This window comes from Lithobates pipiens, unplaced genomic scaffold (genome assembly GCF_037356315.1).
Source record: "Lithobates pipiens isolate NorthernLeopardFrog02 unplaced genomic scaffold, aLitPip1_a1.2 Scaffold_19, whole genome shotgun sequence".
NCBI lineage: Eukaryota > Metazoa > Chordata > Amphibia > Anura > Ranidae > Lithobates > Lithobates pipiens.
In genome coordinates, this window is record NW_027507764.1 from 70,027,858 (window position 1) to 70,149,753 (window position 121,896).

At 43.6% G+C, this 121,896-nt stretch overlaps 1 protein-coding gene across 3 annotated transcripts; it reads right to left on the bottom strand.

Moving 5' to 3' along the window:
- Positions 1-12,924: 12,924 nt before the first annotated feature.
- LOC143996051 (ATP-dependent translocase ABCB1-like) lies at positions 12,925-115,200 on the bottom strand. 3 transcript variants are annotated; one of them, XM_077490858.1, is made up of 28 exons: positions 115,137-115,200; positions 111,632-111,749; positions 109,806-109,875; positions 106,196-106,337; positions 101,718-101,778; positions 95,279-95,470; positions 90,189-90,360; positions 88,989-89,113; positions 88,473-88,644; positions 85,070-85,183; positions 83,624-83,734; positions 83,417-83,542; positions 80,705-80,908; positions 79,722-79,892; positions 77,428-77,589; positions 71,759-71,935; positions 65,508-65,654; positions 62,047-62,148; positions 60,807-60,884; positions 58,761-58,844; positions 45,639-45,842; positions 42,545-42,645; positions 41,842-41,982; positions 27,921-28,077; positions 21,548-21,745; positions 17,858-18,064; positions 16,596-16,742; positions 12,925-14,280 (listed from the first exon to the last, which is right to left on the bottom strand). In XM_077490858.1, the coding sequence occupies exons 2-28, from the start codon at positions 111,736-111,738 to the stop codon at positions 14,080-14,082; spliced, it is 3,873 nt and encodes a 1,290-aa protein (XP_077346984.1). In that variant the 5' UTR covers positions 111,739-111,749; positions 115,137-115,200; the 3' UTR covers positions 12,925-14,079. The 3 variants fall into 3 exon arrangements, with proteins under 3 accessions (XP_077346984.1, XP_077346985.1, XP_077346986.1); XM_077490859.1 differs by lacking the exon at positions 115,137-115,200 and adding an exon at positions 114,679-114,778; XM_077490860.1 differs by lacking the exons at positions 83,417-83,542; positions 83,624-83,734; positions 85,070-85,183; ... (7 more) ...; positions 111,632-111,749; positions 115,137-115,200 and adding an exon at positions 81,156-81,372.
- Between the last annotated feature and the right edge of the window lie 6,696 nt (positions 115,201-121,896).

Here is a 121,896-nt window from a genome sequence, read left to right on the forward strand (position 1 = left end):
GTCCTCTTTACAGTGAGATATGGGGTCAATAAGACCCACATCTCACCTCTAAGCTGGGAAGCCTGAAAAAAAAAAAAAAGATTCTGGATTTGATCGTATTGGCGAGTCGGTAGAAGCACCGGAGGGCGGCGGGAGGGGGGGGTGTCTATGGCTGGGTATTGCAGGGTATCACCGACTATGGCTGGGTATATCAGAGTATGGCTGGGTATCTCAGAGTATGGCATTGCAGAGTATTGCGTTGCAGAGCATTGCAGGATATTGGCGGGTGTTGCAGAGCATTGCAGAGTGTTGCAGAGTGTTGCAGAGCATTGCAGAGTGTTGCAGAGGATTGCAGAGCATTGCAGAGCATTGCAGAGCGTTGCAGAGCATTGCAGAGTGTTGCAGAGTGTTGCAGGGTATTGCAGAGTGTTGCAAAGTATTGCAGGGTATTGCAGAGTAATGCAGAGTAATGCAGAGTATTGCACGGTATTGCACGGTATTGCAGAGTATTGCAGGGTAATGCAGAGTATTGCAGGGTAATGCAGAGTATTGCAGAGTATTGCAGAGTATTGCAGGGTATTGCAGGGTATTGCAGAGTTATTGCAGAGTTATTGCAGTTATTGCAGAGTTATTGCAGGGTTATTGCAGGGTTATTGCAGAGTTATTGCAGAGTTATTGCAGGGTTATTGCAGGGTATTGCAGAGTTATTGCAGGGTTATTGCAGGGTTATTGCAGAGTTATTGCAGGGTTATTGCAGGGTTAATTTTCGGTGAGCAGCGATGTGAGCACTGCAGATGCAGCCCACATCGCTGCTGACACCGATCTCTTCCCCCTCCGCTGTTCCGATCGGTACAGAGAGGGGGAGGGAGGAACCGGCGTCATAACATGACGCCGGTTTGTTTACAAGTGATCACTCCGTCATTTGACGGAGCGATCACGCGGTAAACGGCCGCTATGAGCGGCCGTTTACCGTGATCCGTGATGCGCCGGGTCCTGTGGACCCGGCGGTCACGGATGCTCTCGAGTGCGCGCCCCAGGGGGTGCGCGAGAGCGGAATTCTGGGAGGACGTCATATGACGGCCTCCCAGAGTTAAGAAACCGCCCTGAAGCCGTCATTCGGCTATAGGGCGGTTATTAAGTGGTTAAGGTCTCGGAGCCTACCGTAAAGGGCGAAGATTGGGTTTTTTATCCTATAAAACCCTGCTGCGAGGATAAGGTAGGGGAGATTTTCTCAGGAATTTCTCCTTTTACGTATTGTGTTGTCATGTCTATGTGTCACCACTGAGGGCTGTATTGAACACTCACTATTCTGACGCTGGAAACAGCAGAAGCTTTCACTCTCCTCTCCTTCAGCAGGCTCAGACCCTCTGGTAAGAAGAAGGGGGGTCTGATCTCTTCCTGGGACCCCAGATTGGTGTTTTTTCTTATTTGGATGAACAGCTGCCTTGTTCTTTTTTGAAGAAAAAATAAAAATATTTTTTGAGCAGACCGAGGACGCTCGGGAAAGAGAGGAGGATTCCCCCCCCCCGTCATGATGCAGGACCCTCGCGCGGGAAAATCAGCTCTTTTTTGAAAAGGGAAGGGGGGCGTATTCCACAGGGGGGCATGGCTAACGGCCTCAGATGCCGGCCACACGGGCAGGGAGTATTTTAAGCACTATGAGAGAAGCTGCTGCCTAGCGGTGGAGGGACAGAGCAGAGAGGTTGGCTGGTCAGGTTTGGTGACAAAGGCATTTCCCTTTTGACAACATTGTACTGTATAGCTCGGATTAATAGCAGTTATTGTACTGTACTATAGCCTAGCAAGTGTTACATTCTTTTGCTGGTAGTGCCTCTGCTTTGTGTTGTAAGCAAGGGTTAATGGTATAGAACAAGCTAAAAACCCTTCCAAAAGAATGTCATCATCCCCTGAGAGGTATACGGCTAGTCAGATGAGCCGTCAAAGGTAGAACATTTCAGTCCCTGTATATATCATACAAACGTGTTTTTTCTTCTACCATTTAAAAGATTATTGCTATGATGTCTCTCCATAGTAGGACTAAACATAGCAGATTCCCATCCAATCCTCAGGGCCTTTTTGTTGGGGATCAGGTAGGTCTTCCCAAATATTGGAAGATACTTATCTTTCCTCTTCGGAGGATCCTAACCGGGAGGGAGTAGCATCACAAGTCAGGTGTTTGTCTACTCCCTTACTTAACCCTTTTCTTGCCTGCAGCACAGGCTCTTGAGTTATCTACCTCTAATAAGGTTAATTTTGAACCTCCCCCACCTGGGGATGTTTTTTCCTATTCATGCATAGCTTATGTATTCTGAATGGGAACATTTCTATGAAGAAATGGGGGGTTCCAGCAATTGATGCTGCAATCACCTCAGTGAGCAGAGTCTCATGTGTCCGGTGGATAATTCACTGATGTTAAAGGATCCAGCAAATTAAGGTTGGAACTTCCTTTTAAAGACAGGATGTCTTTTGTAGTTCTTGCTGCAATTGGTGTATCTCAGTCCATTAACCCTTTAACGTCAGCTCCACTATTTTGGTGGAGCACATTTTGAGTCACACTAATTCATTGAAAAAATGTGGACTTGAGATTCCTGAGATTCTGCGTGATCAGCAGACCCGGCAATGGGCTGGTGTATCTGATGCACTGTGTCTCATAGATGCTATGAAAGACTCTATCGTTTAAAGCCTTATGGCTTATACTTGGACTAGTGCATTCTTGCAGAGTTCCGTGGCTGAAATATTGATCAGCCGAAGCACCATGTGAAAACTCTTAGTTTGTGTTCCTTCCTCGGGTACGGCTATTTAGAGTGGATAAGCACATCCAAAAGGGTAAAGCTCTCTTTACCAGTGAAAGGAGGTTAAACATTTCTCCTTTAATTGTGCTGCCTCTCAACGGTCTCAATCATCAGGTATAGGGGAAAGTCTCCAAGGGCAGCACCAGGATCTTGGGGGCAGAAAGCCCATAAAGCAGAATGCTAAAGCCTTCTCATGAAGGAGCACCCCCACTTGTTTGGGTGAGGGGTTTTCTGCAATTTTTTTCTCTAGGTTACGACTAGAGTTCCAGGAGCCCGGATGGCTCAGTCGGCATTGATCTGAGGGTCCGGGGGGTTCGGGTCCCTGTATGGGTGCTGCCTGGTGGGTCCTTGGGCTGCTGATGGGGCAGTCTTTATGCAAGAGTTTCGGTCTCCTCAGAGCCTGTTCCTAAGGATACAGAAAATAAAGGGTCTCTCTTTTGGCCTCTGGATCAGCTGTTATCCCAGTTGGTGATATCAGAGATTCCCTTAGTGGAACAGGGGGTTTTGGCTCAAACCTTTTAAGGTTCCAGAACCAAACAGAGAGGTAAGACCCATTCTTGATCTTGAAGATCTGAACTTAAACGACCAATCCTTTCGTAATTTCATTGGCTGTGTCCATCCTGCAAGGAGGGGAGTTGCATATCTCCAGGTGCCAAGGTTTCCCGCATACCAGAAAGTTCTGTGGTTTGAAATATAAAATTGGCCACAGGACCACGAGTGCTCTGAAAGATTCTGGAGCCTCCTTTAGCCAGGTTAAGGGCTCAAGGCATAGCGGTCGTAGCCTATTAGAAAATCTACTTTTAATAGATCATTCAGTCTCAGGTCTAAACCAGAGTGTGATCTCAGCCGTAAATATCTGAAATCTCTAGGTTGGATTCTCAACCTAGGAAGATTCTCCTTAAAACCTTCAAAGAGATTACGGTACTTGGGGGCTGGTTATAGATACCATAGAGAAGAGTGTATTCTTACTCCAGACAAGAATCAGTTCTATTGTAGGATTAATTCAACTTATCAAAATAAAGGAAAATTCCTTAATTCGGCTGTGCAGGAGATTTTTAGGGGAAATGGTGGCCTCCTTCAAGACCGTCCCTTGCGTGCAGTTTACTCAAAGACTGCTTCAAGACACCATCCTGTCAGTCTGGAATAAAGGAGATTCAGGCCTTGTTTGTTTCCAAGACGCTTGGCTATCGACATAGGTCAGAGCCTAAATTGGTGGTTGCTATCCAGCAAAAGGGAGAATCTTTATCCTGGAAGGTGTTAACAACAGATGCCAGCCTTCTTGTCCAGGGGAGATGGTCCAGGTTAGAGGACCTTGCCTATCAACTTTTTTGGAAGTTTCAGGCAGTACTTCTGGCCCTAGAATCTTGGCAGTCAGACTATGAGACTATGCTGATAGGATTCAGTCTGACAAGGCCACGGCGGTGGCTTACATTGATCACCAGGGGAGGCACGAGAAGTCGTGCAGCCCAAAAAGAGGTGAATAATGTTCTAGGTTTGGCAGAATACGACATTCCTTGCCTATCGGCAATTCTAATTTTTCAGGGGTACTACTTGAGACGCCAACAATTATATCCGGGAGTATGAGCAAGGGGTCGAAACAGACGCATTATTCTTCTCAGGGGATCAGTTTTCATTGATCTATGCATTTCCTCCAGTTCAAAGGGAGGTGACTCTGGTGGCCCCAGTGGGTCCCATAAGATTTACTGAGATCATAAAGATGGCAGTAGGAGTCCTTCAGACTCTGCCATTATAGCCAGACCTCCTTGCACAAGGTCCAGTATTTCATCCTACCTTACGGACAAAAAATTTAACAGGTCTGACTGTTGAATCCCACTCTATAAAAGATTGTGGGTGATCTACTTTGATTAATGCCAGGAAGTCGGCTTCCAGAATCACTTACTATAGAGTCTGGAAGGCATATGTTTCTTGGTGTGGTTCCAGGGGTTGGCACCCCAGGAAGTAGGTCTGAGGCAGGATTCCTGATGTCCTGCATATATGTTCTGAAATGAAGCTGGTCTTGACTTCTATTAAGAGCCAGATCCCGGCCTTGTAAAAGTTTTTCCTATGGCCTCTTGCTTCCCACTCTTAGTGCGTAGCTTATTCAGGGGGTAACACTTTTATTCCCCCTATCTAGGCACCTCTAAATCCTTGGGATTAAAGATTGGTCTTATCGGCTTTGCTGAATCAGCCATTTGAACCTTACGAGAAATTACTTTGGTTCTTTTGAGAAGAAAGATAATGTTTTCTGGTTGCCATTTCTTCTGCTACAAGAGTATCAGAACTAGCGGCTCTGTCTTGTAAGAGCCATATTTCATCATGCATAAGGATGAGGTGGTTTTATGTCCTGATCCTGAATTCTTATCAAAAGTGGTAATAGGTTTTCATTTAAACCAAGATATTATTCTTCCTTCTTTTTCCCCAGAGTCTTAATCTGGGGAAGAGAAAGCACTACATTCTCTTGATGTAGCAAGAGTCTATTATTATAGACTCTGAGTCTATTCAAGGGCGACCTCTCAGGTTCGCAAAGCAGAGGTTTTGTTTGTACTGCCAGAGGGTCCAAGATGTGGACAAGCAGCGTCAAGATCCACTATTTTCCAAATGGATTTGTCAAGTGATTATTCAAGCTTCAGCTTAAAGAAGAAAATTCTTCCTTCTCATATTAAGAGCACACTCATCCAGGGCGATTAGTGCCTCTTGAGTGGTACATCATCGGGCCTCTATGGCTTGGATCTGTAAGGCCATGACTTGGTCTTCGGTTCATACGTTTATCCGATTTTATCAAATCGATATTAAAGGTCATGAGGATATTGCCTTTGGGCACAGCTTATACTGCAGGCTTCAGAGTCCTCTGGCTTCCTGTTTTTTGTTCTGTCTCCCCCCCCCTTCAGTTGCCATTGCTATGGGACATTCCATATAGTTATTACTATGGCTCTGTGTCCCCTGATGTAAGAAAAAAAAATAAGATTTTTAAAACAGCTTACCTGTAAAATCCTTTTCTTTGATGTACATCAGGGAACACAGACGTCCCTCCCTTCTTCTTATACACTTATATTGCTTGGCTACAAAACTGAGGACTCCCAGCAATGGGAGGGGTTATATGGGGGAAGTACACACCTTAAAGGGCGTGCCAGTGTCCAGCACCTGAAGGTCCGATATAACCCATATAGTTATTACTATGGCTCTGTGTCCCCTAATGTACATCAAAGAAAAGGATTTTACAGGTAAGCTGTTTTAAAAATCCTATTATTTCATATTTAGTAAGAGTGTGAGCTTTTGTAAAGCTGGATGATTGTTTAAAGGCCTTGTACTATTCCTTTCCATTCCTGGTGGGGACATGTTCTCCGATCTCTATGTAAACTTACCTGTCTAGGTTTGTGTGAAGATAGGAAAGGACATTTCCTTTTAATTGGCAGGCTAGTAAGGGACAAATGTATTTGCATCCATCTGCATTAGAGGATCAGTAGGTCAGAATATGTGTGGAAGATCGGTGGCAATACCCCTAGTGTTTATACAGATCTAATCAGGTCATAGACATATCTTGGGGACTCTCCCATCTTATACACTTCACCTGCGTTATTCCAGGGTAATGTGGATGGATTTAAATGGAAGAGTGCTCAACAATGATCAAAGAAGGGGAGAATGTGTAGGGAAATTACAGATGATCATTACTGACCACCACATCATCCGTCATATTGTAACAGTATCAGCCATTCCAAATCTCATGTCCATTTTGTGTAAGAAAAGGGTTGCTTTTATGTAGATCTTGGTAAACAAGGCTGTAAAGCAAAAAGGCAGATTATATGATAAGGTCTAATTCAAACAAGTATCCAACACTAAAGAAACAATGACTAATATGAATGTTGTTTGGTAACAAAAAAACGAATGTCTCTTTAAGAGCCATTGGCGGAAGTGACATTTCAACGTCGCTTCCGTCCTGCAATGGTATGGAGATGGGTGGAGGCCATCTTCCCCTCACTCATCTCCAAACCACACAGGAGACAGGATGCAGTCGCCTCCGCCGCTGACCGTGGCTTAGGTAACATGGGTTACGGCAGAGGGAACCGGAGAGTGGCAGGAGGGGAGCCCCCCCCGCGGAGTGATCTCACGGCAAATCCACCGCAGAGACCACTTTTATGTGAAAGCGGACCGCCCGCTGAAGAGGATACTGGGGTTATGGTAGCTAGCTGCTGCCATAACAACGATATCCCTCTTCAAAGTACTGACATATAACGCCGGCGGGTGGTCTGTAAATGGTTAAGTGGTTAAGTTTCTCACGTTACCGATGTTTCTCACCTTTCCTATGTTTTCACGTTTCACATGTTTCTCATGTCTTTCCTTGTTACTCACGTCTTTCCTTGTTACTCACGTCTTTCCACGTTCCCTGCATTTTTTCCATGTTCTCACATTCATGTCATATGCCTTTTCATATCATAGCCTTTCGTTCACTGCATTTCGTTTAGCTAGTGCTCACATTCAGGATCTGTCACGTCTACAGATCCATACGGGCTGAGGTTTCATTTTTAATTGATTGTCTTCCCGCAATCTTCTCGCCTGTATTCCATACGTCATACGTGCACGTTCACCATTACACCTTTACTACTACACACCATGGTCTGTGGGTACCTTAGCCCTGAGAGTTTGTTCTCAATTTTCTGTTTTGGCGCTGCAGGCTGCTCGGGCTCACTTACTACATACATTAGGGTGGTGTTGTCATTTGGTTCACGTTCATGCGCTGCTCTAGGTAATGTGAAGCACATTCTTTACCTGCTGTATGTAATGTCCCATATTCTGATTGGTTTAGACCAGGTGTGAATGCCGGGTTGCCTTATATTGGGAGTAGTGGAGAGTGTCTTGTTGTCAGGAGAGTTTTCTTTAATATAACCGAGCCCACATACAGTGTGGCGCCTATTATAGGATGTGTCATCATGTCTGGTGGCAATCGGACATAACACCAGATCGCTCTCTTCAGTGGGACACTTACCTGGGTACTTTCTACTTGAATCTATAGTTTGTTTTGGCCATGTCTGTTCCAGTCAATGATTCTCCCTAGATGTATCGCTTGGTAGTAATCTTTTATGTCTGTCCCCTGTAATTTTTTGCTAGTGTCAGGTATTGTTTGAGTAGTTGTGGTTTCGTATGTGACCATATAAATTTAGTAAACATCGAGTGTATTTGTCTAAAGTATAAAGGTGGGATTTTAATTGGCAGTGCTTGAAACAGGTATAAAAATTTTGGGAGAGCGCACATTTTCATGAGGTTGCATCTGCTGAATCGGGAGTGGAGTCCTCTATTCCACTCCTCTAGCAGTCCTTGCTTTTGTTAACATTGGGGGGAAATTGAGTTTGAATGTTCGTGTCAGGTTACTGGGTATACTTATTCCTAGATAGCTAAGGTGACTGTCTGACCATTTAAATTTGGATTTCAGGGAAGTCAGGTTGATGGACGTCATATTAATGCCCATAGCTGTTGTCAAAATTAATTTTTAGATTCAATATGTTCCCATATCTTTCAAATTCTTTAATTAGGTTAGGGAGGGATACAACCGGGTTAGTAAGAGAAAATAAAAGGTCATCCGCGTAGGCTGAGATCTTATATTGGGCCTGCTCTATAGTGATTCCCGATATGTCGGGATTCTGACATATCGTACATAGAAAGGGCTCTAATACTAGGGCGAAGAGAAGAGGAGACATAGGACATCCCTGTCTGGTACCATTGGATATGGTGAAGGGTAAGGTGACCAGATTTTTAAAATGAAATCCGGGGACATACTTTTTTTTTACTAGTAATGGCAGCAATCAGCAACTCATAGTGGGACTGCGATATTGCGGTGGACAAATCGGACACTAATGCCACGTACACACGACCGGTTTTCCCGTTGGAATAAACTCTGAAGGTTTTTCCAACAGAGTTCCGACGGAGCTCCACTGAAACTGTCTTGCCTACACATGATCACACCAAAGTCCGACCATCTAGAACGCGGTGACGTACAACGCGTGCAACGGGACTAGAAAAAGGAAGTTCAATAGCCAGTAGCCATTAGCTTCCGTCTCGTACTTGCTTCAGAGTATGCGTAATTTTTGGTCCGTTGGAACAGCATACAGACGAGCGGTTTTCCCGATAGGAAAATGTTCAGTCGGAAATATTTAGAGCATGTTCTATTTCTAGGTCCGTTAGAATTATCGAAAAAAAAAAAGTCAGATGAGGCACACACACGATCGGAATATCCAATGAAAAGATTCTGTCAGACTTTTTCTGTCTGACATTCCGCTCGCGTGTACGCGGCATTAGTGACACTTTTGACACTTTGTGGGAACCAGTGACACTAATACAGTGATCAGCGCTAAAAATATGTACTGTCACTGTACTAATGACACTGACTGGGAAGGGGATAACATCTAGGGTAATCAATGGATTAAATGTGTGCCTAACAAGTGTTTTCTCACTGTGGGGGGAGGTGCTTTTACTAAGGGAAGAGATAGTCCCTGTACCTGCTTTGCAGGAACACAGGATCAATGTCTTCCACACTGACAGAATGGTGAACTACCTTGTTTACATAGGCAGACCACTAAGCGAGTCCGCCGGATCCGCTGATTGGCTCTGATACACAGAAATGCAGGATCACGTATATACGTAAATAAAAGTAAATCTGCTATCAGGCGATCGGCAACTGGTTAAGATCATCAGCATTATGATAGCTCACAGGCAGCAGGCATTCTATCATGGCTCTGGATGGCTCTGCCACAGTGTGTCACATAACATGGCTGCTGGGTGCTGATTTTATTAACTTATGACCAATAAGTGCCTGCTGCCTGTGAGTTCTGATATCATCCATTATGCCAGAGAGACAGACACTGTGCAATGTAGTCTATTCACAGACACCCCCAAAGCACACCTGTGTTGAAGCCTTGAAGGCACTTGCAGCCCCACGATTGGATCTGCTTCCCCTCTATTCCTGCTGCTGGACATCGTCAGCTGAGCTCAGCTGCCGCCTCCACCTGCCTCAAGCCTCTCAGGTCTCACTCTCCGGTCCCCGGCTACTACTTGGTGAGGAGCGGAGGAAAATGACTCTGCCGGGGAAGGCAAGGAGATAAGCAGGCAGACGGCTGGCCGGGATTTGAGCCAAGGCAGAAGAACATGTGAGCGGAGCTGAATGGGCATGTGTCCTAAACTGAAGAAATAGTCCATCCACTCTGACCAGCACTTCATCATCAGAAAGGGACACAGATAATGGAAAACATACACCCCCCTAAGCTAGTAGGAGCAGGGGTGTGTAATTCAGATTTTTTTTTTTATTCTGCACTGACTGTCTTTGAAAATTGCCTCAGCTCTTGTTGAGGTCAAATCTGAGGACAAAACCCGGGGACAGAATTGGTCCGGGGACAGTGTCCTCAATCCAGGGACTGTCCCCTGAAACCGGGGACATCTGGTCACCCTAGTGAAGGGGTCAGATAGAATTCCATTAGCTTTGACCAGGGCTGTCGGGGTAGAGTATGTATTGGAGATCCATTGTAACATATTCTTACCGAGTCCGATATGTTTAAGTATGGAGGACATGAATTCCCAACTCACCCGGTCAAAAACTTTCTCAGCATCCGTGCTGAGAAAGACGCAAGGTGTTTTGGTCTCTGAGACCCCATGTATCAGATTCAGTACCTTGGTGGTGTTGTCCCTAGCTTCTCTTGAGGGGATAAAACCTACTTGGTCTAAATTAATCAGTTCAGTCATATGTTGGGATAATCTGTTGGCTTGAAATTTGGTAAACAACTTAAGATCTATATTCAGGAGAGATATAGGCCTGTAGCTATTACATGCAGCTGGGTCTTTTCCCTCCTTAGGTATGAGAGATATGTGGGCTCTTAAGGTATCCCTTTGTAGGTGGCCCCCCTCCATAAGTTGGTTGAATAGTTTGATCATGTATGGGCCTATAATTGTTAAAAAGGTTTGATAGTATTGAAGGGTGAACCTGTCTAGGCCTGGTGCTTTGCCTGGTTTCATACCTTTAATGGCACATTGTAGTTCCATCAACGTGGTGGGTTCTTCCAATGCCGCCCCTGTTTCTTCAGAGAGTTTAGGGATGCCTGACAAGGTGAGATAGTCTCTGATTTCAGTGTCCCTATTATGTTGTGTCGGAAGATTGTATAGAGCGGAATAATAAGTATGAAATTCCTTGGTGATTTGCGTGGGTAAAGTTTTTTTTTTGTCCCGAGGATGAGATGATTTGGGGTATGTATGCATGTAGTCTTTGTTGTCTGACTGCTTTGGCTAGTAGTTTCCCACACTTGTTGCCTGATTCGTATGAGATTTTCCTACAGGATTGTGAGGCTGTTTTGGCTTTATCTTGTAGTATATCCACTGTTTGTCAGCGGAGAGTTAGCAATTCTGTTTCTAGTGCAGGTGTTGGGTTGTTCTTATGTTTGGTTTCTACTTCCCGTATCTTATGAAGAAGTAACAGAAGTTTTTGTTCCCATTCTCATTTAATAAGTGCCCCGTATTTAATCAGGACCCCCTCAGTCCGTACTTATGAGCTTCCCATGGTATCCCTGGGTCACAACTGTCAGTGTCGTTGGTTTGAAAATATTGTTGCAATTCTTTTGTGACATCTGTCAGTACTATCAGAGTTGATATCAGGCTTTCGTTTAGTCTCCAGAACTTAGTTCTAGTTGTCGAGGTCCGTGAGAGTGTATAGCGCATGGTAATGGGCACATGGTCTGACCAGGTTATGTTTCCTATCATTGGGTCTTGTACTGCCTCTAATTGGCGATGTGGTATCAGGAAGTAATCGATCCTTGAATATATCTTATGGGGAGATGAATAGAACGTATAGTCCCTTTCCCCTGAGTGGTGAAGTCTCCATATGTCTATCAGCTGGGCATCATGGAGCTCTCAAGTGATTCGTTTGTGTACACTAGTTTGTAGGGATGAGGTGCCGGAGGATGTGTCCACTCTAGGTCCTAGGGGCCCGAAAGTGACTCAAGCCCAGGGGCCCCAACCACCCTAAGTCCTGCCCTGTGTACAGTATATACTATATATACAGTATGTGAGTTAGTGACCTTAGATTGTAAGATTGGGAAAAATTAGATTGTAGATTGGGAAAAATATCCTTGATGTCTATTGAGGCTTGCTATACTTAAAGTGTATCTAAACTCAAGAACAAAAGTTTTATACTGTATTGCATCTTACCAGTTCTTAGATGTGGTGACTGCATTCATTTTCTTTTTTTTTTAAGGCTCTTTTTTCTCTGTCACCTGGCAGTCCTGCTAGTACTTCCTGTGCTAGTGCTAGGGTGGTGTTCCATCAGATTAGGCGACCCGTTAGATCTGGTAAAGGAAGTGACATTCCACCTCAACCATCTTGGTACACCCCGCACTCGTCCGCAGTAAGCTTACAGACAGAAGGGAGCAAGCGGATGTCTTTTTACACCCACCGGAGTCTTGCATTGCACACTTATTTTTACCAGTAATAACTGAGCTTCAATAGTGAAATACTATAATATATATATATATATATATATATATATATATATATATATATATATATATATATATCTGTCTGAATTTTTTGATGTTGAATTTTAAAAGCAGCAGCAAGCCTGATCTCTCAGGTTTGCTAATGTGAAAGAACGCCTCTGCTTTTAAAATTCAACCTTAAAACAGTCAGACGGATTTCTAAATACTGTATTTCACTATAGAAGCTCAGTTTACTGGTAAAAGCAAGTGTGAACTGCAAGACTCTGGTGGGTGTAAAAAGATGTCCGCTTGCAGCCTTCTGACTGGAGGCTTACTGCGGACCAGTGTGGGGTGTACCAAGATGGCCTTGACGGAACTTCCGTTACCAAATTGGACAGGTCGCCGATTCTGACGGAACAGGGACAACACTCACTCACTGTACTGTACTTATAGAGAAGAAGCATTGTTACCCTGGAACAGGAAGTGGACTACTGAACATCTCCCCTGACCTCCATGACATATGGTAGAAGTGTTCTATAGTCAGGAGAAATAAACTTGTAGCGGTGATAACACCGAGTGAGATTTCAGTGGTTCACAGGTAGTGTTCTCAGGAAGCTAGGAGCTCATTAGATTTCTGACAGGATCAATGGGTATTTTTCTATACTTGAAGAGGCAAAACATTGGGAAATTTGCATGTACTGCAGAAATTTACTAAATAATTTTTTTTTATTTTGTCCAGACATACACTTTAAATAATTACAAAAATAACAACACAGTATAAATAGTGCATACAGCTATTTCAGTGAATTGACACTTTTTTGTGTTTTTCTTCATTTCAAAAAGTTAAAATTGTGGCCTGTTCATCTCAAAAATCTGCCTCAAAGAAGAAGTTCAGCCAAAAACGAACTAACTGTAAATCTACTGACAGCCACATTCTAACACTAATTTATCTAGCCCCGTAAAGAACAAAATCGCTATACATAACTTTTTGGCTGCCAATCCAGTCCCACGCTGAGCTGTCAGTGGTGGCTTCTCTGCGGAGGCGGGTGCAGAAGAGGCAGCCGACAACAGAAGCCCCATAGTAAGGCTATGGGTGTCGTCGCCAAATCGGCTGCACAAAAGATATGTATAACGATTTTTGCTTTACAGGGCTAGATAGATTAGTCTTAGCCCTTGTACACATGGTCAGAAATTCCGATGGAAAATGTCCGATCGGACCGTGTTGTCGGATAATCCGACCGTGTGTGGGCTCCATCTGACTTTTTCCATCGGAATGTCTGAGCAACAAAGTTTGAGAGCTGGATATAAAATTTTCCGACAACATGATCTGATAGGACTTTGTCCGATCGTTTGTAGAGAATTCCGATCGGACAAAGTGCCACGCATGCTCAGATCAAATTACGAGACCAAAGCTATTGGCTACTAGCCTGAACGTAGTCCTGTCGTAACGTACAAACGTCATCACGTTCCGAACGATCGGATTTTCCGACAACTTTGTCCGACCGTGTGTATGCAACACCAGTTTCGGACAAAATCCGTCGGAAAAAATCCGTCGGATTTTGTTGTCGGTATGTCCGACCGTGTGTACAAGGGCTTAGAATGTGGCTACCAGTAGATTTAGAGTTTGTTTGTTTTTCGCTGAACTTCCACTTTAAGTTGCATCTGCACTGATGTAATACTGCTTTGTTATAGTACTGTTTGTTTTATAAGACTCCTTTACTAACATTTGGCTGTTTGTCTGCTCCACATTTTACATTTCTTGACCTTCATTGGTATCTTTGTTTTTTTTTAAACAGTATAGGTCCCACTGGTGTGATTTCCTTCTTCTGCTGATCTATGAGGTTGGCTGGCTTTGTCTCCGCTCATGTTGGACTGATTTGTATAGTAACCAGCGAGTGATAGGCACCTTTAAGTTGCAGTAGCTGTTGATGTGTTCCCAGTTCTACAACCTTCCCGTTCTGGATGACGGCTATTTTGTCTGCATTCTGAATGGTGGAGAGTCGGTGGGCGATCACTATACATGTGCGACCCTCTCGAGCTTTATCCAGAGCTTCTTGTACCACCTAGAAGGAAACAGAAAAAGTTCTTAACTGTATTAGAAACAAAGGCGAGGTTAAAACCCTGACAAGAGAACCTCTGATAGAAAGAAGAGCTGTCCACAAGGTTTAGGAGTGTGTCTTTGGGAATTTCTGACTATTCTTCCAGAAGCGCATTTGTGAGGTCAGGCACTGATGTTGGATGAGAAGGCCTGGCTCGCAGTCTCTGCTCTAATTTATCCCATAGATGTTCTATCAGGTTGAGATCAGTCAAGTTCCTCCACCCCCAACTCGCTCATCCATGTGTTTATGTACCTTTCTTTGTACACTGGTCCAAATCATTTGGTAGAGGGGGGGTTATGGTGTGGGGTTGTTTTTCAGGGGGTTGGGTTCCTGCCTTAGTTCCAGTAAAGGGAACACTTAAGGCGTCAGCATACCAAGCCATTTTGGACAATTTCTTGCTCCCAACTTTGTGGGAACAGTTTGGGGATGGCCCCTTCCTGTTCCAACATGACTGCGCACCAGTGCACAAAGCAAGGTCCATAAAGACATGAATATATGAGTGTAGGGTGGAGGAACTTGACTGGCCCGCACAGAGTCCTGACCTCAACTTGATAGAACACCTTTGGGATGCATTTGAGCTGAGACTGCGAGCCAGGCCTTCTTGCCCAACAACAGTGTCTGACCTCACAAATGCGCTTCTGGAAAAATGTTCAAACATTTCCATAGGAACGCTCCTAAACCTTGTAGATAGCCTTCCCAAAAGAGTTGAAGCTGTTATAGCTGCAAAGGGTGGGCCAACTCAATATTAAACCCTATGGACTAAGACTGGGATGCCATTAAAGTTCATGTGCATGTAAAGGCAGGTGTCCCAATACTTTTGGTAATATAGTGTATCTACTGCTTAATGGATTTATAATCTGTTTTTCATGAAATAATTTCATACTGTGTTTTTCTGCCTCCTTATAACATCCTCTGGGAGTTTCAGAACTTGTCCTTTTCAACCACACTTCCATTTGTTTGGAAGGAGTGCTGCATGTTAGATACGACTATGTGCTACTGTAGGCACACTACAAATCTCATGTTTAGTCCGCCTTGTGAGCACACAAAAGAGGTTCTTACATACAGTGGGACCCCCATGGACAAGGATTTGGGAGATTTAGAGGACAGAGGGGTTGATTTACTAAAACTGGAAAGTGCAAAATCAGGCACAGCTGTGCATCGGTTTCTAACTTCAGCTTGTTCAATTTAGCTTTGACAAAAAACCTGGAAGATGATTCCTGAAAGCTAAACTTTTACAATAACCTTAACCTAAACTCTAATTGTATATTCATTTCATAAAATTATATATACAACTTCTCAGGCACTAAAAGGAGCAGCACTGATTCTACACATTCTTGTGCAGACATCTAGGAATTCCCAAATCTCAAAACCAAATGAAACTTACCAGTGGCGGCTGGTGTTTTTTTTTTGGGGGGGGGTGGCAAACAACCACCCATCCCCCCTGAATGACACCCCCCGCTGTTTGCCGGTCGATCCAGCACTTACCCCATCATACCAGGTGGCAGGCAGAGTGGTGCAGTGGCTCGGCTCCGAGTCCTTTCCTCCGTGGTGGCTCCCAGCTCCTCCCCTCCTCCTCCTAGGCGTCCAATAGGATCACCTGTCCTTTTAGCCAGTCGGGGGACCGGTTTCAAAACCTGCTTCCTCATTGACCAGGGGGAGGATCAGTGTTACAACAGCGAATAATGATTCGCTATTGTAACACACCTGGGTGGGCTTGGAGCGCACTCTATGCGACCCGAGCCCACCTTATATTGAACCCTATTAGAGCCTCTGGCTCTAATCGGTGCTTAAAAAAAACAGCCCCTCCACATTGGAATCCATGCGCCGATGTCCTGAAAAGGGGCCGGATGCATGGATAGGGGAGGCGGCGATGTACAGGGGGGGGGGGGGCGGTGCTGGTGCACTCCTAATGTCTAAATTACTTTAACCAATTTAGTGAACAATGTAGACCACTATGGAGTTTGGTATTGGCTATGTACATTAGATAAACTGCCTTCATTTGCATGGCTGGTCCAATACATTACAGATCCTTTGGCCACTTTTGGGCTTGCCACTAGTAAACTAGTTGACATTTTTGGTAATGACAGGTACTTCCTCCAGAATCGATGAGAAAATTAATTTGTTTGACTAGAAAGAATTTTTCTATTTTCTTACAGAAATGATTCACACGACTGTGACCAATTCGTTAGGAGTTGGCCACTCTACATCTACTATATGACTTTTTTTTTTATACATATCAAAAAGTCTTTGTCTGCCCAGTCATTTTAATTATTTTGTACCTTTTCGCTCTCTGTGTCCAGGGCAGATGTAGCTTCATCCAGCAGTAGAACTTTTGGTTGCCGGATAAGGGCTCGGGCTATGGCGATCCTCTGCTTCTGACCTCCAGACAGTTGGGTGCCCTTATCTCCAACACGGGTGTTGTATTTCTGTCATAATGGAGAGATGTAGTTATCATGGAGTTAATAATAATAATAATAGTTTTTTTTTCTAATACATTGTGAATGCCCCAACAGGACTGTATAAAAAATTGTAAAAAAATAATATAAATTGTAGAAAAAAAAAAAACCATAGTAAAGCTTTGTTCACATGTACAGTTTACGCCGGTGTGAGGCCACATTTATCTACACGGGGATGCACGGGTGTTCCATGCATCCCTGTGCAGGCAGTACCAATGATGTCATTTGAAATGCAGTGGGTGTGCAGATACAGCTGCTATTACCAATTTGACATCCATGTTATGGGGCCATGCACTTGCACCCACACATATGTCAGATTTGGAGCAGCAGCTGCATCCTAATTGACATAATTAAAACTGCCTGTAGAGGGATGCATAGAACACCTATGCATCCCTGTGTGGGTAAATGCGGCCCTCCATAGGCATATGCTTTACAACAGGTGGATATGTCAAAGCAACTTCCCTGTGCCACTCTGCATGTGGAGGAAACTGCTTCTGTACCATAGACTGCGGCCTCCCTGTACTTTGCCCTTCTGACCCCCAAGTAATGTGCCCTGCTGCCCCCCTTGTACTTTGCCTTCCTGATCCAACAGGACTTTGCCCTTCTGCACCCTTGTACTTTTCACTCCTGACCCCCAGTACTGTGCCCTGCTGCCCCCATGTACTTTGCCCTCTTGTCCCCCACAGTACTGTGCCCTGCTGCCCCCCCCCTGTAATTTGCCCTTCTGACCCCTCAGGACTGTGCCCTGCTGTGCCCTAGTACTTTTCACTCCTGGCCCCCTGTACTGTGCCCTGCTGCCCCCCTGTACTTTGCTCTCCTAATAACAATGAGTGTTATGTAGTCCTAATTCACACCATCTCCTTGGGTAACAATGCTGTTAAGTACGGTTGTCACAGTAGGACAGGAGATAAGTTAATGGCAAGATTACCAGGTCAAAATAAAAGAAAAAACTGTGTGAAAAAATAAAGCTAATGCAGCCACCACATTTATGGACTGGTAAGTCGCAATACTATCAATTTTTGTTTTGAGGTTTAGATACACTTTAAATTGAACGTGACTGTACAATGTAGGTATTGTAGACTTACATCAGGTAGAGACTCTATGAAGCTCTGGATATTGGCCTCCTTGGCTGCCTGTTCAATCTCCTCTTGCTTCACCTTTCGGCTGTTGTCTCCATATGCAATGTTCTCTGCTATGCTGCAGTCAAACAGCATTGGCTCTTGGGATACAGTGCCCATTTGTGCCCGTAGCCAGTGGATGTTCAAAGCCTTCACATCAGAACCATCAATGCACTGCAAGAGATACACAATAATTACTATTAGGCAATAACAAACAAAGGTACAACATAACTAGAGGTAATATAGTCACCATATTAACATTTTTATAGGCACCACTGACTCTCCAGGTTCCATCTTATAAGCAGTATATGTTAATGGTTTTATATAGACTTTATGATTATTGATGGACTCTTTGTTAAACTTCCCCCCACCTCTAATTTTTTTTTCAGTGGTCTACAAATATATTTGGTGTGCCCCAGCTGGTAGAATGGCTCAGGTGACATGTCTGCTTACACCCTTGACTAAGTAGTAAAAGACAGTGCTTGCAAGTTATCTTAAATTTACAAGCTGACCCCAACAACCTGGCTGACTGGCAGCTACTGTATATAAATGGAAAATGCAATCTTCACCTAAAAATAGGTGAAATGATGATGGAGAAGGATCTTGGTGTCCTTGTGTTTTTTTTTATAATCTTCAGCTTCTAAAGCTAGATAGAGGCAGACTTGTAAGAGATACATCATTTTGTCCCTTTACAAAGAATTAATGGAAAGAATTTTGGGGACCAGTTCACAAAAAGGATGTCAAATCAATGGAAACAGTGCTAAGTGGAAAAGACAATTAAATGAATAAGGGGCATGGAGGTCATCAGAGGGGGTGCAACTTTGCATATGGAAAGAGTTGTGTGTTGTAAGTGCTGTGAAAATTGTTGAGTAGAGTGGCTATGCTAAAAAGTACAAGTTCTAGTCAGGACTAGGCTCATCTATTTACAGAGAATCTACTTATGGCCTCTTTAACTCAAGCCTGGACCTCATATCACCACTGACTCAGCAGGTAGAACACAAAGCGAAGTGTGGAGGAACAATGCACCAACCCTCCAAGGTGGGAGTAAAGGACCTAATCTTTAACTACTTCTGGACCGCACATTTACTGCTGCAGGGTGGCCTGGCTGCACGAAACAACGTACCTGTACGTTGTTCGCGCTCCCTGTTCTGGAGCGTGCTTGGCGCCCGCGACCCACTTCCGCTGTGATTGGATACAGTGGGAGCCAATCAGTGGGTCTGGTGTTAGGGGGAATGACAGAATGACTGTCTGCCTATGTAAACAAGGCAGGCCATCGTTCTGTCACAGAGAAAGAGAGAGATCTGAGATTCCTGCAAATTAGGAACACAGATCTCTCCCTTTGTCTAGTGTCAGCATCCCCCACACAGTTAGAAAGCACACATAAAGCAACCCTTTGATCGCCCCATGGTGTTAACCCCTTCCCTGCCAATGTCATTTATGCAGTATCTAACAAAAGTGAATACACCCCTCACATTTTTGTAAATATTTTATTATATCTTTTCATGTGACAACACTGAAGAAATTACACTTTGCTACAATGTAAAGTAGTGAGTGTACAGCTTGTATAACAGTGTAAATTTGCTGTCCCCTCAAAATAACTCAACACACAGCCATTAATACTAGAGTACACCCCTAGGTGAAAATGTCCAAATTTGGCCCAAGTAGCCATTTTTCCTCCCTGGTGTCATGTGACTCATTAGTGTTACAAGGTCTCAGGTGTGAATGGGGAGCAGTTGTGTTACATTTGGTGTTATCGGTCTCACTCTCTCATACTGGTCACTGGAAGTTCAACATGGAACCTCATGGCAAAGAACTGTCTGAGGATCTGAAAAAAAAAATGTTGCTCTACATAAAGATGGCCTAGGCTTTAAGAAGATTGCTAAGACCCTGAAACTGAGCTGCAGCACGGTGGCCAAAACCATACAGCAGTTTAACAGGACAGGTTCCACTCAGAGCAGGCCTTGTCATGGTTGACCAAAGAAGTTGAGTGCATGTGCTCAGCGTCATATCCAGAGGTTGTCTTTGGGAAATAGACGTATGAGTGCTGCCAGCATTGCTGCAGAGGTTGAAGGGGTGGGGGTCAGCCTGTCAGTGCTCAGACCATATGCCACACACTGCATCAAATTGGTCTGCATGGCTGTCATCCCAGAAGGAAGCCTCTTCTAAAGATGATGCACAAGAAAGCCCGCAAACAGTTTGCTGAAGACAAGCAGATTAAGGACATGGATTACTGGAACCATGTCCTGTGGTCTGATAAGACCAAGATAAACTTATTTGGTTCAGATGGTGTCAAGCGTGTGGGGAGGCAACCAAGTAAGGAGTACAAAGACAAGTGTGTCTTGCCTACAGTCAAGCATGGTGGTGGGAGTGTCATGGTCTGGGACTGACACTGGGAAGCCGGCACTGGGAACCTGCAATTCAATGAGTGAACCATGAATGCCAACCTGTACTGTGACATACTGAAGCAGAGCATGACCTCCTTCCTTCAGAGACTGGGCCGCAGGGCAGTATTCCAACATGATAATGACCCCAAACACACCTCCAAGACGACCACTGCCTTGCTAAAAAAGCTGAGGGTAAAGGTGATGGACTGGCCAAGCATGTCTTCAGACCTGAACCCTATTGAGCATCTGTGGGCCATCCTCCAATGGAAGGTGGAGGAGCGCAAGGTCTCTAACATCCACCAGCTCCGTGATGTCATCATGGAGTAGTAGAAGAGGACTCCAGTGGCAACCTGTGAAGCTCTGGTGAACTCCATGCCCAAGAAGGTTAAGGCAGTGATAGAAAATTATGGTGGCCACAAAATATTGACACTTTGGGGCCAATTTGAACATTTCCCAGTGGTTTAGACATTATTGGCTGTGCGTGGAGTTATTTTGAGTTGACAGCAAATTTACACGGTTATACAAGGTGTACACTCACTACTTTACATTGTAGTAAAGTGTAATTTCTTCAGTGTTGTCAAATGAAAAGATATAATAAAATATTTACAAAAATGTAAGGGGTGTACTCACTTTTGTGAGATACTGTACAGTTCCATTGCATTTTTGCAGCACTGATCACTGTAGTGCTGTCACTGGTCCACAAAAAGTGTCACTTATGCCCCATACACATGATGAGATTATCGGACGAATGATCGTCCGTTTTTTATTGCATGCTAATCTCAGATGGAATCTGATGAGTTTACTAAAGTCATGAAAATTCCCGCACGACAGAAAAAAAATTCGGAAGTGATGTCATATGTTGTAATGCATTTGTATTGCATTTTTGAACGATAGCTGTACTGATTAAACGAAAATTGTACGATATGGCATCATACGGAAAAAAAATGGTGATTGGGAATTTTTTTTTACCAAAAATATGGAGCGTAATACAAATTGGCCTAACTTAATGAAGAAATCAGATTTTTTTACATATTTTTATTGGATATATTTTATAACAGAAAGTTAAAACTATTGTTTAAGTGGTTAAATAGATGTCATTATTTATCAGTTTTATGAGGTCTGGGGAGGGCACACAGTAAATTTTGTGTTTTCTGATTTACTAATATAATAACCTGAATCATGGGTCTTTTACATAGAGGACATGTTACACATATAGTAATTAAACTGCTTTATAAAGACATTGGTACTGAATATAAATCATGAAATGCATTACCACTTCTCCACTCTGTGGGTCGTAGAACCTTTCCAGGAGCTGAATGGATGTACTTTTCCCACATCCACTGCTACCCACTAATGCCAGAGTTTCACCTTTCTCCACAGTGATGTCCAAACCTTGCAGCACTGCAACTTCTGGTCTAGTTGGATAGTTAAAGTGAATTCCCTTGAAGGTGATATTTCCATTGCATTGTGACTGCAATAAATAGACACAAAAGCAATAAAGCAATAATCCATAGGAAGTTGACACTTGATGGTATAACACACTGGTGACTCATGTTCTTAAAGTACAAACAGCCAGATTATTGAATGACCTTTCTTTCATCCATTTTCAATTTAGCATATTTCAGATCCCTATACTTTCAGATAATCTCCACAGTGCTGCTAATAAGGCAGTAATCAGACAGACTGGGCTGTCACTGTTCAATTCTGATCTGACTTGTAGGCAGGTGATACTAAATGGTGTACCTCACTTTGTTCTTTTCCTTGCAATGTGTTTACACTTGGCTGCATTGAGTATTGTAATTGTATTGGGTATGGCATCTTCTGGTTATGGAAGAGTTAAGTGGCTGCCATCCTGCTCCCAGGTGTTCATGGCACCGACTCCTTGTGGTAGGACATACAGTAAATACCAGGGGTGGCAGACCTTGTGGTTGGTCGGTCGGTCCATGTATGGAAAGAGCCAGGAGAACTTGCACTACTATGTGATTGGACATTGTTCTTCTTCAGCCCCTCAGCGGGAACCCAATCAGGGTTCCAGTAATTGGATATTTTGCTAATTGTTGGAGTTTAACTAAATAATCAAGCTATGGACCGGACCACTGGGCAGGCAGGGGCTGCCTTAATGCTACCTCAATTGTTTACATGCAATCACTCTGTCAGCCCCTAGGGGCACAAGGAAGCATCTGTACTCCTCCCCATAACCCTGCTAACAGACTGCTAGGGGCACATTTCCTATGGTTCAGCAATATAATCATTTGTACTCTGTACACAAGGAGATTATACTTCATATATGAAATCACTGCAAAAACTCTTATACTTTGAGATAATCCCCACCTACAGTATGTGGACAGATTCAGCTAGTCATATATGGCTTTGATTTTGGCCGATGTGTGTTGAATCGGCTGTTATCCGAGCCATGGGTGGCCCCGTCAGCAACACCTGGCTTCACAAAAGCCTGTTTAAAAATCAGCCAAGCTTCCCATTCTTACCTTCCTATTTTGCTTACCTCACCTTTATACTCAACAAATCCCCCCCTCCTCAACTATGTCTTTTTTTTACATTATTAACTCCTTTTTTCTTACTGCTCTGTCCCAAAAAAATGTTTTTATTTTTTCTTATAATATTTTGTTTTGGAGCTTATTCCAGTATGATCTACACTTCCTTCAATGGGTCGCATACCAGTTGAAGCTATCGTATGTTAACTAATTCTTTGTCTAAATCTCGGTGATACCCTTTGTGACAGACCTAGCTGGGACACAGGCTTTTTGAGAGGACTAAATGCGAGCCTCTTGCCGACTAATTATGGGCCCTGGACTTTAAGGGGCACAGGGTGAATGAGAACCCCACTATAATCTGTGCTAGTTAGATTCAGTGCTGTATATATGTATATATAATGTGTGTTGTCTCATGCTGTTGGGACACAAGCTGTTAGATGCTAATGTCATGAACTCCAGCCACCTATCTGTTGTGTAAATGAGTCTAGTCTGGCTTGTAGGAGACTTCACACTTTGTTGTTTGTGCTAATTAACCCTGTGTTTATGTTTATGGTAATGTTTATTGAATTGTTAATGAGCTAGGAGCTGAAAAGTCTTATCCCTTAGTCAACTAGTCTGAGTGTTCATTTAGATAATTAGCTCATGCTAATTAGGTTAGGTTTTAGTCTTCTTCTGTATTATAAATGCTTGGCATTTTGGTTCTAATAAATGAGTCCATGTTAGCACTAAGCAGGTCTCGTTTTGTTTTGTGCTTGTGAGCGGTTGGAATATCTGATCTCTATATTTGGACTTGGGAAGCGGTATACTGACGGAGGCACTCAATCGCAGTGTGGGATCGGTTCCGTCACACGCTTCATGTATCCTCCAATACAAAAGATGAAATCAAGTTGTTGAACCCTGCTTTGAATATGACTGGACATTCAGTATTTTTCCTTTGCTATGTACCTTTGCCTATTCTTGAATTGTAAAAATTATTTTAAAAAAATTGAACATAAAAATCAGCTGAGCTGGGTGGAAAATTCTAAGCCAAACACTGAGTGCTTCAGATGCTAGAATACAACAGCAGGTAGTGGAGATTCCTCAATTGATTTCTCTCATTCAGCCTGTGGGGCCGAATGAGAGCAATATACATGTGTATAGCTAACATTATGGTGTGTTTATTCTAAGACAAAATGTTTGTCGGATTTGGATAATAGGAAAGGTTATATTTCTTCAAATTTTTCTGCCATATGTGGCCCCATTCAGGAACTTTTTCCCTAATTCCTGCAGAAATGTTAGCACTGGGAGAGGTAGTCAGGAGAAATTTCTCTAAAAAGGCCATTAATTGGCAATTAAAACCCAGCTTATTGGTTGACTGGGGGAGAGCTAGAGTCTCTATTAATGTTTTATTCCTGTATGCGTGAAATATGGGACCCCCCTCCCCACTTCCTGCTACAGTGGTTGCTGCTGATTCCTAAGTTACCAAAAGCTAAAAAGTAAAAAGTTTAACTGGAAAAGCACTTCTAAGTACATGTATACAGAGGCGTAACTAGAACCTTCAGGCCCTGGTGTAAGAAATCATGAACGGCCCTAGGCTCTTTCCTCCAGGCGGAGCCCTTTCTACTGATCCCGTTGCTCTTTTTACCCATTACAGTCCCACAACAGGACTCTTTCAAATGTTTTGCAGCGGGCCCCCTTCCTGCCACCTTGGGGTCCCCCCAAGGGAGCTGGGGGACTTTGGTGAAATATCAGAGGTCTAAACAGAGACATAGAAAAATAGAGAAATAGAGAAAGGGATTGTGGACAGAGCTTCATCAGTCCCTTTCTCTGCAGCCTCAGCTACACTGGACAGTGGATGAATGGGAAGTGCTCTGTGCCGAGCAGTTTCTTGTTCATTCACAAGCTGAAGCACAATAAACACAGTTGTATTAGCTCTATTTTCCTGCAGCAGCTCAATGCCAGTGGGAGGGGGAGGAAGAGAAGCAGGCTTTTAGCTGCTACAGGAAAATACAACTGCTAGGTTCTAAAAAAGGCTGCCCCCGTTGCCCCTCCAGTCCCTGTTCCTTTTGCTGCCTAGACCTCCTGAAGCATGAGTGGGGCCACCATTGTGACCCCTACAACCCCTATTGCTACACCCACGTGTGTTTAACATGACCGGATGCCATTTAGTTAGCTAAAGATCTGTGTATGCTAAACAACGGCCATGTTTTTTTATTTTTATTATTATATAAATACTGTTTTTTTGTTTATGTTTTTTAAACTTGGCACTGGTCCAATTCCTGTCATTCACTTTCTGTTTTTTATGCATTCTCTTCAGCATTGGCTGCATATACAGCGCCTTGAAAAAGTATTCTTACTCCTTGAAATTTTCCACATTTTGTCATGTTACAATCAAAAAAGGTAAATGTATTTTATTGGGATTTTATGCGACAGACCAACACAAAGTGGCACATAATTGTGAAGTGGAAGGAAAATATGGTAAATGGTTTTCATTTTTTTTATAAATAAATAGGTGAAAAGTGTGGTGTGCATTTGTATTCAGCCCCCTCTTATTCGATACCTTGTAGAACCACCTTTCTCTGCAATTACAGCTACAAGTCTTTTTGGGGATGTCTCTACCAGCTTTGCACATCTAGAGAGGGACATTTTTTCCCATTCTTCTTTGCAAAATAGCTCAAGCTCTGTCAGATTGGATGGAGAGCATCTGTGAACAGCAATTTTCAAGTCTTGCCACAGATTCTCAATTGTATTTAGGTTTTAACTTTGACTGGGCCATTGTAACACATGCTTTGATCTAAACCAGGGGTAGGCAACCTCGGCCCTCCAGCTGTGGTGAAACTACAAGTCCCATGAGACATTGCAAGACCCTGACAATCACAGATATGACTCCTAGAGGCAGAGGCATGATGGGATTTGTAGTTTCAAAACAGCTGGGGTGCCGAGGATGCCTATCCCTGATCTAAACCATTTCATTGTAGCTCTGGCTGTATGTTTAGGGTCGTTGTCCTGCTGGACGTTGAAACTCCACGCCATTGCCCTGTATTTGGCTCCATCCATCCTCCCATCAACTCTGACCAGCTTCCCTATCCCTGTTGAAGAAAAGCATCCCCACAACATGATGCTGCCACCACTATGTTTCATGGTGATGTGTTCAGGGTGATGTGCAGTGTTAGTTTTCTGCTACACATGGCCTTTTGCTTTTAGGTCAAAAAGTTAAATCTAACCAGAGCACCTTCTTCCACATGTGTCCCCCCACATGGCTTCTTGCAAACTGCAAACAGGACTTTTTATTGCTTTCTTTCAACAATGGCTTTATTCTTGCCACTCTTCCATAAAGGCCAGATTTTTGGAGTGCACAACTAATAGTTCTCCTGTGGACAGATTATTTCACTTAAGCTGTGGATCTCTCCAGCTACTCCAGAGTTACCATGGGCCTCTTGGCTACTGCTCTGATTAATGCTCTCCTTGCCTGGCCTGTCAGTTTAGGTGGACCGCCATGTCTTGATAGGTTTGCAGTTTGCCCGTTTAGCGTTTAAGCTCTGAGGAAAGGGGTTCTCCCCTGAAATGCGTCAGTCATCTTGAGGTATCGTTCGATCCACTCGACATCAGGTCCTGGCTTGTCGATGTTCAGAACAGTGGATTTGCGTTATTGATTATGTCTTCTATCAATACTTGTTTGTGAGTATACACTTTGCTGTTTTATATTTGAATAAAGCTTTACTAGTGGTAATGCACTAGGTCGGTGCGCCCTCCTTCACTTCTTTTTTTCCTTTAGTGTATGAATATCCATTATTCAGAGGAGGGCTGCAAGACATCAGGCATTACTATATGAAGCTGGTCACATCACGCATTGAGGAACTAGACACCAGAGTGCAGGAGAGACTTTTTTAGGTTTGCAGTTGTGCCATACACTTTCCATTTTTGATTGATGGATTGCACAGTGCTCAGTGAGATGTTGAAAGCTTGGGATATTTTTTTATAACCTAACCCTGCTTTAAACATCTCCACAACTTTATCTCTGACCTGTCTGGTGTATTCCTTGGCCTTCTTGATGCTGTTTGTTCACTAAGGTTCTCCAACAAACATCTGAGGGCTTCACAGAACAACTGTATAACTGTATGTATACTGAGATTAAATTACACACAGGTGGACTCTAATTACTAATTAGGTGACTTCTGAAGGCAATTGGTTCCATTAGATTTTAGTTAGGGGTATCAGAGTAAAGGGGGTTGAATACAAATGCACGCCACACTTTTCAAATATTTATTTGTAAAAAAAATTGAAAACCATGTTTTATTTTCCTTCCACTTCACAACTATGTGCCACTTTGTGTTGGTCTATCACATAAAATCACAATAAAATAAATTTACATTTTTGGTTGTAACATGACAAATTGTGGAAAATGTCAAGGGGTGTGAATAATTTTTCAAGGCACTGTAATTACTCTGGACCAGCTTCCTGATAGTGACATTGGCAGAACATGCCTACATAGTGAGTACTGGCACAGCCGCCTCATGGTAGGTATTATATATTGAAAGTTATAGATTGCAAAATATTTTTAACTTTAATTCTCAATTGCAAGCCAAGATTGAAATGTCCACAGATTCCACAACTCCAAGGCTCCAATTGTTCTCTCCATTGCAGGGCTTGCCGGGTGCTGATTAAAGAAGCTTGTCTAATCTCCAAAAGATCCACCTATGAACCGCATCTGAGCATCCATGATCAGACAACGATGATGTCATTCTTAGAAAAGCTTTATTGCACCAAACCATACATACCACAGAGCCCCACCTTGGGACTACACTTACAAGCGCAGTTCAACCCAGTAGGCTTGGTCGTAGAGATTAAGCCCGTTGGAGTGAAATGTGTCGGTGGGTCCATGGCCTGTACGGTTTGATGCAAAAAAAAGCTGCTTTTAAGAGTGAAGTCATCGGTGTCCAATCCGATTGTTTGACAGGTGGATCTATTGGAACATAGACAGGTTCCTTTGGTCAGTACCCGACATCATTGGTGTGTGACCTGAGCGTTTGACATGTATCCAAGCTGGTTATTTTTAGTACTAAGCCAAGACTGTTGCAATGAACTAATATCTCTTGGATCTAAAAGATCATTAGGAAGGCACTTTGTGACTGATGCAATTGCCATCCACTAAAACCGAGAAATCAATGTACTTACAGGTGTGTTTCCAGCAGTGCTGTAGCTGTCTATGAGAGGTTGTCTCTCCAGCAGGCTGAATATATAAGCTGCTGACACTTTAGCTTTAGCGTAGTCTGGAGCAAATGAGCTGGTCTGACCCAAAGCCATGGCTCCAAAAACAATGGCTGCAAATACCCTGAAAGAAACATCAACAGCTTATCAGAATATCAACCACTTATTGTTTAAAGTGCACGATCTTCCTTTTAAAAGGTAGGGAGTTAGAAGGTAGGTGGGAGCCATTTTAACCACTTTCAGACCGGACGAATTTGCTGGTCAAAGACCAGACCACTTTTTGCGATTCGGCACTGCGTCGCTTTAACTGACAATTGCGCGGTCGTGCGACGTGGTTCCCAAACAAAATTTACGTCCTTTTTTTCCCACAAATAGAGCTTTCTTTTGGTGGTATTTGATCACCCCTGCGGTTTTTATTTTTTGCGCTAAAAACAAAAATAGAGCGACAATTTTGAAAAAAACGCATTATTTTTTACTTTTTGTTATAATAAATATCCCCCAAAAATATATAAAAAAACATTTTTTTCCCTCAGTTTAGGCCGATACGTATTCTTCTACATATTTTTGGTAAAAAAAATCGCAATAAGCGATCATTGATTGGTTTGCACAAAAGTTATAGCGTTTACAAAATAGGGATAGTTTTATAGCATTTTTATTAATAATTTTTAATTATTATTTTTTACTAGTAATGGCGGCGATCAGCGATTTTTATTGTGACTGCGACATTGTGGGGGACCCATCGAACATTTTTGACACATTTTTGGGACCATTGTCATTTATACAGTAATCACTGCTATATAAATGCAGTGATTCCTGTGTAAATGACACTGGCAGTGAAGGGGTTAACCAGTGGGTGGCAGTGTAGGGGTTAAGTGTTCCTAGGGATGTGTTACTAACTGTGGGGGGGTTGGGCTTTCATTTAGTGAACACTGATCTCTGATCCAATCACATGGAGCAGAGATCAGCGTCACTAGTTGCTAGGCAGAATGGAGAAATGTTGTTTACAACGGCACTTCTCCATTCGGCCGCTCCGTGAGACGATCGCGGGGATGCCCGCGGCGATCGAGTCCGCGGGTCCCGCGATCGGACTCACGGGGGTCCCGACCAGCGCGGGAGCGCGCCGGCGGCGGCGCGCTCCTGGTGGCAGGGCGGCAAATTTAAAGGGACGAACATGTATGCCCATTTGCCTGCCCGTGCCATTCTGTTGACGTACATCGTCGTGCGCTGGTCGGCAAGTGGTTAAGCATAGTAAGTTCTAGCTTGGAATTCTACCTTAAAGTGGAAGTAAACCCTCCTATTATTTTCAGCCAAAGAAGCTGCCATCTTGGCCTCTGCTTAATCTTTAACTGTCATGATGCTGCACATGTGATCAGTTATGACCCCAGCCATTGGATGGTTTGACAGTTTGGTTGAGAGCACAACTAATGTGACAGTTAGCATGCCGGGAATTTAACGTTTTTTTGAAACTATTAAATCAATGGGTTTACTTCCGCTTTAAATATATATATATATATATATATATATATATATATATATATATATATATATATATATTTAAAGCGGAAGTAAACCCATTGATTTAATAGTTTCAAAAAAAACGTGTATATATATATATATATATATATATATATATATATATATATATATATATATATATATATATATATATGTAAAAAACAGGAAACAGGACAGCATTTTAGCAGTTGGATTTAGGCCACATTATAAAACTGAAACACGACATGTAGCTTTTCAAGTCAAATATACCAAAGTTAGCTTTAAATTAAAAAAAATAATCAACTTCAAGATAGATATATTTTACCGAATAAACGATAGTTATATATCGTACCGAATCCATACACGGTAATTGAAAAATTGTACTTGGCTGCGTTTTGAACAGGAGAGCCACCAATAAACATTTTGTTAAAATGATAGCCTCAAGTAATACAGCACAGGTCAGGTGGATATCCTTCTAACACTCTTCAGATATACTCCAAGCACCATTAAATATGGAAGAGAGAATCTTTAATAGCCTAAACATAACTATATTAAAGGATATATAAAAACTCACAATAAACACACCAGTCTTCCCAAAAAAGGGAAAGTAGCCACTCCCCATAAAAACCAAGGTTAGGTCTATTGAAACAGAATGATGCACAGAGAAGTCCACCTTGCACAACCAATCTATCGCTTTTCAGTCCTGGATAGAATGTGGCCATTTCTTTTATTTTCAGAAAAAGGTAGTAGGAGAGGGAGTTATGGATCTCAGATACCAGTAGCAAATCACTTACAGACTCCTTGGCTCCAGAAAAATACATCTTCACAGTACCAGGCCCTCCTGAGAGACCAGCCTTCATCCTGGCTCTCTCCAGCAAGGGTCCACTCAATTTGGCTTGGCTTCTTCCACACCGGGCAAGGCAGCCTCAGGACCATCCCAACATTAATAGGCCCCAGACAGGCTTCTGGGCTATCATGCAGAGCACAGTTCAGCAGCACCTCTCCAGGCCTCAGCCTGAGGCAAGAGAACAAGCACATGGCCATCCCAAATATATATACACTCTCAGAATGCACCAGTGACCAAGAACCTCCTACTGGGCTAGCTGGAAGAAAAATAAATATCCATAACTCAGTCTAGTAAGTACTGACCTGTGGTACCATTGACACTTACTGGAGACAGTGAAAAATGCACAACCTAATTGAGCTTAGGGAAATAAACTATGCAATCAGTCTGAGCTATCTACAACCCAGCCAAAAACTATATTTGCATAGTAGCCCCAATTTAGGACCAGGGGGCTACAAATATGTACATTTTCTACTCACTTTTTATTTATTTAAATAAAGTCATAGAGAGACCTTCTCTTCTCTTTTATATCTGATGGTGCTTGGAGTATACAGTGCCTTGAAAAAGTATTCATACCCCTTGACATTTTGCACATTTTGTCATGTTACAACCAAAAACGTAAATGTATTTTAATCAGATTTTATGTGATAGACCAACACAAATTGGCACATAATTGTGAAGTGGAAGGAAAATGATAAATGGTTTTCAACATTTTTTATAAATAAATATGTGAAGTGTGGCGTCCGTTTGTAATCAGTTCCCTTTATTCTGATACCCCTACCTAAAATCTAGTGGAACCAGTTGCCTTCAGAAGTCACCTAATTAGTAAATAGAGTCCATCTGTGTCTAATTTAATCTCAGTATAAATACAGCTGTTCTGTAAAGCCTTCAGAGGTTTGTTAAAGAACCTTCGTGAACAAACAACATCATGAAGGCCAAGGAACACACCAGACAGATCAGGGATAAAGTTGTGGAGAAGTTTAAAGCAGGGTTAGGTTATAAAAAAATATCCCAAGCTTTGAATATCTCATGGAGCACTGTTCAATCCATCATCCAGAAATGGAAAGAGTATGGCATTACTGCAAACCTACCAAGACATGGCTGATAGGCCAGGCAAGGAGAGCATTAATCAGAGAAGCAGCCAAGAGCCCATGGTAACTCTGGAGGAGCTGCAGAGATCCACAGCTCAGGTGGGAGAATCTGTCCACAGGACAACTATTAGTTGTGCACTCCACAAACCTGGCCTTTAAAAGCCATAAAAAGTCCTGTTTGCAGTTCGCGAGAAGCCATGTGGGGGACGCAGCAAACACGTGGAAGAAGATGCTCTGGGCAGATGATACCAAAATTTAACTTTTTGCCCTAAAAGCAAAGCGCTATGTGTGGCCAAAAACTAACAGTGCACATCACCCTGAACACACCATCCCCACCATGAAACATGGCGGTGGCAGCATCATGTTGTTGGGATGCTTTTCTTCAGCATAGACAGGAAAGCTGGTCAGTAGGGATGAGCTTCGTGTTCGAGTCGAACGCATGTTCGAGTCGAACATCGGTCGTTTGTGCGTTCGCCGAATTTTCGAACGTTTGGGCCGTTCGCGGCAAAATTCGTGTGGCCCACAATGCACTGTGATGGCGCAATGCATTGCTGTCTCACGATTGGCCAAGCATGCACTGTGACCCCGCATGCTTGGCCAATCGCAGCGCCAGCAGCGAGGAGAGCAATGGTTGGACACAGGCATCCTGCCTGTGGCCAATCATAGCTCAGCCTGTGTAGTGCACGCCCCACACTATATAAAGCCGCCTTTCAGGCGGCCTCGTGTAGTGTTTGTTAGCATCTGAAGCAGTGGGTGTTCTGTGTACCTTCAACACAGTTACACACCAATCGTTTTTGGCTGATTTACTATTTTGCTCTTGTGTAGTGGTTACTGTCTGTGCCCTGACCGCAGTATACACCACTATATTCACCTCACCTATATAGCTAGTGATCTAGCTTTAATAATAGAGCTTGCAGTCAGTAGTGTTACAGCCCGTTCACACCTGAACGTTTTGTAGCCCTACGCCTGAAGCTACAAAACGCTGGAGGGGAAAAAATACATTATTCTCAATGGAGATCGTTCACATTTCCACTCCATGTCGCCTGAAGCCGAACGCCTGAAGCTCAAACAAGTTCTGGACCCTTTTTTGTCGCGCGAATCGGGCTGATTTGGACGTTTTCATTTCCATAGAAACTAATGGAAACGCTCGATTCGAGCGACAACGCGTGACAACGAGCGTTTCTACGGGCGTTTTGACGCTGTATCTGCTCAAGAAAAAATAAGCAGATGAAAAATATTTTTCCTATTGGCTGAAAAAAAACGCTGAAGTTAAAAAACGCTCGTTGTCGCGCGTTGTAGTGTGACAAAACGCCCGTTGTCGCGCGTTGTAGTGTGACAAAACGCTCGTTGTCGCGCGACAAAACGCCGGTAAAAACGTTCAAACACGCTACGCTCAGGTGTGAATGCAGCCTTAGTGCGTGCTGTCTGCGTGCTCTGTACCCAGTACATACCACTATATACACCTACATAGCTGTTCTCTATTTGAGCCCGATTGTCATCTGCTGGAGTTATTGGAAGTTGTGTGTGCCTCCAGCACAGCACAGTATACATCTGTATATACCCCTTTAACTCTGCTGTTTTCTGGTTATTGTCTGCGTGCCCTGACCACAGTATACACCGTGATATTCACCTCACCTATATAGCTAGTGGTCCATCTTTAACAATAGAGCTTGCAGTCAGTAGTGTCACTCAGGAGATAGTGCGTGCTGTGTGCGTGCTCTGTACCCAGTACATACCGCTATTATCCACCTACATAGCTGTTCTCTATTTGGGCCCGATTGTCATCTGCGGGAGTTATTGGAAGTTGTGTGTGCCTCCAGCACAGCACAGTATACATCTGTATATACCCCTTTAACTCTGCTGTTTTCTGGTTATTGTCTGCGTGCCCTGACCGCAGTATACACCGTGATATTCACCTCACCTATATAGCTAGTGGTCCATCTTTAACAATAGAGCTTGCAGTCAGTAGTGTCACTCAGGAGATAGTGCGTGCTGTGTGCGTGCTCTGTACCCAGTACATACCGCTATTATCCACCTACATAGCTGTTCTCTATTTGGGCCCGATTGTCATCTGCAGGAGTTATTGGAAGTTGTGTGTGCCTCCAGCACAGCACAGTATACATCTGTATATACCCCTTTAACTCTGCTGTTTTCTGGTTATTGTCTGCGTGCCCTGACCGCAGTATACACCGTGATATTCACCTCACCTATATAGCTAGTGGTCCATCTTTAACAATAGAGCTTGCAGTCAGTAGTGTCACTCAGGAGATAGTGCGTGCTGTGTGCGTGCTCTGTACCCAGTACATACCGCTATAATCCACCTACATAGCTGTTCTCTATTTGGGCCCGATTGTCATCTGCGGGAGTTTTTGGAAGTTGTGTGTGCCTCCAGCACAGCACAGTATACATCTGTATATACCCCTTTAACTCTGCTGTTTTCTGGTTATTGTCTGCGTGCCCTGACCGCAGTATACACCGTGATATTCACCTCACCTATATAGCTAGTGGTCCATCTTTAACAATAGAGCTTGCAGTCAGTAGTGTCACTCAGGAGATAGTGCGTGCTGTGTGCGTGCTCTGTACCCAGTACATACCGCTATAATCCACCTACATAGCTGTTCTCTATTTGGGCCCGATTGTCATCTGCGGGAGTTTTTGGAAGTTGTGTGTGCCTCCAGCACAGCACAGTATACATCTGTATATACCCCTTTAACTCTGCTGTTTTCTGGTTATTGTCTGCGTGCCCTGACCGCAGTATACACCGTGATATTCACCTCACCTATATAGCTAGTGGTCCATCTTTAACAATAGAGCTTGCAGTCAGTAGTGTCACTCAGGAGATAGTGCGTGCTGTGTGCGTGCTCTGTACCCAGTACATACCGCTATTATCCACCTACATAGCTGTTCTCTATTTGGGCCCGATTGTCATCTGTGAGAGTTATTGGAAGTTGTGTGTGCCTCCAGCACAGCACAGTATACATCTGTATATACCCCTTTAACTCTGCTGTTCTATAAAAAAGGCATCTGCAGGAGTTAGTGGGTGTTGTGTGCCTCCAGCACAATATAAACTACCCAACCACTGTTTTACCCAACTCCCTTCAGGCCATTACCATGTCTGGAAGGCCAGCAAGGAGAGGCAGACAGGCGCGAGCCGATAAAAGAGGGCAAGCAGGCTCTGTGTCTAGAGACAACAGTGCTGGTCGTGGACGCGGTGCATTGTCATCAGCACGTGGCCATGGGACATGCTTGTCCTTCTTTTCTGCAGCTGGACATGTTGAACCGCAACATGCCAACGACTTGGTAGAGTGGATGACCAAGTCCTCTTCATCCTCCTCATCCTCTCTCACCCAGTCTCAGGGTAGTAGAAAAGCAGCTGCCAACACATCGTCGTCCCTCCTCTCAATGTCATCATCAGTGACTCCTTCCCTAGACCCACCACGTCCTCCTGAGGAGTCTCCTGAACTCTTTGAGCACAGTGTTGGGTACATGCTCCAGGAGGATGCCCAGTGTTTGGTGGGCTCTGATGATGACACTCAGCTAGAGGAAGGCAGTAGCGTGAGCGCAGAGAGAGAGGATGCTCAAGAAGCACAGCAATCTGGCAGTCATGTTCCACAAGCTGCAGCATACTGCCAGGTTTGCTACAGCGATGAAGAGGGAGGGGATGATGAGGGCACTGACTCCACGTGGGTGCCTGGAAGGAGGGAGGAGGAGGAGGCACATGTCCAACGAGGCAGGATGCCCTCCGGGGGCCAGCTTAGGGGCAGCACACAGACGGAATCACACCGCAGAGCTCCGCCTGCGCAGAGCGCTTCCTCTGCGCGTTATTCTAAAAGTTCTTTGGTGTGGGCCTTTTTTGAGACGAGTGCATCAGATCGCACCGCTGCTATTTGCAACATATGTCTCAAGCGTATCTCACGTGGCCAAAACATCAGCCGCTTGGGCACCACATGCTTGACCAGACATATGTTGACCTGCCATGCAGCTCGTTGGCAAGCGTACCTGAAAGACCCACACCAAAGAACAAAGCGGACCTCTCCTTACTCCTCATCAGCTGGCATCTCTAACCCCACTAGACCTTCAGTCCTCTCTGAAACCTGCTCTGAGAGGAATGAAGGTGTAGAATTAGGTGTGTCACAGCCAAGTGCTTCCGGGAACTCTGCTAGTGGTACATCCACATCCGATTATAGCAGGCAAATGTCCCTGCCCCAGCTGCTGGACCGGCGGAAGAAGTTTACTCCCAGCCATCCACATGCCCAGCGGTTGAATGCTAGCTTGGCTAAATTGCTAGCACTTCAACTGCTGCCTTTTCAGTTGGTAGACTCGGCCCCCTTCCGTGAGTTTGTACAATGTGCGGTTCCTCAGTGGCAGGTCCCCAAACGGAAGGCGATTCCGGCTCTCTACCGGCATGTGGAAGGCAATGTCCTTGCCTCGCTGGACAGGGCGGTCAGCGGTAAGGTGCATATTACCGCTGACTCATGGTCCAGCAGGCATGGACAGGGACGTTACCTGTCTTTCACGGCCCATTGGGTCACCCTTCTGGCTGCTGGGAAGGATGCAGGACAAGGTGCAGTAGTGTTGGAGGTTGTTCCGCCGCCACGCCTCCAAAATGCTACTATTGGTTGTGACACACCTCTCTCCTCCACCCCCTCCTCTTCTTCTTCCTCCATGGCCTCTTCCAGTGCTCTGTCCTCAGAACCAGCGGTGCTCCGTAGGCGTTGCAGGGGCTACGCAAGTACGCAGGCAAAACGATGCCATGCCGTGCTTGCGCTGGTTTGTTTGGGGGGCAGGAGCCACACTGGGGCGGATGTTTTGTCAGCTCTGCAGGGGCAGGCCGAGAGGTGGTTGACGCCACGCCAGCTTAAGCCAGGAATGGTGGTTTGCGACAATGGCACCAACCTCCTCTCCGCCCTCCGACAGGGACAACTGACCCATGTGCCCTGTGTAGCTCACGTCCTTAAACTGGTGGTGCAGCGGTTCTTGGGCAGGTACCCCGGCTTACAGGATGTCCTGAAACAGGCCAGGAGAGTCTGTGTGCATTTCCGCCGATCATTTAATGCCTGTGCTCGGCTGGCTGAGCTCCAAAAGGAGTTGAACCTGCCCAAGAACCGCCTTATATGTGACATGCCCACCAGATGGAACTCAACATTGGCCATGCTGCAGCGGCTGCACACGCAGCAGAGGGCCATCAATGAGTACCTGTGCGACTACGGCACCAGGACAGGGTCAGGGGAGCTTGGTTTTTTCTCACCACGCCAGTGGGGCATGATCAGGGATGCATGCACTGTCCTGTCACCGTTTGAGGAGGCCACAAGGATGGTGAGCAGTGACAGTGCATGCATCAGTGACACTGTACCTCTTGTCCACCTCTTGGAGCATACGCTGCGTGGAATAATGGACAGGGCACTTGAGGCAGAACAGAGGCAGGAAGAGGAGGACTTCCTTGCCTCTCAAGGCCCCCTTTATCCAGACAGTGTTCCTGCTGTGCCACCCATCACACAGGAAGAGGGTGAGGAGGAGGAAGAGGAGGAGGAGGATGATTGTGTCAGAATGGAGGTGGAGGCTGGCACTCAGCATCAGCATCAGCAGCAGCAGTCTTATAGGGATGATTTACAGTCCCAAGAAACACGTGGACTTGTACGTGGCTGGGAGGAGGTAGCTGCGGATCATGTTGTCCTTAGTGACCCAGAGGACTCCGGACCGAATGCCTCAGCTAACCTACGCTGCATGGCCTCCCTGATCCTGCAAAGCCTGCGGAAGGATCCTCGTATTCTTCGGATCAAGGAGAGGGACCATTACTGGCTGGCCACTCTCCTTGATCCACGGTACAAGGGTAAGGTTGCCGACCTTATCTTGCCATCGCAGAGGGAGCAGAGGATGAGACATCTCCGGGAGGCCTTGCAGAAAGCTCTGTGCAACGCGTTCCCAGAGACTGGGAGGTCACAAACTCCTGGTCCTGGACAACGTGTTGCTGAGGCATCAGTCAGAAGGAGCGGTGGAGAAGGTGGCCGTCTGACTGATGCTTTCAGACAATTTTTTAGTCCGCAGCCCCAAGGTATGATTGGTTCCAGCACCCATCGCCAGCGTCTAATTTACATGGTGCAGGAATACCTAGGGGCAAGGTCAGACTTGGACACCTTTCCCACTGAAAATCCTCTGGCTTACTGGGTCTTGAGGATGGATCACTGGCCAGAGCTTGCACAGTATGCAATTGAGCTACTGGCCTGTCCTGCATCCAGCGTTCTTTCGGAACGCACCTTCAGTGCTGCTGGTGGCTTCGTTACCGATCACAGGGTGCGCCTGTCCACCGAATCAGTTGATCGACTGACCTTCATCAAGATGAATCAGTCTTGGATCACCCACAGCTACCAAGCACCTGAAGCTGATGTAACCGAATAATTTTTTTTGAAATACCACATCCCTTCAAGACTGCCTATGCTGATGCTGAGTGACTGTCCTGTTATGTTGATTGTCTATCCTTTTCCTCCTCCGCTGATATGTTGGAAGAACATTTTTGGTTCTGGGTGATGCCAGCAGCCCAATTTTTCTGCCCCTGTTTAACAGGGGCGTTTAAGTACAATTTTTGATGCAATGCTTTGCAGCAGGGCTAATTCCTGCAATAAAACTAGAGTGTATGGCAGAGGTTGCAGTGTGATGGCACCAGTGCCTAAGGCCCAATTTTTCTGCCCCTGTTTAACAGGGGCGTTTAAGTACAATTTTTGATGCAATGCTTTGCAGCAGGGCTAATTCCTGCAATAAAACTAGAGTACAGTGGTGTGAAAAAGTGTTTGCCCCCTTCCTCATTTCCTGTTCCTTTGCATGTTTGTCACACTTAAGTGTTTCGGAACATCAAACCAATTTAAACAATAGTCAAGGACAACACAAGTAAACACAAAATGCAATTTGTAAATGAAGGTGTTTATTATTAAAGGTGAAAAAAAATCCAAACCATCATGGCCCTGTGTGAAAAAGTGATTGCCCCCCTTGTTAAAACATACTATAACTGTGGTTGTCCACACCTGAGTTCAATTTCTCTAGCCCCACGAAGGGCCTGATTATTGCCACACCTGTTCACAATCAAGGCATCACTTAAATAGGAGCTGCTTGACACAGTAAGGTCCACCAGAAGATCCTTAAAAGCTACACATCATGCCGAGACCCAAAGAAATTCAGGAACAATTGAGAAAGAAAGTAATTGAGATCTATCAGTCTGGAAAGGGTTATAAAGCCATTTCCAAAGCTTTGGGAATCCAGCGAACCACAATGAGAGCCATTATCCACAAATGGTGAAGACATGGAACAGTGGTGAACCTTCCCAGGAGTGGCCGGCCGCCCAAAATTACCCCAAGAGCGCAGCGACGACTCATCCAAGAGGTCACAAAAGACCCCACAACAATGTCCAAGGAACTGCAGGCCTCACTTGCCTCAGTTAAGGTCAGCGTTCATGCCTCCACCATCAGGAAAAGACTGGGCAAAAATGGCCTGCATGGCAGAGTTCCAAGGAGAAAACCACTGCTGAGCAAAAAGAACATCAAAGCTTGTCTCAATTTCTCCACAACACATCTTGATGATCCCTAAGACTTTTGGGACAACATTCTGTGGACCGATGAGACAAAAGTGGAACTCTTTGGAAGGTGTGTGTCCAAGTATATCTGGCATAGAAGGAACACTGCATTTCATAAAAAGAACATTATACCAACAGTAAAATATGGTGGTGGTAGTGTGATGGTCTGGGGCTGTTTTGCTGCTTCAGGACCTGGAAGACTTGCCGTGATAAAAGGAACTATGAATTCTGCTGTCTACCAAGAGATCCTGAAGGAGAATGTCCAACCATCTGTTTGTGTACTCAAGCTGAAACGAACTTGGGTTCTGCAGCAGGACAATGATCCTAAGCACACCAGCCAGTCCACCACCGAATGGCTGAAGAAAAACAAAATGAAGACTTTGGAGTGGCCTAGCCAAAGTCCTGACCTGAATCCTATTGAGATGTTGTGGTATGACCTTAAAAAGGCCGTTCATGCTCGAAAACCCTCTAATGTAACTGAATTAGGACAATTCTGCAAAGATGAGTGGGCCAAAATTCCTCCAGGACGCTGTAAAAGCCTCATTGCACGTTATCGCAAACGCTTGGTTGCAGTTGTTGCTGCTAAGGGTGGCCCAACCAGTTATTAGGTTTAGGGGGCAATCACTTTTTCACACAGGGCCATGATGGTTTGGATTTTTTTTCACCTTTAATAATAAACACCTTCATTTACAAATTGCATTTTGTGTTTACTTGTGTTGTCCTTGACTATTGTTTAAATTGGTTTGATGTTCCGAAACACTTAAGTGTGACAAACATGCAAAGGAACAGGAAATGAGAAAGGGGGCAAACACTTTTTCACACCACTGTATATGGCAGAGGTTGCAGTGTGATGGCACCAGTGCCTAAGGCCCAATTTTTCTGCCCCTGTTTAACAGGGGCGTTTAAGTACAATTTTTGATGCAATGCTTTGCAGCAGGGCTAATTCCTGCAATAAAACTAGAGTGTATGGCAGAGGTTGCAGTGTGATGGCACCAGTGCCTAAGGCCCAATTTTTCTGCCCCTGTTTAACAGGGACATGTAATTACAATTCTTGATATAATATTTCACAGGAGGGCCCCTTCCTGTGCCCACCCAGAGTAACGGTGAGGACTTATAGTGTTGTGGCACCAGCACCACAACCACCAAAGGTCAATTTTTCTACCACTGTTCAACAATGGCATGTAATTACAATTCTTGATATAATCGTTCACAGCAGGGCGCTCCAGCGCCCACCAAGAGTCACTTTGAGGGCTTACAATGTTGTTGCAAAACCAACACCTTGTTCCGCCATTTCTGCAGAGCATATAGGGCAGGCCCCTACTTTCAAACATCCAATTTACAAACATCTCCTACTTGCAAACGGAAGGAGACAACAGCAAGTGAGATGAAAAAAGATGGACGACAAAACAAATTATACAGGGGTGATAACCCTTCCCTATGTTTTCCAAAAAGCTTAAAAATAGTTTTTTTGACTGGAGCTACACTTTAAAAATGTACCAGTTGAAAATTACAAACAGATTCAACTTAACACAACAAACCTTCACAGTCCCTGTCTTGTTTGCACCGCCTGTATACTGCTGTTCTGAGTATATAGGGCCTGGGGGCCACACGCATTTCCTTTTTTTTAATATGGGTACGGGGTTCCCCTTAATATGCGTACGAAACCCAAAGGGGCTGGTAATGGGCAGGGAGGGCTACCCATGCCATTTTTCTGAATGATTTTCAACCATATTGCAGGAACCAGATATAACATTAAAACCGCAAGCAGTTTTAAATGGTGTTATTTCCGTTTAATGTCATTTTGTGCAGGGACTGTTCTAAACACGGGAAACACGTGGCACTTCACAGGCATACTACAGACACCCCCCAGGCACCATATTTAAAGGAATATTTCACTTTTTTTTTTTCACTTTAATCGTCATTAAAATCAGTGCTCCCGCCAAAACGGTAGTTTTTAAAACTTTTTTTTGCAGTGACCCATGTCCCCTGAGGCAGGAGGCAGGTCGCCAAACCCTTTTTAGGACACTATCTTGCATATTAGCCGTTAAAATTAGCACTTTCCAATTCAAACGTTCGACTTCAATGGGGTTCTAACGTTCGTACCGAACGCGGGGGTCGTTCGCAAGTTCTGGTGCGAACCGAACCGGGGGGTGTTCGGCTCATCCCTACTGGTCAGAGTTGATGGGAAGATGGATGGAGCCAAATACAGGACAATCTTAGAAGAAAACCTGTTAGAGTCTGCAAAAGACTTGAGACTGGGGCGGAGGTTCACCTTCCAGCAGGACAATGACCCTAAACATACAGCCAGAGCTACAATGGAATGGTTTAGATCAAAGCATATTCATGTGTTAGAATGGCCCAGTCAAAGTCCAGACCTAAATCCAATTGAGAATCTGTGGCAAGACATGCTGTTCACAGGCGCTCTCATCCAATCTGACAGAGCTTGAGCTATTTTGCAAAGAAGAATGGGCAAAAATGTTTCATTCTCTAGATCTGCAAAGCTGGTAGAGACATCCCCAAAAACACTTGCAGCTGTAATTGCAGTGAAAGGTGGTTCTACAAAGTATTGACTCAGGGGGGCTCAGAGATGCATGCCACACTTTTCACATATTTCATTGTAATAAATGCTGAAAACGATTTACCATTTTCTTTCTGCTTCACAATTATGTGTCACTTTGTGTTGGTCTATCACAAAAAAAAAGAATCCATTTTCGTTTTTGGTTGTAACATAAAAAACAAAATGTGGAAAATTTCAAGGGGTATGAATACTTTTTTCCAGGCACTGTATCTGGAGAATGTTATGGCTATATAGCGAATCTTTAAGCTCTTTTAGAGATCAACATTTTCCTGGATTACATTAGATACATTTGTATTACGTGAAATCAATCAAATACTTACAGAAACACATTTTCAAAGGTCATGTATCCTTGCACCACTAAAAAGGCACCAAACCTAAAACTAGCAGCATATGCAAAGAACATGATAGCCTGGGATAGTCCATAGGAGAAGCCTTGCATATGGGCGTTCTTGATGGAATTCCTATAACAGAAAGTCTGTGTAAATACTTCACAATTTTATAAGTGTTTATAGTAGATAGCCTGTATAGTCTCTTTATAATGGTACCCCCAGATATTTCAGCAGGACAAGTGGAGCCTCTCCTCCCTCAGGCAGGAAGAAGGGGGTCCTTCTCTCACAGACCACCAATGTAGGCGGGGCATTCTTAAATGACCTAAAATGTAAGTGAGTGCAGCATTGTCAGCCTGCCATGTACACTCCTTTAGGCTGGGCTCACATATATGCGAAATACAAGTTTCCACACGTCCGGCGATATGTGAACCCGTCCTTAGTGATAGACCTAATATGCAACTTTATAGCAAGCTGACAAAATTCACACAGCAACCTGGAAAATGCTGCTGCTAATTGCTGCAAGGCAGAGACTTAGCACTATTAGTCTACAAGAGGAGAGCTGAAACTGGCAAGATCTCCAAAAAAAAAAAAAATCAATGGATTTACCAAAAAATTATGGGCTTCAGAAAGTTGTATACAATAAGGCATAATGCCAAACATACTCAAAACAAAGTTTTAATGCTTATTTTCTTACCTATAAGGACCTTCCAGCTTTTCTTCAAACAGGGCTTCAAATTGCTGCTCTCGGGTTAAAGATACAACTGTCCGAATGTTTTCAATAGCATCAAGGGCAACCTTAGATGCAAGAAAATGTAGTATATAGTTTAGTTCTTTGGTTTTCTTCATTCAAATATATTTAAAGCCAACACATTTTCATTAGAATAGAGAATGGAAAAGTTATAACACTTGTCAATGTCATTTATTTATTGGGAAACTTCCCTTCACTTTGTCTCCTGGTGACATGAAGCGATATGAAATGTGACCTGAGTGAGGGAGAGTGAGGGGAAATCCTGCCTTAGGAGTAGTACCCTGATGTTTAGGCAGGGCTGCTATTAAATTTAGTTGCCAGGCGATAGTTGTCTTGGCCAATTGTTAGGAGATCAATTGATTTCCCCCTAATTCTGGAATTGGTGCACTTCTCTCTTCTGTCACTAAGTGGCATTATGACTGGTGACATTGGATAAGAAAAGGGCAAGCAAGGACAGATTATGAATGAATGGAGTCTCTCAGCCAATGAGCAGGGATTTTCTTGGGTCCATTGGCCTGCTGGGAGCACCTATTTATTTAGATGGAGTCAGGCGATCGGGGTTCTGTGCCACCTGGATGGTTGTCTTGGTGGACGTGTGTCATATTGCCCTGGGCTGCTAGGCCAGAAACCTAAGGCCTATCCCTGGGACATCTGGCTGCTAGGCTGTCTGAAGGCCTATCCAGAAGCAAGAGAGCAGCATAGGGTTGGGACTGCAGGCTTGTAGTCCAACCAGAAGTAATGGTTCCACAGCCCAGGGAACCAGTTGTGGTGGGAGGTAGAGGGAAAGCTGTTACCACTAAGGTACAATCCACCTTGTTACCGGAGACCGCTGTGAGTAAGCTGAGACCAGTACCAGAGCAGACTTCTCACCAACCGGGGACAGTGAAGAAGTGGGAAAACTTCAGCAAGTGCCAAGTCAGGGACCCAGCGGGACAGCAGAGCTGACGCTTGTGGAGTATCTGTGAGTGCCAAGCCAGAGACCTAGTGGGTCCGCAGGGGTGAAGCTTAAAGAGTATCTGTGAGTGCCAAGCCAGGGATCCAGCAGGGAAGCGAGGGTGACACTTGAGTGGTAACAGTGGATGAGCTCAGGGGGATCCAGTGGCTAGTGGATCTGAAGTCTAGTAAGAGAGACTGGGGGCTTGTTGAGTGAAGACCCACAATGAGTGATGGTGGGGTAAACTAATGCCGCGTACACACGACCGGACTTTCTGGCAGAAAAGGTCCGATCGTGTGTGGGCTTCTTCTGACTTTTTTCTTCAAAAATTCTGAAGGACCTAGAAATAGAATATGTTTTAACTCTTTCCAACGGAATCAATTCCTATTGGGAAAACCGTTCATCTGTATGCTATTCCGACGGACCAAATATGACGCAAGGGCAGCTATTGGCTACTGGCTATTGAACTTCCTTTTCTAGTCCCGTCTTACGTCATCGAAATTAACAGACTTTGGTGTGATCATCTGTAGGCAAGTCTGTTCGGTCAGAACTCCGTCGGAAAGACCGTCAGAGTTTATTCTGACGGAAAGTCCGGTCGTGTTTACGCGGCATCCAGGGCTGGACTGGGGCAGAAATTTGGCCCTGGACTTCATCCAGACCAGCCCACTTACATTTTGAGTGTCCCATCAGCACTCCCTTACATTACAGTGTCCTATCACCAGCCCCCTTACAACATAGTGTCCCATCTGCACCCCTTACATCAGAGTGTCCCATCAGCAGCCCCCTTATATCAGAGTGTCCCATCAGCACCCCCTTACATCAGAGTGTCCCATCAGCACCCCCTTATATCAGAGTGTCCCATCAGCAGCTGCCTTACATCAGAGTGTCCCATCACCAGCCCCCTTACATCAGAGTGGCCCATCACCAGCCCCCTTACATCTGAGTGGCCCACTGAGCCATCGGCCCACCGGGAAACTCCCAGTAGTCCCAGTGGCCAGTACATGCCTGGCGGCATCAGAACTGTTCATGGTGCAAATAGTTGACTTCAATTGCCGTTAGTAATCGCTACAAGATTGTTGCCATAGGAGACAGCGGTCCTACCTATACAGAAGTGGTATCCGGCTGGAGGCCTTCACCTGTATAGCTGTCTACCTATAGAAGTCTCGAAGCCTGATAATTATTTTTGAATCTACCTAAGGGTGTCCTGGCCCCAACCCTCTCTCCCACAGTTCTGTTTAAGAGACGATAAATCTCTTTGCATTCAAAAAGTGTCTGGCGCCCACCTATTCATCTTGCATTACACCCACCATGCCTTGTAACCCACTCTACATAGAAGGATGTCAGCTGTCCCTAACTCTGGAGGTTACCATTAGGACTCGAGGGGCCCGGGACTTTGCTACATTCATTTTTCCCATTGTAAGGTTTACCTTGTTCCATTAACATTTGTAAACTTTTGACCATTTGCCATAATTTTCTGTACTAGAGATAATGCTCACCAGCACAAGTAGAGTGGGTGAACAAAGTATTGTAGGTGGACAAAGTATTTAAGATTCAGCTTCAGGATCTGTCCTTCCAGTGAACATTCAGGGGTGATTTCCTTCCAGATTGACTGGTTTGATCTTCTTGCCATCCAAGGGACTTTCAAGAGTCTTCTCCAACACCATAGCTCAAAAGCATCAATTCTTCCACATTCAGCCTTCCTTATGGTCCAACTTTCACAACTATATGTTACTACTGGGAATACCGTAACTTTGATTATACAGTACTTTGTCATTAGGGTGAAAAAAGCAGAGACATCACCATAGCGAATGTGCCGTATAGTCAAAGCTATGGTTTGACAAGTAAGTCTGCCAAATTGTGCTAATATACAGTGCATACTTGCACATTATGACAATAACCACCCAGGGCCCATTTAATACCGCTTTAAGAGTCCAAAAGGAAACAAGTAAGAGAAGTCCATTAACAATGTTTACATACAGACTACATGCAGGCTACTTAGGAAGATCACATTGCTGAACAAGTTTACATTATAAGAAAGTAGTTAGACACATCCATACATTTACTATTCTGTAGCAATAGCTTGGAACCACAATACATTTTACTCACTTTTCCTGCTATTTCTAAATCTGCTTTGTCTTTTATGGCATGTCCAGTAAACATCTTCATCCTGATGACAGAAGAAATGGCCAGGATTGGTATAATGGCCAATAGGAGAAGAGTCAGCTGCCACCCATAAATGAAAGATATGATAATGGCAGTACCCATGTTTGCAATATTCTGGGAGAGTGATGCCAGTCTGGCCCCTGTAGCCTGTAAGACATAAAATAGATGATAGTGTTCAATGAAATCCAAGTATTTGTACATTGTCACCAGTCATTATTTCCATAGTAAATGATCCACGATTTTTATTTGTTGATACTGAATTATGGGGAAAGCAGTAACAGTAAAGAGAAGTATGGATAGCAGTGTACTTTTACCAGAATAAGGACAATAAACTGTATACTGCAATGCAGAGACCCTAAATCGCCTGCTGTTATTGTTACTACACCTCCCTACTGCCAGAGCCCCCCAAAATGCCTTTGTAAGTATCTATTTTCAAAAATGAATCACTTGCACAGGACTGGACACTATCCCTATAACCCTTGCCAGTGCCGAGACCTAGTGACAAAATGCTGAGGCACCAAGTTCTGAATTGTGGGAAAGAAGGGAGGAGTGTTCTTGTGTGCCCCATAACCAAAATTACTGTAAGGGGCTTATACACCTCAAAGTAGAACTATAGTCAGAACATGAGCCTCACTGTGACATAAAATCCAGACACTGTGCCCATCAAACGCAGCCACTGTGCCCATCAATTGGCGCCACTATACCATCAAACACAGCTACTGTGCCAAACGCAACCACTGTGCCCATAAATTGCTGCTACTGTGCCAATGCACAAGTATATACACATGCACAAGTAAACTCATACAGCAAAGTAACCCTTATGCCGCGTAAACACGACTAGACTTTCCGGCAGACTAGGTCCAACGGAATCAGGGGGCTAATCCGATCGTTTTTCATTAAAAAAATCCAACGGACCTAGAAATAGAACATGTTTCAAATCTGTTTGACAGACTGAATTCCTATCGGGGAAACTGTTCGTCTGTATGCTGGTCCAACAGACCAAATACGACGCAAGAGCAGTTATTGGCTACTGGCTATTGAACTTCCTTTTTTTAGTCCCGTCTTACGTCATCACGTTCAAAACTAAATGACTTTCGAATGGATTTAGTCCGTTCGTGTGTGGGCAAGTCCGTTAGTTCGGAAGTCCATCGAAACTCCGCCGAAAGTCAGTCGGACCTAGTCTGCCGGAAAGTCCGATCATTTGTATGCGGCGTTACTGCTCATATTTAGCACTGCCTGTGTGTGACAGTCACTGTGTATAAAAATCTCCTCCTTGATTACTGCTGTTTGCCCTTAAACCAAACATGGAACAAAACTAGTACAATGTGTGTAGCCAGGTTGAGCTATAATCAGTTCCATTCTCCAGGGCTCTTTATTTACATAGATTTTTCGATTGATTTTTCTCCTTGCTCTATCCTTCACCCACACAATCCCTTTTTATATACAGCAAACAGTGAAGCTGATTGGTCTCTGGTCCTACCTGCACATACTGTCCTCTGTATGATGTGTCAGTCCGCTCCTCACCATCTAACACACTTCAATAGGCAGCTCCTCTATCCCGCGACTAGGAGCTGTATGCTTACTCTGCTTCCTGGTCTGAGTCACGTGGTGTGCACATCAATCCCAGCATGCTCCGCTCCTCTCCTCTCCTGCCTCATCCTGACTTAAACAAAGCAACTCTCAGGCGGAAGCCGGCCGGCGATTTGGATTGCGCCGCAAGGTGGGTTAAAAGCCTGCAAATGAAGTGCCACATCTGCAATCTTGTGATTGCATTGATGTGACGCTTCCAATAGTGCACTGTGTCCGGCGCCCGAACACAGTGCACTTAAAGGATGTTTTTTTTTAAAGGCCCGCTTTAAAAAAAAAATATTTTTTATTTTTTTGACTACAGGAGGGGGGGCGCCCCCTATGGACGGGCCGCCACTGTATGTAATACATTACAAATAAGTGCCTATACTGTTTAAAATCTAGTAATACTCTGTCTCTCCCTGCTCTGCACATGCTCAGTTGCTCTCTATTTTTCAGCACTATTGCAAATTTGTAGAGGCTGATCTGCTGACAGTCTAAAGATTTACAGCACACATTCATTTTGATAGCATAATTATTAATGTGAAATGTATGTTTTTTCTAAAGAACATCATTTTTTTAATCAAGTTGTTATGGGTAAAGTTCCACTTTAAGGAACAGATTTTTTTTCTTTCGCTCAGACGACACCTTACAATATGTAAAAGACATGACAAAGTCACAAAATTAGTTCTAAGGGTAGTTGAAGATTTTGGTACATTTATAGAAAAGCCCTTACTATTCTCTATTGGTCTAGCACTTCCACAACTCACTCCATAAGATACCTCAGCTTAGTACACAGACAAATTTAAATACTTAGGGATTGCAATGAAATATCTTTTGAACAATTACTTTGGACTGAACCTGACCTCTATAATATAATATAACCTCTATAAAACTAAAAGTATTGCAATTTCTCCTATTAAACTTAGTGGGCACATAAACCATATACAGAATAAACATTTCTCTTCTCTATACTCCCTAATCTTTTCATTTATATGCAATGAGAAGGAGCTACACATCAACAAATGTGTTCTGCAAGAACACCAAGGTCTATCAGTTACACACTTTTGGGAGGTCCAACTGACATACCTTAATGACTGGTTCAATCCCTCAGTGGAAAACAGTGTTGCCAACCTACTTGATTGACATTTACTGACACTACATCCAAAATTTACTGGCACATCCAAGTTTTTACAGGCATTTCCAAAAGTTACAAAATTACAGTTTTAAGTTCAAATGTCAGTATTTAGGCTACACACAAGTACAATATGCAATTAGTAATGTGATTTAAGGTAAATATAAAGGCAAAAAACGTATTTCCTATTTTATTTTCTATATAGTAAGTAAATAGCTCAGGGACAGGACTCAGGAGGGCAAGAAATTAGAATGGGCAGACATGCACACATGAAAATGACTCTCGCAGTGACACTGACAGCAGTGTGCAGCACCACAGATGATGATGATACCTCACCGACACAACACGTCTCCTCCCGAGTCACATAACAGTCTCTCTCCATGCCAGGTGGTCCCTTCAGTCCACTCCAGTCCAAACAGCACTAACAGTCCCTCTCCCGGCTTGCCTTGCTCCCGTCCTACAGACCTGCACACTTGGCTCCACCCGCTCTGCTCGGCTCCCTTTCTCCATGACATCACACAACATGCTCAGGCACTGGCTACACCAGGCGTGCCCTCCACCAGCACCGCCTGAACACACTGTATCAGGCACTCGGATGGTACCGGCCGCCTTTTTGGATGCACAGTCCCAAGTCAAGCATCACAGCCATATTTTTTAATGGCAACCTTTTCCTGTCACTGGCATTTACTGGCAGGAGAAACGTGCCAATTTTTTACTGGCTGCCAGTAAAAATACCGCCGGTTGGCAACACTGGTGGAAAGAATGGTCACAATCAGGGGCTCTATGAAAGACTAATCGATCAATTGCTTCGAGTTTTTTAGAGTTTGCCTTCATAACAGCAATTGTAAAATTCTCCACTTGATATAGAAATTATACTTTGGCATAAAAGCAAAAACTTATGTAAAGATGTTGACAGTCACACCAGTCTCACCCAATTCACCTCTGTGGTTCATCCCATTCTTTATGACTATATAGATGTGATCTGGTGGGTCAATAAAGAATACATTATGTTTGTCATGTATTTGAAAATGGTAAGATTGTTACCTATGAATATCTTCAAAACAACTTTGAGTTTATCAATCATCACTTCTACAGGTTCCTTACTTTCTGACATCATCATCTGCTCCCAAGCAGGTTATAAACATTTATGGTTGGCTCCAAACACAGACCCCTGCTTCCTTCAAGAAGGCCTGGCCTCAGTGATGTGGCAATATGCCATTCCTAACAAAGGAGGACTTTAAAGAGGTTGTAAAAAAAACAACCTGTAAGACAAAGGCATAATGAGCATAGTGCATAATGCATTGCATACTAGTTCATTAGGAAATACTTAGAACAAAGCGATGTGATTGGCCGGAGCCATGATGATGTCACTCCCACGTGGAAGCCGCCGGTCACAGCACAGGGCCTTGAAGAAACGGAACGGATGACCATTCTTTCAGAGCGCATGCGCCGATGATGTCATTAGTGGCGTATATATATAATAACTCCTGAACGGTGCAAGTGTAGGAGATATTTACAGTACCTACAGGTAAGTCTTATTATAGGCTTACCTGTAGGTAAAATGAAACAAGAAAACTTTACTACCTCTTTAAGGAAATTTAAGTTTTTTTTATTTTTTTTATTTGATGGACGCTAGCCAGGGCCAGATTGACATAGGGGCTATTGGAGCTGCAGTTCCAAGCCCCTTACCTTAAGATAAAAAAAAAAATCACAAAAACCCTCCTCAAAAAAAATTATGGAGGGTTGTGGCTCAGCGACCAGGGGTCACAGAGACCCAAAATTTTGGGGGAAGACCAACGGGGCTCCTATCATCTATGGTTCTGGAGACACAAACAAGGCTTCTTGCGCAGCCTGTCAGAACATACATACAGAGCAGCCAGTTTAACTACCTCACATCCGCGCTATGGCCACAACGGCGGCCACAGCGCGGATGTGAATTCCCGGGAGACCGTCATATGATGGCCTCCCCTGTGCACACTTCTTTGGGCGGAGCGTGCTGTGATCACCAAGTCACCTATACTTACTCACCGATCTGAGTAAGGGGCCGGTCCCGGCTCCTTACCATATGATCAGCTGTCAGCCAATGACAGCTGATCACATGATGTAAACAAAAGCTCAGTGATCGTTTTGTGATCGCCGGCTCATCTTAAAGGGACATCGGTCATCGATCATCGGACATTGGTCCCGAAGAGGAAGACACAATTATGTCTCATTTATACCAACCAACAGTGCCCACAAGTGCAACCTATTGATGCCCACAAGTGCCACTTATCGATGCCCACAAGTGACACTTATCAATGCCCACCAGTGGTGCCAATCAGTGCCACCTTGAAGTGCTGCCTATCAGTGTAACCGATCAGTGCCCATCGCTGCCGTCCATGAGTGCCCATCAGTGCCACCTATCGGTGCCCATCACTGCCGCCTCATCAGCGTACATCAATAAAATTTTAAAACAAAAATTTTTTTTTTTTTTAATTCTGTCTTTTTAATAAAAAAAAAAAAAAAAACGAATAAATTGCACAGGTGATCATGATCAAATACCACCAAAAGAAAGCTCTATTTGGGGGGAAAAAATGATAAAAATTTCATTTGGGTACAGTGTTGTATGACCGCGCAATTGTCAATCAAATTTCGACAGCGCTGAAAGCTAAAAAATGGTCTGGATAGGAGGGGGTTTAAGTGCCCAGTAAGCAAGTGGTTAAATACAAGCTGGCACACTCTGTTTGCAGCAGACTGAGAGGATGAGCTCACAGTGTCTCTCCTCACTTCTTGACCGTGGCACTGAGCTCAATGGACAGCTTGGAGCCTGCAGAATTTGACAGGCAGCACTGCCTGTCAAACTCGCCTATTGATTTCAATGGGGCCACTCTGCAACTGCAAGCCAAACTCGTTCGCAGTAGTAGCATAGTCCAACAATGTAAAACTACTATTCAGCAATGTAAAAACAAAAAACATGAGAGGCCCACAAATGCACCATTAGGGTTGTCCTCATAAAAATAGGCACCCGTCTCAAGAAAGCAAGGGCCCAACAGACTTCAGACATTTTGGGTATCATCAGAACACTGGAGGCAGTACATAAACAATCTTTGGCCACACAGGTGCTGCAGGACCTTATGGGCCTAAGGAATTAACTGAAAACATTGGCACTGTTCAGAGCTAAAGCAGTCATAGAAAAATGCAAATGCACTTTTTATGAACACAGCAATAAATGTGGCAAACTGCTGGCGAGGGCCTTGAGGGCCCAACGGGCACAAACCTTCATTCCAGAACTTAGGAAGGAGGGGGGAACTAAGGTTCACACCACCGAAGAGATTGCAGACCAGTTTTTCAAATACTATACCTCCCTCTACAATCTACTGCGCCAACACTCTGCCAGAGGGCAATCCCTAGAAAGAGAGGCAATATGGGAATATATCCGGAAGTCGGGCCTTCTGCAATTGCCGGAAAAAGCCTTAGGGGTATTAGAGAAACCGCTCTCGGGGGACGAGGTGACCCTAGCGATAGCCAGAATGCAAAATGTCAAAGCCCCGGGACCAGACGGATACTCGTTGGTGTATTACAGAACCTTTGGCGCCATTCTGATTCTTCATTTCTTAGCTGCTTACAATGAGGCTGGTGAAGGAGCGATCCCCCCCGGTGGACTCATTGAGGGTCTTTATTTCTGTAATACCCAAGGAGGACAAAGACCCCCTACTGTGCCAAAACTATAGGCCGATATCTCTTCTGAATGGCGACTTGAAGATCTTCACAAAGGTTTTATCAATGAGGCTTTCAGAATGGGTCCCATCACTAGTAGACTCCGACCAGGTTGGGTTTGTGACATCAAGAGAGGCGAGAGACAATACTACGAAAGCAATTAGTCTGATTTACGCCGCTAAAACACGGAATACCCCGATGTTACTGCTCTTGACCAATGCAGAAAAGGCGTTCGATAGGGTCCACTGGCCTTTTCTAATGGAAACCCTCCGCCACATAGGACTGGGACAGAGAATGCTAAATTGGCTCCAAGCCATCTACTCCAAACCTTCTGCCCAGGTGAAGGTCAACGGGCGGCTCTCCTCTGCCTTTGACATAACCAATGGTACAAGGCAGGGCTGCCCCTTGTCCCCGCTGATCTTCATCCTATCTTTAGAGCCCTTCTTGCGCACAGTGAGGGATAATCCCAACGTATCCAGCATCAAACTGAGTGATTCCCTCTCCCCCAAAGTAGCAGCTTTCGCTGATGACCTGCTCTTCTTCATATCCAATCTCCTGATCTCTGTGCCCAACTTAATGTCAGAATTTAAGAAGTATGGAGCGTTGTCCTTTTCTGTTTCAATATTTTTATTGAAAAGTTGAATAAACAGGAATAAACAAGAGACTACAATCTGCTCCTTGTGCGCCCTTGCAGGGGCTACAAAGCATGAATATAAAACCAAAGGGCCAACCATCACATTATACTTATAATAAACAGAAGAAAAGGAGGGAATATGAGTAGGGGATGGTATCGAGACTGGATCCAGAACCAGGCAACTCATTCCCTCGTCGTTTCCGGAGGGCAGGCCCTTCTTCCACCACCCCCTCCTACGCAGAATTCGTTAGCAATGGGAGAGATTACAAAGAAGAGTGAGGAAAAATAGGGAACAAAAGAAGAAAAGATAGAGAGACAAGAGGGGGAAGGAAGGGGGGGGGGAACGTTCGGGTGTGGGTGCCTCGCCAAGAGGAGTTAGACCAAGCCCAGGCATGCAGCTTGGAGCACGGGGAACTCATAGGAGATCCACGGCTCCCAGATTTTTAGAAATTTAGCATGAGAATCATGAACAATACTGGACATACGTTCCTAAAGTAACATTGCAGTCATGCGGGTTTTAACACCTTGAAAATCTACCCGTTGGGACTTCCAGGCTTGGGCAATGGTCCGCTTGGCCGCTATAAATAGATAAGTAGCCAACTTCTGTATAGGGCCCCGCAAACCAGGTACCGGGCAATGTAGGAGAGCTAGCTTAGCGTCCCTTCGGATGGTTAGGTGGAAAAGTGTCTGCAGCAAACCAAAAATCCTAGACCAGAACCCCACCAGCCTTGGGCAAGTCCACCATGTATGCATAACATCACCTCGCTGTCCACAGTTGCGGAAGCACCTGTCCGTACTCCCAGGGAAAGCCTGAGCTGTGCGGGCAGGTACCCAATACCATCGGAGCATTACTTTATATGCAGCCTCCAGGGTATTTGTGTTAAACGTGGTGATTGTTTTCCAGGCCCTGCTCCAGTCCTCTGGGTCTACTGGGGTCTGGAGAACCTTTTCCCATTGAGTCATATAAGAGAGGGGTGCTGATGGCGAACGGCTATTCAGGGAGGCATAAATGGCCGAAATAAGGCCCGGGGACCCTGGGGCGTGTTGGCATGAATGTTCAAAAAAAGTTTTTTGGAAGGGGTAGGTGGACCTGCGGCGCAACGCTGCAATCCAGTGCTTTAATTGGATAAAGTGATAATGCTCGCTAGCCGGCACCCCTTGTGTTTCCCGGATACTCTCCCAGGAGGGGAATAAGCGTGAGGAAAGAAAATTTTGGACTCGTGGGTAGCCATGTGAGGACCACCAGGAAAATGCCTGGGGCTCCTCCAGTACCGGGGGGAAAAGAGGGTTATGGGTGATGGGAAGTAGGGATAGAAAGGGGGACATCAGATTGCTGGAAAAGCGAACACCTGCAGACTATGTAGGAGCATGGGGCTGAGGGAGGGAGGGCGCAGATTTCTGGGGAGCCAGAGGAGTGCCTGAAGTGCACAAGGGTCACAGCCAGGCACCTCCAGGAGCACCCACAGAGGAACATCCGTGGTTGCATGGAGCATAGTCAACGGAGCGATCTGGGCCGCTGTGTAGTATTTAGAGATATTGGGGACCCCCAAGCCTCCCCGGAGCCTATGGGTGTAAAGGGTTGCTCTAGGTACCCTGGGGCGTTTGCGCGCCCATATAAATTGGAGGATCCTATTCTGCAGGAGTCGAAGAAAAAAAGGTGGTACCCGGACAGGCAAAGCACGAAAATAATAAAGGACTTTAGGAAGGATGGTCATCTTCGCCGCCGAGATCCTGCCTACCCATGAGAGTGTGGGGAATTGCCAGGCTTGCATAAGGGTGGACACTGTTCGCAACAGGGGATAATAATTAGCCGAGAAAAGGGAAGAATAAGACGGTGTCAATTTGACACCTAAATAATCAATCGAGTGGGAAGCCCAACGGTGTGGAAAATGGTCCTGAAGGCGCTGCACCAGTTCCAGAGGGAGGTTAACATTCATCGCTGTGGTCTTGGAGAGGTTAATTTGAAGACCTGAGAAGGCCGAGAATCGGTCTAATACTAGGAGCGTTGTCCTTTTCAAAGGTCAACTTCCAGAAATTGGAAGCGTTAAACGTTTCACTGCCAGCCTCCTTGTACTCCTTGCTATGAGAGGATTTTCCTTTTAAGTGGGCAAGTTCCCATATTAAGTACCTGGGCATCCGACTGCCCAACAAACTGGAGGGCATCTTCTTCATCAACCCCCCCCCCCCCCCCCCCCACTGCAAGACATTAAAAAGGACCTTGAAAGGTGGCAACAAGGCATGTTCTCGTAGTTCGGGAGGTGTAATATAATAAAAATGAACATTATGCCCAGAATACTATACCACCTTCAAGCCCTCCCGGTTAGGATCCCAAATACCTTCCTCAGAGCAACAAACCGAGCACTGACTATGTTCATCTGGGCGAGTGGGCATCTGCACTTGGCACAGTTCATCCTGCGTCTACCAAAAGCGCTGAGGGGAATGGCTTTTACAGATGTCTCACTATACCACGCAGCATGCCACCTGACAAGGATCATTGACTAGTGTCAACACGGGACACTCAAGAAGTGGATCAAAATAGAACAATACCTGACAGGGGCAGCCCTGGTGCCAGAAAGACCTCCCCAGAACAAGTGACAAAACACCCTACGGTGGGCGAGACTTTGAGACTAGCTCAAAAAACCTACCAAGAGCAATCGATCGCTTCTCTGCCCTCACCACTGACCTCAATAATAGGGAACCCCGACTTTAAACCGGGATTGACAGATACCAGGTTTGAGGTTCTCAGAGATAAAGATAGACATCAGCTGCGCCACTTCATCAGAGGCAGCAGGTGGATGTCTAGAGATGACATAATACAAGACCCCCTTTTGGACGACCTTCCCTTTTGGCAGAAAATACAACTAGCACACTTTATTAGAGCAAGCCCAACCGCAGCTATTTTTGAGAAATCTTACACCATTCGAGCTTCTTTGCTCAGAACTAGAGCCGATTAGGCACACAATATCGCTAGCTTATCAAATCTTGGTCACACCCCCCAAGGAATTTAGACTTCCTTATATAGCTAAATGGGAACGGGACCTGGGAATACAGCTGACCGAGAGGCAAGTGGAGAGAATACTTCTCTTCATGTACAAAACATCGATGAGTGCCAACCAACAAGAGTCAGGATACAAAATCTTGTCACACTGGTACTACACCCCAGTCAGAATACACGGCATGTTCCCCCAGAGCTCAGACCATTGTTGGAAGTGTGGAGAAGAGGCAGGAAGCCTCCTTCACATCTTCTGGTCCTGCAGGCTTCTGACCCCATACTGGACAGAGATACATCGCATTATATAAAAGTTCACAGACAAGAAACTACCCAAGACCTCTTTTTAATACACCACCATGACATACCAAGCAAAACGTACATAAAGTCCATCCTCCCAGCACTGATCACGGCAGCAAAAAGTTGGACCCCCTTTTTCTGGAAACAGATGGAGCCTCCGAGAGTGGCTGTGTGGTTGACGCAGGTAGCAGAAATGTAATGAGTATGGAAGACCTTGTGGCCACAGACAGGGGCCTCACAGAGCAGTTCCTCAAAAAATGGTACTATTGGCTCAGTGACCCCTAATCGGGTGTGACAACACAGATGGGGGGCTGGAGGATGGAAAAATTCCCCCTACTACCCCTCCTTCTCCTTCCCCCTGGGCCTACCCTCCCTGCTGGAGTCTACCCCTTCCCCCTTTCCTATCTCCTTCCCCCTCTTTAACTTACTTTACCCTCACATTTCTTACTCTATCTATCCCTTTAAAGGAACGTTGACTCATGAATCGACATCAAATATCACCCCATACTGGCTAATGAACCAAAAATACCAACACAAGGGACACAAGGAGCTTCACACTCACGAGACTGTTATAGACATAATATGTTTTAATCTTCATATGCTCTGGAAGTCGAGATGCGCAGACATTGTAAATACAACAAGTTTCGCCCTTTGTAACCAAGTATGATTACAGTTACTGTATTGTTATTTTGAAAAAAAAAAAAGGAGGTACCACTCATTGAAAAGCAATCCACCACCACAGATCACTTTTCAGAGGGCAGTAAGCATTCCTGCAAAGGTGAAAGAAACTTGAAACATCCATTTCACACTCACCACCAACCAGGTCACTCCCCAGCCACCTCCCTTCAACTTATATCACAGGTGACCATTTCCAAACCTGCAGATGACAGACCCTACTCCAAAAGATATCACTCCCAGTTACTCCTCCCACCTGCTGATTGATATGCCTCCATGACCACCTTTCTCCCCAGCCTGTCCCCACACACCCTCTCACCTGCTGACCTATGGATGGGGGAATCACTCCTGCAGTGTTATTGTGTTCTGTCAGTGGGCAGAACACAACTCCTCTCCTGTACATACTGCCCACTTTCATAAACTCCTCTACTGTACATAGAGCCAGCTGTCATACCCTCCACACTCCTCTCCTGTGCATACTGCCCACTATCATACCATCCACACTCCTCTCCTGTACATACTGCCCACTGTGATACCCTCCACACTCCTCTCCTGTACATAATGCCCAGTGCCCACTGTCATACCCTCCACACTTCTCTCCTGTACATACTGCCAACTGTCATACCCTCCACATTTCTCACCTGTACACACTGCCCCCATAATATTTTTCACACACCTCTCCTGTACACACTGCCCATATCATACCCTCCACACTCCTCTCCTGTACATACTGCCCACTGGCATACCCTCCACACTCCTCTCCTGTACATAGTGCCCACTGTTATACCCTTCACATTCCTCTCCCTCACCTGCCCTGCCACTTTTATACCATCCATACTCCTCCCCTATGCCTCTTACCCACAAAAACAGTTCTTTAAAATTATACTGAATATCCTCAATGTTACCAGCTCTAGAATGGGCACACTTGTTAGTTCAGCTAAAGGAAATCTCAGTCCTCATATTTGTTCTGCCCATTATTAGTACTCATCTAATTTTGTGATTACTACTGTGATGTATAGAGGAGCATAGCGGATGTCAGCTACTCTAAATATACCACTGGTAAAAAAAGTGTCCCTGAAAATATTGTTGACAACTATGCACTTGGGCACTGCCCAAGGGCCACCAGGTCAGTAGGGGGCCCCATGAGAGGCTCCTGGGATCCTGTGATATTAAAGCGGTAATAAACTTTGCTAACATTACTACTTTTTACCAGCCCTGAGGTAGGTTATGCCATAATGTACTAGTATGCACAGCATACAGCATTAGCACATTAGGGTACACTTACCTGTCAGACCGAGCCCTCCAGCGCTGCGCTGTGATTAATCCGACAGGTCCTGGGCGCTTCCATCTTCACCCAGTCTTCCTTCCGGGTTCTGTGTTTTGGGCACTTGCCTTGGCTGGGCTGCATTGATGTCACTCCCACGCATGCTCATGCGCATTCTCTCTCTCTCTCTCTCATCCCCCCTCCATTACCTCTCACTCCTCTCTTATCCCCTTTCTCTCTCTATCATCCTCCCTCCCTCTATTTAATTTAATTTGTTATAACAAAAATGTATTACATTTTTATTTATTTATTATTTTTATTTTTTATAAAAAGCCCACCAAAATACTCAGCACCAGGCCCATTATGTTCCTAATCCTGCCTTGTTGGTACACAGGACATTCACTTACAATTTAATTTAATTCAAAGATCACACTACACTCCTTACAAGATGTATAAATTGGCAATCAAATCTGTCCCTTACCCCAATCTCATTTTTGTTCTGAAACACCTGTGGACTTTCAGAATGAAGATCTGTACTTTGTCTTCTGGTCTTGTCTCAAATCATCAACATTTTAGTGACAGGTTCACTCATTACTGATGATTTTTACTTTTCTCCAGCAGCCTTAACCATACAAAAGTCTGGACAAATGTTAGCCTTCATGGGGGCATTACAATGTAACAACATTCACACCTATGGGGAAAGTCATATTCTTACAAATGCCCATTCATGACTGATTGATTAAAATGTTCTGACTTATTCATAGGACAAAACAGGAACCAAATGAAGAAAGGTATTAGTTACTTACTCCTTGAACCTTCGAAGCATCAGAAGCCAGCCTTGTGGTTAAGGCACCAGTGCTGTTTTTGAAGTCATCAAACCATCCAATTTCCTTTAATGGAAAAAGTGCAAAAGAAAAGAATTAGCCAGAAAAAGCACAGATTTAGAAATTGTCATCATTTGCCTCAACTCTCATTGCAGCCCTGTCCTTAATTAAAGAATAACTACACTTGCAAACAAAATGTAAATTACTGCACCTGAAAGTCAGTACAATCTAACCCTTCACCTCGACCAGTGCCAGAACAAGATCATTTAGCACCCAAGGCAAAAAAGGCCAACATGTGCCCCGCTCTCCATGAGCTATGAACTATTTCAGTAGTATAGGTTTCAAGTTTTGCTCCTTTTCAACCCCTCCACTTTGCTGAAGTACCTAAGAAGGCTTTGTCTTCTGCCTGCCCTATGACCAAGCCCTGATCTTAACATACCCTTATCAAAAAAAACAGGAAAAATGTTAACCTGGCAGAAACCAATGATCTATGGAAACAGGCCTCCTCAGCTACCTTTAGGCATGCCTATCCTACATGACTTCAGTCAGTCAACTGTAAGCAAACTCTAAAAACAATTAACATCCAATGGGATGCCAGCAGCCTTTTTTTGATATAGCTCTCTATCAGATCATTCCCATGTTCATACAGAAAACTGAAAAAAAGATTTTAAAAGCAGGACATGTAGAGATTGCTCCTAGGATGCTAGGGAGCAGGACACAAAGAAGGTAGAAAATTCTCCAGGTCCCTTTCAAATTGTAATTTACTTTTTGGTATTTGTCTATCAGTACAAGGGAGAACCCATCCGTTATAGGATGTTCTGGTTTGCCCTTATAGTATGTTATGGGATATAGGGAATTTGCCCATATCTAAGATGGTGTCTTTGGCCGGACCTCTACGTCTCAGAACGAGGTCTAGCTCTATTTAATGGTGGTGCGTTGCGGCTTGCCCATTCCCCATTGAAAACGTCACGTCTGACGAAAAGTTGTGACATCACCACGTTGTGCGAGAGGAGGACGGGCTCCCGATTTGCCAGCTGGCTTGTTTCTATGCGATCAAACTTTTTTTCTTATGTAAGTGCATTTTCGTTTATAATTAAAGGAGTATTGATGATTTTAGATTTTGAATTGCAAGACATCTGGTGTAGGCGAGAGGTTGCAACTGGCTTTTACCATAACGCTCCTTACGTTCTACCATCTGGTAAGCGCATTCTTTTGTCGGTGGCTGGGCACATTAGTGATAGATGTGTGGAATCACTGTGGTGTGTCCGTTTTTGAAGCTAAGTGATTTTCCTTTTACACAAAGATCTTCTCGCTATGGACTTTTATACTTTAATAAGTCAGGGACTTTATGATGAATGTAGTGCTGTTTTATTATAAGCTATTTTTATTTATTGGCACAGCTCTTTTCTTCTACTTCCAAAAAATTTGTATCATTGTGAATTATGAAGGAGGGCTCTTAGCAGGAGAGATACATCAAATATAAGTTATAGTTATCAGAAAAGGGCTATCATGTTGGCCATGGATTCCCAGGGAATATCCCCAGTGGTTGAAAGGGTAGTTTCTCCAAGCCAGAAAGAACTAAATTAAGGTCCACAGGGAGCACATGGTGGCACAAGGGGGCCTGATACAAGAAAAAAAACTTAAATAAAAGTTCTTGTAAAGAAAGGCAAAGCTGGTGACCTTTAGAATGGACAAATAAGGTGAAAACCTGCACTATTAGGATTCTGAGAGGCAGAGTCTTGTCCAATCTGATTTAGGAGGTAATGGTGACAATGTTCATTTACGGTATTGTATCTATGGATTAGCAGCATAGTTGCCCTAGAACATGAAGTGTTTTAGGTCTAAAGAACGATTTTCACACACTTTAAGCATTTTGCCCGGGCTGTATTTTAAAGCCAGCTCAAGACTACAGTGACCTCCCAGACCTTCCCTACTGATAGAGAAAGGTTATAGTTACATTTTCAGGCTGTGTCACATCACAGGACAGAGTAGAGCTGTACATACAGTATATACAATTCAGTGGCTAACCTGTCTCAGCATCGCTTTGAATGTCAGAAGTCTCAGCCTCTTTGTAAGGATCTCCCCTGCTTTCCCAAATGTAAATCCCTAAATAAAATAAAAAAGGACTGAGAATATACATATACAGAGAATATACATGCAATATAATGAAAGCGTTAAATGTATAGAGGCATTATGTATATTTTTATTTCCTGTTCCTGTTGTGTCTAAATATGGCTGTGCAGGTCAAAATAAAGCTAGCTATACAAAACAGTAGATTTCTTTACTTCCGCCCAGGCCAAAAGAGAAAAATCTCTTATGCCGCGTACACACGATCGGAATTCTCGTCGGAAAAATCTCTGATGGTTTTCCCGATGGAATTCCGACGGAATTCGGCTCAAGCTGTCTTGCCTACACACGGTCACATCAAATTCGGATCATTTATAACGTGGTGACGTACAACACGTATGACGTGACTAGAAAAAGGAAGTTCAATAGCCAGTAGCCAATAGCTTCTGTCTCGTAGTTGAATCTAAGCATGCGTGATTTTTGGCGTGTCGGAATTGCATACACACGATCGGAATTACCGATAGAACGTTTTTCCGTCGGGAAAATTGAGAACATGCTATCAATTTTTGGCTGGCGGAAATTCGGACAGCTAAATTCCGATGGAGCATACACACGGTCGCATATTCCGATGAAAAGCTAGATGAAATAGGTATTTTTCTGGCCGGAATTCCGATCGTGTGTACGCGGCATTAAGCATGGATGGAGGAATCTCCCATGTCGATTATTGTATTCTGACAGCTGGTACCCATGGCTGTCACAATACCCAAACAGTGAGTGTATCTGATTAGACAATTTTCCCCTCGGCTCCTTAAGAGAAATTGAATAATTAATTTTTGTTGGGATGACAGGGCCACCTACAAATCATATTGCGACTGATTCAGCAGAAATCACCTGCAATTTGACTTAAGACTCATTAATGTAACAAATCTGGTCAGATACATCACTTCTGCAATACAAGTCTGAGATGAGGATTGTGGCTGTTACTCAGCTCTGCCAGCACATGATGGCAGGAAGAAAAAGGTTTCTAAAGCATTTTCACACAAAAAAACTGTCAAAAATCATAACCTGCAGGAGTATAGGGCTGTCTAACTTAAATTGTGCTTTAGGAGTCACTTCTATCATGTTGTCTGAATGTGACTTCCTGTTCTGTATATAAATGGCACAAAGTAATAACACTGGGTAAATAATACCAAATACTTGCCTGTAGGAAAAAGGTCACAAAAGAGATTCCTCCAAGAGCCACAAACATCAGTGAGAAAAAGTTGCTTCTTGTTCTAATTTCATCTGCCTGTCCTGCAAATACCTGAAAAATAGATGATATTACATTGCAGCAAAGTTATTTTACCATTGTGGCAAGAATGGTGCAAGGGTTAGAACTGACTGTGGCCAACAGGGCAGAATTGAGGGGACGTCTGGAAATACAAAAAACGATATCAAAATGACAAAACTACCTTTCTAAAGTCTAGACAAAACGTATAGAATCCGTCTACCCAAAATTGATTATTCCCTGCTGGAGTGTTAAGCCTTATACCTTTTGGTATGGGGCCATGACCATTGTAAAAAGGTTTCCACCATCTCTGCTAGGCAGGGCTTTTCTTCAGCAGGAACGTGGGGGAAGGCAGTTCCGGCACCTCCAGCAATGACTGTATCTAATGTTAAAGGGTGCTATGGTGTGCTGCATGGTCTATTGATGTTGAATGCTGGGGGATCTATTCTAGAGGGAGGGAATCTATTTTTTCAGGGGGACCTATTGTTGCTGGGGCTGGTCTTATATTACTTGGGGGTCAGTTATTTCTGGGAAAGATGTACTGTTGAGGGATAGGTCTATTGTTGCTGGCTGCTGGAGGTTCTATTGATGCTGGCTGTGGGGGGATCTGTTGTTGCTGCTGTGGGGATTCTGTTTCGGGTGGTCCATTGTTGTTGGGGGGGGGGGGGTCTATTATATCTGGAGGGGGCTATATTGTTACTGGCTACAGTGGACCTATTTTACTGCTTTTTCTGTTATTATTAACACATTCCATACAAACTACTGATCAGCACAAAATACTTGGTTCTGGTTCTGCATTCTCTAAAAGGGCAGTATAGGAGGTGGGTAGGGGGTGGAACCATGAAATGGTGCTCGGAGGTGGGTAGGGGCGGAGAAAAGGAGGAGTTCCTGCACCTTTTCTCTGAGAAAAAAAGCCCTGCTGCTGGGTATATATTTATTTTATATTATGAAGGATTTAGCAGGTGTAGCTTGAGCACACATACTGTGTGTATGTTCGAATACCCAAAATGCCCAAGATAAGTCAAAACTTATGGCAGAGAGATTTCACTGTAGCACCGTGGGGTTTAGTCAGGGAGCGTATCAAAAATATACTTGCCAAGAGTAGTCATCTTGATCGATTGATAGAGATCTATTGATTTCTCCCTAAGTTTGGCCTTGTTGCACTTTTCCCTTCTACCACTAGTTGGCCGGGAACTTAGTGGTACTAGATATGAGAAGGGCAACACAAGGTCAGGTTATGGGTATATGGGGTATCTCAGCCAATGGGTAGTGGTTTTCTTGAATCCCTTTGCCTGCACGGAGAACCTATATATTCGAGTGAGGTCAGGTGATTGCTGTTCTGTGCCACCTGGATGGCTGTCTGGGTGGACATGTGTCATATGCCGTAGATTGGCTTATCCTAGGGGCATCTGGCTTGCAGTCCAACCAAAAGTGACGGTGCTATCGGCTGGAGAACCTGTCAGTGGTCGGAGGTGGAAGGGAAGCTGTCGCCACAAAGGGACCAACCACCTTTACCAGGGACCACAGTGAGTAACTGAAGAAAGTACTGGAACCATATTCTCACTGAACGGACATGATGGAGAATCAGGAAAATTCAGGCGGTAATCAAGTCAGGAACCCAACGTGCGGAGGAGACGCTTTCAGGGCAGCCTTGTGAGTCAAGCCAGGGACCTTGCTGGCTAGCGGGGGTGAAGTTTGAGAAGTATCTGGAGTGCCAAGCTAGGGACCCAGCAGGGAAGCGTGGTAGACGCTTGAGGGAGATACCACCACCAACCTTGGAGGAGCTCAAGGGATTGAGAGTCAGTGAATCAGAGGGTCTATTGAGAGACCAATAGCTCAGTGTTGAAGAACTACAAGAGGCAGTTGTAGTGGAGCTGAAAGAACTGTTACGTTACTGTTAAAGGACTGTTACCAAAGGAGACAGCATTCCTGCATGTGCAGAAGTGGTGCTTTGCTGGGGCCTTTCCCTGCATGGCTGTCCTCCTATTGAAGTCTCAGAGTCTGCCAATTGATTCTAAGGGTGTCCTGGCCCTAACCCTCTTTCCCCAAAAAATACAAAAAGGACTGTCAAAAGAAATAAAAACTCTTTTACATCCAAGAAGTGTCTGGCGCCCAATGACTTCCACCATCTTTGTACCCACTATGCCTCACAACCCACTACATATTGAATGATGTCAGCTATCTTTGGCCTTGGAGGTCCTCATTAGACTGGACAAGGCCGGAGACCTTGCTACATCACTGGAGTGTCCAAGAAAAAAAAAAAGCCAGTGGGTGAATGATACCAGCCTTCATATACAGTTGGGAAAATAATTATTTGATCCCCTGCAGGTTTTGTAAGTTTGCCCACTTACAAAGAAATGAAGGATCTATAATTTTTATCATATGTGTATTTTAAATGATAGAGACAGAATATCAACCAAAAATTCATAAAAAAACACATGATACAAATGTTATAAATTAAGTTGCAGTTCAGTGAGTAAAATAAGTATTTGATACCCAAGCAAAACATGACTTAGTACTTAGTGGAGAAACCCTTGTTGGCAAGCACAGAGGTAAGATGTTTCTTGTAGTTAATGACCAGGTTTGCACACATTTGAGGAGGGATTTTGGTCCACTCTTCATTACAGATCTTCTCTAAATCCTTAAGGCTTCTTATTTGTCTTTGCAACTCGAAGTTTCAGCTCCTCCATACATTTTCTATAGGATTAAGGTCTGGAAACTGGCTAGGCCACTCTATGACCTTAATGTGCTTTTTCTTGAGCCAATTCTTTGTTGCCTTCAGTACAAATACCCCCCCCCCCCCCCCGTAACGCTCCACCTAGTATAACTACCCCCAGTACACATTAGTACAGACTTCCCCCGCTCCCCTCTATGCAGCTTTCCACCCACCATGAAATACACACCAAAGACCAGGCAGCTCAGAATGAGTTCAGTGAGGGGGAGCTCACCCTCGGCTCTATGACCAGAGCTAACGAGAAGCTAAAGAGAGCCTCCTTCTCTCTGAACTGCCACTGGCTATCTGTGCATTGTAACAGGTGGCAGGAGTTGTGGCTGCAGTGCTTCAGATGCCACCCAGTATCATTGCTAGCTGTGGTGCCGAAGACGCTCTGGTGAGGTTTGGACTCCCCTATCCCCCCTCCTTATCTATGCTCCTGTATCTGATCCTTCTGTGTTTGGCTCACCTGGCATGAAGATCAGGACTACAAAGAAGTCAGAAAACAAATGTTTCTACCCAGGCTCCTGTACACTACTCAAATCTGGCATGATAAGAAAACTCACTGTCAGATGGAATGTAACATTAGGCTTATTGCATGACACTTACCCTTTAACAACTAGTAACTGAAAAACAGAATAAGACAGAGGAAAACAAAAAAAACATTATAGATCCACCTTACCCCAATAATCCTGGAGAATATAATAGCGAAAGCGGGCCGAGTACCACCATTGATTATGGCACAGATGACTCCTACCACAAAATACAGCCACTCCGGTTTATTTAGCTTCAGGATCTTGAAGAATGAGACTGGTGGGGGTTCATCACTCTGTGGAACACAAAAGACACCAATTATATTATGATTTTATTATATTATCATTATTGTGATTGAGTCTAACCATCCAGTCCCTAGAGCAAAAAAGTGGCTTAAAATGTATGTATTTCAGCTGGTGGACACTAGGACTAAGTTACTTAGATCATTCCAGGAATTAAAGGACTTATATGATTTACCTAAACAAGCATTCTATAGCTACCTGCAGATCCGCCATTTCGCACAATCTTTTACACCGACCCTACAATTCTCCCCTTTAACTGAGTTTGAAAAAGTATGCCTGGAGGGCTCGTCTCCGAAGGGCATGATCTCACGTACCTACCAAATTCTAATAGTGGATTCCTCTTTGACGGGACTGCGGCACGCGTATATGGATAAATAGGACAGGGACCTGGGGGAGGCTGTGCCCTTGGAGACATGGCAGCGGGTGTGGTCACTAGCAGCTAAAAGCTCCGTTTGCACTTTATATAAGGAAAATCAATACAAGGTTATGCTGCATTGGTATCAAACTCCGTCCCTGCTCCATTCTATTTACCCCTCCGCGGACTCCCGCTGTTGGCGCTGCCGTAGTGCAGTTGGGACACTGTTCCATATTTACTGGACATGTCCACGAGTTGTCCCCTATTGGGAAATGGTTAGGGCCTTATTATGTACCATTTTTGAAGCACAAATACCATTAGACCCCAAGCTGTTTCTCCTGGGCCTCCCTCCTGCCACATTCTCCCGATCCTCCCAAACCCTACTAGCCCACGTGCTGACGGCTGGGCGCTGCCTAATTGCCCTAAAATGGAAGAAACGGGAAATTCCTTCACTAGTTGAGTTACACACTAGAATTAGAGACGTCAGGCGTATGGAATATCTTACAGCTTCCCTAAATAACACGCTTGACAAACATAACAAGGTATGGGATCTTTGGGATAAGATGGAGGCACCCGCCTTTTGAGTGTGGAGGTGGAGGGGGCGCGGGGTCGGTTGGTCGGATGGGCGTCCTTTACTTTACTTTTCTTTCTTTTACTTCCCTTTACATTTCTTTCTTCTTCTCTATCTAATCTGCACCTTTTCTCTCCCGTTCTAGGGCTGTTTGCACGATTCTTCGTGTTTTTGTTCACCTTTCCTATTTTCCTTCTTTCTCCTTAAGCTCCCTTCTTTTTTTGGTCACAGAAAGGTTTGTTAAATTGACCGGTAGCAGGCTGCAGGACTCTAACTCTCCCGGTAACTGAGTGTCATTGTACTGTAATGCTTGAGTTGATGCAATGCTGTATTCTTTGCCTTTGCTTACTGTGGTCTGTGACCGCTTACTTTTATTACCTGTGCCTTATTGTTCCTTCTTTGATTTCTTTGTTTCACTTGAAATTTCAGTAAAATGTCAGTTTTCAAAAAAAAAATGTATGTATTGCCTGTCAAGCAGAAATCATGAATCTTGGATCCCATGATATAAAGTAATATGTCCAAATTCTGCATTGTTCATTACATTATATCAGTTGCCAAGGAGCAAAGCAACCAACGCTGGCCAATCATCAACTCTGCCTTAGGATTACTTCTCCATGGTCAATCAATCCTGTTTATACCTTTAACCACTTGCTTACTGGGCACTTAAACCCCCCTCCTGCCCAGACCAATTTTCAGCTTTCAGCGCTGATGCACTTTGAATGACAATTGTGTGGTCATACAACACTGTACCCAAATGAAATTTTTATAATTTTTTTCCCACAAATAGAGCTTTCTTTTAGTGGTATTTAATTACAGCTGGGAGTTTTATTTTTTGCTAAACAGACAAAAAAAGATGCAAAAAAAATAAAAAAATCATGTTTGTTATAAAATTTTGCAAACAGGTAATTTTTCTCCTTCATTGAAATGCACTGATAGGCGGCGCTGGTGGGCACAGTTAAAGCGGCACTAATAGGCACAGATAAGGTGGCACCGATAGGCACAAATAAGGCAGTACTGATGGGCACAGATAAGTCGGCACTGATGGGCAAAGATGGGCACAGATAAGGTGGCACGGATGGGTGGCACTGATAGGTACCACCGATAGATGGGACTGATGGGCACTGATAGGTGGCACTGATAGGTGGCACTGCTGGGCACTGATGGGCATCACTGATGGGCACTGATGGGCACTGGTACATGACACTGATGGGCACGGATATGTGACACTGAGGTGCAGCACTGTGTGTGCGAGGCAGATTGTGGGCACTGATAGGTGGCACTGTGGGCACTGATAGGTGGCACTGTGGGCACTGATGGGTGGCACTTTTTGGCATATTTTAGGTGGCACTGGCAGGGGGCAGGTGGGCACTAATGAGCTGTCCCCAGCTCGGCCGCCGGTGATTGGCTTTTTTTTTTCTCCTCACGCTGTCAGCGCGAGGAGGAAAAATAGCCCATTGCCGGCTGTGTTGTGATCACATGATCAGCTGTCATTGGCTGACAGCTGATCACGTGGTAAGGGGTCGGGATCGACCCCTTGTTCCGATCTGTGATCAGGTGAGTCTCATAGACTCGCTGATCACAGAGCGCGCCGCGCGCGCCCCTCGTGCACGGGACAACGTCAATAGACGTAGTCCCGGCAAAGTAGGTCCGCACTGTAGCCGTCATTCGGCTATAGCGCGGATCTCAAGAAGTTAAAGTGTAAATCCTTACAAATATCCGGTGAGGTGACTATCCTCAGGTGATACACAGAGATAAAATAAATCCTCCTATATAAGTTGTATCTTTCTATCTGCAGTCTTCTCTTCTCTACATCTGTTCTAAGTGCTACATTTTTAAGCTTGAAGAGTTGTCAAAAAGGGATGGAGAGCTGAAGTTACACTCTGCAGAGCTCAGTGAGGAGAGCTCCGAGAGCTGATTGGAGGGAAGGCAAACACTTCCTTCCCACAGCACACAGGAACAGAGCCCAGGCTATCAATCTGCTGGAGATCCCTTCCCTGTCACCATTTTTCTCTTGGTGTCAGGAAAACTTGTCAGATGTGATTAATGCTGATAGCAGAGGAACAAAGCAGCAGACAGAAATGACACCCAGTGCTCTTAACTGAGACATGTACACACTATAGAGGAATATGCTTACATAGTATTTCATGCCTGAGTTTTACAACCACTTTAAAGCATATCTAAACTTAAAAACAAAAATGTAATACAGTAAAACCTTGGTTTGAGAGAGTAAATTTGTCGTTTTATATTGTAGGCCTGCAATTCTTAGTAATAACTCACTTAAATCTGTCCAAACAAGAGTCTAGTAAGCATCCCGGGTATAATAAAGTTTGAAACACGAAATCATAAATTATAATATAATAAATAACTATAACAAATAATAATAATAAAATTAATTTCCCCACGATTCACTATTGCTCAAGTCTGCAAGTGTTCTAATTTACTATCGCTGTTTTCTAGCTGGTCTAAAACACTTTTTTGTTGCCATGGACAATCTCAAGTTTCCAGGCAGAAAGAACAGTATATATAATATAAAACTGCATGCAGGGCATAGGACAAAGCACTAGGGACAAAAGGGATGTGAAATTATTTCATATAGTAATGTAATCTGTACTGTATGTGTTTTGTTATGTTTTGTGTACTTTTTGAATGCTCGCAGGGAACGGAGCTTGGCACTTGGAGGCATTGGGAGGAGGACACAGCCCACAGACACAGTAGGCGGGACATCGCAGGATCCTGGTGACAAGGTAAGTACACCAGACCAGGATTCTACAATGCAATCCCAAGTGTGGCTCGGGGTTACCGCTAATGGTACTGAAATTTAACCCAGAGCCACATTCTGGAATACCGCCAGGGAGGTTAAAACAGGCACATCTAAGTATGCAGGGATCCGGGGTGAAGCTGTGCACATAGACCGTCCTCCACACCGCCATCAAGGTCCTCCCTTCCACGCTGCACTTCATGAGTGCTTCAAGCCTCGTTTTCCCATCGCTTTACTGCAGGGTAGTCTTCTCGAGTCACGATTGCAGCGGTGACTGACTGACAGCGGTGAGAGTCGGCGGTGCGGAGGGCGGTCTATGTGGACAGCTTTACCCCGGATGCCTGCATACTTAGATGTGCCTCTTTTAATCATCGACCATGTGATTTGCTAAATGTTGTATCTTTATTAAATGTAATCATATTGCTACACTTAGAGGTGCCTCTCTTCTCTTTTATACCCTGTAGCTTCTGCCGGATTTTGCTGCGTATCCCCTTGTGGAGGCTTCCAATTGGAAACGGACATTTTATGGTTATACAACCCATCACATTGCTATAATCTTTTTATATGGACTATAAACTGAAGGATTTATAAATAAATGGTTGTGAAACAAATCATCTGAGTTTCCATTATTTCTTATGGGGAAATTTGCTTTGATATACAAATTCTTAAGATTATAAGCATGTTTCCAGAAGGAATTATGCTCTCAAAATCTAAAGTTTTACTGTATATTGCAGTTTACCAGTCCACTCCTTAGAGGTGGTGGCTACAATAGTTTTCTTTTTGAACTAGGGATCCTGCCAGTAACAAATGTACTGTCCTAAGGGGACAACTTGTATGTGTAAGTACTTACCGTATTTATCGGCGTATAACACGCGCCGGCGTATAACACGCACCCCAAGTTTAGGAGGGAATTTAAAAGAAAAAAACTTTTAGGAGGGAAGTTTAAGGAAAAAAACATACATTTAAAGCGGAGGTCCACCCTAAAGTGGACCTTCCGCTCATCGGAACCCTCCCCCCCCCCCGGCGCCACAATTGCCACCTTTCAGGGGGGGAGGGGGTGCAGATACCTGTACAGTACAGGTATCTGCACCCACTTCCGGGATAGCTCTCTGCGGAAAGGGGCGTAGATTACGCCCCTTTCCGCAAGTGCCCGCCCCTTTCCGCAAGTGCCCCGCTGCCTGCTGGGAAACACACAGATCCCAGAGGCAGCGGGGACCGTCCTTATTGCACAGCGCGACTCGCGCATGCGCAGTAGGGAACCGGGAAATGAAGCCGAAAGGCTCCATTTCCTGATTCCCATACCCAAGATGGCGACGGCAGCACTCGAGAGACAATCTAGAGATTGGCTTCGGGTGCCGACATCGCGGGCGCGCTGGGCGGGTAAGTGTCACTATTTTAAAAGTCAGCAGCTGCAGTATTTGTAGCTGCTGGCTTTTAAAAAAAAAAAAAAACGCGGAGTCCCGGTGGACTCCCGCTTTAAATGCACATCAATGAAGCCTTGTCCGTGTCATTTGCAACCTTTCATTTAGCCTTGTCAGTCATTTGCAGCCTTGTCAGTCATTTGCAGCCTTGCATTTAGCCTTGTCAGTAATTTGCAGCCTTGTCTGTGTCTTTGCCATTTAAAAACGGCACTGCCGAGATACAGAGCGGGTGTCCTGTGTATCTAGGCGGTGCTCGGTAGTTCTCGGTAGTTCTCTGCAGCTTTCGGGTATTTTCGGCCGCACTCTGCAGTTCTCGCCTATTTTCGGCAGTTCTCGGCTATTTTCGGCCGTTCTCGGCTATTTTCGGCCACACTCGGCCGTTCTCGTCAGCTTCCGGCTTTCGGAAAGCGGCCAAGTACGGCCGAGTGTGTCCGAAAATAGCAGAGAATGGCTGAAAATAGCAGAGAACGGCCGAAGATCTCCGGAAGCCGCAGAGAACTGCAGAAAGGTTTACAAACAGCGGGGGAATGGCGTATAACATGCACCCCCGATTTCCCCCTGACTTTAGGGGGGGAAAAGTGTGTGTTATACGCCGATAAATACGGTAAATTTGACTTGGAATGAAACCCCAGCAGTCCCTTGTACAGCCGCTCTCAGACTAGGGGGAAAAAAACAGCACAAACCACCAACCAGCTGTGCTGCAGCACCAACAAGAGGAGAGAGCAGAGTGACAGACATTTCAGGTAAGATATTTTGTCTCTGTATGTAGAGGAATGCCTTGAGTTCATTAGGATGACAAAGTTGTCCATGTAGTTAGAAACGCTGGGGTATGTTGCTGACACCCATTGGAACTAAATAAGCTAATTGGATGAGGAAATACATATCTTCAACAAGTCTACTTGATTGGGACTAATTACTATTAGCTTTACCATGACCTGGAAGGATAAGATATATACTATACAGTACACAGTCATCCAACTGCCATTAGTCACCATTTCATTATCCTTCTTTTCCTGTTGGGTGTCTTGTTTTTCTGAAGTTCTCCTCAAACTTTTCCTGCTAGACAATCTCCTGACCAGCTTGTCCCCTGAGTGATTTAAGTCTGGGGTATCTTCTGGTACCCCATCATTTCTGTTTTCATCATCGTCATCCTCTGCCGTTTCTACAGTCTAAATACAAACAGAGCTTTAGAAAACAGAATTATATACATTGATTATGCCTGTGCTTTACAACATTATGGAATGGGGAAAAGAGACACCATTTGGATCCAACACAATGGAAGCATATGTAAACCCTAATAATGAACTTTTTAGTTGCTCCTTTTTGGTCTATTAAGTATAACATTGCAATCATTTTGTTTTCGTTTCAGTAGCCTGGAGTCCTGTTTGGTATGGAAATTGCAAACTATAACCCAAACTAAGTAACTTTTTATTATATCCTATCGCATGCAGACCATTGTAAATGGTTATTTGCTCTGAAAGTTAGATTGTGTGGCATGTGTGTGTTATGTCGTGTACACGCGACCGGACTTTCCGGCAGAAAAGGTCAGACGGAATTATTCCATCAGATATTACGATCGTGTGTGGGCTTCATCAGACTTTTTTTGTTCAAAAATTCCGATGGACCTAGAAATAGAACATGTTTAAAATCTGTCTGACGGAATCAATTTCTATCGGGAAAACCGTTCGTCAGTATGCTGGTCCGGCGGACCAAATACAATGCAAGGGCAGCTATTGGCTACTGGCTATTGAACTTCCTTTTCTAGTCCCGTTGTACGTCATCACGTGTGTGGCCAAGTCTGTTCGGTCTGAACTCCGTCGGAACTCCGACAGGAAGACCGTCTGACCTTTTCTGCCGGAAAGTCTGGTCGTGTGTACGCGGCATTATATGCATGTTTGCAGTACTCTGTATATCTTGTATTGTTTTCCTACAATTGTAAGTATTTAGTAAGGCTGAGCTTCGAGTTTGACTTGAACACTGGGTGTTCGCCCGTTCGCTGAACAGCAAATTTTATGGGGCGTTCGCGGCAAATTCAAGCTCCCCATAATGCATTGCCAGCCCGCAGTGCATTGCCTTATGATGATTGGCCAAAGCATACACCTGACCTGCATGCTTTGGCCAATAACAGCACGCTCCTCAGCGAGAGCCATAATTGGCCAATGGCAGAGTGCCTTTGGCCAATCATGACTCAGGGGGACCAAGTCCACGCCCCACACTATATAAGGCTGCTTACACAGCGGCCGTATAGTGTGTTATAGTTGATGGAGATAGAAAGATTAAGCTAGATTAAGCAGGCAGGTTAGTTAGTTAGTGGCAGTGTATTTGATATACAGTATCTCACAAAAGTGAGTACACCCCTCACATTTTTGTAAATATTTTATTATATCTTTTCATGTGACAACACTGAAGAAATGACACTTTGCTACAATGTAAATTAGTGAGTGTACAGCTTGTATAACAGTGTAAATTTGCTGCCCACTCAAAATAACTCAACACACAGCCATTAATGTCTAAACTGCTGGCAACAAAAATGAGTACACCCCTAAGTGAAAATGTCCAAATTCTGCCCAATTAGCCATTTTACCTCCCCGGTGTCATGTGACACGTTATTGTTGCAAGGTCTCAGGTGTGAATGGGGAGCAGGTGTGTTAAATTTGGTATTATCACTCTCACTCTCTCATACTGGTCACTGAAAGTTCAACATGGAACCTCGTGGCAAAGAACTCTCTGAGGATCTGAAAAAATAATAATTGTTGCTCTACATATTTAATAAAAAAATTGGCGGGAGTTCACCTTAACCACTTCAACCCCAGAAGATTTGGCTGCTCAATGACCAGGCCATTTTTTGTGATACGGCACTGCGCCACTTTAACTGACAATTGTGTGGTCGTGCTACACTGTACCCAAACAAAACTGAGGTCCTTATTTTCCCACAAATAGAACTTTCATTTGGTGGTATTTGATCACCTCTGCAGTTTTCATTTTGTGCGCTATATACAAAAGAAGAGTAACAATTTTGAAAAAAACACAATGGGGGTTATTTACGAAAGGCAAATCCACTTTGCACTGCAAGTGCACTTGGAAGTGCAGTCGCTCTAAATCTATGGGGTAGGTCTGAAATGAGTGGAAGCTCTGCTGATTTTATCACCAATCACGTTGCATGTCCCCCTTGGATCTACAGTGACTTTACTTCCAAGTGCACTTTCAGTGGATTTCCCTTTAGTAAATAACCCCCCATATCTTTTACTTTTTGCTATAATAAATACCCCAATTTTTTTTTAAAAACATTTTTTCCTCAGTTTAGGCCGATATTTATTCTTCTAGATATTTTTGGTAAAAAAAAAAGAAATAACCGTATATTGATTTGTTTGCGTAAAAGTTATAGTGTCTTCAAAATAGGGAATAGATTTATGGCATTTTAATAATTTTATTTATTTTCTAGTAATGGCTGTGATCTGTCACGAGCGATCGAGGGTGCCCGGCGGTCATCGTGCCCACCGGGCATTCGCATCGGCTCCAGCATGGTGCCGCGGTGCACGCCCCTAGTGGTCAAAAGGCAAACCAACGTACAGTTATGTTGTTTCACCCAGGGGAGCCAAACTGCCGCAGTACAACTGCGGCAACTGGTCGGGAAGGGGTTAATATCCATACCAGACCTGAAGGGCCTGGTATGGACTGGGGGTAACCCACTTTGTTTTTTTAAATGATTTTTTATTTATATTGCCAGGATCTGGCAATACATTACAGCCGTGAGAAATTTTGAACCCAGGTTCACACCAAGCTGCGGGAATGAGGCCGTGCAAGTTCAGCTGAACTCCCGCATGTCAGTCACGATTTTGGCGGCAATTTCAGTGACATCTGTGCAGGTTTCTGCACAGATGTCAATGCAAATCGCACCCCGAAATCACAAAAAGTAGTACAGAAACTACTTTTTGAAATTGGTGCAACGCCGCAGCGATTAGAACAGTGCCATTGACAGCAATTGACATGTGGAATCACATGTCAAAATGCTCCAGTGTGAGCCAGGGCTAAATGATTTTTTTTCCTTTAGAAATGTCATTTTGCTGCGGTACTTTTCTAAACATGGGAAAAATTTTCTACTTTACAGGCAGACTAAGGCTGGATTCACACCTATGCATTTTTAGTGCTTTTTGCATTTTGCAGATTTGCACTACAGTCCATTTAACATGGTTTCCTATATAACACGTTCTGTGGTGCAAATCTGCAAAATACAAAAAGCACTAAAAATGCATAGATGTGAATCCAGCCTAAGGGGACCCCCCAGGCACACGATTTAAAGGCATTTCATTTTTATTGTTTCACTTTAAGCATTCCTAAAATCACTGCTCCTGAAAAAAAAGCCATTTTAAAAACCTTTTTTTGCATTGATACATGTCCCCTGGGGCAGTACCCGGGCCCCCAAACACTTTTTATGGCAATAACTTGCATATAAGCTTTTAAAATTAGCACTTTTGATTTTTTACATTCGTGTCCCATAGACTTTAACAGTGTTTGCATGTTTGTACCGGGAGATGTTCGGCTCATCCCTAGCAGTTAGTACAGTATCTCACAAAAGTGAGTACACCCCTCTAATTTTTGTAAATATTTTATAATATCTTTTCATGTGACAGCACTGAAGAAATTACACTTTGCTACAATGTACAGTAGTGAGTGTACAGCTTGTATAACAGTGTAAATTTGCTGTCCCTTCAAAATAACTCAACACATTATTGTCTAAATCGCTGGCAACAAAAGTGAGTACACCCCTAAGTGAAAATGTGCAAATTGGGCAAAATTAGCAATTTTCCCTCCCTGGTGTCATGTGAATTGTTAGTGTTACAAGGTCTCAGGTATGAATGGGGAGCTGGTGTGTTAAATGTTGTGTTATTGCTCCCACTGTCTCATACTGGTCACTGGAAGTTCAACATGGCACTTCATGACAAAGAACTCTCTGAGGATCTGAAAAAAGAATTGTTGCTCTACATAAAGATGGCCTAGGCTATAAGAAGCTTGCAGAGACCCTGAAACTGAGCTGCAGCACTGTAGCCAAGACCTTACAGTGCTTTAACAGGACAGGTTCCACTCAGAACAGGCCTCGGCATGGTCAGCCAAAGATGTTGTGTGCACATGCTCAGCATCATATCCAAAGGTTGTCTTTGGGAAATAGAAGCATGAGTGCCGCCAGCATCGCTGCAGAGGTTGAAGGGGTGAGGGGTCAGCCTGTCGGTGCTCAGACCATACGCCACACACTGTATCAAATTGCATATGCTGCACACTGTATCAAATTGGTCTACATGGCTTTCATCCCAGAAGGAAGCCTCTTCTAAAGATGATGCACAAGAAAGCCCGCAACCAGGTGAGGAGTACCAAGACAAGTGTGTCTTGCCTACAGTCAAGTATGGTGGTGGGAGTATCATGGTCTGGGGCTGGGGAGCTACAGTTCATTGAGGGAACCATGAATGCATGAAGCAGAGCATGATTCCCTCCCTTCAGAGACTGGGCCGCAGGGCAGTATTCCAACATGATAACGACCCCAAACACACCTCCAAGACAACCACTGCCTTGCTAAAGAAGCTGAGAGTAAAGGTGATGGACTGGCCAAGCATGTCTCCAGACACCCTATTGAGTATCTGTGGGGCATCCTCAAACGGAAGGTGGAGGAGCGCAAACTCTGTGATGTTGTGATGTCGTCATGGAGGAGTGGAAGAAGACTCCAGTGGAAACCTGTGAAGTTCTGGTAAACTCCATGCCCAGAAGGGTTAAGGCAGTGCTAGAAAATAATGGTGGCCACACAAAATATTGACACTTTGGGCACAATTTGGACATTTTCACTTAGGGGTGTACTCACTTTTGTTGCCAGCGGTTTAGACATTAATAGCTGTGTGTTGAGTTATTTTGAGGGGACAACATATTTACACTGTTATACAAGCTGTACACTCACTACTTTACAATGTAGCAAAGTGTAATTTTTTTCAGTGTTATCACATGAAAAGATATAATAAAATATTTACATAAATGTGAAGGGTGTACTAACTTTTGTGAGATACTGTATATACATCATTCTTGTTTAGTAAGCACACTTCTTTACTAGAGGGGTTTCTGCTTCCTTGCTTTACCGCAAAGTAACATAAAAGATATCAGCAAAGCAATTATAAAACTCTGAGAGTGGAAGTGGCTTTTCAAAAGACACTGGACAAAAAACTCAGTCCACCAAAACGCTTGTGTGTTGTCAGCCCAGAATGGGACAGACTGCATATCTGTCAGATCAATGGGTATTTTTCTGTACTTTTAGTGTATTTACATGTATAAAACACAGGGAAAAGAGTGTTTATTGCAGAGATGACTATGGGCAAATGATTTGCTTCCATTTACACTTTGCGATTGTAATCGCAGGTAGAATTGCGGCAATTCTGCCTGCAACTCAAAATCACATGACTATGGCTGCACAATGTGATGGCACCCAAACTTGATGCGATTCTGCCGTGATTGTTGCACATCAGGATCACGTGGCAATAGTAGCAAATCTAGCCTTTCAAAATTGTGTGACGCTTGTCACCCAAAAAGTAGCTGGAGCATTCACTCCTAAGCAGAAGCTGTCTGTCATTGGGACATTAATCTACAGATTTCAGACATCTGCTGATGGAATAAAATGGATACTTACCTGCATGCTGACAAGTTTATGGTAGATTCCTTCCCTTATAATGAGCTCGTTGTGACTTCCCTGCTCTGTGATGATGCCATTGTTGAATCCAGCAATACTGTCTACATTTCTGATTGTTGATAAGCGATGTGCGATTATAATAGTAGTCCGTCCTGTTCTTGCCTGTATAAAGGGATATAGACATGATACAATGTGATCTATATACAGGTGAGATCTATAAAAAAAAAGGTGAATACTATTTTCTGTTGTGGCTTTCAAGCTTCCAGTGTCACCTACCTACTCACTGGAATCATAATGCTGAGCTCCTCTCTATGCAAAAATCAGCAAGATATGAGATATGAACTAGGAAGATTAATGAATAAGGTAGATAACATGATCAAACTGCCTTGATGCATTTCATACTACAGGGCTTAAAGTGTTACTAAACGAAATATGAAAATAGTCCACCCCCCAGCTTTTAAATCTTCTTTTTACGTTAAAATACTGCCACTTTATACCTTTTTGGCTGATCTGTATACCACAGTCACGTGATAAACTGCAGGGTCTGCTGAGTGTTCAGGTAGGAGGAGATTTCCACTACAGCCTGTGTCCCCATGCTGTTATAGGAGGGGGATCATCCATGAAGGAAGATGTGACATCCCACCCACTGTGTTCTTTTTTAGTTACTGGGCATGGAGGAGGAGGGACAAATGTGTGTCAATACCATGTGACCTATGAAGTTTAGGTCAACAAGGAAATGTTCTGTCCAGCACATTAGAGACCAAACTGAGCAGTTTTACTACCCTCACTGTGTCTTATCTGTCCTTGCCAAGGGAGACCCTACAGGAGGGGACGATCTGTCCATACAGAATCAAAGAGCCTTTCTACACAATACAGAGCTTAAGTTCCACAGTGAGTATAACAAGCATGCTTGTCTGCATACACAGACAGATTTTACTGTTGTAGGTTTAGTAACACTTTAATGATTAAAGGGGTCATAAAATTCTATGCATTAAGGTGAAAAACCTCCTGTACTGCAGCTGCCCCCCAGTGCCCCCCCTTTTAATTTCCTGAGCCCGATTATTCCAGTGACGGGGACGAGCACACCAGCTCCGGCCGGTGTCTCTGGACCTCATTGGATAGATTGATAGTAGCAGAAGCCATTGGCTCCCATTGCTGTCAATCAAATCCAATGATGCGGGAGCGTGGGGTGGAGCCGAGTCCTGTCAATAGATGCAGAAGCAGGACATGGGAGCATGTCCGCACCAGTGTCCTCATGGAAAGAGCATCACCGAGGGGGCACTCAAGAAAAGGAGGAGCCAGGAGCGCCGGGGCGGGACCCCAGAAGAGGAGGATCAGGGCTATTCTGTTCAAAACCCTTGCACAGAGGAGGTAAGTATGACGTATGTTATTTAAAAAAAAAAAAAGACTTTACTACCCCTTTAAGTACTTTAGCCTGAAAATCAACAAGCCAATTTGATGAAAGTTATGTACCTTTTTTAATAAACCTCCCAGTTCTTATCTCTAGTCACTGACTCCATTTTTGCATGCATCTCAGTATATTCAGCTAAACAAAACTGCCAGAGTCAGAGGATAGAGAGGTGGTTGGTCCCATCCCAAGCTGTTTTGGGAATTAATCTGTCTAATCTGCAGCAGCTCCTTTGGGGGTAGCACTACATTTGTAGAGGGACAGATTCCCCCATATTGTGACTCGCATGCTCCAGGTCTGAAGTCCACCTCCACCACAATACTCGCATCCTCCTGGCTCAAGGCCCACCTCCACAAATAAAGGAATGCCCACCGAAGTAGAATTTCAACAATTTACAGGAAAACTTCATGTTTTACAACTTGGCACAACAGATTCCCAACATCACATTTTCTGATCAGTAGTGCAGAACACATCAATACCATCAACTCAAACTCTGAAAGTGGAGCCAGCTTCCCACACTCTCTCCTATTAGCCCCCCTACAGTGTGTCCTCACATGGAGTCTCTGGGGGCTTAGGCTCACAATGCCCTCTCCTCTCCAAGCTACAAACTTACATGGCATACTCTATGTCAGGGGTACCCTGTTCCCATCCTCCAACTAAGACTCCACCCACACCAGATTACAAAGGGGTACGGTCTCCACCCATGTCTACACCCAGAGGGTTTCATTCTGCATCAGTGAAAACAAGATGAAAGGCATGAACATTGTTTACAAAATTAACTATTTATTATTTGTATCAATGGTAATATTTTTTTTCAACTCAGTGGTAAGTTGGCATGGACAAAGTAACACTGTCAACTTCCATAATTATAGGGACATAAAGATACCTTATCCAGGGCTGCCTGGACGATGGCTTCACTCTCTGTGTCCAGAGCGGAGGTAGCCTCATCCAGAAGAAGAATTTTAGGATTGCGAACCAGCGCCCGTGCGATGGCGATCCTCTGCTTCTGACCTCCACTCAGTTGTGTTCCTCTCTCCCCCACAAGAGTGTCAAATTTCTAGAAAGAAACAGAGTGGGTGATTAGCTGGTCCCCTGAAGTGGAGTGTAACCTGTAACACCAGGCAAAGATATACCATTAGTCAAGACAAGGGCCCCATAGTAGTTAGGGGCCAATTTACTCTCCAGATGAGCTCTAGGTTCTGGGTGGTGTTCACTATCTGACCATAATTTCATATTAGCCCTTGTACGCACGGTCGGACATTCCGACAACAAAATCCGTCGGATTTTCTACGAAACTGGTATTGCATACACACGATCGGACAAAGTTGTCGGAAAATCTGATCGTTTGGAACGTGATGACGTTATTTCATTATGACGGGACTGCGTTCGGGCTAGTAGCCAATAGCTTTGGTCTAGGAATTTGATCTGAGCATGCGTGGCACTTTGTCCGATCGAAATTCTCTACAAACGATTGGACAAAGTCCGATCGGACCATGTTGTCAGAAAATTTTATAGCCCAGCTCTAAAACTTTGTCAGTTGGATATTCCGACGGAAACAGTCTGATGGAGCCCATACACAGTCGGATTATCCGACAACACGGTCTGATCGGACATTTTCTGTCGGAATGTCTGACCGTGTGTACAAGGGATTAGACAATCTGAAAAAAAAAAAACAACACTCATTATGTCTATCTATAAGTCTATCTATCTATCTTGTCAGGCCCAGAAGAACTGATTTGAAGACAAATGCAGGTCAACTTTTTCTATAAATGTTTACAATTTGTTGGGCATGACCAGTTCACTTGAAGTTAACATATTTAAATGGTTTCTCTTTCTACAGCTGTAATTTGGTAGATACATTTTACATACATCTGGTAATTCCATGATGAAATTGTAGGCATTGGCTTCTTTGGTGGCCTGTTCAATTTCCATCATTGTGACATCATCTCGGCCATATCGTATATTCTCTACAATTGTAGTGTCAAAGAGAACTGGTTCCTGGCTCACCACACCAATTAGTTCTCGTAGATACCGAGTGTTGAGGTTGCGAATATCTTGCCCATCAATTGAGATCTACAAAAATATTATATTTATAAAGATTTATAATTATAAGCAATATTACTGGTGCATTCCAAAATTATGAATTATGTTCAGTCTTTGAGTACATTCACTTGACTATGGGATGCTATTTTTATTATATTGCATTAGGGCACAGTGTGGCTCACTTTTAAAGATGAGTAGAGAGTTTGGTTAGAATTTAAAAAACCCAAAACAGTAAAATCAGTCTTTATATGCCGTAAAGCATGCTTGTTATACTCACTGTGGAACCTAAAGGGTTAATCCTCTGCATTGTGTAAAAATGCTGTTTGATCCTGTCTTCTCTGTTCCTCCCCTTCTTCCACAGTCCCCAAACCAGCTCCTAATAGAACAGAGGCTAGGGGACAAGCTGCACATGCTCATTTGGTGTGTATTGCTAGAGAGAGCCAGGGCCAATCAGCACTGTCCAGACAGAGTCAGGGGTCTTGCAGCCTTATAGGACAGTCAGAGTAGAATGAAAACTCCTTCTACACGCTTTAACCAGACACTGATAGACGTCACAAGACTGCTATATACTGCTGATGAGAAAAGGTATTTAGCAGTTTATATTTACTAAAACTATTGCATTTCCATATGCTGTGTACTGTGGGAGACCAGATATAGTGAATGTAGGGTCCTGGGTTTAGTAAAACTTTAAGCTTGGACTGAACTTTGGATGCTTGGATTAAATGTGAATTTTAGGGAAGTTCAGTGAGAACATGCCATGATGCATTACAAACACTTGTCATTGGCCAATGGGACTTTGATCATTGATGGTTTTTAACAAAGTTGGAACTCTATAAAAGGTTGCTGTCTCTGCAGCCCTTAGTCAGTGCGAAGTTTTAAGTGCGAAATTTTCAGTGAGAAATTTTAAACAAATAGACACTCATTTTTTAAAATAATTTTTGCAGATTCAATATGCCTGCTCAAACCCTAAGAAATTGTGCAACAACGATTTTAATAGAGATACATTTTCTCTAAACTGTCTCAGGAGTCAGGACAAAGATGTGCATATGTTAGGCCAAAACAAAGCAAATACAGTTTAATCGCTTGTGTACATATACTTTCAGGCCCTATTCACATCTTTGCATTAACATCTAATTTTGAAGAAGTTCTAATTAACTAGATTGCATTTAGTTTACTAAAGCACTGTTTATCTCAAAGAATTCAAATTTTTTTTTTTCATAAAATACTGTTTTTTTACATTTTTGCATCCTAGTGTTGCCTTTTTTCCATTTCTGGTCCATATGCCTCAGCTTCCCCATTGTTTGCAGTGGCTTCCTGAAAACAACTCTGGTACTTACATGAGATTGTAGTAATTGGATTTATAACTACTTAAATACTTTAATGTGTGATTTTTCATAGGTTTTGTGGGCCTGACGATTGCTGTGCATTTTCACATAAAAAAACAACATAGTATTTTGCTTTTAGGCCAAAAAGTTCAATTTTAGTCTCATCTGACCAGAGCACCTTCTTCCACATGTTTTCTATGTCCCCCCACATGGCTTCTCGCAAACTGCAAACGGTACCTCTTATGGCTTTCTTTCAACAATGGCTTTCTTCTTGCCACTCTTCCATAAAGGCCAGATTTGTGGAGAGCAGGAATATTAGTTGTCTTGTGGACAGATTCTGCCACCTGAGCTGTGGATCTCTCGCACTCCTCCAGAGTTGCCATGGACCTCTTGGCTGCTTATATAATTAATGCTCTCCTTGCCCAGCCTGTCAGTTTAGGTGGACGGCCATGTCTTGATAGGTTTGTACTTGTGCCATACGCATTCCATTTTCAGATGATGGATTGAACAGTGCTCCGTGAGATGTTCAAAGCTTGGAATATTTTTTTTTTTTTTACTGTAACCTAACCCTTCTTTAAACTTCTGCACAACTTTATCCCTAACCTGTCTGGTGTGTTCTTTGACCTTTATGATGCTGTTTGTTTACTAAGGTACTTTAACAAACCTCTGAGGGCTTCACAGAACAGCTGTATCTATATGAAGATTCAATTACACACAGATGGATTCTATTTACGAATTAGGTGACCTCGGAAGGCAATTGGTTCCACTAGATTTTAGTTAAGGGTATCAGAGTAAGGGGAGCTGACTACAAATGCAAGCCACACTTTTCACATATCCTAATAAAATACATTTACGTTTTTGGTTGTAACATGACAAAATGTGGAAAAATTCAAGGTGGATGAATACTTTTTCAAAGCACTGTAACTAACAGGTACAATATAAGGTCTAGCAATCAAACAAGAATATCCCATGTCTTGAGAGAGGAAACACCTCTTGCTATGCATTTTCAATTGTGTTTTTGTAACTTTTTTAAAAAATGTTTTGGCTTCTAGGGAAGAACTTTCACCACTGTGCATTAAAAGAACTTAAAAATGCATTACTGGGCAGAAAATGCATTTTTTTATTATTTATTTTAAATAGGCTGCACATAGATGTAAGCTTTATAGATGTGAATTGGCCTAAAAGATGTTGGAAAAGTTTAAGTTGCACTTACCGAGCCTTCCCCCGGATCGTAGAACCTCTGAATGAGCTGGACAGTGGTACTTTTACCACAACCGCTACTCCCAACTAAGGCCACAGACTGGCTACTTTGGATCTTCAAGTTCAACCCTTTCAAAACCTGCCAGGAATAGAGGTGAAATTAGCACTACATGATTTATTATTCCATGTGGCCATTTGTGAAGTGAATACAATTGCTGACCTGGACATTGGGTCTGGATGGATAAGCAAATTTCACATTTATGAACTCAATATCTCCTTTTATCTTGTCAGGTTTATGTCCTACTGTGGAAAAACTGTCAATCTTTGGTTCCTGAAAGAGATAATATTTTTGGATAAGACTGAAGGATGGTACAAATTCTCCCATATAGGAAACCTATGGTGAGTTAGGTCATCATTAAAAATCTATACATCAAGTAAGGTGTAGGTCCCAAGCTAATCCTACAGAAAAGTTCCATATGAGTTGCTACTATTGGATTTGGGTGGGCTGAAGTATGGGTATGTCTAACTTTGGTGCATAAAAACAACTGGAAATGGAAATGGTAGGAGACACTTTGTGGATTTTTGTTGGTAGAACCGGTTCTGTGTATTTTCTATTTACCCATTTGGGGTCTGTACATCTAGAAACAAACTGCTAGCAGAATAAAATAACAGTTTGCCCTACCCTTTTTGTTGGTTTAAGGTGTATTGATATAAAGTAGCCAACCTGTGTTTCTATCAATCTGTCTGTCTTCGACATCTGTCAAAATTTGGGTATCATTTTCACATTTTTAGTTATTACTAGTTATTTTTAGATATGTACATTAAAGTGGCCATCTTTAAGTCAGACTGTGTAGTCAGCATACTTTTCTGAATGATTTCTGAAATAAAATCATGTATATGATAAATATCCTAACTCTAGATCACTAAATGTTTATGTGTCTAAGCCTACAGAAGCCATAGATATGGACTTAGATGTGGGGCAGTAAGGTTATATGTACACGCATAGATTTCAGGCTGGACGATAGAAATCTATTGGATTCCTCCATCCACACTAAACAACATGGATGGAGGAATCTCCACTGCTGGCTACTGTATTTAAGCAACCATGACCACCTGGCTGCTTGAACACCGAACAGTGACTGCATCTGATAGGGGCTACCCATCGCTCAAATGTCATGCAATTCAGCAGGAAAGGGAAGAAATTTGAGCCGTGTATGGAAACTTAAGACATAATAGTCATGACTTTTGGCAGGTACATACAGTATGTATTTACAAATTACCCATAGCTTTTCATATCCTCTGGAACTTCCTACCCCAATTTGTCTGTCTATCTCCTATGCTGTCTATCTTTGGGTGAAAACTGAAAACGTATCTCTTCAGAGAGACCTATCCACCTAAAAACCTATCCACCTAAAAACTGAACTTTTACTTTCTGCATCAACTCATCCCTCACAATTAATGTTTTTTGTATCACTTGCCCCTCCCATTAGATTGTAAATTTTCATGAGCAAGGCTCTCCTAATTATTCTGTATTAAATCCTATTGGAACTTTACTGTCTCTTTTTATTTTGTAAAGTGCTTCACTAAATGTTTGCACTATATAAATCCTGTATAATGGTAATACAAATGATAGTTTTTATTAGGAACTGTCAGAAACCTTACTTACGTTATCAATAATCTTGAATACACTGTACGCTGCTCCTCTCGCTGTAGAAAAAGCTTCTATATTGGGGGCAGCATGACCAAAGCTAAAGGCGGCAAATGTTACTGAAAAAAACACCTGAAATCCGAAATTTTAAGAAATAAAGCGTTTGTCAAGGCAAAAATAATAATAAAAAGACATGCAGTACATTTCTGGAGATCATGTACATTCCCCCATGTTTTATCCCTTTAAACACACTACAAGCATTGAAAAATAACTGTTGATGGGCCAGAAATATAGTGTGCTCCTATCTTCTTCTTTGACATGACACAGTGTATTTTCAGCTCTTAATTCAGCCCTGCCAACTTCATTTTTGATGGACTAAAAAAAAGCACAGACCCTTCCTCATCTCCTCCCCTCTCCTCATCACCATACCCTCTCCTTGTGCACAGGAAGAGAGCACAGGAAGTCATCAGCTCACAAGATGTCCAGCAAAATCAATAGGTGGTTTTTGTACTTGACAAACAGCTATTATATACACACGTCTTTGAATAAATATTGCTATTATTATTATTTTAAGTGTTTGTAAACCCCAACAATGGACTTCTTTAATTTTCTCTGTTTTGGTCTGATAAATATCCCATTGAAAGAATGGTGTATTTATCAGACCAAAATGGAGCAAATTAAAGAAGTCCATTGTTGGGGTTTACAAACACTTAAAGTGGTTGTAAACCCTTACAACACACTTTGAACTACAGGTAAGCCTAGATTAAGGCTTACCTGTAGGTCCAAGAAATATCTCCTAAACCTACACGGTTTAGGAGATATTTGCCGAAAGACAGGCGCCGCTGTCTACGGCGCATGTGCCTTAGACAGCGGCGCGCAGGTGCACTGAGCAACGGCACCCGTCAACGGCGATATGCCACGTGTGGCGGCTCCAGTGCGCATGCGCAGGAGTGACGTCATCGCGGCTTCGCCGTATGACAGCGGCGGAGCGGCGAGACCCACCGAGAAGATGGATGCGCCGGACAACAGGGGACAGCGGGTAGCCACGCTCACACCCTTTGTGCATTAGCATTCATTTTTTATTTTATTTTTGCTAGCAATCTGTTCGTTTTTAAACGTTACGTTTACTTTTGTGTGACTCAGTGGAGGCACTTTTCAGAGCTCAAATTATTCGGTTGAATAAAAATCTGTTCAACCCATACTACACGATTTGGTGCACTTTTATTTTTGTTTTTTCTGGTGATATGACGCTTCGAGGCCTATGAGAGGATCTGAGCGGATTTGGAGATTACGTGATATCCGAAGGATTGGGTCGTTTTCCGGGTTCCTGTATCGAAACGTCTATGTGATCGTATCTGCACAGACTGACCTCCCTTAACAGGGGGTCACCGGTGATCTGGTAAGCCTCCATTCATTATTGATCTACAGAGGTGAAGGGTCCACGTGGTCAAGCATTATTATTGTTGTTTGAACAAACAAGATTAATTACTCTTTGTTGCATATTCACATGGGACATTATCTACACTGTGCTGCATCATTTATTTAATTTTTTTTGACTATTTGGTTTTATAGTTTGTTTTTTCACTCTATTGGACACTTGAGTTATAGATAAATGTCTTTTTTGACTTTATTGGACATTTGAATTTTGAAAGTATTTTTCATTAATGACTTTCACATTATTTAGGTTTTCCCCAACATTTATATATTTTTTTATTAAGTCACATTCACATTTGAAGGCTAAGCGCTGCACTTTTATTTATTCTAGGTAAGTGACACATAATAGGCTAATATGTGATGCATAGTAGTCCATTATGCTTTACCTTTGCAGGGAATGAAAGAGGAAGTAAACCCATCAGGGTTTACTTCCTCTTTAAAATAATATTTATTCAAAGATTTGTGTATTTATCATGGACTGCAGGCTCTATAGGGATGAATTATGAGTGTCATGTAGACCATACTTTAATTATGCAATAGGGTCTTGCCAAAAGAACACCCAATATGACATGGTAGGAATTGAAGGGGGTAGGAGCATAAGCATCAAGGAGCTAAGTGTAAAGTGCAGTAATCCACAGAAGCCAGTCAGTTGTATGAGTACTGTAATTTGCTCGTAATACTTTACTCTGTGTACTGATTTACCAAATAAACTCAATAATATTTAAAAGGTTTATCTCTTCTTTAGAGATGGAAAAAGACAGTACTGAATCTTTCAATTGGTAAAGCAGAAAGCCCTTTCTTGGAGTCGCTTCAAATAAAACGAATGCCTTGTACACACGGTCGGACATTCCGACCACAAAATCCGACTGATTTTTTCCGACAGATTTTGTCCGAAACTTGTGTTGCATACGGACGAAGTTGTCAGAAAATCTGATCGTTCGGAACATGGTGACATTCGTTGCATACGACAGGACTATGTAGAGGCTAGTAGCCAATAGCTTTGGTCTCGTAATTTGATCTGAGCATGCGTGGCACTTTGTATTATAGAAATTCTCTACAAACGATCGGAAAAAGTCAGATCGGATTTTTTTGTCGGAAAATTTTAGATCCTGCTCTCAAATTTTTTCTGTAGGAAAAAAAGTCCAATAGAGCCCACACACATTCAGATTTTCCGACAATATAATCTGATTGGACCTTTTCCAACGGAATTTCCGACCGTGTGTACAGGGCATAACAATTACAAGCTTTTTTTTTATGTATCACAGCAGTCTGATTCATGATCTATTGAATGACTCTTCCCATCACATAAAAAGTCTCACTCCTAATGCAGCAGCGTGCCCTATGGATTTTTGGTCATCTAAAATAAAAGAAATTCCATCATACTGATTGTTTTTTCAGAGTCTCTTTCAGAGTTTATGAGAGATATTGTATATTAAAGTGGAAGTAGTAAACCCTCCTATTGTTTTCACCCAAGGAAGCTGCCATCTTGGCCTCTGTTTAGTCTGTTACTCTGTTTTTCAACTGCCGTGAAGCTGCACATGTGATCAGTTATGACACCAGCCATTGGATGGTTTGACAGTTTGGTTGAGAGCACAACCAATGTGGCAGTTACAGTTTCTGGCACGTGTCAGGAATGTAACAGTTTTTTAAACTGTTAAATCTGTGGGATTACTTCCGCTTTAAGCTAGTGAGTAATTATTTGGGCCTAAGACCCGTCTTTGCAACTAAGATCCATCCACTCATTGATCCCCTATCAAATGAGAGGTCCTCAGTGACTTACATAATGGCATAACGGGGATTGCAGAAGGATGGATCTTAGCTTCTTTAAGGCTGGGCCTATTCCAAAATTGGAAAGGTTGTGGTCTTATTAACAAAATTAAACCAAGAGACTGTCAAGAGGCAGAGAGGACTTGTCTGGTAGGAGCATGCAGATTGCGGTATTAGCTTTAACATTAGCCAAAGAAGTGTGATAAAACCTTTGTCATACCGTTAATATATCCCCGGTGCTGAAAGCTTCATGGATAACCAGGGTAGTCCCATACCAAAATGCCAGCCCATATGCTGAGTATATGGTTAGGAATGCAAATCCAATTGACACATTACTTGTGATTGCCTTTTTGATTCCGATGTTCTTGGCATCTTCCAAATTCTTTTCATACCTGCAAAGATGGAAATTGATTTAATCAGACAATCCAACACTATTATCCCATGGTAGTAGATTTTCGTTTAATGTCCATTATGAGAATTCCAATAGCGAGAGTAATCCTACAGTCATGGGGTGAAGTCGAGAACTCAAGTGGGAGGATATTACTATAAGAGTCAGCAACAGAAATAAGCAGTTTTCAACCCCTCAGCGTATCTTCAGAACTAACAAACAAATTTGGGTCAAGTCACCCCTATAAAATGTTTCAGAAAAAAAAGATTTGTATTGAGCCTTTTTGGAAAGTGTTCTGGGTATAACGGTATATATAGTAAAATAGAAAACAAGAAACTTTTTCTTTACCTTTCAATTTCCTTATTTTGTCCACCAAAGGCTATGACTGTCCGAATTGCTGCCAAGACTTCTTCTGCCACTGCTCCGGCTTTGGCGTAGGCTTCCAACTCTTGACTGGTAAATGCTGCCATGATCTGCATATATACATTTTCACATAAAGAATAACCTATTTCTTCTACAAAAGGAAGTAGTATTTAAAAAAGTGTAGGAAATGAGATGTGTCTGTGTTGCTACAGAATTTGTCACTTTGTTCGTTCAGGGCAATGTGATACAGTCTATTGGTTTTCCACTTCCCTTCCACCTATGCTTTCATTGTGCTTCCTCTTTGCTGCAATGCTTAGCTAACCAATCGCCAGGCCTTTGGCCCTTGGCCAATTGCCAGGTCTGAACACTTTCACGTGGGGGATGGGATCGTTTTTGACAGTTGACATCACGGAGCTTACACAGGGTTTAGAACCAGGGCTTTAATGGAGGGTTCCAAATATAGTGACGGTATGGGTGAGATAGCAAGAGAACCTGTCACTTTGCCCTTACTCTCTTAACTGGTTTGGGTGAGTGGATCAATGTGCTGAAAAACCTGTACCTTTTAAGCCATGAACCAACAACTTTTTACAGCCCCTTATAAGAGCATGTACTTGTTCTCTTCTGCCTTTGGGGACCCACAGCAGCCACATAGGCTTCTATGGCTGCATAGAGCCGTGGCGTGCAGATCTCATAGAGACTATTATGTGGGCTGTAAGTGGGATCTTCAATGGTGGCGTATGCTCTGCTCAGCTAAATTCACCATTGGATGCAGAATTCATTAGCCAAACCCTACAGGAGTAAGCATAACCTTGCAATATTTTGAATCTCAAATATTAATGCATAATATACATTTGAAATAGGATGCTCCTTTCATTTTTTAGGACACTTTTGACAGTGCAAAATGTGAACTTACACTATAGATTACATTGCTTGAAAATCTCACATCACAGCACCTGTAAGTGCTAGTTCATACAGACGCAGGATGAAAATCGGCATCCGGCATCATGTTATACATCCTCCACCCCACCTGTCCTGTGATAATTGGATTGCCTGGGAGCCCACTGGGGACCATCTGGGTCAGGGCACTTTTTAAGACCTAGTGGTTGGGAAAAAGGACTTAGCAGGTGCATAGGATGCTCCCTTTTGGCATTTTGATATCTGTATTAGCCATAAGGTATGTCTTACCTTTGACCACATAGCTGCTGACAGCCCCATAAGTGGACTGATTGCCAAAACCACCAGAGTTAGCTTCCACCCCTTCACAAATCCGATAACAAAACCTGTCAGGAAGGTAGCGGCGTACTGAAACAACATGGCAAGCTGCTCACCAATACCATCATTTATTTTTGAGACATCACTGTAAAGAAAGTACAAAGATTTCATACAATTAAACATTGTAGACAAACAATGTAGACTTAATAAAGGTTTTTTTTTTATATACAGGTGCATCTCATAAAATTAGAATATCAAAAAGTTAATTTATTTCAAAAAGTGAAATTCATATATTTTATATAGATGTAATACACACAGACTGATATATTTCAAGCATTTCTTTTTTTGATTTTGATGATTATGTCACTTACAGCTAGTGAAAACCCAAAATTCAGTATCTCAGAAAATTAGAATATTACATAAGACCAATAAAAAAAAGGATTTTGAATACAGAAATATTGGCTTACTTAAAATTATGTCCATGTACGGTATAGTATGCACTCAGTACTTGTCAGGGCTTCATGCTTCCCTCTGCTGACGAGATTTATGGACATGCTGATTTCATTTTTTAGCAAGACTTGGCACCTGCCCACACTGCAAAAAGTACCAATACATGGTTTAATGATAATGGTATCACTGTGCTTGATTGGCCAGCAAACTCGCCTGAACTAAACCCCATAAAGAATCTGTGAGGTATTGTCAAGAGGAAGATGAGAGACACCAGACCCAACAATGCTGATCCCATCCATGCCACGCAGTATTGATGCAGTAATTCATGCAAAAGGAGTCCCGACCAAGTATTGAGTGCATACTATACTGTATATGGACATACTTTTCAATAAGCCAACATTTCTGTATTCAAAATCCTTTTTTTTATTGGTCATATGTAATATTCAAATTTTCTACAAAATTAAAAGAAAGAAATGCTTGAAATACAGTATCTCACAAAAGTGAGTACACCCCTCACATTTATGTAATTTTTTTTATATCTTTTCACGTGACAACACTGAAGAAATGACACTTTGCTACAATGTAAAGTTGTGAGTGTACAGCTTGTATAACAGTGTAAATTTGCTGCCCCTTCAAAATAACTCAACACACAACCATTAATGTCTAAACTGCTGGCAACAAAAGTGAGTACACCCCTATGGGAAAATGTCGAAATTGGGCCCAAAGTGTCAATATTTTGTGTGGCCTCTTGGGCATGAAGTTCACCAGAGCTTCACAGGTTGCCACTGGAGTCCTCTTCCACTCCTCCATGACGACATCACGGAGCTGGTGGATGTTAGAGAATTTGTGTTCCTCCACCTTCCATTTCAGGATGCCCCACACATGCTCAATAGGGTATAGGTTTGGAGACATGCTTGGCCAGTCCATAACCTTTACCCTCAGCTTCTTTAGCAAGGCAGTGGTTGTCTTGGACGTGTGTCTGGGGTCGTTATCACGTTGGAATACTGTCCTGTGGCCCAGTCTCCGGAGGAGGGGGATCTTGCTCAGCTTCAGTATGTCACAGTACATGTTGGCACTCATGGTTCCCTCAATGAACAGTAGCTCCCCAGTGTCTGCAGAACTCATGCAGGCCCAGACCATAAACACTCCCACCACCATGCTTGACTGTAGGAAAGACACAGTTGTCTTTGTACTCCTCCCCTGCTTACCGCCACACACACTTGACACCATCTGAACCAAATCTTGGTCTCATCAGACCACAGGACATGGTTCCAGTAATCCATGTCCTTAGTCTGCTTGTCTTCAGAAAACTCTGCGGGCATTCTTGTGTATCATATTTAGAAGAGGCTTCCTTCTGGAACGACACCAAAACAGACCAATTTGATGCAGTGTGCAGCGTATGGTTTGAGCACTGACAGGTTGACCCCCCCCCCCCCCATCCCTTCAACATCTGCAGCAATGCTGGCTGTATGCATACATCTATTTTCCTAAGACAACCTCTGGATATGATGCTGAGCATGTGCACTCAACTTCTTTAGTCAACCATGGAAAGGCCTGTTCTGAGTGGAATCTGTCCTGTAAACAGCTGTATGGTCTTGGCCACAATGCTGCAGCTCAGCTTCAGGTTCTTGGCAATCTTCTTAGAGCCTAGACCATCTTTATGTAGAGCAACAATTTTTTTTTTTCTGATCCTCAGAGAGCTCTTTGCCATGAGGTGCCATGTTGAACTTCCAGTGACCAGTATGAAAGAGTGACAGCAATAACACCAAATTTAACACACCTGCTCCCCAGTCACACCTGAGACCTTCTAACACTAACGAGTCACATGACACCAGGGAGGGAAAATTGCTAATTGGGCCCAATTTGGACATTTTCACTTAGGGGTGTACTCACCTTTGTTGCCAGCGGTTTTCGATATTAAAGACTGTGTGTTGAGTTATTTTGAGGGGACAGCAAATTTACAAGCTGTACACTCACTACTTTACATTGTAGCAAAGTGTAATTTCTTCAGTATTGTCACATGAAAAGATATAATAAAATATTTAAAAAAATGTGGGGGTGTGTCTCTGTGTGTATCGCATCTAAATAAAATACGTTTCACTTTTTGAATTGAATAACTGAAATAAATGAAAACAAAAAATGCACAGAGTACAGAAAGTTTGCCAATGTTTCAGCTAATCATATACTAAGGTCAAAGGGCCCTCAAGGTTCAGCTAACTATGACTTATGAAAAAAGTTAATTATCTTACTATAAGTGAGAAGTCCTATGTGTCGCGAAGAAGGCAATAACCAAAACATCCAAATATGATATAGAAAGCTAGGAAGATATTGTTACAGCAGGTCAGTTAAATAAAGCAACTGCAATGTGGGGATATCCTGCACCCAGAGTGGTGACAGTCACATCTTTAAGAAACATTGCATTATGTACCAAGGTCAGGGCATAACACCAATGAAAGAACACCTCCAATGCATCTGATCTGTGAGATGCGCTCCAAAACACTGAGCCAAGACTCACGGGAGGCGAAGAACACACTAGGACCTAGTAAAAAGTAAAAATACAAACACAATACATCTATTAGATTATGTTCCAAAGCAGCAAAGCTCAAAGTTGGAGTCAAGTTATTTAGAAGATGATGGAGCAAGTGCATGTTACCATCAAAAGAATGCTGGGGACTTAGCAATCAGTTTTGAACTATTTCAATGATATAGGAAAGACGACATGATGTTCCATTCATGTCCAGGTTCAAAGTAAGGCTAAATAAATGATCATACCTGTGGAATGCCATAGTCAAAAGAATGTTGGGAGTATGGCAGTCTGCTCCACAACATCCCAAATGACATGGGAAAGGGATGCAGGTCCTCAGCTATTCAAAGAAACCTATCCCCAACCTACGAATTGGCTTGGAATACCGCCTTGGGGCAATTCAAGTTACAGTACTGGTAGACCAATGCAACAATAGATAAAGGAGGATTTAGACATTACCAGTTAGGTCATTAACAACATGTAACATACAGATTTGTATCAGATAAAAGGATAAGTAAACAATGTCAAACTGACATAGAACAGGTGAGAAGGTAGGATAAGTGAGGTCGGAAAAGTGATTGGAGTCACCAGTAATGACAGGATTCACAGATCCACGTGGTGGTGATCCACCAGGGACATGCACATCGGGAAGGTGTCCCATCCATAAAGGGATAAAGTCATACAGATCCTCTTACACCGTTTCACAGCTATTAATATTTAAAGTGGTTGCAAACCCCATTCATGAAATATGAATTAAGCACATATATCTGTAGTGTTTTCTTGTCTCACTTCAAAGCTCTAAGGCCGCGTACACACGGGCGGACTGTTCGCCCAACTTTGTCCGCTGAACAGTGTTTGGGCGGACAGTCCGCTCGTGTGTGGGCTTTCAGCGGACAGTTTCAGCGGACAGTTTGACGGACAAGGTTTTTCGGAATTTCCGAAAAACTGTCCGCTGAAACCTTGTTTCAGCGAACAGTCCGCTCGTGTGTAGGCTTGTTCGTCAAACAAAGTTGCGCGCATGCTCAGAAAGGATTTACACGCCGAAAGTTATAATGCAGTGTATAGGACGTCGTATTTTTCGTCCCGTCGTACGTGCCGTTCACGTCATCGCGCACGGTTTCAGCAAACTGTTCGTTCGTCGTGTGTGGGCATGTCCGTCCATGCTAATTTTGAGCGGACTGTTTGCCGAAACTGTTGGACGGACAAAGTTGGGCGAACAGTCCGCGCGTGTGTACGCGGCCTTAGTGTGGTTTCTCTCTGGTGCTTCATCCCGCTGTTATCAGCATGAGTCACTTTTGACAAGTTCTCCACATGAGATAACATGAGCTAAAATTTAAGAACACGGCCCTGCATGTTCCTTTGTTACTCTGCCTATGTGGGGGGGGGGGGGGGTGTCCCTTTCTTCTAATCAGCTCTTACACAGTGTAAATGCAGTCTCTTCACCCTTCACTATATATTGCTGAAAGAAGAAGAAAGATTTTTAACATGCGCTGCACTTTTGAAAGGGTATAGAAAGGGGAAGACTGAATATATACAAGTAAAACATATCTAGGAGGATTTGTTTCATCCCTGTGTATACTATGAGGCTGTTCATTTCACTGGTTATATCATATACCTTATATGTGAGGGTTTACAACCACTTTAATACTCAAGAATAAATGTTGCATAGTGAAGGGATCTAGTGGGTGGGGAAATGCTGCCCAACACAGCCCAATGGGGTTGGTGTGAACGTGTCCTAAAAAGTTCACCTCAGTGATTTATAAACCCTGTTGCTAAGTATAGTTTTTTATATACGTACTGTACATAGGGGCAGTCATATTTGCGTACACATGTGGCATGTGCCTCTATATTTTGATTTGCACACTTACATGATGGCTGTGCTTTACTGCTCATTCTTACTATGCAAATCTATAAGTCAGATGACTGAAAAAAAAAATTGCTCTTGCTTTAAACCCTAATTACAGGAATACTATCACTTTAAATAATTTGTTTGGGCAAGCTTGGCCGAAAACCAGCTATTTAAAGTGATAGTATTCCTGGAGTCAGACTTTACAAGATACACCCTCAGTCAAATAAGCTGTGTTCTCACTCGCTTAGCCTGGTGTTTAGTTGTCCTGCGTCGCTGACATCGAACCAGCTGATATCCTGTCGCAGCACAGCGTGGAAAAAGTTCTGTCTGATCTTCTTACTCTGCCGTCCAGCAGCCAGAGTCCAGCATGAGATCTGAAAGTAGGCAGCAATTAGAGCCCCTCCTCCCAGACCGGTGTAGTAATAGGAAAACCTGACAATGGAACATAAACATTCATTTATGACTTTATATAGAGCCAGCATTTCTGCAGAATTTAAACCAATCACACCAGGTCCCGCCCTCGAAGAGCATACAAGCATTTTGCCCACAAAAGCACACACTAGCACCAAGATGTGCTGAAGACAATTAGAAGTATGTTTTCCAGAGGAAACCAGAGAACCTAAAAGAAATTCACCTAAACATCGGAGTCACATACAGTGCCTTGAAAAACATAAATGTATTTTATTGGGATTTTATGTGATAGACCAACACAAAGTGGCACATAATTGTGAAGTAGAAGGAAAATTATAAATTTTTTAAACATTTTTTTATAAATAAATATGTAAAAAGTGTGGCGTGCATTTGTATTATGTCCCTTTTACTCTGATACCCCTAACTAAAATCTATTGAACCCTGATGCCTACAGATGTCACCTAATTAGTAAAATAGAGTCCACCTGTCTGTAATTTAATCTCAGTATAAATACATCTGTTCAGTGAAGCCCTCAAAGGTTTGTTAGAGAACTTTAATAAACAAATAGTATCATAAAGGTCAAAGAACACACCAGGCAGGTCAGGGATAAAGTTGTGGAGAAGTTTAACCACTTGCTTACTGGGCACTTAAACCCCCCTCAGTCCCAGACCAATTTTCAGCTTTCAGCGCTGATGCACTTTGAATGACAATTGCGCGGTCATACAACACTGTACCCAAATGAAATTTTTATCATTTTTTTCCCACAAATAGAGCTTTCTTTTGGTGGTATTTAGTTACAGCTCGGAGTTTTATTTTTTGCTAAACAAACAAAAAAAGATGCAAAAAAATAAAATAAAAATCATGTTTTAATAGTTTGTTATAAAATTTTGCAAACGGGTCATTTTTCTCCTTCATTGAAGTGCGCTGATAAGGCGGCACTGATAGGCTGCATTGGTGGGCACTGATGGGCTGCATTGGTGGGCACTGATAGGCTGCATTGGTGGGCACTGATAGGCTGCACTGGTGGGCACTGATAGGCATAGTTAAGGCGGCACTAATAGGCACAGATAAGGCGGCACCGATGGGCACAGATAAGGCGGCACTGATGGGCAAAGATGGGCACAGATAAGATGGCACGGATGGGTGGCACGGATAAGTGGCACGGATGGGTGGCACGGATGGGCACTGATAGGTACCACAGATAGATGGGACTGATGGGCACTGATAGGTGGCTCTGATAGGTGGCACTGCTGGGCACTGATGGGCGGCACTGCTGGGCACTGATGGGCGGCACTGCTGGGCACTGATGGGCGGCACTGGGGTGCAGCACCTTTGAGGCAGATTGGGTGGCACTGTGGGTGGCACTGTGGGGTGGCACTGTGGGGTGGCACTGTGGGTGGCACTGTGGGTGGCACTGTGGGTGGCACTGTGGGCACTATGGGCACAGACGGGGGGCACTTACTTTTACTTTTAGTTAAACTTCAGGATGGCACTGCGGGAGGCAGGTGGGCACTGGCAGGTGGCATGTGGTGCCTTGCATTGCTGGCCGTGATCGGGACTGATGTCCCGATCACGGCCGCCGGTGATCGGCTTTTTTTTTTTCTCCTCGCGCTGTCAGCGCGAGGAGGAATAATAGCCGATTACCGGCTCCGTTCTATCACATGATCAGCTGTCATTGGCTGACAGCTGATCACGTGATAAGGGGTCGGGATCGACCCCTTACACGGATCGGTGATCAGGCGAGTCTCACGGACTCGCCGATCACAGAGCACGCCGCGCGCGCCCCTCAGGGGGCGCGCAGGCCGCTCGTAACCGGGACGACGTCAATAGACGTAGTCCCGGAAATCTAGGTCCGCGCTAATGCCGTCATTCGGCAATAGCGCGGTACCCAAGTGGTTAAAGCAGGGTTAGGTTATAAAAAAAAATATCTCAAGCTTTGAACATCTCATGCAAGCACTGTTCAATCCATCATCTGAGGCTGGGTTCACATATGAGCATGCAGCCGCTCATAGCAGCAGTCCAATGCATCCTCATTCACAGTTTTAGGTCTGATTTCAGCTCAAATTTTGGGCTGAATTTGGACCTGAAATGGACCAAAAGACGCACATCGTTCCTGTGCAAACCACACATGAGCCACTGCGGAAGTATGTGAACTGGCTCCATAGAGAGTCGGTCCCAATCTTCTGCTATTGCGAATTGAATGCGAGGAACCCAGCCTCAAAATGGAAAGAGTATGGCACAACTGCAAACCTACCAAGACATGGCCGTCCACCTAAAATGACAGGCTGGGCAAAGAGAGAATTAATCAGAGGCCCGTGGTAACTCTGGAGGAGCTGTGGAGAATCTGTCCTCAGGACAACTATTAGTTGTGCACTCCACAAATCTGACCTCTATGGAAGAGTGGCAAGAAGAAAGCCATTGTTGAAAGAAAGGCATAAGAAGTCCTGCTTGCAGTTTGCATGAAGCTATGTGGAAGACACAGCAAACACGTGGAAGAAGGTGTTCAGATCAGATGAGACCAATATTGAACTTTTTGGCCTAAAAGCAAAATGCTATGTGTGGGGGAAAAATAACAATGCACATCCCCCTGAACACACCATCCCCATCGTCAAAGATGGTGGTGGCAGCATCATGTTGTGGGGATGCTTTTCTTCAGTAGGGACAGATAAGCTGATCAGAGTTGATGGGAAGATGGATGAAGCCAAATACAGGGCAATCTTAGAAGAAAACCTGTTAGAGTCTGCAAAAGACTTGAAACTGGGGCGGAGGTTCTCCTTCCAGCAGGACAACAACCCTAAACATACAGCCAGAGCTACAATGGAATGGTTTAGATCAAAGCATATTCCTGTGTTAGAATGGCCCAGTCAAAGTCCAGACATAAATCCAATTGAGAATCTGTGGCAAGACTTGGAAAATGCTGTTCACAGACACTCTCCATCCAATCTGACAGAGCTTAAGCTATTTTGCACAGAAGAATGGGCAAAAAAGTCACTCTCTAGATGTGCAAAGCTTGTAGAGACATCCCCAAAAAAAGACTTGCAGCTATAATTGCAGCAAAAGGTGGTTCTACAAAGTATTGACTCAGGGGGGCGGAATACAAATACACGCCACACTTTTCACATATTAATTTGTAAAAAAATGTAAAAACCCTTTATCATTTTCCTTCCACTTCACAATTATGTGCCACTTTGTTTTGGTCTATCACATAAAATCCCAATAAAATACATTTACGTTTTTGGCTGTAACATGGCAAAATGTGGAAAATGTCAAGGGGTGTGAATACTTTTTCAAGGCACTGTAGAGATTACATTTAGGACTACAAGTTCAATTTTATTAAAGACATTGTGTAATTATCACTCTTAGCTGTCAGGCAGCAGGCTTCCAAACAGTACAAACCACTTTTTCAAGCTGATTTATAGCTGACCTATGAAACAGATATACACTATGTAACAGAGAGACCAGATTACATACACTGCAGAATGGGTCCCATAGGGGTTACCACTTTCTACCTCTGCAATAGCAGAGATAACACAGTCTTATTTAGTCAGGTATACCCTATAGTACTTGAAGTATAACTAAACCCAAGAACAAAAATGTAATACATTGCAGTATGCCCATCTTTAGATGTAGTATCTACATTAGTACATTTTTAGCAAGTACAGGAAATACCTATTAATCTGTGAGATGAAATGGAGGAAAAAATGATCTACTCTTTCTCTTATCCCATCAATCCAACATGTAATGAAGATGAACAAAGGCAGACATGTTCGAAATCCAATCTGGTTGTCAAATAGTGGTGAGGTTGGGTTCAGCCAAACTCGAAAGTGAGCCGCCATTGATAGAACAATCAGCTGAGGCCAGAACATTTCCCGCTCCACAGCTACATGTCCACAAAGGGGCGAGAATGCTTGTGAATTCTTGTGATATCACTGACCTAATATAGCCACATTGCCATATTGCATCAACATCATTGTGGCCATATTAAGTCAATGATATCACAAGAATCCCCACCCCTTTGTACATAGGTACAGCTATGGGACAGGAAATGTTCTGGTCACATCTGTTTTACCCAATAATGATGGCTCGGAACCAAACCCAAACTCATTACTAGTGGCAGCCATAGATACACTGGAGGAATAAGCTTAGCTATACTGGGGCAGGAAACAGGTTATTCCCAGGACCACCAGATGAAAATATGGGGAAGAAAATCCTGAAAAAAGAAAACAAATACAGCCACCACATCTAAAGATTACATTTCTGTTTTTTGGTTTGGATACACTCTAAAGCCCCATACACACTATCAGATTTTCTGCTGTTTTTTTCCTTCAGATTTACCAAAACCATATAATATGAGGTCAAACCTTAGGTGTTTAAATTTGTATGCAATCAGGTAGGCCCTTGCACTACATGGTTTTGGTAAATCTGAAGACAGAAATCAGCAGAAAATCTGATAGTGTGTATGGGGTTTCAGTAGTTTGTAGGCAGGTGCAGTCTGCTTCCTCCACTGTAGGTGGCGCTAGCAAGACACATCACAGCTTAGAGAGGAAGTCGGGAAATGTGGTTTCTCTATGGTTTCCTGGTCCCTGGGTGCAGCGTTCCAGCTTTTGAGCTGCATTTAGATGACCCTCTTTTTAAGTCCCTGCTCCCCAGGTTTTGGCACCCATTTGCCTGTGGGTAGTGTAGGGGCAGGTTTCTCTTCTGTCAGGGTCAATATTAGCAGCAGAGAAATGTTCCAGATGAGAAGGGAAAGCTTAGGGCTCGCTATTTCCTTGGACATCTTGCCATTTGGATATGAGATGGCCAAGCTGCATTCTGCCCTTTCAGAAGGGGTGGACTGACAACTCATGGGACCCCTGGGCAATAGGAGATATGGGGCCACACAGTATACACACACACACACACAGTATACAATCACACAGTATACACATACATGTACACACAGTATACACAGACATGTTTCTATTGGCTGAGAAGGTACTGGAGAGGTGGGGCAGCTATAATCTTGGGATTTTTAGACTAAAAGGATGTCTGTAAGGGACATTTCAGAGACAGATGTAAAAAAAAACACAGATTTTTACATACTGTCCCTGGTTTTACTGATGCTGGCAACCCTGATGGGGACCCCTAGTGGCCCAGGGCCCTCGGGCAGTGCCCGAGTGGCCCAATGGTCAGTCCGCCCCTGCCTTCCAGGCAGATGGTGTCAGTTCGGCTGATACCTGCTTCTATTCATGCATTCTTTAGTGCTCTGGGTTGAGCCCTCTCCCACCAGGTTTGCATAGCTCCCAACTGTCCCTGATTTTGAGGGACTGTCCCTGATTTGGAGCATTGTCCCTCTGTCCCTCATTCCTCTTTAATTGTCCTTTTCATTTTGGTCTGATCCATATAGTTGTATATAAAATGCACTTTTTACCTTTCAAAAAGTGTTTCCCAGAGCTAAACTGCTCATCCAAATTCGAAATGGCTGCATTCGTAAATTTGAAAGCCAATATAAAGGAATAGTAGTGGTAAAAAAAAAAGCCCTTGTGAATTTAATTAAAGTGGAGTTCCCCTAAAAAAAATAAAGATAAAAATCAGCAGCTACAAATACTGCAGCTGCTGACTTTTAATAATTGGACACTTACCTATCCCAGGGTCCAGCGATGTGGGGGAACGAACCCCCGCTCGTTCCCCCCTCCGCTCGGCGGTGCCGGAATTCTAACTGTGGGCACCCGGCTGTGGCTTCACCCACTGCGCATGCGCGAGATTGGCGGCGCAGTCATCTGGGACCTGTCACGTGTCCCAGATGACTGACAGGAGGGAGGGGGCAGAGCTGATCCCTTCCTGCGCCGAGGGGAAGTGACATCAAGAGCCCAGGCACTGAAAGAGGCAGACTACAGGGGACCCCCTAGCAACAGGCATTTAGAGGTGAGTTAAACAAAAAAAATTCACATATTTTTTTTTTTTTTTTTGGTGATTTTTTTTTTTATGTGCAACACCACTTTTCTATTGGTTACTTCTCCTTTAAGGGGGCGTGGCAGGGGGCATGTCCTATGTCTACATACATTTGCTAGTAGGTGTCCCTCATTCCTATCGCAAAATGTTGGGAGGTATGGGAGTGTGGTGAACTGTTTTGCCTTTACTGCAATACAAGTTCTACTGATTGCACCTGGACTGTATGTGTGAGTTATGATTGCACCACGCTGCACCCACGTACAAGTTCATAGTGGCCTGCCCATCTGGAGTGGCATTTTCATGATGTATTACAACTTGTGTATAAGGCATCACTTACGTGGTCATTTGTTCTTGCAGTGATTCTGTTATATTCCCTTCAGCTACTGTTGACATATTTTCTAAAGATCAATGAAATAATTGTTATATTTCAGAAATGGCTAAACCTTGTAGTTACAAAGAGGTCATTTCAGGCTCTAAAGCCCCGTACACACGAGCGGACTTTTCAACATCCAAAGTCCGACGGACTGAGTCCGTCAGACTATTCGATCGTGTGTGGGCTGCAACGGACTTTTGACTCGCCAAAGTCCGAAGGACTTTAGAATATGGAACATGCTTCAAATTTTTCCGAAGGAACTCCGCCGGACCCGGTCCCTTCGAAAAATCCGCTCGTGTGTATGCTACTCCGACGGACTAAAACCGACGCTAGGGCAGCTATTGGCTACTGGCTATGAACTTCCTTATTCGAATCCAGTCGTACGTCATCACGTTCGAATCCGTCGGAGTTTAGTGTGATTGTGTGTGGCCAAGTCCGCTCAGCCGAAAAGTCTGTCAGAACTCCGTCGGAATTCCAGCAGAACTCCGACGGAACTCCTTCGGAAGTCTGTCGGACATAAGTCCTCTCGTGTGTACGGGGCTTTAGGCCTCTTGCAGACAGACACCTAAAACACCATGTTTTTTAGGAATTCAGGCTATTCTTTTTAGTGATCTATATGCAGCCCATTGTTTTTAATAGGCTTGTACACACAGGCATGTAAACTTGCGCTGATATAGTTCAGTAAAAAAAAAAAAAAAAAAATCAGCGTTACCGGTCAGTATTTTTACATGCATATATGCGTAAATACGCATATAAGAATGCAAATTTGTGCTGGTGCCAAACTCCTTTAAGTAAAGAAAAGCTAGAAGAATTTTTATGCATGTGTGCACGTACGCTCAAATATGCGCATGCGTTATACAGCCTATCGTTGCAGTTTTACGGGCAGTTCACACATCAGTACTGTGTGCAAGTAACCTAATAAATCTTTAATACAACGCCTTTATCTTTATTACATTGGAGATCAGAATGCAAACATTTACCACTGACTGTCTACTGGGTTTAGATGAGTGAAGGGATCACTACAAACTGCCCACACTAAGCAGGAGAGCACAGCTTGGTCAGTTCTCCTTTGCTGGGAACTCAGCCTGCTCTTCTGCAATGATCAGACATCCCCCATAAAGCCTTTTACTGGGAAGTTCAGTGTGCTGCTGGTTCTCCTCCACCAGCTCTTATGCCGCTGAGAACAGAGGGAATGTGATCATTGACCACTTGCCGAACACCTTATAGCCCATTTTCTGCTACAAGGCGGACGCGCAGCACAGAATCACATATATATACATGACCCTGCACTTCCAATTTATGAGCGCGAGTGTGCGCTGTCAGCGGCTCCATAACGCTGTGATTTTACACAACGGTTCCCGCAGACCAGGTGTCCTCCGGCACCCGCTCATCATTCGGTAGATTGACAGAATGCTAGTCTGCCTATGTAAACAAGGCAAACATGGATCCTGTTTTCCAGTAAAGCAGAAACACAGATCCACTAGTAAAAAGCACCTCCCCCACTACACGTAAACATTATCTAGGCACACATTTAACCCTTTGATCACCACTAGATGTTAACACCTTCTCAGCCAGTGTCATTAGTACAGTGACAGTGCACATTTTTAGCATTGATCACTGTATTAGTGTAATTGATCCCCAAAAAAGTGTAAACGGTATCTGTTACGTGTTCTATTTGTGCATGGCAATATAGCATCCCCGCTATACTTCGCTAAAAGCTACCATTACTAGTAAAAAAACAAAAAATAAAAAAAAATATCCCATGGTTTGTGGACGCTATAACTTTTGCACAAACCAATCAATATACGCTTATTGGGATTTTTTATAGCAAAATATGTAGCAGAATATATATCAGCCTAAATTGATGAAGAAATTCAAATTTTTTTAATGATGTGATTTAGAGCATAAAGTAAAAAATATTGCTTTCTTTTCAAAATTGTTGGTCGTACTTTGTTTAAAACGCAGAAGAAGAAAAAATGCAGAAGTGAACTAATACCACCAAAAGAAACTGTATTTGTGGGGAAAAAAAGGACATCAATTTTATTTGGGTACAGTGTTGCACAGCCGCACAGTTGTCAGTTAAAGTAATGCAGTGCAGTATTGCAAAAATGGCCTGATCATGAAGGGGGGTAAACCTTCCGAAGGTCAAGTGGTTAAAAAGGAAAAAATTTTAAATGTGTTTTTAATTCACAAATATTTTGCCTTTCATTTCTATTATAAACTAAATGGGTTGTTTTATGCCCCATACACACGATCGGAATTTTGATCGGAAAAAGCTCTGATGGTTTTCCCGACGGAATTCCGACGGGATTTCGCTCAAGCTGTCTTGCATACACATGGTCACACCAAATTCCGACCGTCAAGAACGCGGTGACGTACAACACGTACGACGGGACTAGAAAAAGGAAGTTCAATACCCAGTAGCCAATAGCATCCACCTCGTAGTTGAATCTGAGCATGTGTGAGGTTTTGCGTGTCAGAATTGCATACACACGATCGGAATTTCCGATAGAAAGTTTTTCCATCAGAAAAATTGAGAACCTGCTCTCAAATTTTTGCTGGCGGGAATTCGGCCTGCAAAATTTCGATGGAGCATACACATGGTCGCATTTTCCGATGAAACACTCTCATCGGTCTTTTGCTGGCCGAAATTCCAATCGTGTGTACGCGGCATTACATGGTGAGGGTTTACAATTACTTTAAGCCATGTGCTGCTTAGAAGTCATCATTAATGGGCTCTGTTAGCAGTGCAATAAAAGAACAAAGTGTGACATGCAAGACTGCATTTTATTTTGTTATCATTCTTTCATTTTGTTTTTGTTGAAGTTGAACTCCAGGCAAGCGGCTAAAGACACAGATTAAATATATATAAGGAATCTGCTTTACCTGCCAACGGATTTGTATTTCTGTCCAATCATTTACACAGAACTGTCATGTCCGGCAGGGTAAGAGATGTGATTTTTACTGCTGCGATTTAGTAACGCTTACAGGTCTTGTCCCTTTCCCACCCCTGTGACTGGACAGTGAAAGGAGTAATAGCAGACTGGTGATTTCATCTCTATGGCATTCCGCTATCTCCTCCTATCAACATGTCCCTTGTTTGAACATGAGTACTGTAGCCCAACTTGCTAGTTCTTTGTGCTGCCTCTCCTCCCAGTCTGAGCTCTGTTGTACAGGAACTGGAAGAAGTTAAGACCAAGTCATATTCAGATACACTATATCAGTGATGGCGAACTACATTTCCTATGATGCTAATGAACTCTGTGGTGTAGTTGAGCATCATGGGAAATGTAGTTCCAAAACATCTGGGGTGCCAAGGTTCACCATCACTGCATTTGACATCCAACCTCACGCATCCATGTCTTTATGGACCTGGCTTTGTGCACTGGTGTGCAGTCATGTTGGAACTAAAGGGGCCATCCCCAAACTGTTCCCACAAAGTTGGAAGCATGAAATTGTCCAAAATGCCTTGGTATGCTGACGCCTTAAGAGTTCCCTTTACTGGAACTAGTGCCGCATACACACGACCGGACTTTGACGGACTTGGTCCGACGGACAATCCGGCGGACTTTGCAGCTGAGGTCCGCCGGACTTTCAAATGAATGAACTTGGCCACACGATCACTCCAAAAGTCCGACGGATTCGAACGTGATGACCTAGAATAAGGAAGTTCATAGCCAGTAGCCAATAGCTGGCTTAACGTCAGTTTTAGTCCGTCGGACTAACACACAGATGAACGGATTGTCCGCTAAAAGCCGAGTCCGGCGGAAAATTTTGAAGCAAGTCTCATTTCTAGGTCCGCCCGACTTTTGGGCTGAAAAAGCCTGGAGCCCACACACGATCGAATTGTCCGATGGACTCTGGTCCACCGGAAAGTCCGATTGTGTGTACATGGCATAAGAGGCCAAGCCCAACTACTGAAAAACAACCCCACACCATAATCCCCCTCCACTTGATTTGGACCAGTGCACAAAGCAAGGTCCATAAAGACATGGATAAGCGAGTTTGGGGTGGAGGAACTTGACTGGCCTGCACAGAGTCTTGAGTCTCAAACCGATAGAACACCTTTGGGATAAATAAGAGTGGAGACTGTGAGCCAGGCCTTCTCATACACATCAGTGCCTGACCTCACAAATTCTAGAAGGATGGTCAAACATTCCCATAGACACACTTCTAAACCTTGTAGAAGAGTTGAAGCTTTATTACAGCTGCAAAGGGTGGGCCAACTCAATATTGAACCCTACGGACTAAGACTGGGGTGCCATTAAAGTTCATGTGCGTGTAAAAGGCAGGTGTCCCAATACTTTTGGTAATTTACTTTTGCATTTAATACAATAGGGTTGTATAAATGAATGCAGAACTACATTATTTGTCTTTGATAACTGCTTGGAGTACATCTTTAAATGCATGTTTTGCATATCTTGAATGACAAAGGCACTTACTTGTATCTTTGCCCTCAGAAACAAAGCTGTTTGTCATATCCCCAAATATGATTGTCATGAGAGGGAGGGCAGCTCCATGGGCAACTGCTGCGATCGTCCCAACTAGCATCAACAGCCAGTCCAGGGGCCCGGAGTACCGGAACTGAGAAATACGGCAAAAATAGCAACTTATTTAACAGGGGAGAGAAAACAACAGTAACAACAGACAGATATCACTTTGCATCAGACAAGAGAAATCTAATCAAAATTCATTTCAAGCTGGCTCTACACTAGTAGAATTTTGTTCCAAATTTTTCATTCAATTCATTGAATTTTCATTCAATTTTCTAATTGTTAGTGGGGTGAAATCAACATTTATTTTTGACCACAGTGACAAGAAAATTCAAAGGAGCAGGATGGAAAACTTTTCTCAAAAGAATAATGCCCTGTACACACGGTTGGACATTCCGACGACAAAATCCGTCTGATTTTTTTCAACGGATTTTGGCCCAAACTTTTCTTGCATACACACGGTCACACAAAAGTTGTCGGAAAATCCGATCGTTCAGAACGAGGTGACGTACAACCAGGGGCGGACTGACAACTCATGGGGCCCCTGGGCAATAGGAGATTATGGGGCCCCCAGGCAATAGGAGATTATGGGGCCCCCAGGCAATAGATCATGGGGCCACACAGTATACACACACATGCAGTATACACACACAGACACACAATATACACACACAGTATAAACACACAGAATACACATACACACACTGAAAAGGTACTGGAGAGGCGGGGCAGCTATAATCTTGGGATTTTTTTTAAAAACACTGATTTTTACATACTGTCCCTGGTTTTATTGTGGCTGGCAACCCTTAGTGGCATGGGGCCCTCGGGCAGTGCCCGAGTGTCCAAATGGTCAGTCCACCCCTGCGTACAACACATACGACGGGACTATAAAGAGGCCAGTAGGCAATAGCTTTCATCTTGTAATTTATTCTAAGCATGCGTGGCACTTTGTGTGTCGGAATTGTCTACACACGATCGGAAATTTAAACGATCGGATTTTGTTGTCGGAAAATTTTGGATCCAGATCTCAAACTTTGTGTGTCGGAAATTCCGATGGAAAAAGTCCGATGTAGCCCACACACGATCGTAATTTCCGACAACACAGTCCGATCGCACATTTTCCATTGGAAAGTCCAACCGTGTGTACAGGGCATAGGGCTCCGTTCACATCTCCATGTTCTGAATGGCGGGGCGGCAGTGCTACGATTCCCCCGGCGACTCGACATAGCGGCAAATTGCGGGATTCCCCATGTGTTCCCTGTGACTTCTAAGTCCAAGTACAAGAGCGTCTTTTGGATGACAGGCATCCCGCGATTCTGTTTGCCTGATTTTATCGCGATTGTCATCTGGTGAATCGTGTTAAAATTTCACCGCGATTGGGGTGCCGTTAGAAGTTACAGGGAACACACGGCGTCCCGTGATTTTCCGTTATTTCGAATCGTGGGCGGAGTCGCGCCACGATTTAGAACGCGGAGATGTGAACAGAGCCTAAATTTCAAGAAATGTATGTGGTTTTTGTTTTGGAAAATTATATTATTACAAAATTGAATGTTAAAAGCAAATTTTGAAGTACTGTACTTACATTCTACCACTCATTGAAAGTACAAAGAATTTTTGTACAAATGTTCCTTTGAAAATCCACTAGTGTATAATTAGCTTTACTCGTAAAGAGCCTCTAGATGTTTTAAAGGGGAATAAAGTTCCACCCACTAAACTATTAGTATTGTTGTTTGCTATGATGATCATTATTTTCAGTGAGGAGAGCCAAAGAAAGCTAAAAATAATTGGACATTATGACCAAATTATAGCTTAAAGTGATTGTAAAGGTAAATTTAAATAAAATGTAGCTGCTCTGTGCAATGCAATTGCACAGAGTGGAAACGAACATCCTCTTTTCGGATCTCCTGCTGGCACTCCTGACCTCTCTCCTCTGTCCAGTGCCCCCCATGGGAAGCCGCATTTTATGGGGGCACTCATGCCTGCTTATACCTGAACCCCTCTGCTGCATCCATTGACACAGACAGTGGGACTCGGCCCCGCCCCCTGCTTCCTTGTCACTGGCTTTGATTGACAGCACTGGGGGCCAATGGCTCCCGGTGCCCCAGCAAAGCCTGCGAGACACGGAAGTAAGGGGAGAGAAGCATTGCAGACATGCATGGCGCTGGATCGAATGGGAGCTCAGGTGTGTAAGATGGGGGTGAGGAGGGATGCTGACACCTAAACATTTTTTACCTTAACCACTTGTCGACCACCCAAATACATATATTGTGAAGTGGCAGCTCTCCTGCACAAAATCACGTACAGGTACATGGTTTTGCTCTTCCGGGTATGTGGCACGCACGTGCGCTGCCGGTGACCAGCTCCTGCTGTGATTGGACACAGCAGGAGCCAATCAGGGGGTCAGATGGACCCCATGTCCACTGGGACTCACCGATCATTCCGAGAGAGGCAGAGCGGCAGTCTGCCTATGCAAAATAGGCAGATCACCGTTCTGAAAAAGGAAGACAGAGATCCTGTGTTTCTGCTAAGGATCTCTGTCTCCCCCACAGTTAAATAATCTCCCCCAGAGTTAGAAAGCACTTTCTAGGGACACTTTTAACCCTTTGATCGTCCCTAATGTTAATCTCTTCCCAGCCAGTGTCAATAGTACAGTGACAGTGCATATTTTGTAGCACTGATCACTATATTAGTGTCACTGATCCCCAAAAAGTGTCAAAAGTGTCACTTAGTGTCTGATTTGTCCACCTCAATTTCGCAGTCCCGCTATAAGTCACTGATCGCCGCTATTACTAGTAAAAAAAAATAATAATAATAATAACAATTCCATAAAAATATTCAATAGTTTGCAGAAGTTTTTACACAAACCAATCAATATATGCTTATTAGTATTTTTTTTACCCAAAAATATGTTTTATAGCAGAAAGTAAACAAATATTGCTTTGTTTTTTCAGAATTGTCTGCCTTTTTTTTTGTTTATAGAGCAAAAAATAAAAACCGCAGAGGTGATCAAATACCGCCAAAAGAAAGCTCTATTTGTGGGAAAAAAAGGGACATCAATTGTATTTGTGTAGAGCGTCGCACGACCACGCAATTGTCAGTTAAAGGGGGGTAAATCTTTTGGAGTTGAAGTGGTTAATAAAAATATTTAGGTTTTACAACCGCTTTAATGAATATAGCAGCATAATGCTGTTTTTTCTTGTAGTAAAAAGATCATTTAAAAGTGTCGCTCCACCTAAATCTGATATTTTAGTTTTTTTGTCGATGCTGGAGAGTAAAACCTGCTGTCAGTTTCTTATATCTCCTTGGGATTCTATTGGTAAAATCCTTATGGAATTTGGTAAATACATTTTTATTCTTTTAGGTGTATGAAAATACTGTCCATCGCAACCAATCAGGATCCTTCATTTTCAACTCATCGCTGTAAAACTGACAGTTGGAAGCTGATCAGTTGCTATAAGCAGCAAAAGTGTTCTACATTTTTTGGCTTCCATTTATAAGTAACACAGTGCCCTGGATGCTTTTAATCTTGAGCCCCCATATTGATACCTTCGATTCTTACCATTGTGAGCGGTCCCACCATTTTGGCTTTTTCTTTTTTCTTTAACTTGGCAAAAAATCTTTTCTTTTCTCTGCAAATAAAAAAAGTTTAGTTTTTTTGCCAAACTTAAAAAGGTACGCTTTTCTATACCTATAGGATGTTGAAAATTGAGCTGGGATGATGAACATTTCCTGGGGGGGGGGCGTAGCTTGGCTGGAGCCCTGGCTGAGACTGCCACATATTCCTTTACAGTGGATTTGCTGTGATGTGCGGCTTATGGAATACCTTTCTTGCTACTGAGATTGCTCAGATGGTGTTAAAGAAGGTAAAACGTTCTAGAAGTCAGTGTGAGAAAGAACTGGTAGGCAAGTGCTTGGCTAAGAATGGAGAGTGACAGAAACACTGGCAGCAGGTGTTTTCTGTAGCTGCTGCCCTGTGGTGAAAGAGCTGCATTTTCTCTGTACAGACCATGACCTTCTCTTGCCATGAGGGAGACTGGAGAGTGCACATCACTGTCCAGTGTGCACCGTTACTGCTGCATAACAGCGGCCTGAGTGGGATCCGGAATGCTGAGTTCAGGACTGCCAACAGACAGAGTCACCTGGGTGCAGAGCAGAGAGTGGACTAATTGTGTTTGACCGAATGGTGAGATGGAATATTGCTGGGACTAGTGAACAGGTGCTGTAGGGATTTTTCAATCTGCTGGTAGAGAGACTGAGCCCTTCAGGCACTGACCATACAACCATCTAGTAGTCTTATTGCTGCTGCAGGCTTGACTGGGACTATTTTTAAGTGCACCAATTTTACAAATGGGCCCCAACACTACCTGGCTGAAGAGTTGGTCTAAAAACTGTCTCTTTACAGCTACTATTATGAGACCGTTACCTATTGCTTATGCTAAGAGAGGACATTGCACCATATTCTAGCCATTCTCCTAGAATGCATTTTAGACTAGTTATAGTACTATTATTCACATTGCCGTTAAGGCTTATATGTACTGTTTATTGCTAACTTTGTTGATTCATGAGTTAATCCCAGTCTAATGATACAGAACTCTATTCTAAATTACTTTGGCATAGTAATTATACTGTCTAGTGGACTGTGTCTGAGCCTACTTTCTATGTGTTCATTTATGCTCAAACCATCATTTATTCTAACCCATACCTATACATTGAGTTAATTTACCACTAAACAGTCTTGTGTCCATTTCCTGGTGCTAAGTCACAGCCGGATTAAAGGTATCTATACATTCTATTTGTGTTCTTAAGGGTGCTTGCAATAACTTTCATTCAACCATATGTGTTAGAGGGGCTGAGGTTGTTCTTAGAGTCAGACACTTTATGGTTCATACACACTGAGCTATTATAGGCATAAAATATTAGCCATATTAGCCAACTCCACGTTTTGTTTTTCAAGTTCGGAGAGCCACAGTTGGAACATGCAATCAGTCTTAGAAGTGAATAGCTGTATGGCCCTGTTCTCGTAAAATTGTAGATATTTCATTCCATTGGTATTTACCCTTGCATGCACACATGACATATCCGTGGTCTGGAGTTGCTGTGCGTGTGAGGCCATTTTTAGCCTAGCAACTAATCAGATTCTAGCTTAGCTGACATTCCTCAGGTCAGTTCAAATCTTATTGAGCAGTAATACAAATATAACGCTGTGTCAGAGGTTTTACATTAGGCCCTATGCGTCCTTTTACTCTGAAACAGATTATAACAATAAATACTTAAAAACAAATGTACATTATTGTGAATGTATCCATTACTATCTGTGTATGCTTTGCAAAGTTAACTATTAAAGCAACTGCTAACTGTAATCTGGTTACTGACTAATTAAATCACCTGTTTGGGTTGGGTTCTTCAATGGTCATTGCTTCTTCTTCTTCTGGCCCATTGACTTGGCTTTTTCCATTTATGCCATCCACTCCAGTGCTCTGCTTACCTGCCATCTCTTCAGCAACTGAAGAAACAAAGAAAACCTCCCTTAGTCATACTTCTTTCTGAGATGGCAAAGAGAGACACCTAAAGTAAGGAAACAGCCCTAGCATACCCCATATCCTGGACTAAGAAGAATGAATGTGCAAGAAATTGTTGGAAACCTCTGTCTTTTTTAGCACAAGCTGGCCCAGGATTGGTGGGTCAGAAGATTTGGTGAGTGAGCTGTGAAGGTGGAGGCAATTAACATGGAGAGGAGATAATTGATGGTTATGTGATGGAGGACACCGTGTTTGGACACTTAGACTGCATTCACACGACAGCATTTAGAATTGCGGGCAGATTTTCTGCCAATATGCCCGCGTGTTGAAAGCGCCGATGTATAAATCAAAATCGCAGAACTCGCATTCGAGATGCCATTCATTGGAATGACACCTCAAATTGTGGTGCGTGTTTGCCACAATTGTCACACGATAAAACGCGCAGCATGTTGCCCAAAAGAAGCTCCTGAACTTTTTTTTAGGTGACATGCTTCCCGCGATGTGGTTTGCCGCGATTACAGCACATTTTATGCACCTATATGAAATTGTTATTTATTATTTTAGGTATATTCAAGCACTGTATATATATATGAATTTACTATCAAAACTAATAACCACTGGGATCCAGAGAATACACCTAACCGGATGTGTGAAAGAGGCCCCTAAATGAAAGGGTCTAGCTGCGGAAAAGAGTGGAGGATTAGGCAAGTACATTTTTTTTTTGTTTCCCTAGGCCTCAACAAAATTAACCACTACAAGGTATCTTAATTAAGTTCCCCGCAGGTCCTCTATAATCTATGTAAGAAAAACAACTGTCTATGATGCAAATAGCAACAAATCAAATCATTGCTTTTTACATACACAACAGAAAAGGGACAGTTAGAACCCAGCAGCTGTGGTCAGTAGAGGGCATAAAGGCAGACACAATAAGGGCTTTTCTAGAGAAGTTGTTAACATCAACCCTGCATAAACTCAAATGCAAAATGCAGCGTGTGATAGACGTGCAATTCATTTTGATACAAATCAAAATTTGGACAAAATGTTTTGTTGTTATTCGGAGATTTGGATGTATCAGAATCCCCGATTCACAATAGTAATGCATTGCAAAGAATCCAAAATAAGTTATAATGAAAGCAACTCATTCATTTAATTCAGGTGACATGATGCGATAGTTTAAACCTTTTTGTTTAATAAAGAATGATCCAAATTGACTCGGATTCACTTGTTTTTATTCTAGTGAGTGTAACGTGAATTATAAAAAAAATGCACTACATAATACATATGAAACAGAATACACTGTTGCAATATATAGTTACAGGAAGGTATAAAAGTGAAAAAAGATGATTGCTACTTGTTGTGGGTGGAGTTGAATCCATCAGAATAATTGAATGCTGAATGATAACAGAACAAATGAATCCGAATCTTCAGAAATAGCTTCTGAAAATACTAATTGATTCGGTACAATGAATATAGGAAATAAATCCGAATATACAAAATGAATTTCGAAAACGAATCATTCTAACATAACAAATATCACTGAAATAAATGATTAACTTAACAAATTAATCTTAAACATTTTTTTTCTCATGCACATCTCTAGCGTGTGACAAGAAAAGGCTGTGCTTTACTTGCTTTGCCTGTAATCCAAATGCACCTCAATGGGACCAGCTGCATTAGAAGAAACACAAAGCGTTTAAATCCCCATCTGGGAGCTGCCATCCACACTATTCCATTAAAGTCAATAGGAGATGGCTGACATGCATAAAACATGCTTTTACAGTGTCTATGGCAATGCCAGGTGTGAAGGAAAGCTTGGCACCCCGCTTGCGCCAAACAGTGCCTTCCTACCATCCAAACTCTTCCAGCAGACTGAGAGCTAATACCAGCCCTTTTACCCCAAGCATCGTACACAGACAAAATGTTGAGGTAAAATCCAAAGGAATGACTCTTTATTGAAAAGAAATACAGGCTTTTATACACTTCAAAAGTAGGTCAGTCGCCACATGAACAATAAAACCAAATATTACCCAACAAAGCACAAAATTATAGGGACCTTATGGACTTTACATGCACCAATAAGGGAGGGTAATTCATTAATAAATTGTATTTATACAAATAACATACAAAAATTCATTAAAAACAAATATTACCCAAAACACCACACAATGGTTAGATAACGAGCTAAAGTTGACACAAGGCTAATCCCATTACAAGATCCACCAGGAGTTAGCCATTTTAGCCAGTGACACAATTAACTCCATTAACAATGGGAATTCACACCCAGGAGACCCATAATGGCCCACACATAACGTAACACATAACACAATCAGTGATCCCACCCCACCTTAGACTAGCCTACAAAAGTCTTGAGACCAATTCATACATGTTCCAGCAGTCTGATACAGTGGAATTAATTTGTCTCTTTAAATTTCTTGAGGGAGATTGTTTATTAATATTTCTGTCCCAAGTGAAGGAGCCTCTCCCACCCAGTTTGCAGGAGAGCCACCATATTTCCTCTGACCATTAACCTGTACAAGATTATTATTACACCTTTCCATCCACCCCAGAAGCGAAGCTTTATTGTCCTTATTCAGAGAATTAATCCAAGCCTCGCTCTCAGAGTTCATCACATCATTGTCCATCATTGGAGAATGATATGCTCTCTTATGGGCCATTATTAGTGGGTCGGAGGCTTGCCACTAGTCTTTTCCAAAAGCCCCTTTCCTAATTGGGGCTGTCATACCAGGTTTGAAATATTTTCTAATAACTCTCTGAAACTTTTTATCCATGCAATAACATTAAAGCCAATTTCACAGACAACTGTTAGAAGAAGTACTGTACTTGGGTGTATGGCCCTTTAAAACAGTTTCTGTATTACACTTTGTTTGCCCTCTTGGGTACCATTACACATACCTCCCAACTGTCCCTTATTTGGAGAAACTGTCCCACTTTTGGAACCAAACCCCCTGTTCTTCCTTGGCTGTTCCCATTTTTGACCTGATGTAAGGTCCTCTATAATAAAAAAATATATTATTTACCTATCAAAAGTGTTTTACTTCACTAAACATTTGATCTAAGCTTTAAATTCTTGAAAAGCAAAAATGACAGAAAAATAGTGATAACAAAATTGAGTTAAATCAATAATTTTTTTTTTTTTTGTGCATAAATCCTCATAGTACATGTTACTGGAGGCATGGCAGAGGCATGATATTCGTCTATATTCTTTGTTCTATAATGTGTCCCTCTTTCCCATCTTACAAAGCTGGGAGATATGCCGTAACCGTTACACTCAGAACTTCTGCTGCTACACAGAAAACTGGAACTAGAATAAACAGTTACACAAAGGAATCACACACATTATGAAATCCTACCTAGAATTCTCTTCAACAAAGGCTTGATTCCAACTCCTCTCGTACTACAATGAGTTAGCTTATGGTTTATATACTCCAGATTTTGGCTATGAAGTCATGAATCCAGCTCCTCCCTTTCTAGGGATGGGTTAATATTAATACTATTAATGAAAGGAGCCAGCCCTGCCTTACTCCCAGTGCACATTAACCAGGAATTACATCACGATGTCCTCTGTATTCTGTACTGCTGATGACTTCAAAATACTCACCGCACGTGAAAATTAACTTGAGAAAACATTTACTTAGGACAGATGGAGAGGTTGTCAAAGGACAAATGGCACCCACAAACATTTAAAATAATTTCAATCTGATCATTCAGCATACCAGCAATTCATTTCTTTCAATTTCAGATGTTTATTTAGGGGTCCTCAAATTCATAAACCACAATCCCGGGCATTTCCTTTCCAGGCCAATTTTCAGCTTTCAGAGCTGTCACAATTAATGACAATGGCACGTTATATAACACTGTACCCAAACAAAATTTTTATCATTTTTTTTTTCATACAAATAGAGCTTTCTTTTTTGTTGAAAAGTCCGCTCGTGTGTACGCGGCAATAGAAAGACTGCCAGGCATCAGTAAAAGTTAAAAAACATCCCCTGGAGTTGGTGGTCAGTAGGATTTAAAAAATGCCCCAATGCTTATGGTCAATGGCAGTAAAAAAGCCCCAATAGTCTGTATGTGGCGGAGCCTACTCACCCTGCATGTGTGGGTACCTTTCGCACAGAGTGAGCTCATCAATGCCGGGACCAGGCAGGGACTGTGGGCCATGTGAAGAATCAAACATTAACCACTTGCTTACTGGGCACTTAAACCCCCCTCAGTCCCAGACCAATTTTCAGCTTTCAGCGCTGATGCACTTTGAATGACAATTGCGCGGGCATACAACACTGTACCCAAATGAAATTTTTATCATTTTTTTCCCACAAATAGAGCTTTCTTTTGGTGGTATTTAATCACAGCTGGGAGTTTTATTTTTTGCTAAACAAACAAAAAAAAATGCAAAAAAAAAAATCATGTTTAATAGTTTGTTATAAAATTTTGCAAACAGGTAATTTTTCTCCTTCATTGAAGTGCGCTGATGAGGCGGCACTGATAGGCTGCACTGGTGGGCACTGATAGGCTGCACTGGTGGGCACTGATAGGCTGCATTGGTGGGCACTGATAGGCTGCACTGGTGGGCACTGATAGGCATAGTTAAGGCGGCACTAATAGGCACAGATAAGGCGGCACCGATGGGCACAGATAAGGCGGCACTGATGGGTAAAGATGGGCACAGATAAGATGGCACGGATGGGTGGCACTAAGGGGCACTGATAGGTACCACTGATAGATGGGACTGATGGGCACTGATAGGTGGCACTGATAGGTGGCTCTGATAGGTGGCACTGATGGGCGGCACTGATGGGCACTGGTAGATGACACTGATGGGCACGGATATGTGGCACTGGGGTGCAGCACCTTTGTTGAGGCAGATTGTGGGCACTGTTGGGTGGCACTGCTGGGTGGCACTGCTGGGTGGCACTGTGGGCACTGCTGGGTGGCACTATGGGCACTGCTGGGTGGCACTGACGGGGGGCACTTATTTTTTAATCATCTTTATTGATGAGGGGGCAGGTGGGCACTGGCAGGGCTGGACGTGATCGGGACTGATGTCCCGATCACGGCCGCCGGTGATCGGCTCAGCGCGAGGAGGAATAATAGCTGATTACCGGCTCCGTTATATCACATGATCAGCTGTCATTGGCTGACAGCTGATTACGTGATAAGGGGTCGGGATCGACCCCTTGCTCTGATCGGTGATCAGGCGAGTCTCGCAGGCTCGCCGATCACAGAGCGCGCCGCGCACACCTCTCAGGGGGCGCGCAGGCCACTCGTGCACGGGGCGACGTCAATAGACGTAGTCCCGGAAAAGGAGATCCGCGCTGTAGCCGTCATTCGGCTATAGCGCGGGTCTCAAGTGGTTAAGGCAGTTCCCCGACTTAGAGATGAGCTTTCACTGTGTGCAGTAATAAAGTGCAGACTTGCCCCATGTCACTACACATTGTAACTTGTATGTTTTTATTAGGAGGGACACGCTGAGTTTGTGCCCACTCCACCAGTCCAGTGTATCTCTGTTACTTCCCTCCCAGTAACAGAATGGTGTCCCATTGAGGATAGCCCAGACCTCCTGTGTGCCCTCACTTAATTCTTCCCATTACATATCTCAGTACCAGGCCATAGCTCTCTGTAACGATAGTCTGCTCCCGGTTACTATGAGAGATTGGCCGATAGGGAGGGAGCCAGAACATCGCCCCCTCACTACTGGACGACCTTACCAGGTACCACGCCTATCAACTGATTGCTTTTAGATTGTTCCTACACTTGGATACCCATAGCAACTACACTCCTCTACGTGTGTCCTGCTGAGTTAACTCTTTTGTAGTAGTGTTGCTTCATACCCCATTGTGCAAATACAGACCCAGATTCCTTTGGAATACGCCAGAACCAATATGCACCCCTTTGAATATCTTCAGACCAGGCTCATAATGGTTAATATAACTTTACTGTTAAGATGCAGCATGGCGGTACATAACAAATAACGTCTTTTTCCTAATCCTAACTAAGATAACGTAGTGGTCCAGGCATACTTTCATGACATGAGTCCATAAATGCAATGTTCATGGTTTGGATGCTGTCCATGATTCCAGGTCTCTTCTGCACCACACTTCAATCTTATTATGTCTTTGCCTTACAGTTTTTTTTTATATTTATGTTTTTTCCTGCGGGTATACAACCGCTTTAAGGCATAGCAATGGAAACACAGCCAAGTACACAGAGTTTCTTGCAGTGATTTCAAAACCTAACATATAACTCCAACTGCTTAAATTATATCTCTTCTCATAGGATGAGCTGCAGCAAATAACACAAGAGAATAACAAAACTTGGGTATGAGCTAAGTCACTTGGGAGCTCTCTCAACGAGGGACTAAGAAAAGGTCTGTGCCCTCCAGTTTCCTCCTGGCCCCCCAAGTACTATACTGTTTTCTCATGGCCCCATATACTGTTCTATCCTGGCCTCCATATACTGTTCCCTCCTGCCCCCCATACTGTTCTCTCCTGGTTCTCTGTATTCTCTCCTGACCCCACAGTACTGTTCTCCCCTGCCCCCCCCCCCCTGTACTGTTCCCTCCTGGCCCTTCTGTGCTGTTCTCTATTGGCTCCACTGTACTGTTCCCTCCTGGCCTCCCTATACTGTTCCCTTATGCCCCCGTGAACTGTTCCTTCTTGGCCCCCTGAACTGTTCCCTCTTGGCCCCCTGAACTGTTCCCTCTTGGCCCCCTGTACTGTTCCCTCCTGGAACCCCTGTACTGTTCCCTCCTGGCCCCCCTGTACTGTTCTCTCCTGGCCCCTCTATACTGTTCTCTTCTGGTCCCCCTATACTGTTCTCTCCTGGCCCTCCTGTGCTGTTCCCTCCTAGGCCACCCAGGACTGTGCTGTGCTCTCTTGACCCCCTTGTACTGTTCTCAACTGGCGCCCTTGTACTGTTCTCTCCTGGCCCCCCTATACTATTCCCTCCTATCATTGCCTCCTGGCTCCCTATACTGTTCTGTCCCGGCCCTTTATATCATTCCCTCCTGGCACCCCTGTACTGTTCTCTACTGCCCCCCTGTACTGTTCCCACCTAACTCCCCTATTCTGTTACCTCCTGAACCTGTTGTACTGTTCCCTCCTGCCCCCCCTGTACTGTTCTTTCCTGGCCCCCGGTACTGTTCTCTCCTGGTCCCCCTATGCTTTTCTCTACTGGTCCCCCTGTACTGCTCCCTCCTGACCCCCTATATAATTCCTTCCTGCCCCCTATTCTGTTCTCTCCTGCCCTCCTGTAGTGTTATTTCTTGGCCTCGTATACTGTTCTCTACTGCCCTCTGTACTGTTCTATCCTGGCCCCCCTATACTTTTATCTCCTGCCCTTCTGGTCCCCCTGTACTGTTCTCTTCTGGCCCCCTATACGGTTCTCTCCTGGCCCTCCTGTATTATTCTCTCCTTTCACCCCTGTACTGTTCTCTCCTGGCCCCGTATACATTTCTCTACTGATCCCCTGTACTGTTCTCTCCTGGCCCCCCCTTTACTGTTTCCTCCTGGCCCCCTATATCGTTCCCTCCTGGCCCCTATAGTGTTATCTCCTGGCCCTCCTTTACTGTTCTCTACCCCCCCGTACTGTACCCTCCTGGCCCCCTATACTGTTACCTCGTGACCCCCTTGTACAGTTCTTTCCTGGCCCCCCGTACTGTTCTCTCCTGACCCCCCCCCCTGTACTGTTCTCTCTTGGCCCCCCTATACTTATCTCTAGTGGTTCCCCTGTACTGTTCCCTCCTGGCCCCAATATATGACTCCCTCCTGGCCCCTATATACTGTTCTCTACTGCCCCCCTGTACTGTTCTCTCCCAGCCCCCCGGTACTGTTCTCTCCTGCCCCCCTATACTGTTCTCTCCTGCCCCCCTATACTGTTCTCTCCCACCCCCCCCCCCCCCCCGTACTGTACTGACCACCAATGTCGGGGATAACTTTCACTGCCCTTGACCACCATTGGGGTTTTATATTTCATTGTCAATGATCACCATGTGGGGGAGGGGTTTAATAGTACTAACACCAGTGCTGGGGAATATTGTTGTATTCACTGACACCAATGCTGGGGGATTAGTATTACTGCTACTGACATCAATGCTAGGTATTATTGTACTCCAGCTTCTTCAATGTACATTTTGATACGCTGCAAATATTGCTCTGGTGCAGAACAAATATTCCTAGATGACAAATGATATTTTGGCAAGTAGTTGGTGTGTGTTTTATGGATTTCAGAGTTTGGTTTCCAATTTGAAAACCACTAACAAAATGAGACAAAGCCTATAACTAAGTCATGTGAGGGGACGTTAATGTAACCTGCGTCTCCTTGCTCAAGGAGAGGGTGTGGAATCAGGTAATATTTACAGTAGATAAAGATGTCAGTTTTCAGCATGTGAATGCGGAAATGTGAAATTTTCATTCATTACAGACTGTCCAGCCCAGACCTGTTCCCTCCTCTTCTATGGTTGCCACCTCATCCCTTTAAACCCGAACACATATTAATTACACAGGTTCTGTGGCTGATTAATGTGGTAATTAAACTCACTTGGTGCCTTATCTGCATTTAATTCGCCTCAGAACCTGTGTAATTCAAAGGTGTTCGGGTTTAAAGGGATGAGGTGGCAACTCTATCCTCTTCCCTCATCTCTGATAGTAAAACACGTGAAGAGTTTACATTTCACTGCATGACATCACTGGGGTGACCTCATCCCTGCACTCTCCCGCTTCATTTATGATCGTTGTGGCAGCAATCCAAGGTCACAGTTCCTCTGTGTGAAGTAATACTGGATGTGTCTGGACATGTTCAGAGCTCTGTCTGTCTGTCTGTCTGTCTATCTATCGATCTATCTATCTAGCTATCTATCTATCTATTATCTAAATATTTATCAACTGTGGGGCTTAAAATAAAACTTCTCCTTCTGTATGATTATTATTATTCTACAGGATATAGGGCCAACAGTTTGCACAGCGCTTTACCACTTGGGTGCAGACAGCACACATACAATACAAGAGGAATCAGAGGGCCCTGCTTCATAGAGCTTACAATCTAAAGGGGAGGGACAAGTGATACAAAAGGTAATAACTGTGGGAGATGAGCTGATGGAGAAAATAAAATAAGTCATCAGTGTAAAATGCAGTGATATGAGTGAGACTCATATACTCATATATTGTCTTAGTTTTTTCATTTTCCATCACCATATACAGACAATAGGCTTACCAGAAAGATGCATCCCAGATGGTAGAGGGCAATATACACTCAGACCCCTTTCACACCGAGCCGCCACCAGCGTCGGCGTCAGCGGTAAAGCGGCGCTATTTTTAGCGCTGCTTTACTGTTGTTTTAGCGGCGCTATTCGACCGCTAGCAGGGTTGTTTTAACCCTCCACTAGCAGCTGAAAAGGGGTTAAATCCACCCGCAAAATGCCGCTGGAGCAATTGACAGCAGTATTGCAGCGCTGCCCTATTGATTTCAATGGGGAGTAGCGGTGGAGGAGCGGTGAGTTCACCGCTCCTTCACCGCTCCAAAAAAGATGCTGGCAAGACTTTTTCTGATGCCCTACCAGCGCACCACTCCAGTGTAAAAGCCCTCGGGCTGTATTTTATTTTCTTAAATGATCTTTTACTATTTTTTAGGAACCCTGTTGAGGGGCTTTGGTGAATTAGGGGCGCAAGGGCACCGCCTCTCCCTATCCATGTATTCGGCCCCTAATTCATATGCGGGGCCTCTTGCAAAGCCCCCTTGCCTACTGACTATGTAGGAATAGTCAGGGTAGCCTCTTGCATAATGACAATGTAGGCATAGTCAGTATGCAAGAGGCTACCCTGCAGTCCCTAAAAAATCCTCCAAAAGCCCCTGTCTTCGTTAGGTCTGTCACAAATGTCTTTGACATTTGTTTTACTAAATGAAACAGAAATATTTCCAAGCAGTTTATTCAGCCTTCCAAGTGGACACAGCACATCCTTAGGCTACAAACTGTAGAGAGAAAAGCAGTTCAGTAGGAGGGTGATGCAAGACCCATGACCTACAGAGGGCCATCTCAAAGTCCCATCATCCCTCCCTATAGGATATGAATACTCCGAAAAGCATTAGTCCTTAGAACAGCCTTTCTCAGCCTTTTCA

Bases quoted from the DNA above. Each gene is read 5' to 3' on its own strand.
- LOC143996051 (XM_077490858.1), bottom strand. From the start codon at position 111,738: ATGGCAGGTAAGCAGAGCACTGGAGTGGATGGCATAAATGGAAAAAGC. The intron at 90,361-95,278 runs GTGAGAACACAG...CTTTCTTTACAG, and splicing joins CTAAACACCAGGCTAAGCGA to TGATGTCTCAAAAATAAATG. The intron at 14,281-16,595 runs GTACAAAATAAT...GTTTCCTTCTAG, and splicing joins TGGACACAGAGAGCGAAAAG to GTGGTACAAGAAGCTCTGGA.